Below are 112499 nucleotides of genomic sequence, written 5' to 3' on the forward strand. Positions count from 1 at the left end.
CCGAACCCAATTAGAACTCAGCGTTTTTCTTAACAAGCTTCCTTCCATGCACCAAACAGTAGAGGTTTTCAGTGACAAGGACAATACCTGCAGGGAACTGTAAATAAATTAATATATTCAGCCCAAACCTGACCTCAGCCTGGGAAATATGTGAGAAATAAGACCCGATCCATCCCAACCCGAATCCACTGGGTTCCGTCTGTCCCATCAGGTTCGGGCACAGATAATAATAATACTCTTGTGGCCCATTCCTCATGTGAGCTATTCGAACGAGCAGGCATAAACAACAAGAAAGCCCCACCTCAATGGCATCATTATAGTATTGCTAATTACAGGCTGCAGCTGTTATTTTCACCATTGATTAAGCATTTTTATCATTTGTTTTGTTAAGGAGTCATAATTCATGTATGTTACAAGTCAAGAGAGACCAAACCAAACTGTATTTACAAGTCATCAGTTCATGAAACCAAAGGGGAAAATGCAGGTATTGATAAAATGTTGAGCTAAACTGCAAAGCCATTTAACAGCTAATTCGACATGACTGAGTAAAGCTGAAGGCAGCGTTTGTTGCGGCAGTGCATGCTTTTATTTTGAAGGCGAAATCGCCTGGTTTCCGGTATCTACACGGTTGTCTCTGGCCGACTTGACGCAGCTGCCTCGGTGAGGGTTTGCGTGCTCACGTCGCTGCGCGGGGGTGTAGCGGAGGCGCACCGCACATCTGGACTGCGGAACAACCGCAAATTTCACTTTTTAAGCCATTATTATTATTATTATTATTATTATTATTATTATTATTATTATTATTATTATTATAAATTGTGTCTGTTGTTGTTATTATTATGTTTTGTTTTGTTTTTTAGAATTAGTAGCAGTTTACAATAAAAGGTATTTTTGGGCTCTGAGGTGATGCTCTCACCACTGTGATGAATATGTTAGAACATATTGGTGACACCAGATGGTGGATTGTGTCAACCTCTTTATGCCTAAATAGGGGTTGTGAGTAAACTGGGTGTGTGTTTAAGAATAAAGCTGAATTCAGTTTGTTTTTATTTGTGTAAAACACTTTAGCTTCATTGTGTGCGTTGTTGGCCTCAAGGTTCCTGACATGAAGTCGCAGGCCAGAAAGTGGCAGTGTCGGCCTCCTCTGGAGTTGTATGTGCTCCCCTGCTGACTGAGGACAGACGCTGTCACAACAGTGTCTCCCTCTGCTTTCCAGCTGAACAGACTCAAAAGGTGAATGGACCGCACACGCCTGTGAGAGACTTACTCATGTGGAGACAAATGAGCGCTTAGGCTCAGAGAGAAAGAGGTTGTTATTTCTGTGTCATTTCTGTTAAGCCCTTTCTCCATGGAATTACATGATGAATGCATCAAAAGGACCTTTGCATGTCCATTCTTGTTTCTTGACTGCAGTGGGAGTTTCACTTTCACAGCCACTGCAGCAGCCACGAAAACAGCTGCATCCACCCAACACCACGAGGCCTCGTGCTTTATATCTGATGATATATCAGGCTCGGTCAAACACCACAGAAATAAACACCACACCTACAATTATCGTTTCTTTTTTTGTTTTTACAGGCACTGGAGGCACAGTGGAGCTGTTTCACCTGCCATTCAGGAGAGTGTAATTTGGTTGTAAGGTAACCATGGTAACATAGAAAAAGCAGAGACTCCAGGGCAGGTGGAGGGAAGGAGTCTTTGCACAGCATCATTCTGTTATTGCTGAATAAGCCGGCAGGAGGAGAAGCCTTGGAGCTGAGCCTGTTTTGTCATGGTCTGTTTGTAAAAATGAGGAAAAGCACATGTTGCGGAGGATTCTTGTGTCCAACTGTCCTTCAGCAGACAGTGTTACTGTTTATCTGATATGCAAACACTGACTTCAGCAGCGTAGCGAGAAACAGCATCTCAGAGGCTTGAGGGTGAAAGTTTCACTTCACTTTATCAGTTAAACCTGAGAGTCTAGAAGCCTCATTTTGGTTCTTTGGTTTCCTTTTGCACCACTGAGCTACAATTTTCAGCCACTGTGGTTTTTTCAAAGTATTATTTGTGATGAACACGCTCACTCTTTCTCCTGATCTCTGGCTCAGTGTGTTCATATATATGGAGTCATAAGAGTGCCATAAAAAATAGAAATCTGTAAAACAATAAGACAAGAAATGTGGACTTAAATAGTTTGACCTAATAGTCAATTTCTCCAAAAGATGGATGACTAAGGGTGGAGATATACTTGCTTTTAACTATGGGTTTGCAAACGTATGTTGTCTGGTTCACGTATCCTGCGTCCATTTGGAGCGTTGGTGGCGCACGTCCTCAGAAACTAACGCTACGTGTCTGCAAGATGCATTAAGCCGGGGATATACTTGCTGTTTGACCATGCGTTCGCGTAGACAACCAGCTGTGTAGTGAAGCAACGACGCGGCCGCTTGTCCATGCACATTACTGCAAAACACCACTAGAGGGCACAACAGAGAACGCAGACCATAAACCGCCCTCAAAAACAAAAGAAAAGGAGTTCCTGGTTTCCGGTGTGCACATGCATAGCCGCCTCGACGTCAACTGAACTTATCTGTCGCCAGCTGTTGTGGCAGACATGTTTGTCGCTGTGTAGCGGCAACGATACTTTGTAGAGATGAGGGTAGTTGCTGACTTGTTCAATGAGCCTTTCCTCAAAATTTTCAGCCATTGTTGTTGCATTAATTTCGGAGGATGTGCGCAACCGACGCTCCAAATGGATGCAGGATACGCGAGGCATACGTCACACGAATGTGTAGTTAAATGCAGGTGTATCTCCGCCCACACATTATATACATACATATTTAAGTACATAAGTAAAATATACATACATAAAATATAAAATATACACACATATATTTAAGTATTTAAAAGTTCATAGAACTGATTAAATAAGTTAAAAAATTTCAGGTGTAATTATTCTACAGTTATTAATTTATAGTATTAAAATTAATACAGTAATCCTTGAAGGCTGCACAAACCAAAACAACCTTTATTATCATTTTCACTCTATTCCATAGTTGTACACTTGAATTCCTGCTTGCCATTATTTTCATAGACTTCTGCTTTCAGTGCTCATTATTAATTATTAACTTACTACTAAAAGCAATAACCGAATGCAGAGGTAATTATGTAATATGATAACAAGATACATTTATAGTGTTATATTTACAACCAGCCCTTTGAGGGCAAACATAATGCTGATGTGGCCGGGAGACAGTTGAGTTTGACACCCTGCAGTATGTGGGAAATTGCATTAATGTGAACGTTAAAAGCCAAATATAGAAAATTCATTGCTTTGGCCTTTGGCATGTGGACACCCACAAATCCCACAAAAAATAATAAAATAAGATTTTTTAGAAAAGTGGAACTGCAAAAAATTCTGTTTGACAAGAAAGCAGAGCAACTGACCCTTCCTAAATCCCACCCCTTTTTGCTCTGTGCTCCAGTGACTGATGAGCAGACTTGGTACCTCGGTCAACTTCCTCTTTTTCTTGCAAAAGTGACATGCGAATACTCATATCTTAAACTGCAAGGAAGTTTCATATCGTGTTGATTCTGGAGGCCCATCTGGACAAAAGCAGCTGCATTTCAACCGTAACCACAAAATATAACATCAGGAAGGCAATCGCCAGAACAGAATCGTCATCCAGTTGCCTAAAAATGCAATTCTTGCAGAAATCTCAAAATGTTACACGTATGTATGTATAATCTATGCATAACTATGAGGGGCGCTCCACAAAGCAATTTAAGCTCAGAGCATCAGAAGGGCCAACGGCGGCCCTGCAGGAATCAGCGTGGATGCATGTCAATCAAGCTACATTAATCTTAGTAACTGCCGTGAGAAACAAGTTTGACAACTGAAAAGTCTCACACCACCTGACACCTTCATAGTGTGAGTTCCGTTAACCAGCAGTCAGGGGTGATTTAAGTCATTAATCACACTATGTCCCAATAACTATAGATGACTATACACACACACACACAACTCACTCACACACTCAGACCCACACATGAGTGCAATATAAGCTTTTATTTATGGTGGAGTGATGAGGATGAATTAAAGAAGCTGCTCTATTGTCTGGTGGTGTAAGTAATTACAAATACTTAAATTACTGCAATTAAGTAGTTTTTTTTGGGGTACTTGTACTTTAATGGGTAGATTTTCAAGTCTGTACTTTTTATTTGTACTTAAGTGACATTATAAGGTAAAATCTATCTATCTAATCATTAGTAACTGATTGATTTTCATTAAAAATTTAACCAAGTAAAGATGTTTTCATGGATATTTAACCAATGGGCATGGCAGTAACTGCACCTCATTTGACATTGTTTTGTCTGGCGGAGACATTTGCTGAATATGGAAAATGAAAAAAAAAAAAAAATAGGGGAAAATGTGTTTTGTATCTTAAATCGGTTGTTAGAGTTCTCAACCATTTGTTAAGGAAAACACAAACTTTGCAAAGGTAGTTTGGAGATGTGATGGTGACATCAACGGTTAGAGTATGTTATAAATTATAGTATTAAAGTGTATTTCTGACACCAGTACTTTAACTTGTGATTGAGTTATATTTTGGAAATGTAACAGTACTTGAGTACAAATTTTCAGTACTTTTTCCACCACTGTGAAACAGTTAATACTTCTGTATCTCTTGCCAGACGGCAGCAGGGTGAACGAGCTGTGGCTGGGGTGAATATTTTAGCATCTTCCCGTTTCCCCTTTTTTTTCAACACCGCTTGATTTTTCAACAGTCTTTACGCCACACTGAGGTGTTTGTTTACATGAGCTGGCTGCTGTCCTCCTGAATGATTTCCAAAGATGTCTAGTGAGATTTTTAGCATGCAGATTTTTAGAAAGGCGTAATTTATTAGCAAAAAGTGAAAAAAAAAAACCTTAACCATAAGTTTATGAGGCATTTTTATGGGGCCCCTGGTAGTCTGGGGCCTGCTGACCTCTGCCTAAGTCTCACAGCTGTACAGTGACAATTCAGATCATCAATTCAACCATAAAAAAATATAGAAAATAACTGTTACTTTATAGGTTATCAGACCCATTTTCTTTCAAGTTCTGTAGAACAGATGTGGTGAGAATTATTGTCCAAAGCTCACATGACAGTAAAACTCTCTGTTCTGCATGTGGGGAGTGAAAGTAACAGCAGGGGGAGGTAAAGGTCCTGCTAATCTCCTGTTCCTGTCAGTGTGAGAGCAGTTTCACTTTGTCATGACCGAGTCTCATATCATTTATTAATATATTTTGATAGACATGTAGATTACAGATAAGATAAACTGAACTTGGATGAACTTGAGCTTGTTTTTTTTTTTTTTATCTTTGTGTACACACTTTCACCCCTCCAACAAGAAATCTTCAAACACATGAGAATAAGTTTAATCTTCAACTCTTAAAAAAAAAGTTAATTTGAGACTTTCCAACCTGAGAGGGGAAAAAGCCACTTTAACTATATTTACTCTTCACGGATCGATTATTAATTTATAAATGAAGTCCAGTCAAGCAACCCCCCCCCCCCCCCCCCAAAAGAAAACCTCAGAGGTGAAATTGGAAACTTGTCCAGTAAGACATGAAGTTTAATATAATTCATTTCCTGTTGGCAACTGTCTATTTTCAGAAAAGCACTTCAACAGGAAATCTTCAGCCCTTTCATTGCCCAGTTCCATGATTTCAGAAAAAAGGGAACTTCACCGTTGCGAGTGTGAGGCGTTAAAGACAAGTGACATGACTTAACTCACGACTCCTCAGACCTTGACCCGCAACGATGGAGCCTTGTTTGGTAAGATCGCCGCTTTTATTTTATTTTGTTTAACTTGGCTCACATGAGGTTTTTCACAGAATTTCATGCAATATGTTGTGAATTGTGTTTTTTTAAATTGTGTTAGTTTAAAAAAATCTTTTGTACACTGAAAAAAATCATACAGAAATTTATCATTTACAGAAGTGACATGAAGAAGAAGTGAAATGATGAAATGAATAAATATACTGTACAGAGTGCATTCAACTCTTTAAGTTTTTAAAGAAACATGATCAGCATATTACCTGTTATCTTGCACTTACTGAACATGCACAACTAAGTTAATATCAACTTTATTTGATAAGAAAAGTTTGTTTTAAATCATGACAAAATTGCCTCAAGTTGTTTTTTCAGACTGATACCTTTGTAAGTTAAAACCGATTTATTTTTACAGTGTATTTTTTATGTATTAAGACTTTATTTCAAATAGATGAAGTGAATGGTATATTTTATCTATGCAGAGGCCTACTGAATAAGAATGAGCGATGATAAGCAACTAAAAGATTTTTAACTTTTTTTGTTTTGTGTGAAATGTTTCAAATGACCAGATTGAGCAGTTCTTTAATCATGCAACTTTCATTTTTGCAGATCATGACTGTCAATAACACCTCCGGAAACAACACCAAGTCCTTATGTCAGAACTCTGGCTCCTCTGCCGGTCTGGCCGTGGGGCTGACGCTCTTCTTCCTTCTGCTTGTGGTCGCAGTTGGTCTAGTTGTGTACAAATACCACAGTGTCATCTGGAATATGTTGCCGTTCAGGCACGGAAGAAGCCAGAAGAAGGAGGACCACAGGGAGACAGAGGCTGAATCCCATCCGTATACCAGTATGAGGAGAGAACAGTCGACAGAACAGGCGCCTATTTATGAAAACCTGAAGACTCAGACTGCTGGACACAAGAGGCCTTCAGTAGACCAGAGCAGGTAACACAACCTTGGAATATTTTCAGACTTTTAGTGAAAATCTTCCTGAACTGGGATGACTAGTTTCACCTTTTTTTTTAGACCAGTTTAGAGGAAATGCCATTTATGAAAGTGCAGCAGTCCAAAAAGAGATCAGAACGGAAGCAGATGAAGAAACACTGCAGTGTGAATTTCCCCATTTTCACAATCCTGTTGTATTATAAGCACACAGAACTGGCGTCTGGTTTCCTTCAATTTAAAGTCTATTAATCAAATGATGACTCACTGCCGGAGTTTTTTCTGTGGGCAAAGAAACTGGGAAAAGGAAATCTGCACAGTTTACATTATATTTATCTTGTGTCACATCAGAAAAGTGATGGGAACATTGGGTGCCACTCTTATTGTTTCTCCACAGGTTGTCCGGTGAACCTGAAGAGGATGTGTATTTGCAGTGTGATTTACCAGATGATGCAATTTACAGCAATGATCCAGCGTGCAGCCTCTCCATCCTCCCAGAAGGCAACGAAGAAGACGTGTATATCGTGCCAGATTCATGTTAACATACATCTATATTCTTGTCTGCATATTTTTATTCCATCTACCGTATTGCTCGCAGCACAAATGTACATTTCTACAAAGCTGCTGCTTTTTTTTTGATCCAGCTGACCTGTAAACAAAAAAAAGGACTTGTACAAGAACAAGCGCACACCCACATGCAGCATATTCTATAGGTATATTTATACAAAACTGTGCATCATCTGTAGACTGAGGAATGGAGTTATATGTATAAATTCAGATTTGGAGGGAAAAAACTTTGCCACTGTTTCTGGCACCTTTTGTTTGAGATCATACCTGACACGCTGTACAAATCAACACATTTTGACAACAATCCAAGGTAATCAATCAGCTGATAAGCTCTGGTGGTTTTATGGTTTTCTTTTGATACGTCTGTACTGACCAGTTAATCAGTTTTGATTTTGACCTTTGGAGAGGAGAAGCGAGAGCGATTTATCCGCCGCATGCATGTTTTTTTGTTTCAGGTTACGAACATTTCAGCAGCAAAAATGACTTTTTAAATATTGTTATTTTCTTCATATGGTTATAAGACACGTTTAAAATAACTGTACAAATACGAGTTATCAAGGAGTATGTGAATATGAAAATATGCTCTACATGTATGCACAAGTAGCTGGATGAGTGCACTTAAGCTCATTATGTTTTATAGAATAGTAATTGTTATTAAGCTGCAATTTATAGATATTTTTATGTAACTTTCTTTTTAACATCCAAACCTGTGTTCTTTAAGTTTGTGGACATTGTTTTAAGCAGCCACAGTTTAATAAATAAAAAGTTATTAACGTCACAGAGTAATCGTGGACTATTTGGGTTTGTGTTTAATTCTGAATGACCACGTTTTGACAACAAGCCGAGGTAATCAATCGTCCCGATAAGCTCTGATTGTTTTATGGCTTTCTCTTCATATGCCTGTACCGTCCGGTGAATCACGTTCCATTTTGACCTTTAGAGAGGAGAGAAACGTGTCCTGAAGTCATGCACGTCCTCAGACAGTTTGCATTTGTCCCTCCACTGGATGTAGAAACATCTCAGCAGCATAGAAAATGACAGGTTTAAAACCAAGTGTGTGCAAGTGGATGAGGGTGTTACATTCTTTATATTTTTTGGATTAGTAAAAGTTCTAATGTTGTCATTTAGATCTTTATGTGATTAATAGCACATTTTTTAATATTTGCAATAATTGTATTGTATTAATTCTGTTTGAGCATTGATTCCCCCCCCCCCCATGTCCATAGTTTGATAACAGCCACTGTGACAAACGTTCTATAAACTGTTGTCACGATTTAAAAATATGCAAAAATTGTTAAAATTCCAGATCAAGTCATGGGCTATTTGTTGTTTTACTCTGATTCTAGAGGATGAAACTCTACAAATCAACACATTTTGACAACAATCCAGGGTAATCAATCTGCTGATAAGATCTGATTGTTTTACGGCTTTCTGTTGATACATCTGTACTGACCGATAAATCACGTTTAATCCTGACCTTTAGAGAGTATTGTGAGTGATTTATTCATGCTTGTGTCATAAAGTCATGCATGTCCTTTATTTTTTGCATCAGCCATTTTGCATTTGGGCCTCCACTGGATTTAGAAACATTTCATGCAGAAGGGACGTTTGAAAATACGCTCCACATTTATGCACATGCTCACAGAGGTGGATTCTGGGAGATGACATGCAAAAAGCACAATCTTAAGCAGGAGGAAACAACAACTGAACAACAAAAAAAGAAACTCTAAGATAATAATGATAATTTTGCAGTTGCATTTAGATTTAAACTAATATGTTCTCTTACAAAGCTCTCAGCGGCATGTTCTGTGTGTCTGATTCGATTTTAGAAAACAAACTACCCATAAAATATTGTAAAGACAAGATGTAAACTGCAAACATCCTCTTTTTGTCTATAACATGTACCAAAAAACACTGCAAAACATGACGCCTGAACATGACTATGTTTCACAAGTACACCGACAAGACATGCAAAATGTGCAAAGGTCAGCACCACAATATGTGCTTTGTGGTGCATCAGTTTTTCAGAAGAGTCACACAAGGAGGATGTGAAAATCTTTCTGAGTGTACATAAACCCCAGATTTGCTGTGTTATTATTTTGCCTTAAAAGGGTAAAGATAAAGATATTAATGACGTGAAAACTTTATTAAACAACCACCTGCAGCAAGAGAAGACAATTTACGCTTTTGAGTTAATTTTACTTGAATTTAAACAGCTGATACTTCAAGACCGATAACCACATATACTCTGTGCTCTGTGCACATAATGCACATTGTGTAAATAGTTGAATGAAGTAGAAGAATGGTTGTAAAATATGCACTTAATGTTTTCATGTTTATATGACATGTAATCAATTTCTTGTTAAAAAAAAAAAAAACACAAAAAGGTTTTGCTTCCTTTACATACAACTTTTGCAATTTCCTGTTTTTTTCCCCCAAACTTATTGTACTCATAATTTCATAAAAACTCAAAGCAGCATTTATTTTAGTTTCTCTTTCGTTTCTAATAACTTTGAAAATAAGTTATGATTGTTTGTTTTTACAATAATAAAAATATTGCTACCCACTGACTTCAGTCTCCTTTACACTTAAGACTTAACAAAGTCACCAGGAGCACTTTTTCATAATGTCTTTAAACTAAGAAATCACAAAAAAAAAGGAAATGAAATCCGTTTGTAATCATTGTTCAGCTTAATATCTTAAGCTTATTGAACATTTTTTCTCAAGTTCAGTTAACTTCTTTTTTTTTTCAAATAAGACTTTAAACTAATTATTCAACCTAAGTTCAATTAACTTATATTTTTAAGTTGAACCAGCTCAAAATGCACGTTAAAACTTTTGTGTGTGAGTTGTTTGTGAGTGGACTGGCACTCTTTGCCCAAAAGTTTTAGAATAAAAGGTGCAGTTTGTGCCTCTCCAGATGGGTGACTATGCTTTTGTTTTTGGTTGGGTTTCCTGTAATCCCAGAATTAATTTGAGTAATAGTTTTCCAGGAAGGCTACGTGAGGATTCAAACCTGGCCAAACACCAGAGGCGAATGAGTTCACGCTGTCTATCTTAGATTAAACACAGAAAGGGCTTGATAAATACTGTCCCTAATTCTTTTATACTTGTATACTTTGGGTGGTTCTGCAGCTCAGGACCTTTCAGACTCTAATCAATCAGACTGAAGACCTTTACATCCACCCACAGTTGTGTAATAACCGAGGATGTCATCCCCGAAACAAAGAGTAACAGAGCAAAAACAAAGAAACGAATGAGCAATTACTGGGAACAGGCCTGAATTTACCAATAGAAAAGTGTAATTACAGTTAGCGTTTGTGTCTGCAGCTCTGATTAATCACTTATTTATTAATCTGCCTATTTATTCAGTCAACCAGGGTCACTGAACATGCCCTACCCTTTAATACACCTACTTTATTAATCGTAAAACAACATATGGTCATATTTACGTGACCTTTAGCCACACAAAGATAAAAAAAACGATTAATTGCTCATTAGGGGTGGTGGTGTCACGTCTTGGAATAATTAAACTATAAATATTTCAGAAGAGCTGGCTACTGATTTCACTTCAACACACTCGCTATCGTCGTGGAGTTTATTGCTTTTAAACTCTAAACCCTTCAGCTGCACATTCGGCACGTTTTGCTCCGTTTGTGCTGCACTGTAAAAATAAACCATTTGTCTTAAGAGGTCAGTACCTTAAACTTTTAAGTTGACTGAATTTGAACAGCAAAGTTAAGGTATGTTTTTAAAAATGATTCAAGGCAAATGAACTTTTCTACTCAAATCAACTTGATATTAATTTTTAGATGTACTTGAGAAAACATGTGAGATATTTACAGCTGATCATGTTTATTTAAAAACTTAATTTCGTGAGTTGATTGAACTCAGTACAGTACATTCATTCATCCATTCATTCAAAATTTGTAAGTATTCAGAAAATAAATACTAAACATTTTAAAATTAAATTGAATAAATAAAACTTGAATATTTACATTAACTCCCCTGAATTCCTGTATGATTTTACAGCATGTGATTTCATTTTTCTTGTCTTGGCGATCACACTTATCGTGGGATATCTCATATTATTATTTGTTCTTTTTCTAATAACTTATCTCAACAGCACTTGAAAGTAGATATCACAGACACTTAAGCTTTGATAATCTGTAATGAAAATGCATTTACAGTATTATCATAGATATGTAATCTGAGCAGTCTGGAGTTTACACAGCAAGACGCTTGTTCCTTTTTTGTAAATTCCCCTTTTCTCTGTCAAATTAAACTAATGATTCGGTTAGTTTTGTTCTTTAACTGGACAGTCAAGGCTGCAGTGACCACAAACTCAAGGTTATTAATGGAAGATAGAAGTTATCATATCTTTACATGCTGATTTCTGTGGCACACCCTGACCTTCCTAATCAGCCTACAGTCACTTATATGGAGGGTTTTCAAGGCCAAAACGACATAAAAAATATATAAATACATAAATTACTATATAATTAAAAGCCTTCAATAAATTAATAAACACATAAATGTATAATTTAAAGCTGACTAACTATATAATTCATAAAATGCTTAAATAAATATAAATGTAATTTAATGCTTAAAGATGCTATTCAGCAAATTTCTAGATAAACAATGTTTAGACTGAACATAAACCCTCTAAATCAGTCACTCCCAAACACTGGGTCGGGACCCACAGGTGGGTCACATGAGTTTATTTTGGGTCCCCTAATAAGTAAAAAAAAAACATGACAGAAACTGACAGAAACTGTGTATACTGTTTTATTGTTAATTCCATCTAAATGCACTTTTTCTTTTTGCTTCATTTAGTTTCATTTCATTTTATAAAGGAGGCTAAAAATGTCCTGTGTTGTTTTTCTGATAAGAGGAAATAAAAACAATGAGATGGCTTGTTAACTCTAAATGCATTTATATCTCATTTCTGAAGTTTTAGCATGTGTTCAATAAATCGTCAAGATGGTATAGGGTGATGCAAAAACGCCATTCATTTATGCATGAATGAACTTTTACCAGAATTTATTGATGAGGCTTATTGTGACTTGGGTCGTGATGGTTTGTCATTACAAAAAATTGGGTCCCCAGGAAAAATAAATTGGGAAACACTGCTCTAAATCGTCGTTTATGATCCACTAGTAGTGTGGTGGTGTTTCTATCTGCAGAGACTCTGCTTGTGTTTTCTTACTTTCTCATATTTTGCTCTACATGGGACACTTATGGGCTTTAGCCTGTTTGTCAGTGGTGTGTAGCTCCCCAGTAAAAATGTAGCAAACAAAGATTTACATCACTGTTTCTGTCTCTTTCCTCTGCTCTCTGTCACGCACACAGGCGGAGCAGACTGAGGATCGCTTCAGCTGTATTAACACAAAATTCATAGTTGTCTGAAGGTGTGGGCGTGTTTATTTGTTTATTTAGAACAAAACCAGTGCAAAACATCCAGAACATAACTTTTTATTTCTCTGATTCACTGCTTTGAAAGTATATAAATAAAATTATTAAAAAAAGGCAAATGAATGTGTTAATAAGTGAATGAATGAATATTTGAATAAATCAATCAATACAAATTAAATTCTAATTTAAATTCTATCTTCTTTTTTAATTGAAGCATGAAGTTATATAATTATTTATGTAATTATATGTTTAGTTTCATCCTTTAAAAGCCATCATAGGCTGATAGTATCTCTGTGAATAAATGACAAATATGAGAAAAGATTGTGCTCATGCGTTTATTATGAAATGTTAACATATTCAAGTGCAACAGTGCAGTGCGAATAAATCAGAACATTTATTACTGAAATGTACATGACAACATATATAAACCATGAGCCTCATCACACAGTACAGTACTTTAAATAATAAATGACAATAAAATTAAACATTAAGAAGTACTAGAATATTCTGTAACAATAACAAAACACAAAGAAATAATATTAAGTTTAGGACCATAAATAGAACATAAATAATTTTCAAAGGCAACGTCATGAATGAACAGATCTACTGCTTGATCCACAGTTGCTTTGTGCCGCAGTAACATGTTTTTTTCAGCTTCAAAATAAAGTAATTGCCATTTTAATTTCAGTTAACCAGTGAAAACCACTGGGTAAGCAACATGTAACATATTTTTCTAGTGGAAATGCTTTTTTTTCCTCCTCAGGCACAGTGACATGTACTGACAATCAAGTCTTCGAAAGGCGTCAGCTTCAGCTTTCCCCCGCTGTCGTAGTGCATGAGCACCATGGGCTCGTAGGCCGCCGGCACGCAGCAGGGCCGCGGCGTCTCGCCCTTGGAGATCTGGTGCAGCCGAGACTTCACCTGTGTGTGCATGCTCGCAGGCTTGTAGTTATGGGGGCAGGCGCCGTCGCAGAAATGCATCGTGTACTCAGCTGGGGCCACCACCCAGTCCGACCAGCCAATGTCTTTGAAGGACACGGTGACGGACTTCCGGCAGCACCATCCCCGTTCGTCGCAGTCGTCTTCCTTGTTGGAGCGGGGCAGCCTCGGCCTCCGCGCTGGCTCGGGCTTTTCGAGGCCTAACTCCAGAGAAATGATTGGATTTGCCTCAAAGGCGTCTACACCTATCCCTACGTCCACGACCAGCGCCTGACCACCATCAGTCCCCATCCACCTCTCCACCTCAGGGCTGATGTCCAGCGTCGCGTCTCGAGCGCTTGACACATTGCCACTGGCTTGTGAGCTGTCGTGTGTCCACGCAGCTGAGTTCATCGGCTTCATCCTGTTGACTCTGACTTTAATCTCTCGTCTCGTCTCGGGCTGAGCTGTTGTGGGTTTGACTAAAACCTGCCTGGAGATCTTCAGCTCAGCCCGAGCGAGTGTCAGCTCACTCTGGATGTTGGGGTCCTTACGGAAAACGGCTCTGTACCACTGCAGGCGACGACCCGACTGTGTTTGTTCTCCCCTCCGAAGCACTTTTATCAGCTCAACTAGAAAAACACACAAAAAATAGAAGAGTTTCATTAAATCCAAAGTTGATAAAGTACATTTTAGGGCACATTATGACAAGGAAACATCAGGAAACACAAACTAATTTCCTTTTTTTTGTAATTTTCGATGCTCTCTCGTTATTGGTTGGGTTATTTTTAAAACCATGTGTCCAAAGTGCATCAGAGGTGTGCCTGTCACGCTCATGATTTCTAAAAGCTCGCAGGAATGTGTTTTCTTTGTTTACAGGACTGTTTGATCTCCACAGATTCTATTTCCAAGCATGCACATATGTATCACTCCTGCACAGATAAAGCTGAGGGAAATCTTGAACTTTGAACTAAAGCACTGTAAAAAAAAAAAAAGTGGAATCAACTCATCTTTTCCTCATTAACTTGATTTCAGTCAGCTCATTAAATTAACATGATCAGCATGTTAGCAAACTCTCCTGAGACTCTTCTTTATTATAGGAAACTTGCTGTGTGTCTCTAATACTCTTTAAGATAAGTCACAGCTGTTTGTTGTCATAATGAAAACAATGTCACTCATGACGTAGGAGCAGTTTCACACATGATATTTGCTCCAATAGCAGCTACAGCTGTAAGTTCCTATTTTAAAATGAAGAACTGACTTTTCTAAAGAAATCTTTTTTTTTTTTTTAGTGATGTTTGTCAGTATGACTGAACAGTTATTGATTCAACTTAATATTTCTCAAGTACAACTCAAATTAAAATCTGAAAAGTTTGTTTTAAATCAGAGAATAGCCTCAACTTTCAAATCCAGTCAGCTTAATATTTTAAGGTAGCAAAGACACTGTTTTTTTCTTTTTAAGGGAGATAAGTTATTTATAGTATAACCACACTGGTACAATAGCTTTTGTCTGCAGACGTAAACCCACACTGCAAGTTTTTTTTAGCTCGTCATGAAACGTTCTTTCCTACACCCACTCAAACTTTCCAACTTTCACATCAGTCATTAAACTTTGCTCCCTGTCTAAGAAATGTCTCACCTGTAGCTGGGAAGAGCACAGTAGACATGGTGGACGGCCAGGTTTCCCCGGTCGTCTGGCTGGAGTTTCCTCTCATCTCCCTCAGTTTTTCCCTGTAGAGCCGATACATCTTCCTCAGGTCTTCCTCAGAGGCCTTCTGAGCCGGCCTGGGCTCCCTGTCTGCGCCCAGCGAGCTGAGGATCCCCGTCTTCACCGCCTCCAGGAGCAGGGCCCTCTGGGCGTCAGCTCTGTCCGTGTCGGGCGAGGCTTCCTGGGTCACGTGAGGCCGGCCCTCGCCTGAGCTGGAGAAGGAGACGAGGAGCAGCAGCGTGCAGGAGACGAGCTGGTGGAGCGAGGGTGATCCGAGCATGGTGAGTCTGCTGGGTAGGTTCAGCCTGAGTGCTGCAGCTCAGTGGATGGGTTTGTCCATGTCATGAATGAAATTCTTGACATGCTTTTATTTATAGAGCTTCTGTGTTGCCACACCCCTGGTTGGTCAGGTGAGTCTGTGATGGGCTCAGCTGGGGCCACATGTCATAATGAGGCAACACTTTTCAGCATTGTGTTACATGTTAACAACCTGACCTGTGAAATTAATTAAATTATCTACAGTTACAGCATTTTTTTTTCAGTTTTATCAGCACATAGTGAGCAGTGAAAGCAGAGATGGGAGGGACATAAAATCAAAGGATTTCTGGATGAGACCTGGTTACGTCACGAGAACACGGTGTGCACCTCAGCGTGCTACGTCACCAGGATTGTTATGCGTCACTTAATCAAATAAATGACCATATGTCTTACAGTGACCAGCTTTAAGGAGGGAGACAATGGGCAGTTACAGTTAGCTCCTTCAGGGTTAATAATGATAATGTGATAGTTTATTGATCCCTATAAGGCTGTGCCTCTCACTTGTTCTCCTGCAACTCTGCCAAGTGTGGTCAGAGGTCAGGAGACCAGAGGGACTTATATAGGCCTCTATACACTGTAAAAATAAATAAATAATAATAAGAATAATTTTAGTGGAGAAACATAACATAAATGTTCAGTTTTTATTCAGTTGAGTTAATTAAACTTAACATTTCATTTAATTATACTGTAAGAAAACTCATAATCTCAAGCTGCCTCCACTGGATTTTTGAGTTTGTAATCAAACTCCTAAGTTTTGAAATTAATGAAATTAAGTTTTGCTGATCTACAATATTCTGTTTAGGAATTGTACCTTTCTTCTTTAGATAAACTTTGTGTTTTGGGGGTTTGAGTTGGGCTAAACTCAAAACACTGGACCTAAAGTTTTTGTGTACATGTGTACAAACTTGAGTTGAATCAAAGTTCTGTGCAGAGTTCAGTCAACTCATTAAATTAGGTTTATAAGAAACAGGAACAGCTAATTAGCTGTTAACATCTTAATCTTACTGAATGTGTTTTCTCAAGTACAATTAAATAAATATCTAGTTTATTTGACTATAAAGGTTTATTTGTCTTGAACCATTGTTTACTCAACTTGTCTTTTCAAATTCAGTCAACTTAAAAACTTAAGGTAGCACAGACACTGAAAGTTTTTAACTGGTTATGAAACAGTCTCAGTTTATCACTGATGCCTCTATGAGACTGAAATAAGTTAACAAGACCATCTGCGAGAAGATGACTGGCTATTTCTATATTTCTGTTTTATATCTTAACATCTGCCAGCGGGTTGGATTCCCTGTGAAATCCGATGAAACGAGCCCATGTTTACATTTTCACTTGCAGATTTACAGTAAGTAGTATATTAGCCAGTTTAAAAGACGCAGGAGGAGATTTTTATTGATATAATTTTATTTTCATATTTTGTGGCCTGAAAACACCACTGCTTTTGTCCACACCGGCCTCCAAAATCAACAAAATATGAACATTCCTTGTAGCAGCTTTAAGTTAAAACATTCTTCATTTTACCTTCCTGCCATGAAACAATCCAGCTTTAATATGTACTGTATGTTCTAACAGCTTAAGTGCCAACATACAATAAACAAAGACAGAACAAGGTGGAGTTAATTATCTGTTTGTCACCGTTCCCTCCCTAAAGCAGCCCAAAGGGGAAATACCTCAAGGTTAACAAAAGAGATAAACAAAGAAGAAGTTATCTATATAGTCTCTAACCCTGTTTATCTATAGTGTCTTTTTACAATAAAATCAGCCCCAGACTGATGTAAGGAGCTCATCAGAGATCAGATGAAGGGCTCTCTCTTGTTACAGTGATTAAAATAGACTGAAATCATGTCTGACCTACTGTCCTCTACAGTTGAACAAAAGAACAACACTCCTGTTCTTTCAGCGTTTTCACTTTTGGGGCTAAACAGCAATAAAAGTGGTGACTGGAGTTTTGCCAAACAGCGACTGTGCCGTCGCATTATTACCGTATGTGAGAATCCTGACTTCTGTCGGTAAGTATGGGGTCAGTGCACTGATTGCAGAATAGTTTCCCCGTCCCAGTACGAGGTCTTCTGTGTCCTTGACCCCATTCTTTCCACCTGAGGGAATTCCCAACCGCAGCAATTGCTGACTGATAAAGATTTCCATTTATGGAAAGTGTCCATAAAAGCACATGTATGACCATTTGTGCCGAATCGTGAGGTTGGAGGTACAACATGACCTTTCAGCAGCCAGATAGTAAAACGGTTGAGTCATAAGAGGGTTAATAAAAATTAAATTAAATGTTAATATTTGCACTATAATATCACTGAATAATAAAACAATAAAAATGAGCATCACAGAACTACAAAGCCATAAAAAGCAACCATAAAATTAACAATGTCAATACTTTAAATGGAAAGAGATTTTAGTTTTGTATGATGCAATGTTTATTCTCTTTGGTGGGTTTACCAGCCCAGGGACTGCTGATAAAACTGAGCTATCTAGCTAACTCTGGGGCAGCCAGTGACTGTACGTTATCCCTGTTAAGTAACACGAACAAAGAAACAAAAATGAAATAAAACATAATTAAATCTGAGTGACAAATCACATTAAATGTCATAAATTATGCATTAAATTTTGATGGGGGTTTCAAGAGAGGGTTTGCACGATTACCAACAAAAAAAATGAAAAACACCTCTGCTGCACAAAATTACAGTTATTATTTATGCCAGGTGTGTGTGTGCTTGTGTGTGTGTGTGCACGCGTGAGCAGACCTAGAGCTGATCCACAATCAATCTTGCATACTGCTGGACCGATCAGCCTTTTTTTTTTTTTTTTTTTTTTTTTTTGCATATTTGCAGCTGTATGCTGAAGGATCTCTGTGATTCTCAATTGTTGAAGAACCTTGCAAAATCTTTTGTTATGCCTGTACAAACAAAAAAGTCACTGAGATACAAAAAAATATGAACCAATTAGAGTTTGGTGGTTAAAGGTCAAAGGTCACCATAACCTGACTTCCATCCCACTCTCATGAGCGTGATATCTCAAGAACCCTCGGAGGGAATTTCTTCAAATTTGGTACAAACGTCCACTTGGACTCAATGATGAACTGATTAAATTGTGATGGTAAAAGATCACTCTGATCTCACAGAACATGATTTTGGCCATATCTCAAGATTTCATATGCTAATTACAGGGATAAAAGGATACGAGCGGTGCTGGAGAATAGTTAGTTACATGAAGTTAAATCAGAAGAAAATGGGAGAAATATGTCGTTAAAGTCATTGCAGTGGGGTTACATCAGAATATTTTTCTTCAGGTTGCAAGATCCGCATTTTACAGAGTGCACTCCTCTAGGTTTTACTAACTTTTCTCAAATATTTGCTCTTTATATGTAACACACTGCTTCCTCTTTATGACTAAGAACTATTACAATGAAAACAAAACAGAAAATGAATTAAGGGAACATCACTCTGGTTGATCTTCTCACAGTTCTTAGACATACAAGGCTTGGACGTAGCCGCAGGCCAAAAAGGTTGGGAACATTTTGTCCCAACCTAATGAATATTTCCCCAATTCAAAAGCCAGGACTACATTTGAAGATGTGAAGAAGTTCCAAATATCAAAAAGAGCCAGAGCTCCTTTGACCGTGTGGTGTGTGTGAATTTCTGAGCGGTGAGTCACTGAGGTGATGAAACAATCATGTGCTCTGCCAGGTGAGCCTACTTTACAAGTTGAAAGTGTGTGAAAGGTGTAAAGTGACTCATTCAAACTGGTGCTGTTGTTTAAGCTGTCATGTAAGACTCTCACTCTCCCCTCTGCTGCGTCTTCTTCTTCTCTTTTAATCCCCGCTGTCGTGTCAGAGGTAGAGAGAAAGGGAGGAGAAAAACCACAGGCTTGTTTAGTCATCATGAGAAGAAGACGTTTCCTCATGATAACAGTACATTTCATCATGTACACTTGTAATTGACAGAAATGCTTCACTTAAAAACAGATAAAGATGAAAACAATTTCATTGTTCGCATGACAGTAAAGTGGCTTCAAACCTCGGGGTTGGGATCCCTTCATGGGAACATATCTCATGTTCCCAAGCTTAACGGTCACCTGATGGGATAGTAAACAATTTTAAAAACCTATAATGTTTTTTTTTTAAAGTTACTTTTGCTTTTTCTTGTGTAGTTATACATCCAGTGATGTGCAGTAGACAGGCCCCAGTTCTATACTTATTTCCATGCTACTACGATGGGAGCGAGTGCACGCTTTACCTTGCGAGGCAGCTGGATTTGTGAGATCACACAATCATGCGAGAATCCATCTCGCCAGGCTCCAAGCCGTCTGTTTGTGTCCACACCAGAGGTGATGCAAGCCAATTTTTGAAAGAGCCTGCCCTTTTCCAAACAGTTTCTGTGGACGGCTTCCCAGATGTTTCCGTGTAACAAACCATCTGGCGTGTCAGGTAAGTGCATGCTAGTTGCTAGTTATGAAGCACACAGACACACACCATTAGTCCTATTTTACCAGCGGCGTGTTGGACAGTCAAAGTGACGTCTTTGCTGTTGGTTGAGGCTGTGAAGCGAAAGGACATGAATGTGTGCATGCGTGACTGGGCCTTAAAGCTGTTGTATTGGGAAAGACAGAGGTCAAAGAGAAAGCTATCAGAAACATGGATACACTTCCCATTGAACAACATCAATCATCATTGCAAATGACAAAATACCAAAGAAATTATTCACTGATTGATTTTTTTATAGTTTATTTTGAGTTTTTATAGTTTGTGTAGCCTAAGAAAAGAATTCTGTTATAGATTACTATTGACTATTTCACCAAAAATGTACAAATTAAAACCATGACGGATGCCTTTTCAGTTGCACAATGACACATTTGTTAATTAACATGAGGTCTTCTTTGAACACAGTAGTATTTCCAAAATGGCAACACCCTTTTTAGGGGCCTGCTGTCTGGACGGGCCCTCGCACGAACCTCAATGCAACCACCCCTGTTTACATCTGCAACCCTCAAAAATAAATTCAATGAAACAATCTAAGAGCTGGTTAAACTGCTTGCAGCTAGAAAATGTTTGCTTGCACTTGCCTGCTTGCAGCAGCTTAATGGTTTTAGTTGCACATTGGTTCTGTTTTGACTTTTTGCCGACGTAGATGAACATGTCAGTGGCAAATAAACGCACAAACAGGCGGAGAAAATGAGCTCTATGTTCCAAGGGACAATTCACAATGAACTGAATCACTCTCAGAACTGGCAGAGGAGAGGATAAAAGGTCATCTACAGGTTTAAAACATAAATAGACATATAGCTCCATGGCTCCCTCTAGTGGTCTTGGAGCTATATTACAGATTAAATCAGCTCAAGTATAGCCAGAGAAGGCAGAAGGAGCCTAGAAAACGTAATGTTATTATGAACCTCATATGAAGCTGAGTAGAAGAGGGAATCCATTGTTCTCCAGAGGCCAGAAAGGCCAGAAATATGAGTATGATGTGTGTGCATGTGGACATTTCATATAGAGGGAATTTCTGGAAGAATAATGATGATTATTCTTTTTTTCCAGTTCACAGAGTAAAAACTTACTCTTACCTTTCAGCCTCACAGTGGAATAAAACAAGTATCAGTGAGATTAAGATCGGAGATACAGAGTGAGAAGGAACACAAATGACTGTAAAAAAAAAAAAAAAAGAGAGGGCAGTATAAAGAGGAAGAGTTGACTTTCATGCCTGACTGGCTCCACTAATGAGCCCGGACTATTTGAAGATGACCTGCACTAGATAACATGGACAGCATGACAAAAGGATGATGACTTTACAGTCTGTCCTTTTGTAGCTCCAAACTCCATCATCGGTCCAGTGAAGGAAAAGAGATAAAAGGACATTTGTGCAGATGGTCATTTAAAGAAAAAAAAAGTTCCTCTAAAACAAGCAAAACGAGTCAGACAAATACAGCAGCAGTAAGAGCACATGAACTCTTCCTCATACAATCACTTCCTTGTAAGATGCTGAATATAACTTTTAGATTATATCACGCTTGTTGACAAGAAGAGATGAAAGGACAAGGAAATACACCAGATACATGTAAACACTCATCTGCAAAAAGACAGAAACAACGCAGAAACAAAAAACACTGATGCTATCAGGGCTTAGAGCAAACATGGACTTTACTGATTGTTTCTGCAGTTTTTTTTTGTTTTTTTTTTGTTTGTTTTTTTTTGTTTTTTTGCCACAAAATGAAAGTTTTCTGCAATAAGATTTAAAATAAAAACTTCACATGACAATTTTACTTCTCTTTGTTGGTATTAAGACTGCAATAACTCAAAATACATGATGCAACACCTGCCATTAAATAATACATTTTGCTCCAAATACATGTTCAAATGGTTGGTGGTGAAACTCTTACACCAAATAAAAAAATATGATAACACTTTTTATGAATATCATGTCTATAATGCATAATAAGCACATACATAAGACATTATAATGCTTGTATAAGGCTTTAAAAAATGTTCATAATCATGCATGACAACTTATTACAAAGTTTATAAAACGGTGGACATAATGTATTTTAAGTTCAGCATTCATAATGCTTCATACCTCCATGCCAAAGTGATTTTAAAACTACCATATAGTTGCTAATTACCTTAAAAATATAGGGTTGATCTATGTAGATATACTCATGTGATAGTGTTTTATTGAATATATAAGATTCCATTTCAAAAAGATAGAATATGTAAAATGTTATCATGTCAGTTTTCTATGTGTCTTTATAACTGGCTAAAGTTCCCTCCATCCATATTCAGCCACTTATCTGAAGTCGGGTCGTGGAGGTAACAGTTCCAGCAGGGGACCCCTGACACTCTTTTCCCCGGCGACATTAACCAGCTCTGACTGGAGGATCCTGAGGTGTTCCCAGGTCAGGGTGGAGATATAATCCCTCCACCTAGTCCTTGGTCTGCCCCGTGGCCTCCTCCCAGCTGGACGTGCCTGGAGGCGACCAGGTCCATCCTTACGAGATCCCCGAACACCTCAGATGGCTCCTTTCTCCACAAAGGAGCAGTGGCTCTACTCTGAGTCCCTCACAGATGACTGAGCTGCTCACCCTGTCCCTAAGGGAGATGCCAGCCACCATCCAGAGAAAACCCATGTCGGCCAATTGTAACCACGATCTCGTTCTTTTGGTCATGACCCCTTCATGACCACAGGTGAGAGTAGAAGCGAAGATCAGCTCTCTCAGAATGCAATGTCGCTCCCGCTGCTCCGATTCTTCAGCCCATCTCACGCTCCATTGATCCCTCACTCGAGAACAAGACCCCGAGATACTTGAACTCCCTCACAAGGGGTAAGGACTCATTCCCTGTTAGAAAATCCACCCGTTTCCTGCTGAGAACCGTGGCCTCAGACTTAGAGGTGCTGATCCTCATCCCAGCCGCTTCACACTCGGATGCGAACCGATCCAGTGAGTGCTGGAGGTCACAGACCAGTGATGCCATCAGGACCACATCATCTGCAAAACGCAGCTTTGCAATCCTCAGCCCGCCATCCTCAGAAACTCCAGAACAGCACTGGAAACCAATAGTAACCTTATGGTTGCTGAGTCATAGCTTTACTGCTACTGGTTTGAATCAAGTGCCCTGTTTCTACTGTTATGGTGGTTATAATGCACCAGGACTCAGAAACTTCTTTCAAACACTTTTGTCACTTTGGCATGGAGGTATACAGCATATGAATTCTGAACTTATACCATATCACATCCACTACTTATAATACCTAATAAACATTGGAATAAAATGCCTTGCATGATTATGAATGATCGTGTATTTATGGAGAGGTTCATAAAGCCTTATAAATGCATTAAAATGTCTTGTGAATATGCTTATAATGTGTTACACAAATTACATTCATAGAAAGTGTTACCATATATTTTTATCTGGTGTAAGAGTTGTGCCACCAACCATTTGAACAAGATTAATAAAATTTAAGCAAAATGTGTTCTAAATTTCAAAACTCTAATTTGATGCTCTACTTATAATACTTTACAAAAATTGTTGCAAGTTGTCATGCATTGTTATTATGGAGCCTTATAATAATATTTACATTATAATGCAGTAAACGTTAGTTATAATGCATGAAATACATAGCCTTCATAGAAAAAAATTATCAAATATATATTTTATATATTTTATACTATTATTTTATTGATACTTTATACAGTGAAGTGATTCAACAATCCAAAACCAGGAAAAAACAAGCCATGTTGTACATGAAGCAATCACAGAAAGACAGAAAGACAGAAAGACAGATGATCCCACACCCAGACCAGAAAAAGTGAGAGAAACAGTGGAAAAAACTAAATTATTTGCTATTACTTAAGAATTGTTTTCTATTCATATATCACACATCATGCATTTAGTCACAGATGCATTTCACACAATGCGGTCACTTGAAACAAATCTTGAAAACGCATCACAAGCTCAGCCAGATGCACTTAAATCTGTAGACGCTTGATTTCAAACACTTGAAGCTGCATTTGGTAGACAGTGAATTTCACAAGGGAACAATAAAGGGTTCACATCCCTCTTGCTTACATAAATGGACATGTGACGGCGCAGGACAAGAGAACTAACCATTGTTGTGTATGGAAAAAACACATCATGGTGACACTGGGTGACAGACACGGATCAATCACTGCTATTCAAGCTTCACTTCAAAGCACAATTGTTCCACATCCTCTCTGGTGAGGTTTTAATCCGCCAGACAGACATTGTGTTATTTTACATGATGGGCGCATAGTAGATTAACAGCCTGCATGTTGCACAGCATATGGGAATGAGTGGATTGGATGTGTTCCTGAGGGATTTAGTGTACTGAGGCCATATTGTAGAAACTACCATGGTAATTAGGGTCAGGATCTGATTTAGGAGAGAAGTCATTGCAGATAACGCTTTCATCGTGCCTGAAAAGCTTAGCCGGTCGAGGCCCAATGCTGACAAAATTCTGTCCAAAGCCGATCCAAACCCGACCTTCATTAGCATATTTCTCCCTGAACCCGATTACAGTCCCACATTTTTCTGAACAAACTGCATCAAAAAGAGTTTTCAGTGACAGGGACAATACTGCGGGGAAACTGTCCATGATTAAATTGGGAAGACAAATTAAAATAAATAAATATCGTACAGCCCAAACCCAACATGAGCCTGTGAAATATGTGAGAAATAAGGCTCAACCCGACCCAAACCTCTTGATCTTTTTGCTGCTTTTCCGCAGTGGATGCCATTTATGGTGGAAATGTGTCTGCTATCTTAGCCCACTCTCTTTCTTTTGACAACTCTTCCGAGTTAGCATTGTTGTGAAATCCCCCCAAAAAACATCTTTTGATTTCTCTACAACACCTTTAACTTATATGTCTTGAAGTGAAATGTCCATCATTGTTTTTGCTATTTTTTTTATATTTCAGTGTAGGGTCAGGATGTTAAAAACAAAAACAAAAAAAACAACGGCTGCAAAATGGTTTAACTTAGTGAGATGAGAAAAATAGTGTCAGTTGCTAATGGAAGAAAAGAAATATGTATGACACAACCATCCTTGCTGCCCAAAATGTTAAATTAACTTTCCTAACTTTGGGAAAACTGTAAAGCTGCCCTAACTTTTGCTTTTCCATGTGTAGTAATTGCCAACTTACTAGCTAACAGAGGCTAATGATACAGTTAGCTAACAGTAGCTAACAGTAATGTAAGTTAAATGTGGCTAATGGTAGTGTTAGCTAACATTAGTGTACAGATACCAACACATCTAACTGATCTGTCATGAAGTTAAGTGCCCATTGTTATTTTTACTCCCAATTTTTGAATGTTATAATGTGTTTCAGCATTCAAAAAGCAAATTAACCACCAAAAAAGAAAACAAAATCAAATATCAAATCAATAAAATTATTATTTCTACATTTGTATGCACCATAATCTAATTTATAATCAGCAGAGTAATTGTCAGTCCCATTAAGAATGTAAATATTATTGTTTTTACCTCAAGATCTGTCCACATTCACCACCATATATTTCTGAGTCCTGTCTTTAAGGTTTAAAGATATTTGTTCATATTTTGCCAACTCTGTGAATCATTCCTGAGATGAAGGCTCAGCTGGACTCCTCCAGTTTCTCATTATAATTTGAGATAATAAAAACTGAGGAGATTTTTGACAGGACATGAAATGTTTTGTGTACTTCAGTGACCTGAAAATGCCAAATACACACAGTAAAACCAGAACAACTGGCCACAAAACATCAATAAGAAGGTGGGGTCAACACGCCTTCTTACTTCATTACTGAGTCGTGGGTTAACTAACCCCCCACCTCCCACCTCCCCTCCTGATCAGGTGATCAGAGCTGAAGAAGTGACAACCATTTCGTGGCCGCTCGTGCAGCTCGCCCCGGGGAGGAGGAGGAAGAGGAGGAGGAGGAGGTGGTGGTGGTGGTGGTGGTTGTGTCGGTGCAGCAGCAGCGAGCAGGACTCTATCCACGCTCCCGTGGAGAGGACGGAGGAGCGCAGTATGGGCTGACTGACCGCAGGCTTTTTTTATTGTCTTCAATGATGGACGAGCCGAACATCCTGAGACGTCGCGGTCTGCAGGTAAACACGCGCTGACATGACATGACAGCACATGATGAGGTTGTTTCCAGGCTAACTGCATGACAGCTATGATGAAGATGATGAAGATGATGAGCCATTGGCGACGATACGATGGATTTCTCCAGGAATTGCCTCGGGTCCGCTTCGTTACAGAGTATTTTTCATTAAACCAAATCAATATTTATAATTTCTTTATTCTTTCTCCTGATAATTAGCCTGTGCAACATCGATGTGAAGTGTTTATTGATATTTTTCCTCATGTCCATTCATTAAAACAGGCGATGGCACCATCATGAGTGCACATAATGTAATTAATCTGATCCCACTGTCTCCTCTAATGTGTTTATTTTGGAGCTCTCCATTGGCGCTTTGGTGAATCTGGTTGCCTTGGTGATAGGAGCATGAAAAACCCAAAGGGTTCCTGGATGATTGGCAGAAACATCCCTTTAATCTTCTCCCGGGTGCCACGTTTATTACTCAGGAATGTCCAGAATAGGAATAATGAAGTGATCTTTCTTTTTTTTTTTTTTTCCCCTCCCTTTACCAGTTCATTCATGTGTATATTTTGAGCATAAATGAAGTAGTGAAAGCTGCTTTGTTTCCCCAGGAGGTGATGGTGGGTTTGTGATGAAAGACTCAGTCCAAACTGGGTGTTTCCATTCAGTTATAATGTACAGTAATTGGCTTCTTTTCCACCTGACATCCATCTGCAATTTAGATTTAAGTGCAGCCCTGTCATTATACTAATAATAATGAACATGATGAATAATGGTGAATTTATTCAGGTTTGCTTTCATGCTGTGGTTTAAAAAGACGTAACATAATGTGAATAATTGTACTGTTAGACAAAATGATATGTTCTGATGAAGCTTAAAGGGATAGTTCACCCCTAAATTCATAAGTGCATACATATCTTTCTATGGTAGAAAGAAAATAGTTCCTACGTTAAACTGCTTCTTGAATAACCGGGTTATGATTTTGCAAAGAGACGCTGCTTTTGAGTTTATTCAAATATCTTGAATATTCTTGAATCAATGTCTCTAAAACTTGGCAACTCACACCAAAACAGTCTAAATGGGTTAATGTGTATTTTTCTTAGATTTTATTTTGAGGTGTGCTATCACTTTCAAGTATGATGATAAAAAATAATGTCTTTGCATAAATGTCCTTATTTAGGTATTTTATTAGGTTTTTATTCACTTTGTTTGTTTGTTTGCAACCAACGATTACCAACGATTTGACTATCAATTAATCTGATTATTTTCACGGTTAATCAACTAATCGTTAAGTCTATAAAATGTGAAAAAATGCTTATTACAATTACTAGCGCCAAAAGTGACGCCTTAAAATAACTTTTTTGGTCTGACCAGCAATCCAAAACCTTTATTTACGGTCATAAATAACAAAGAAAAACAGCAAATCTTTACATTTAAAATGGTAGAACCAGCAAATGTGTGACATATTGCTGAAAAATCAATTAACTGACTAATCGTTGCAGCCTTATTTGACATCAGTCAGTCACTTTCCAAAATAGACTGTCTAAAAACATGGAGGGGATTAAATAAATCAGTGCAGGTAGCCTGAAAATGATTTTGTGCACAAGCTCTCTCGGTCACCCCTCCCTGTCCTTCAAATCCTGATTGGCATGGGCAGTTTTGCAGTTGCCTGAGCTCAAAGTAGCCCGGTAGCCATGGGCTATAGTGAGGATTTGTATCCTTGCCAGTATTGAATGGCTTGAAGACCCACTTGTCATGCAAGAAACTAGGCCATACTGCAGCTAATGATATTTACAGTGCACCGCAAGGAAGATAAGTGGGTGTGACAGAGAGGAGTAAGCATTCAGGGAAATCCATCTGAGAAACTGCTGTAACCTTATTTTTGTAAACATGTTTTGAATGTGAAGTGCCTGCAAAATTCTTGTCATTTCTCCCTGTTTATTCTGCAGAGTGTGTTTTCATAACAGCAGGAACATGTTCAAAATGAGAACAGATCTTTTATAAATAAAGGATATTGATTTGTGAGGAAACCTTCTAGCCAAACAATAAACATCGCTCTCTGCTCAGACAGCAATACCTGACATCTGCATTTCAAAGCAATGTCACAATGAATAATATGGTGTTTTATGAAAATATTTTAATTTCAATATTTCACATCTCTTCTTTTTTCTAGAAAGAACTGAGTCTTCCTCGCAGGGGAAATGTGTAAGTATTATTAACCGACTTACTGTGTGTGTCTGTGTCTCCTTTGACAACCTCCATCTCCTCATCAAACCAGACCAGCCAGGTGTCTGTCACTTGTCAGCTCTCTTGTGCATGCATGTCATATCTCACACCAGTATACGTTTACTTCACCCTCTCCTGAGAGGCAAGGCCTTATGAAGCTGCTTATTGCCTCAAAGTCAGAGCGGTCTCACTGCTCAGACTGGTTTTATGTAAACTGAGACAGGATGAGCACAGATATAGAGACAAGGTGCAAAAACCGTAGAAGACTTACTGTTTGCATGCAGCCTTCTCAGTATGTGAGAATCAATAAATATAACTCACCCATTTGTTTATTCCGCCCTAATGTGAATATACATTAAATATCTGAATTTTCACCATTTTAAATTTGGTGCCATATTACAGAATTTTTCTACCTTAAGTCTTAAAATGAAACAAAAGCAATGAAGGGCACTTAACTTCATGACAGATCAGTTACAGTTGTTGGTATCTGTACACTATCGTTAGCCACTGTAAGCTAACATTCCTGTTAGCTACTGTTACTGAAGCGTTTTTTCAAACATACTGAAACATACATTGAAACAACCTACAAAAAAGCTAAAACAACAACAACAACAACAACAACAACAACAACAACAGGCACTTAACTTCAAGACAGATGAGTTAGAGGTTTTGGCATCTCTATAAAAATTTAAAGATGTTCTTTGTTCAACGCTAACTTGGGAGATAAGAGAAAGAGAGTGGGCTAAGATAGCAGACAAAGTCTTTTGTAAAAGCAACAAACTGTCATATGGATTAAAGTTTGCTAAAGTTAGCCAACATTATTGTTAACTAACACGACCGTTAGCTACTGTTAGCTGACACTACTGCTAGCAAGTAGTACCATTACCTACTGTTAGTGAACGCTACTGTTAGCTGCCATTAGCTGGTAAGTTAGCATCTACTACAGCTGGAAAAGTGAAAGTCTGACAGGACGAGGTGCCTACAGGCAGTGCCAGTGGCAATGTGCACAGAGTGCATAAGATGCGTTGGATTGAATATATATATGTATATGTCTTGTGCACTCAATCAAGTGCAAAGGTGTTTGCGAAAGAGCTGGGTCTTGAGACTTCTCTTAAAGACTGAGAGGGACTCTGCTGATTGAACTTAGTTCCATCGGGGAGCCACAAACTGGAAGAGTCTAGCTAGCAACCTTGGGCCCTGTTGTGGTGGTTGAATCAGGCGTCTTTGTTTGTCAGAGCGCAGTGAGCGGGAGGGAGCGTAGACCTGGATGAGGGAGTTCAGGTAGGCCGGTGCGATTTTGGTTGCTGTTTTGTAGATGAGTGTCAGGGTTTTGAATTTGATGCGGGCAGCGACTGAGAGCCATTGGAGCGATCTGACAGCAGAATGACATGTGCTGTTCTTGGCTGACTGAAAACAAGACATGCCGCCACATTTTGGAACATCTGTAGAGGTTTGAATGTGCATTCAGGAAGGCCTGCAAGTAAGGAGTTGCAGTAGTCAGTGCTATTGCAAGAGCATGAACCAGGAGTTGTGCTGCATGCTCAGAAATGCACATTACCCAAAATGTATACAATCGTTCCACATACTTTTGCGTAAACAAACATTAGTGTGATTCTTTTTGGATGCACTATTCAGCACATCACTTCCTGAGAGCCTCCTCACTGGCTGGGGATGTGCAACCATGGTAACCATTAACAACAATTAACTAATTTAAAAGAATATATTACACCGATCAAAGTGAAACCATGTGAGGCGTTACTGATGTTACACAGAGCTGCCTTGATTGCTGTCCACCCTTGTCTGTTATGTTGTTGCAGTTGTCATCCCTACTGCATTGCATTGTGGGATATATTTTCCAGTGGTCCAGTGCTTGCATAGTGTAATATTTCTCCAGAAACAGTATGCACCTTGCATTCTATTGATTTCATACTAGGTTTTCGAATATGCTAAAAGATTTCATACTGTTTTAGCTCACTAAACAACATTGAATTTCAGATGCAGCACTGGTGTCCATGTGATTGTGTTTTAAAATATGTGAACTGAGCAAACAAGCTGAGCCAGCTCTTACAAGTAACTGCTCATTGGTAGTTGTTTATTTTCTACATGTTTTTCCTGTACAGAATCCAAAAGTGATCAGCTGATGATTAATGGGAATTTTACACCGAACAGTAACAGTCACAGTTCATATCAACAGAGGAGTGACACACGTGCACAGAATCAATGAACTACCTTGAGAGTCTTCAGCTGAAGCAGGAGGTGCCACAGTCAGAACAACAACATCAGTCTCTTTACTGACTCTAACCTGCTCTGGGACTTTCCCTCTGTCTATAGGGAAGAGATTAAGCCGGGCTGGTTTCGCTGTCTCGATGACTCAGACGACATATGAGGATTGCTTACAAGCAGATCACAGATGACAGATTTAAAGAGTTGTGCTGCTCACGTTGTGCTTTTTCCCCCGCAAGGTGTCTGAGACAAACAAGGAAATTTTATTTTAGGTAAATCAAGGGGACTATTTCTGCGGGCTAAAAGCCACAACTTTGGCATTGCACCCTGTATGAGTGAGTTGACAAAATATGCAATTTCCTTTAAAGAGCTTACTTCATTATAATATTACAATATTATTCATAAAAGTCTATGGTTTCTGACAAATATTTCAGTAGAGATTTGTGCCGTGTCTGTGGAAAAATTAAGTGGTTTGGTGAGATTGGTTGAAATCTGCTGTTTCACTATTGGATGTAACTAAATCCTACACTCTGGTCCTTTAAACCAATATAGTAAAGGTAATAAGTCTATGTAATGTGATGAGCTAACAGCAGAGATGCTGCTCTCCACTGCAGGTGACATAATGTTAATTGCTATTCTCATACAGACAGTAGACTGGCAGAAGCTTTCAAATTATTTAATTTATTAATAAATGCAGATAACTTTTTTAAAATAAAAAGGCAGTAGACCATTTACAGCAATTGTCAGCTATGTTTCATATTGTAATTCAGTGAAATTGGAGCAAGAGACTGGAGACTGTGCCCCCTTTCCCATTCATTCAATCAAGAATTGACTCTGAATCAAATTGGACACCAAAAAAACAGAATCAGAATTGAATCAAATTGCGAGATACCCAGACTCCCACTCCTATATGCTGCATAAGTGGCAGAAAATGGATGGATGGATGGATGGAGAATTTCAGTCTTATCATTAACAATGACTGGGTTCTCAAATTTAAGAACATTGTTTGAATACTTGGGAACATGTGCTTTACAGTCCTTGAAATCCATGAAAATCACGAGGATCTCAATGTTCCCTAATGACAAAAATGCAACATTCACGACTACTCGTAAGACACACAACTGAAAATTATAGATACAACTCCCTGTGCACGTTTTACATGTCTTCATTTTTAAAAGATATTAAGCTGCGGGCATGTAACCAGTGTGTCAAAATCGGTGTTCCTAGTAATTAAGAATTTCTCTGTCTTCTTTCTGGTTTTCGGTGGGTGGTTCACGTGTTCTCAAGCTTAACACAATATTTCCGACAGTGCTTGAAGGCATCATTAGTGCCTCCTCCCTCAGGCGCGCGCTACTGCGGCTGCGCGGTGCGGCGTTGCTGCTGGAAAGTTTGTATCACTGACTCTTTATATTTTGGCGAAGATACCACCAGATAATGCCGCGTCCCGCTGATCACGGACTGTGTTTGGGAGTTTTCTGGTGACAGGGAGCGGGAGCAGAGCGGACATGGCCGTAACTGTCCCTCATCACCACCGAGCTGCCGTGTCGTGGGTCTGTGGTCAGTTTGTACCGAAGCTGAATGGAGTTTCTGCCGTTGGACATTGCGTACCGCTGGCCTAACCGCCACCAGCAATAACAACTCCACAGGAGAGACTGTTTTAAACATGATGCTCCCGCTGTAACAAAAGGATAATTCTCACATTTTGGAGTGGATTTATCGGTCACCACCATCACCATGTCTGACCAAAACTACTACTGGACCGTGCTGCCGAGCTACAAAACTAGTTTTGTGACAGGGGCCATGATGAAAAGATCAAAAAGGTAACGACAACACCGCCTCTTTTTGATAATAGACTTTCTGAACGTGCAGGCAGACAGACAGACAGACAGACAGGGAGACAGACAGGAGCGGCACGGTCCTGACTGAGCTGCCGCAAAGCGAAAACGTCTGCTCGGCCTGTGGTTGTCATCAGCTCCCTGCTGAGCTGTGCCATTCACTGTCTGACAAACAGCAATTTGTTGAACGTTAATGCTGAGCTATTTGATTCACAGCACGTAAACGCAACACCCCACAGTGTTTGGCAACGTTATCAACACAGAGCTCAGATTTTATTACCACAGTTGTGTGTTTGATAGCCGACCGTACGTTACTGTATGTGTGTGTGTGTCGGTTACATCCGCCCTAGTTTTTGTTTCCGACGGAGAAACGTGGCCATTGTAGAGTGTTGTGTGTGTGTATGTGAGCAGACTGCATTGTCTGTCTGCTGCCAGCTGTCGCATACAGCGACACTGAGGTCCGGTTGCTGATCGATACACTGATGTGGTCAGTGGGACTCTACATGTGCTTTTATCTGTCAGATAAATGTAATAAGCCTTCGCAAAGTAGAGCTGTAAAAACTGCCTTTCATGCCCTCCTGCGTGTTTGGCTGTCAGTGAGTTCATAATGATCTTATCGGAATTTATGGCTTTTTTTAAATTTCCTTTGAGCCCAATATTTTCATACTGAAATATTGTTTTGCTGTCTTTCTGGCACATAAATCTCTTATACTTCATGTCGGTGTTATAACCTGCAAGACCCATTGGTTATTTTTAAAAGGCATACTATGCAGGATTTTCCTTAAAAAAAACAAGGTGAAGACACATAAAACAATGTCCCTCAACAATAATCACTTATGATTCAGTAGAAGTGTGTGGTGGTATCTATATCTTAAGTAGGGTTGCAACATTTTAATGATGATTAAACAATCAACCCCTTTAGAGCTACATGATTAGTCAATTAATCAGCTAGTCAACTATTAAATTAATTGCCATCTATTTTGTTAATCCATTTTAATCCATTACTTAAGAAAAAATGTCCAAGTTCTAAGATTTCAGCCTCTAAAATGTGAATATTTTCTTCCTTCTTTGCTCCTCTATGACAGTAAACTGAATATTTGTGGGGTTTTGGATTAAATGAGACATTTGAGGATGTTGCCTTGGGCTTTGGGGAACACTGATCAACATTTTCCACCATGCGCTGACATTTTATGGACCAAACAACTAATTGATTATCATGAAATATAACCCATGACTGAATAAAGGATCATTAGGCCTACCAGGAAGCTGGGTATTGTTTTATTTCTATGCAACTAATTGATTGATTGAGAAAATGTTCATAGGAGTAATTGATGATGATACCAGATGCAGGTCTTTTTCTCAATTTAAGCTTTATTTAAGTAATTCTTGCTGCACATTAGTTATGTGAAACATTTTTGTTTTAAATGAACAGAGCAAAACAATAAGGCTCTCACTACTCTTGTCTGCCTTTTCTTACTCAATAAATAATTGAAAACAGTGTCAAAAGGGTCCTTTGGTAAACCAAACCAAATCATGAGAGAAACTGGTGAGCTCATAAAACATTTTTTATTGGTTGATACATTTGTAATTGTCTAAATTCTTAACAGCAATCAAGATATTAGTGTTTAATTATTAATATCCCTACTCCTAATTCACAGAGACCCTGTGCTCTGCCTGTATTTTCTTATTTTCTCATTATTTCGCTGCAGTCGTCACCTGGGGCGCTTTACCAACCCAGTGTGTCGGTAGTCAACGTTCTGAATTAGACTAAAAAATGAACACTTTTTCTGGTGCATTTATAAACAGCAACTGACTGCTCCTGCATGTTTTACTTTTAAATTCATGTAATCTAGTTTTTCTAATTATTAACAGGCTGATAACATTCTGTAGAGTACCAAATTATCCACTTTTTCCGTGATGTAACTCAATCAACACAGCATGACTTTGAATGGAGCTCAGTGGATAAATGCAGCCCCGCACCATCAGCAGACATGTGCAACATGCATCTCAGTGGCCTATATTCATCATGCTACATGTCTGCCTGCAAGCTCCTCACAAACCTCTATTGTTAGTCCCTGATATGAGTAGCCTTATCACTGCCAACTGATGATAAAGCTCTCTCGTGGTCATGGTGTGATACAGCGATGCTTTCATGCAATGTTTTTTTTCCATGGTTTATAGTGTGAAAAGGGTGTCTGTCTATTTATTTTCTGATAAGAGTAAAATGGTGCTGCACACTCACTCACAATGTTGTGCTGTGGTTGGTGTGTTGTTGATGCCAAAGTCAAGCATTTATTGGCTGTCCCTCCTCTCTGTTGCTGTGCCGTCTCTTTTTGGGTTGGGGGCCATATACTGTGTGAATCTGCCTCAGCACCGACCCAGAAACGTCAGGCTCTATGTTGTCTCAGCCCCTCAATTATTTTAGGTCATTGCCAGAGAGAAAGAGAGATGGCATAGACATCACCGGGATGAAACAGAGAGCATGATGGGGATTACACCCAGCTTTAAAAACAAGCTTAAAAAGAATCCCTAATTATATTCAGGATGAAGCCTTTAGCACGCATAGAGCAAACACCCAGCTTACAGAAGCCTCCAGGCACCATATATGCACAAACATGCAGGAAGTCGACAAAATAACATTTGAACTTTAAAGAAATTGCATCATAATTACACTGACATCTACGTGGGTGAGTCTTGCTCCGAAATGCCACTTTGTACTACCTGCCATCGTTTAAACCAGTCTTTCAGTCACGACTTTCACATATGACTTTTAAAACGAAAATTGTTTCCTTAAAGCAGCTCCAAAGAAATAATTGGCTGACTGAATCTGCATTTGTCAAAAGCTCCACAATAACAATTAAGGCTGCAGCAAATTATTATTTTTATTGTTGCTTAATCTGTTCATTATTTTCTCAATTAATCAAGTAGTTGTTTGGTCAATAAAAGTGTCACAAAATGCTGAAAAATGTCGGCAAAGATAAGATTAAAGATAAAGATTTTTCTTTAAAAGTGACTTAAACTATTTAATGGATTATCAAAATAGTTGGCAATTGATTTAATAGTTTAACCACTGCATTAATTGTTGGAGCTTTTGCAGTAATTTTATAAATTCATCACTGAAGCCAAGGCAGAAGGAAAACAACTTTAATCAGAACAACACAATAAAGCTGATGTATTTTTTTTTCTTTAAGTATCCAAAAGTCCCATCAACTTCTGACTTTGTGCCATGGAAAAACAATCATTGATTTTCTTACATATGGATCAGTTTGTGTTGTCTGTGTGTGGGTAATGATTGTGTCCATCCACAGTGATGGATCTTTAATGGTATGGACAGTATGTTATGGCCTGCAGAGTTATGTCATGGGAGTCACGGGGTCTGATTTTTTTTTTTCCCCTCTGCATCGTTGTATAACAGCCAGTCAAGGCTGTTTTTATAGGGTCAGGTGCTCCCAGTGGTGCAAGCATTACTCTTTCCAGATGTTTCCCATACTCTCACATGAAAATAACTTCCAGACATCATCAGATCATCATTCATACTTTAGTGTAATACCTTAATGTAAAGCCCATACTCCTCATTATTCAGAGGATGCTGAAGGGTTAGTTCAGTTTGTTTTCATTGGGGTTGTATGAGGTACTTATAGTCAGTGTTTTACCAACAATAGATGGTGGTTGACATGCCACATGTTTGGAGGAGCAGCAGGAGTGCTGGTTAGGGGAACTAAGCAATGCACTGCTGAGGACAGGGTCAGCCGCAAAATGCATTTTGTCCACCTAAAGAAGGTGGTTGGTGGAGAGTGCATTATTTTGCCGATATAACAGCAGTTTCCTGTCACAACAAGCTGTCTGATGGCAAGGTAAAGCAGCAAAAATATCGTAACTATAGCATACTTTTAAACTGATTTTTTTCTTTTTAAGATGGGCCTTTTGTGAAGTGGCTAAGAGACATTTTGCTGATGACTGTCCACAGCAGTACATTGCTTAGCTCCCATGCTAATCCTCCTCTGTGCTTCTCCAAACTGGGGGCGTGTTGACCTCCATCTACTGTAGCTAATACACTGACTATAAATACCTCATGCAACCCCACTTCAAAAAATTTGAACTGTTCCTTTAATTTATTTAATGTATTTGCATTTTTTTTGCTAATTCACATAGTCAAAAACCCTTTAATCCTATTAAATGCAAGAATATAAAAATATGACCACCAGTGCTGACACATCAGCCAAAGTGGCATACTTTGTGTGCATGTGTGTTTATATATTTACATATATACATGTGTGTAGCTATGCATGTTTACGTATAAACACCGTTACCAGTATCATTACAGTTATCAGTGCTCTCCTTATTACGATCGGTAACTTCTTTTCATAGGCTGACTGTGTTTATTTTACGTGACTGTTTCCTGCACCGATAAAAGACACGTGATGAGTGATCATGTTTGTAATTGTACCGCATAAACAAATGCTTTCTCTCTCCTGTTTTGTTTTCCTCCTCTCGCAGTTCTCGTAACAACAAGAGAAGGAGTTTGGCGGTCGGCACCCCGTCGCCTACGCTCTCACGACCGCTCTCACCTCTCCCGCTTGCCACAGGTACTTGTGTGTTGTTTATAGTTGCATGTGTGATATTGTTCTGCAATCAGACCATTACCAGGCTCATTACACTTAATTTATGTAAACGTAAATAGAAGTGGGTTAAGATTGAATAAATAGATGAAGGGCTTCGTCTGTGGCAGGAGACTACTACATTAGCTTTTTTGTTTAGTATATCTGCCTTCAGCCTTGTTTTTGATACTGTATGTCACAAGACTAGCACTGGTTTCCCTCTGGTGTGTTCATGGTGGTGTTTTAAGATCATATTGTGCCCACAGTATAGTTCATACCATAGTTTTCCTCCTCATGATGTTTTTTTGTGTAGCTTCCTCAAGGCTACTCATTCCTTCATCCTGCTGCCTGAATTGCAATATGGAGACTCATTCATTCTCTGCACCCATTTTTAAAAAAAGTGAATCAGGGTGTGGTAGTGCTTTGCCCTCAGGGGCTGGCATGAAAACCCTTTAGTGACCCTTTCATGAGCATGTGGTACGGTGGAGTCAACAACCCAACTCCCTGCTGTCTGCTGAAACTGAGATTGTTTGATTAGACAGAGATGAGCCCTAGTTACCTTTCGTGGGAGTGTTACTGTAATTAAAAGGTTTGATTGTTTCGGGTTGAGCTGTGAAGTAAAACCAGTTTCAAGCGACTCATGCAAAACAGGAGGACAGCCGGTGGAATGATTCAAGCAGGGCACAAAATTAGCAACAACCACAAGCCAAATGCTGGTAAGACATGCAAGTGGCAGGTAGATTTGCATCACACACCAGCAAAAAAAGAGTGGTAATGTGGCTGGTAAAATCTGAACATCCAGTAGTCATTTGGCTGGTGGACAGAAAAGTGAATTTTGTACCTTAGATTCATTACATAAATATTTTATTTCAGTTTCCATTTATTTTCAAAGTTAGTAACTGTTTATTTTGTTTCTTCAGCTGGCAGCAGCCCTTCAGAAAGCCCCAGAAATGTCTCTGCCAGCACCTCTGCCAACTTCCAGTTTGCCCGCAGGTAAGATTTAACTCAAATGCTTTTTGATTTGGATTTGCTCCCTGCCTGATACAAAAACTGTAAAATCTGTGAGCCTGATAAAATGCCATGCAGATGCCTCCGAACAACAGTGAATTAAATGCATATTTTAACATTCAAGTAGGTAAATTGAAAACATAAGAAATAAACCTCACTGAAAATATATTGCCATTCACAATTCAGACAACAGTAGAAAACATAAAGATGGGTATCACGAACTGGTACTAAACCACTACCAGTTCCTGACTGGTTGATACAAAAATGTTGATAAACCTAGTACTTATTTAACATTACTAAAACAGAGGGCAGGACAAAACATTCAAGACTGTGGGCTCACTTTATTAAATTCAGTGAAAATACAACAAAGAGCAATAACTCAGGAAACAATTTAACTTGATGAACACCCAACATTTCCTGATTTTGCTGCTTCATCATAAAAGCGTTTCAATAACAAAATAACAGGAGTTTTATTGTGAAGAATTTATAAGAAATAAAATGTTTATCCACTGTTTTACAGACACTTGACTAAAAGACGAGTGCTTCATTAGTAAAAACACACCCTCAAACAGGTGCAAACCAAGTCAAGTCAAACAGCATATGTGTGTGAAAAAGGAGCAAAATAGTTGCAGAAATGGAGATGGAGGCGACGAGCTTTCATTGCCTCCACTGAAAAGGGGCTAAAATCAGCCTGTCCATCCAGGTGTCACGTTTCCATGACTGCTGATCAGAGCTGGAGCTGATAAATACCAGTGACCACTGCAGAGTCATTTGACCTGGTGATGGGAAAAGCAGTTCTTTTCAGTGTTGTGAATCACTTGAATCAGTTCATTAAAAAGATTTGGTGAAGAAATTTGTTCAATGCTTGATCAGAGGACTTGATGGTTCAGTTCAGTTGGCAGCAGCCATTTATGAAGGAGCCAGTGAGCAATTTTATTGGATATAGATACTGTTTGCAAAAGCGAAAGCTCACATTCTTGCCCAATTATATACAGCATGGTTATTTTTCCTACACTTACTTAACAAGGAGGGAGGGGGGCAGGCTGGACCTGCAATAGCTGCTGTGCTCTGAGCTCCAGTTCACTGTGCAGTACATTCAGAGCTGCTTCATGAACAACCCCACACTAATTTGACCTGGGACTGAATTTCCAACTGAAGACAAAAGCCATATGTTAGTGGGGGTTTTTTGTCCAGTGTATCAAGGGCTTTAGAGATAGCTAAGCTGCTTCTTTTCCTACCTAAACTTACACCACAGCATAAACGTTCTTCACCTCTTTTAAGCTACATCCAATAAAAACAGACCAAAATAACCTAACAAACTTGGTTTTAGAGGAAACTGAGTTGCATGAATAGTGAACATGCCCTGACTTGTTCCCTTTTGCCCCTGTCGTGAAAATGAGGCAATGGAGAAGCAAGTCCAACCAGCTGAAAGGCCCCAGGGCCACTTGCTGGACATGGGTCTTGGCATTTGTCAAGCCAATTAAGGCAGCAAGTCGGTGCACACACTCATTACTTGGGGCCGCTGTGATTATGGGGAGAAATTGCAAAGCTTATCGTGCTTCTCGCAACTGTGTGCATAGAGTACCTGGGATTTAGAGGAATAGTAGGTGGAACTGGCATCCTTGTCCAGTAGCAGAAAAATAGTGTGTTGGTTTTTGGGCAAAACAGCAACATGTAGGCTCATTCTGAAGGAGATACTTAAAAATAGAGCTGTAGATCCTAGTATACATATGAGACGTTTTAAGAATATGCTGCGTCAATCTCACTGTGTGTACCTCTATGCTGCTTATCTCAAATATCATGTGATATGAATTAGCATTTAACGTTGCAGTGCAGTATGGCATATTGCACCATAAGCCCGGGGACGGAGAGGGGATGTCTCCTGATAGAATTGCCTTTGCACGAGCCTGCATGACTCATCTAAATTTATTGAGACTTTTTAAGCTGCCAGCGTGGACACAGATGCTGTGACTGCACTTTTGAGGGCTCCACTGGGTTTATTTGCTATTCACACAAGCTGTATAGCCCTGCTGTTTGTGCAGTTATTTTGTCATGTAAACAGTGAAGAGCCAGACACACAGTAATACGTCTTTTTAATGCAAATGAAGGAAGCTTGTGATAAGAAACCATCTCAGGGCGGAGGTATGATCGTTTAGCTGCCTGCAGCTCTCTCTCTCTTCAGCATTAAAGGTACCTTTTTTTAACCTTGGTGTGTGAAGACTGCCAACACTGGCCCACAATAGTTTCTGTTTCCTTTTACACCTTAGGCATTTATTCTAACATCGATCTAAAACCTTGTTTTTAATCTTAGCCTCTATCCTCCTAAGCCCTGCAGGACCTTAATACAACAACCTAGTATCAGCAGTAAGGCGTTTAATAACACATAGCGGGATGACATACATATCGGGTATGAACCAGACGAGAAAACAAACACGTCTAATTCACCTGACTAATCCTCAGTTCTCAGACCCACTCAGTGCAGAGCCATCCAATTTCATTGTGTCACCCCCGATTTGGCTCCATGTCCCCAAGAGCCGGTTTGTGCGAGAAAACATTTGACCATCCTTGTCACCACAGATTGAATCAGTGAAGGAAACTGGGCCATGTCCTTAGAGTGCCATATTGGATGGAAAAGTAGGGGAAAATATGGAGATAGAGACACTGGTACAATTGGAAGTTTCATACATAAAGGTTTTTGTTCATAGTACAGGGTTTGTACAAAGTCTTTCAAAGTTTTGAAAGAACATGAAAGTTTTGAGGAATATGCTTGAATTTGTATTGTGTTGTTTACGACATAATCCGGTTTCTCATATACAGAATCACACATGGAAAATAAACATTGTTTAATATGTGAAATGAAAAGATGTCATTTAGGGCTAGATGAATCATCTGTTGATCCCTCACCAGGATTCCCATGTTTCCTGGAAAAATGTAAAACAGTTGACCAGTTTTCAGTTTTAGATGAGAATGAGCTACTAAGCTATCTATCAGAGCTCCTCAAAACACATAACTCATTGTGTTCAGGATCATAACATGCAAACAGTAGTTTACAGACGAGAGTATTTTGAATTGGCTGCTCTCGGTGGAAACGCTCTGAACACGCCTTCAAGTTATGTCACAGGTTAGATGACGTTACAACTTAACTAGCCGAAACTCCAAACAATGTTTGTTTCATTATCCTTCTAATCTAAGTGTTAATCACTGCTGGCTGTTAACTGTGGAATTTTTATTAGGTTTGTAGATTACGATTGCTTTCTTCCCAGCTTGTTTTAAACTGAAGAATAATATTAAATTGGTTGGCATGTTTAGTTCAGTTCCTTACTCTGACATGCTTGCTAGCTTGTTTTGCCTACAAAGGTTTAAGTTTTGTGATTCAGCTGTGGCTAGGAGCAACGGTCTGTTCAAACACAATGCTGCATTGGTATGTAATATGACATGAAATGTTTAGCTTTTAAAGTGAGATCTCACAGCAGGTGTGATTCATATGAAAAGTCCTGGAAAGTGACCTCTAGAAAAGAGTGAGAACCCTGCTTACTCTGTAAAATTAGCAAACATCAAATAATCACGATCAAAACATACAATCAAAGTTAATATGCACAGTTTGTAAAATTACCAAAGTGGCAATGTACATTGTTTGCTGTGGGTATAAAGGAATACAGTAATGTTTATCACAGCAATTTAGATAGGAGTCTGGACATTTTACTCAGAAATACATATGAACCCTGGTAATAGTGGTCCAAGTGGGTGTTTCATTGTGTTGTGTAAGCGATTTTTATGAGTGTATCTTGTTGGTGTGTGTGTTTGTGTATAATGAGTCACAAGCTAAGTGTCTGAGTCTGAGTGCTGCAGTATGATAGCAGCTTGGCAGGTGTTCAGCAGCAGCAGCAGCAGCAGCATCAGCAGACCGCCACTGGCTGAGAGCTGTGACAGACAAACAGCGCTGTGACTCTGACAGCCAGACTTACTCTGTCACTATCATTAAACAGTGTTTATTTTCTTTCTCACTTTGTGTTTCCGTTTGCCCCCCCCCCCTCCCTCTGTCTGTGCCTTCCTCTTTTTGCATCTGCATAGCCAACTGGCCCGCACTGAAAGGTAAGAAAACAACAAACCGGTATTTTTGTCTTTAAACTCAACAACAGTTCAAGAGTTTCAAGCATCAGATGTTATCGCTTTAAACTTGCATGAGAAAATCATTTATAGAGCAAGATTAGCAAGTGTAAAAAGGTAAAGCTTTGAAGATAGACTGAGTCAACAGGATGTGTAGGTTTCATATGCGCTGAGCAGTTTGTAACTCTTCTGTTTCTGCAGAGCGGATGGGCGAAGGTGGTCTGTGGCATCGGTTCCCTCGTCTGGATACTGCACCAACGCACCCAGTTCATCAGTATCTGTAAGCTGAGTCTCTTTCTGTGTCTCTGCCTTTTTTCCCCCCTGCAATCATCAGTGCCAATGAGCTCTGTCTTTTTTCTTCATCAGACATTCAATCTCTTTCCAAACCACTGCCACGGGACCATTTAGCTCCTTGTGTTACTTATAGTCAGTGTATCAATCAGTTTACGGGGCAGCGGTGTCTTGTAAACTTACGGTGTTGACTGACTGAACTGTAAATCCCATCAGATTACACACACAGTGGAGGGAAATAAATCCACCCATAAATGGTTGTTGATTTATAAGAGACAGAGTGAGTTCTTTTATAAAAGTGCTCTGCACCTGGGCAGTATTTTAGGTGAGCTGTGAAAGTGTGTGTTGTGCAGCTTTTGGCCAACAGCGAAAGACTGCTAGCATATTTAATATGTTGAGTAAAGTGATTCAGATCCAGCTTGTCATGTAAAAGGTAAAAGTGAAAAAACACTGTGTGAAAAGTTTGTTAGAGTGTGATGCATCAGCATGTGCAAAACAGTTTGCCTGATCATGTGTGAGAATTTAGACAGAAGGATTCAAACGTTTTTTATTTGTACACAAGGAATATGGGCAGTGGTAAATGTAGCAGCATACCCCCTGAGGCAGTAGACTCAGTCTAATTAGCTGTATTTTGGGAAAAATATAAAGGCTTCAAAATTATTGGGCATATAATAGGCATCTTATAGGTGGATTATGATGCAGTGTTTCCCCTACCATTGCCTTGGGGGTAACAGCCTGTCCCCCTTGAAAGAAACAAAATATGTTATTATATGTTCTTTATCTTATTTGTGTGCAGTCATTTCATTTCACCTCAGTGTGTCTTCAAGGCGTTTTACTGTAATTTATGCTCCTCTCCTCTGTGTTTCACTGAGGGCGGAGCAGAGGATAAAGTTGTCGGTACCAGTTACAAGCAGGCTCGGTAGCGAGTGAAATATTAACGTTAGGCCAGAGAATATTTGGTCGAAACAAATCAACGATGCCGTTTTACTCTCATTGTTCTCTGTGAGGTTTACTGGAAGTGATGTAATATGGCCCTGATGTGATTTAATGTTGAGTGAGCTCTGTGCCTGACTCTGTTTAAAAAATAACCTTTTAAACGCTACTTTGCTTATCAGCATCTGGCCATGTGGTAACTTAGGAGGCAAGTTTTGTGTGCTGTGGTTAATTTGACATGCAGTTAACACACCAGTCACAATTTTGCTTAAATGAAAACTTAACTCCAGGCATTTATTTGCTCCTGGTGTTCTTCACCACTGTTTTGGAAGAAGGAAACAGCTTTAAAAGATGTTTTAGATAAGTGCTGTGCAGTGGATCTAATTTATGAAGAGTGATTCAAGTGGATTTGGAAAAGTAACTGATAAATATTCTTTGAGTTTGCGTTGGCATGTAAGCAGAGAGACTTTAAACTGTTAAATTGGAGAGAAGAATTTGGTGTGGTTGTATATGGTTGAATGAGAATGATTAATCGGTCAACATATGATGGAATCCACTTTTGTTTTAGTTATGTCAGAAGTTAATTGGTACAATTCTTTCAACGTTTGGACTGGACCTTGTCGCTTTATTTAAATAGAACTGGAAAAATACTCAAAGCAGGCCAAAGAGGAGAAAGAGGGCTTGTAAAATCACGAATGCATGACTTTGTAAAAAATTTTCTGAGCGGATCAGTGGAAAATAAAATAAAGGACAACATGGGAAGATATGATATGATGTTTCCTTTAACTGTTAGTTTCTTCAGGTCCAAATGTTCTGTAATATTGTAGCTCATGCCCCCCAACAGTCAACCTCGAGGGAAGCAATGCTGCAGCAGAGGCTGGAAAGAAATCACTGGCTGTTTTGATTGTTCTTTACTGTGAAAACTATTTTAAAGTAAAAGTTGTATCTGCCATCAATTCAAACTGATCACCGCTCACTCCTGTTTTTGGTGAGGAAACAAATTGCTAACTTAATCCAACCATTTTCAAGTCTGCAGAGGGTGACACATCTGCAGAGCATTTTCACTTAACAGGTCAAACTGTCGCAATAATATCATAATACGCTTAACTGTGGCAAATAGGAACGTTCTCACACCATCACAACACTGTTACTCGACAGTCTGGCCGACCATACTTTTTGCTTCCAGTTGATTTATACAAAACAGCTGACTGGAGATGGATTCTGTATCATCTAATGACTCAGTCACAACAGGATATGTCAGCTGATGATACATCTCTCCGTCATCAGCCTTTTATCGCTCTTTCCACTGCACACAGGAAGTAGGGATGAATCCTCAGATGCCTTTCCCAGAGTCTTTCTGGAAGAATTTATATGTGTTTTTTACATACATGACAATACAAATACACAACATTTTACTACATATGGTATGTTTTTCTGGTTGAATTAAAAAAGTTTACCATGTGCCCACCTTATTAAATAAATGACTTCATACCAGAGTGATTTCAGCTGTACTCTCTGTACTGTGTAGCCCCTTATGACTGAGGGGAAAGTACAGGAATAATAAGTCTTATCAGTAAAATAACACGGCTCTTTTTGAAATGCACGCTTTCGTTTTCCTGAATGACATCACATGTGAGTAGGGACTGTACAGCATTTCAAATTTCCTCACTCAGCTTTTCCTTTCGGGAAAATATGAACGCAGAGAGCGCGCCATGCTGCCCGGCTACACCCATCAGCTATTTGTTGATAGTTTCTGTGCCGATTATCTTGAGGTTTTGTCTTGAAAGTCATTACTGAGGCTGCAGTTGGCTGTAAAAACAATACCCGTCTCCTCTGTCACGGCTGTAATTTTGTATGGCCAACCACATGGCTTGGAGACGGTGAGGTCAGCCCTCAGCCACACAATGCCCCTTTCAGGCTCGCTGTCAGTGAGGTCTTTATGCTGCTCTCACTCGCGTCTGACACGTCTCTAGTTTCCCCCCTCAGGGTATCTTTCTGTCCCTCTTTCTATCACTTATTTCTTTTTCTCTGTCTGTGTTTGTGTTTTTTTCTCCGTTTCCCTTTCAACTTTGTCTCTCTGTTAGGCTCTACTCTTTTCCCCCAGTCAGACAAGCCACTCTTCCCTTTGCTCTTCCTCCAGTGAAACACAAGATCCCAGCCAGATGGGAGTTCTCATAAATTCCAGGCTGCGTGTCACACATTTTGGCTCGGAAAGAGAAAACGAATGCATGCATGGCCAACACAACAGCCGTCGCTGCCAGCCTGCCTCGGGGCATGCTGCAGCAGGAAAGAAAGAAAAATCCTGCCTTAGGAGAGCAGAACACTAAAGCTCACTGAGTCATTCTTTAAATCTGGAAAGGGATTTATGATCTTTTACTTTACTGCAGCCTTTCTCAGAATGTCCTTGTTAAGTGTTAAATCTAATTCACATCTATAGTGGAACATGAAAGCCTTTAAGACTCTCAGTCTTCACGGGATTAATGAGTGAATCTGAGAGAGCAGTGGTGTGAATCTCTTATTAGAGGAAGCCTTTTAACACAGGATGTTATATCATCAAAGCTGTAGAAGCACAACCTGACATGGATACAAATGTGCAAAGAAAAGCAGACAAAAGTAGGAAATAAGTCTGAGCCGCTGATTGTTTTTTATTACATATTTATAATACATTCCAGCACATTGACCTCTCTGTGCTGTTCTCTCCAACTTTTCTCCCATGTCTCTGCACTTTTCCCTCCCAGTCCTCTTCTTCCCAGGAGTTATTGCACCAGTTGCCCTACCAGCCCACGCAAGATGATCTTCACTTCCTGTTCAAACATTTCCGGAGCACGGAGAGCGTGGCGGACGAAGAAGGAGCGCACCCCACGCCCCCTGTCAGGCTCCGCTCACGCAGTCTCAGGTAGCTTGGAAATTTAGATGTATGAACTGCTTGTTTTTGTCACACAGACATTTCTGTTACACTGAATTCAACTGGGGGAAGTGATCATCTCATTAGGTTAGTTTGATTTGAATGTATAGAAGCTAAGACGCACACTTCACCTGGCCAATGTTGTGGGTTAATGTTATGTATTCAGTTGCAATCTGTAACCTCGACCTCAAGTAAAGTGGTACATTTTGGACTTTGGTCATAAAGATTTCATTAAATGTTATAAGAGCAGTTTGACGACAGTGTCACCTGTTGGACAGACAGCAGTTAGCTAGTTTACTTGTTGCTAGTAAGGCTAACAGCTGTCTGCTGTCAACTGGCATTTGCTAGTTAGCTTGGTAAGCCAGAGTCAGCTTGCTAGCTGCGTAGCGGCAGGATAACGTGCCTGTCCCTACTGCGCATATGCAACCCTCAACAGAGACAAAGACATTATTGGCTTGAATGTGACGTTGCCATAAAAAAGACATTTGAAACAATGTCACCTTTGCATTAAAATGACATAATTGACTTAAACGACTCTTCATGATAACAATAATTATCATTCCTAAAGACTCATTCATGTTCATGGCAGGTGTCATGTCATGGTTATGATGGTGACATGTAAGTCTTTTGCACAAGTCTTACCAAAATAAGCAGTGTGATTACACTACAAAAGTGCCTGATTTCCCTGTTAGCTAACTTACTTGTTGGTTCTTTGGCCCAGCTAAGTCTAACTACAGTCTCAGTGTGCTGTCGTGCTGCTTTTGCTCTTCTGTTCCTGGAAAATTCTGTGGCACTAATTGAAGATGCTAGCTGTGGAACTCATGTAAAACCTTCCACCTCCAGAAGCTTAAAGCATACAGCGTACATTTTCCCTCTGTTACACAGCTGCTTGCCCACACATGGATTTAAAATAATTTTATGAGAGATGAAATGACCTGTTAGCAGTACTGCAACCACTGAAAAGCCTGCAGTTTGCATCTCAGTAGCAGAGCTGCAAACAGAAAAGTAAACAAGCAATGTCAGATTTCAGTAAGATTTCTCCTCTGCCTCAAACCGTCAAAGGTAGATCTGACGTACTGTCACGTCTTTCATGGACGATTATAAATAATGAATTATTGGCTGGGAGGATTTGAATATGGTGGGGTAATTATTTTATGTGGTTCTGGGAAAAAGCCTCTATGCTGGTTACTAGTGATCCCCTGGATAAGAATATAGCATTTCCTCATCATTTAGCATTGCTGCTCTCATTAAACACTTTAAAAAGCCCTCTTAATGGCTCTAGCAGTGGTTTTGAGGTTGGTGGGGACTTTTATAATGGGTTGTGCTGTGGAGGGTGTTGGTAACAGCTTGATGTGGTTGTGGTGACGAGTCCTTGTCCGTGCCACAGAAGATCCTAGATACTCTCTAGATATGTGGACTGTAGGTAGGCAAAAGTTGGTCTTTATCATTTATTGATTTAAACATCTTAACACTTGAAATGGTCCAGTATATAGTCAATGATGCAAGCTTGTTAACTCTCTAGTTTGCTTGTAAAAGTTTATACACACAAACAAACACTTTCTTTCCAATGTTTTTTTCCTGATTGGCCGTTTACAGATGGAACATGAGATTCCACAAACCCTCTAATAATTTCATCAGTGAAAAAACTCCATTCTTGCAACGTAGACCAATCTAAATTATTGCAAGTATTGACTATGCAAATAGCTGAGTGACAAGTGTCTATGTTGCTCTAAAATAGCTCCTAAGGGTGTGTAAAGCATTTCTTATTGCCCTCAAATAGTTCCCAAGGGGTTAACTGTTGCTATTGCCCTCAAATAAAACCACTGCTGTGCAACTGCATCTGCTGTGGTTCCCCAGAAATAGTAAAGCGCATGTCACATGTTGATATTGTTATTTGCAGTATGTGATGTATAGGGGCACCCGGGGCGGCTATTTTTAACATTTGTGATGACAGTATGTTGATTTGTGACGTTTACGGACTGTTTTAAAGGTGCACCCTTGTAACCGAAGCCCCGTGCACACAACAGATGTGGTCATTGATACTGCAGAAGAGAACCTGACCTGAATCACATACGTGTCATTTTCAAACACGTGGTGGCAGTAAACACTTTCAGTGTTTTCAAATTTGTAGATTTTACGAAGCTTGATATGACCATTTCTGATATTGTTCTATGGCTTCAGTTGGTCTGGAATGTGATGCTTTCCAATAGTTTACAAAAATTGCTTTACTACGTTTCTGTGTAGCACTTTATTTGAAGGGGTGTGCATAAGACTAACATAACACTGTCATGGATATAAAAGAGTCTCTATGAATGTTTATGACTGTTTTCATTAAGTGTCATTTGGTCATATGACACTTAATGACCTCAACTAAAGTGGCTGGTTTATTTGTCACTACTGTAGGCTAATAGCTGTTAACTGTAGCTGCCGTTGGCTAGTTAGCTTGGTTAGCTGTGGCGTCAGCTGACTCAGCCTCAGGAGCCAAACCACCTCTGTACTGTATTCTCTGTCAAACTTGCCATCATTGGTCTCGGAAGCTGTGTTTGGTCCTTCTCTGGCCGTGTTCCCTGGGATGTCCCAGTAAGGCTAGAGGGAGCTTTTTAGTCACATGGTGGTGGGATAACGTTGGTACTGCGCATTAGGAACTCTCAGTACAGATGTCATAACATAGACATTACTGGCTTTGCTAATATCAAGTTGTCATAACAAAGGGATCCAAAACAATGTCATCTTTGCATTAAAAATGGCATAATTGACCAAATCACACTAAATGACATGTCATAAGCATTCATTGAGACTGGTGTTATGTCATAACTGCAATGTTGTCATGTCTTTTTACCATCCCTTCAAAGAAAGTGTTACCGACTGTTCACTTTATCTTTATATGGTATGATCTGTATTGTTATGTTGTGTCTCTGATCTGTTTTTTTTTTTCTTCTCTACCTGGTTCTCATCCAGCCCTGGACGGACCTGTGGAACGTTTGACAATGAAATTGTCATGATGAATCATGTCTACAAAGAACGCTTTCCTAAGGTATAGTCAGTGATTTTCTTGCAATTTTTTCTTTCTCTCAGAGTTGTGTTTGCAAAATGTCTTTGGTTAATGCATCTCCATGTGATCCACATGTGTGTGTGGGATCTTTTTACACATGATAACCAGGACAGGAGATGTTAACGCTCCTGGCAAAGTCAAAATCTTGCCTCACTCACCTGTGGGAGGCCCAACTTTAAAGAAATTGTTACCGCTGTCGCTGTTTTAAATGAAGTCTTCCATCTTGGTTGTTTCCCAGGCGACAGCCCAGATGGAGGGTCAGCTGCTCGACATCATTGCAGAGTGTTCCCCAGGCACGGCTCTGCCCCTGGCTGATGGTGTGCTGGGATTCATTCAGCACCAGCTGGTGGAGCTCGCCAGGGACTGTCTGGACAAGTCCCAGAAAGGCCTGGTCACCTCCAGGTACTTTGTGGAGCTGCAGGAGAAACTTGAGAAGCTGCTGCATGAGGTGAGTGTCACTAATCGTTAAAATCTTTAAAGTGTGTCTCATCTTTTCCACCTCATTCTTGGAGACGCAGTTTTGTTTCCTTTTAATGATCATTCAGCTGTATAACCGTTCAGCCAGTGTTTGTTCCCTTTAAGACATCATCAGTGAATTTCTGATTGTCAGTAGGTCAGATTGTCCTCTGGGACATTGCAGCCTATACTTTAGCCTCACTGGGAACATTGAATTGAAATTGCCTGTTTGATTGGATCTCATTCAGTACTGATTCCAGTACATTGGCCAGTAATGGTGTTGTCATTCTATATTATTACAAAGATCTGAGCAGTGGTCAAGTCTTTTCTTATATAATGATTTATTACATAACCTTTCCAGCAACAATTTTCCTGCAGCAAATGCTGCCTTCTGCAAAACAGATTACAGCCTTTCCTGCAGACTCAGACCCCAAATGACTTTCCCTTTTTACCTTGAGAGTTTAAATTAACATCATGTTCATTTTTATAATAATGGTGCTACAGTAAGTACAGTCAATGGAGTGCTTTCTTGTGTTCATTCAGAATCCTACTAGCTTATTTTATCCTACAGTACAACAGGAATAGTAATAACGTCTGTAATTTCTACTAAAGCCATATTTCTGTAATTATTCTTTCATCGTGCCGCAAAAATAATTTTCTAGCTTTCTAACTAAGACTTTATTTTAAGCAAATCACTCCAGTCATACAAACCCAGTTCCAAAAACATTGGGCCGTTGTGTAAAATGTAAATAAAAACAGAATGCAATGATTTTCAAATGATTTTTGACTTGTATTCAAATACAGTAGAGACGAGATATTTAATGTTCAAACTGATACACTCATTCTGAATTTGATGTTCGCACCGTGTTTCAAAAATGTAACAAGAGACTGTGAAAGTTGAGGAATGCTCTAAAAACACCTGTTAAGAACATTCCACACGTAAACTGGTACCTGGTAGGAGCTTAACAGGTAACTGGTAACATGTGGCAGTATTAAAAAGGGGCTCTTTGAGAGGCCTGGCATTGTCTTGCTAAATAACGTTGTCTGGATGGTAGCATGTAAATTATTCAGTTTGAACATTAAGTATCTTGTTTATGTACTTTATTCAGTTGAGTATAGTTCAAAAAGTTTTTGCAAATCATTGTGTTCTGTTTTTTATTTATGTTTTATACAGCTTCCCAACCGTTTTGGCATTAAGGTTGTATGTTAAAATGTTTGAATTTGTCCCTGTGCTTACATCGTTGTCTCTAGAATGATAATCACTGTTTCATAATGCTGTTTTCTTTGTAACAGATTTTACAGGGTAAGACATAGAACCTGTTACACACTCAATCCAGCTGACTATAGTTTTCACAATATTAGAATTTTAAACTTTGATATAGTCCTAGTATTAAAAAATGATAGTCAATACCTCTTTCAATATCCTGGCAAAAGTCCTAGGACCACAAATGGACCAAAAAAGGAAAACAAACTCCTGTTTTTTGTCCTGTTTTTAAATTAACAACCTGCACACAGTGCTGGTACGTAAAAAGTCACTGAACACTGTCTGGTTTTGCTGTGAGCCAAATCTCAGGCAGAAAAATAAGAATTAAACTGAACTGAGGTCTTGAATGATCACTCAGACTGAATCATTTTAAACATGTGATTGACAAAGTATCAAAGTATTCATTTTTTCTGACCACCTTACAGCTGACAAACCTGAACTCTGTCTGATATCACCGCCTCTGAAACACTCTGAACCTGCTGTTTGACCAGGGCAAGGCAATGTTAGACTAAGATAATGGAGACAATGAGTGTTAATAAAATGGCATTCGCAAGTGTTTTCCATTATTTATGAATCTGGCAAGGCAACGAACAGAAACGAGCATTGATGTAAGATGCTGAAATACCAGCCCTGATCCATTGAATCACCAACAGATAGTGTAAGAAGATGAAATGGATGCTAAAAATAATACGAGGCAGACCAAAGTGCAGACAGCCTCTGTGGATGAGCTGCGCTGCCTCGTGGCTCGTGCCAATTGGATTAAGTCACAACAATAATCCATCATCCTTTTGTCCTTTCCCGATCAGGCGTACGAGCGCTCAGAGAGCGAGGAGGTGACCATCATCACCAAACTGGTCAAGAAGATTCTTATTATCATCTCCCGGCCAGCCAGGCTCCTGGAGTGTCTGGTAAGACTCACTGGGAGAAACAGTAATGATCTTAAGTACAGGAGTGACCTAAAGTCAACATGACGCTTACCAGCTTAGAGCCTTGAACAAAGTATCTGTCCCTTCACATGCAGATGTCACAGGTGAGTCACACACATTGATGATATGGTGCAGTAATAATAGTTTCTGTTGTAGTAATAATAGAGTTACATGTTGGAATAAGCCAGCAGCAAGTTTACCTTCAGGACAGGGTCGTGTTTTGAGTTGTTGTCCTTTATAAGCCCTTTAGTACTGACAGTAGCTGATAATTTAAGTCCTAAAATTAGCCCAGATATTCATCTCATTCGTCCTGTAAGTCAAGGAGAAGCAGATTGGATTTACTTTTTCAACCTGCTTTCTTACCAACTCTGTTATTACATCGCAAATGTTTCCCGTTTTTTTTACCTGGTGTGTATTTTGCAGCTATTCTGTCAGGGGACTGTGTGTTTCCTGTGTTATTGTAGTAAGCCTGGGCAATAACAGAATAGTTGCATGTATCAGTAATAGACACTTCATCAGGAGCAGAAAACTGTTCAATAAAGTAGTTTCACACAAATGCAAACCACCAAGAAAACATGTAACAACTACCCTCTGGCTCATAAACAGCCTATTATATACCTGTAGAAAGAATAAGTGGACAGAGCCACCATGATGTCACCTGTTGGTTTGTGGACGACTGTTTTGAAGCTAAGTCACATTTGGCATTAAGGGGGTCAGCATCAAGCTGGTGGGTGACGCACTGTGACTTGGGTCATGCTTAGTTCAGCAGGAAATAATGGCGGCCTGTTTGGTGTCAATCTTTTTTGTATTACAACTAAACAGTCACTAAAATAAGTGAGAAATGGGCAAAGTAGTAACAGAATCTTGATCCATATTTGATCTGCCTAAACAGATAATCATCTGCCAGTTGCATTATTGACACGTGACAGAAAACAGAAAGAGTGTGGAGTGAGAATGATGTTGTCTAGTGGTATTGTTATAATAAAGGACGGGTCAATCAATATTATGATCAATATTTTCTGAAACGAAACATTTTGTTGTGCCACATTTTTCAGCTATATTCCCCAGCACTGTATTATACTATTTTTGTTGTGAGAGATGACATTTTAAAATGCACATAAACTACAACACACCTCTCCTGTTCTTTCCTGCAGGAGTTTGATCCAGAGGAGTTTTACCAGCGTTTGGAGGCTGCAGAAGGTCAAGCCAAGGTTGGCCAGGGCATCAAGACCGATATTCCCAGATACATCATCAGCCAGCTCGGCCTCACCAGGGACCCTTTAGAAGGTGATCTATGTTTTTGATTGTAGTATTTTGTCCAATAACTGGTCTATGTTGGCATTTTACTGTGTAACTGTGTGCATGACATGGACATTTTTATTGCAGCAATTAATCAGAGCATTATCTCCACTGATATGTTCCAATGTTCAAGTTCAAAGTCAATTTTACTATCAACTCTGCTGTATGTACAGGACATACAGAGGATTGAAATGTTTCTGTCATGCCATGGTGTTCATATATAGAAGTACTAAAATAAGACAACAAGGTTAAAAACAAAATACTCAAAAAGTACAAAGAATTTAAATATTTACATGTTTGGCTGGGGGCTGGTGAGGGGGATAACAAGGCACAGATAAAGAAACTGTAATGATAACCAGTAAAGTAGAACAAATACAGTGTGAAAGATGAAGAACAGAAGAACAGATGTTCTGGGTCTCGCCTGGAACTGCCTCCTGAGGCAGAAAGCTGAATTCATACCTCCGCCTGAGACTGAGGAGGTCACCAGTTACTTTGACAGTACAGTGCAGAGCAGTTAGATTTATGGACACACACACACACACACACACACACACAGAGTACCTTTCATTATCTAACATGGATTTGCTACAACTACAGTACAAATATCGATCTCTGTCTGCACACACACAGACTTAGACACACACTACAACATGCTGCTATTAGAATAAGTCAGAATATTTATGATTTTTATAACAATGAACACAAACTAATGATAGCAGTGTAGAAGTTGAGTGCTAATAGAACAAATATAGTGCAAAAGATGAACAGATGTGCGAGCAATATGCCATCCACAGGATGAGTAGTTAACAGCAGTATTTCCCTAATTCAAATATTCAGCTATTGCAAATCAACAGAGTTAATATTGTATTCATTTAACTGAGTGACATGCATGTTCATTATTTTGCCAGAATAAAATCAAATATGCTTTTCAAAAAACTCTGCAGCAGCCCTGGTTCACCTCCAGCCTGACTGCAGCCTGCATGTCGTCCCCTCTCTCTCCTCATTCTCTCCTGTCATATCTTCACCTGTACTATCCATTAAAGGCACAGAAAGGAAAGGAATGTATGAGAAAATAGTAATGCTAATGGAATAATTACTGCTGCCATTTTTATGTATTTTTATTGCTGCTGGAATTAGTATTATCATTTTTACTTCATTTGTTAGAATATCCTGTTGCTTTGACTGAAAATGAGGCACATGTTTACAGTATATGTGGGACGGCACTAATCATTCATTGCACTTTACTGATCTTATTACTACATGCCCACTTGCACTCTACTGTCTTTGTATTTTCTTTTCTGTCATAGTTCATGCTGTAGTGTTGCTGTGTTATCCATTGTTCAGTTAAACAGGTTGTCTGTTGTCTATTTCTTGAGAAAATTAAAAATAATCCTTCTGCAGAACTATATGTCAGTATTGCGATGCAGTCCACAATAATGTTTAACAGAGTAGAACATAACTGAATTTGAAAACCCTTAATCAGTTAACAAAGACATTATAAACTAATCGCATAAAAGAATTATAATAAAACACTAAGAATAAGCTTTGGGAACAGTGACAGTTGTAATTTCATTAAACATTATTAGTATCTTTGCAAACAGTTCAAACTCCATTCAGCTTAAATAGACACCCTTGAGGACAATGAGCGCTTATTCTAATGTGTGTCTGCTGCTGTTACAGAGATGGTCCATCTGGAGCAGACGAGTCCAAGTCACAGAGCGGCCAGCAGAGACTCTGATGATCCCGGAGAGGCAACACCCACACAGGTACACGCTGACATTAAACCGTTACATAAAGGAGTTAGAATGAAGTGAGGTAATGTTAGAGGCAGTGGCAGCTGTGCTGAAGAAATATAAAATGTCATGAAGTAGAGCTGAACAACATTGATGAGTTGCTTACATCCAGTTCAAGTTGTTAATACATGCAGACATTAAACATTAACATCACAGTGAAGTGCATGAATTAATGCTTTTCTGAAATAATGCCACATCTAAATTCCTGTTATTTTCCTTCTTTTTTTGTCCGTGTGTGATTCAGAGCCGAGCAGCCTGCACCCCTCCTCGTAGGAAACCACTGGAGAGCGACTTTGAGACCATCAAGCTCATTAGCAATGGAGCCTATGGGTGAGTAAGACAGAGTTCTTTGTTTGTGTTTGAGTGACTCAGTGTCTTTGTGTCACCACAGAGAAGCCAATAAAAGAGGAAAAGAAACTAAAATGAGGATGTGTTGCCGTAGTATTTTTGTGTTTACATGTAGAGTTTGTCTGGACAATTTCATTTCAAGTCTGAACTGATGTTCTTCTTTTCCTTCTGAAATCTCAATTGATCTCGTTCCATACCCGTCAACCCCGTATAAACTCTCCTATCATCTTTCCTCTCTTTTCCTCTCTCTCCTCTCCTGCCATGCAGGGCTGTGTTTCTGGTGCGTCATAAGGAGACCCGTCAGCGTTTTGCCATGAAGAAGATCAACCGGCAGAACCTGATCCTTAGAAACCAAATCCAGCAGGTGTTTGTGGAGCGAGACATCCTCACCTTTGCTGAAAACCCATTTGTGGTTTCCATGTTCTGCTCTTTTGAGACGCGAAGGCACCTCTGCATGGTCATGGAGTATGTGGAAGGTAATGCTGGTTGGAACTCTCCATGCATAAATATTTAAGGAATAGTGCGGGTTATTTGATGAAGGGTTGTCTGAGGTGCTTATGGGTAGTTGGTATACTACCTACAGTAGATGGCAGTCAGCATGCATCCAGTTTGGAGAAGCAGAGAAAAGTACCAGCATGGAAGCTAAGCAATGTACAGCTGTGGACAGGGTCAGCAGCTAAATGTATTATAGAAGCTTAACAAAGGCTCACCTAAAAAGCCATCAGCTAGATGTACACTCTATTTAAAATATTTTCAGCGCTTTACCTTCCCATCGGACAGCCCTTTTCCGATTGGAAATTTTTGCAAGGTAATTTTACCTCGCAGGTTTATGTTTGTGTTACTGTGACTTCTGTGTTTTAAAAGGATAGTTTGGATTCACTAAAGTCACACATAAACACAAACAAACAAACAGATTGAGGTAGCGGTAGGCCATCGAGTTTGGTTTGTTTATTGAGAGTAATATTTAGCTTGTATAACGGTGGTTTACCACCAGAAAAGGCTGTCCGGTGTCAAGGTAAAGGAGTGAAAATATTTTAAAAATAGTGGACCTTTATGAAGTGGCTAAAATACCTTTTATTGCTAATGTTGTCATTTCATTGATAAGTTCCAGTGCTTGTACTCCTCTCTGCTTCTCTAACTGGATGTATGCTGAGCACCATCTACTGTAGGTAATACACTGACTATGGAGAAGTACCTCATACAACCCTTCAAAACCCTTTTATTAAGTACTTGTTGAATCTAATTTGCCCTCCCACTGTTGACTCAAAACACACATTGTCACAAACACTCAGAAATCCTAAATAAAGCATGTGGCTGCGTTTGTACTGTCAGGTGGAGATTGTGCCAACCTGCTGAAGAACATTGGTCCTCTCCCTGTGGACATGGCCCGGATGTATTTCGCAGAGACCGTCCTGGCTTTAGAGTACCTTCACAACTACGGCATCGTACACAGAGACCTCAAACCTGACAAGTGAGTCCTCATTTGACATTTTAAATTTCACTTTCAGGAGCATCCAAGTTCCTTAAAGCTTTCATCATTTTTAAACTTACCATCATCTTTAAAAACTGGCAGTCTTTTTGAAGTTGGAACAGAATTTTTCAGAAGCGTTGAGCCTTTGATATTTCTTACTTAGTCGAAGATCTATGTTTTGGGGTTTGATGTAACATGAAACATTTCTGTATTTCCTTCCTTTTGTAGTTTATTAATCACCTCCATGGGACACATTAAGCTGACAGACTTTGGACTGTCAAAGATCGGTCTAATGAACATGACCACCAACTTGTATGAAGGACATATTGAGAAGGACACCAGAGAGTTCATCGACAAACAGGTTTGTGTCGTCTAATCTCATCCTGTCTTTGTCTCTTCTGTTGTGTTCATGACCTTAACTGACATCAGTCTTTTCTGTCCACATCTGTTTTTCCTCTGTACAGGTGTGTGGTACTCCAGAGTACATTGCTCCAGAGGTGATTCTGAGGCAGGGCTACGGGAAGCCAGTCGACTGGTGGGCTATGGGCATCATCCTGTATGAGTTCTTAGTGGGCTGTGTGCCTTTCTTTGGAGACACACCAGAACAGCTTTTTGGTCAGGTGGTCAACGGTAAGACATCTGTTAGTTCATAATAAGTCTGACATAATGCAGGTTGAATTTTAATCTTTGGTTACTGGTCATCACCACAATTGTTGCATTTCAGTCCCCTGGGCTGTGTGGATACCTTTAAATCCCTTCATTGGATCTCTGGTATGTGTTTCTTTGTCCAGATGACATCATCTGGCCAGACGGGGAGGACGCTCTGCCAGCTGATGCCCAGGACCTTATCACCAGGCTGCTGAAGCAGAGCCCTCTGGAGCGTCTGGGAACAGGTCGGTGGCAGTGTGACTGATGACGAATGGGTGTGCAAGGCTCTCTGGAGTAAAGCCTGCTGGGTCCCAGGTTGCACAGCACTGTGACCTTCTGCAGGCCCAGAAGAGGCACAAACAGACTGTCATGTTGCCTTTAATCGTTCAGTTTGTTGGGGCCAGACAAGACTTGGGGATTTCATTAGTCTGTGCAAGTCGGATGTGTAGAAGTGTTAAGTTTTAAAATAAAGTGGTAAGTTCAAAATATTTAAAGTGGTTCTTTTACCTTTATTGGTAGTTGAAATGGAATATAATATTCACAATTATGTTTTCATTAGTATATAATCACCTGAAAATAGGATGGGGCTGCCACTAAATCCAACACACTGGTCCTTTAAAGGCCACATTTCAGCACTTGTGCTGGGAATTCGTGACATTTTTCTAGTTCTCCATCCATCCATTGTCTTCCGCTTATCAGGGGCCGGGTCGCGGGGGCAGCAGTTTTTCTAGTTCTGTTTCATAGAAATTGTCCAACAGTTACGCACATTTATATTTACGTCAAAGCTGTGATCATGAGGGTTTATAAGGCAACATTTGGAGTGAGGCAGAGTCATTGTAGACAAAGCTTGATTGATAAAATTGTTGTCCACAGACAGGCAGAGATAAAGAGATGTGCTAGGCTGTGATGACTGGTCAGAGCTCATGAGAAGGAAAAGCTGTCTTGTCATTTTACAAGATGTTCTCTGGACCACTGTCTGCATCCAGACCAAGCAGCAAGCCAATCTGGACCCAGTCCATACCTCATGATATGAATACAACACATTGTGAAGTGTAAAGTTTTCTATTTTGTAAAAAAAAAAAAAAAAAATCTGTTGATCAGTTGATTCTTAGTGATGTTGAATATACAGTGTAGCTGGATTCACAGTGATTCTTTCATCAGATGAATGGATTTAATGAGGTTTGTTTCCCTTATTGTTGACATTGTTGTCATGGCGACAGTAACAGCTGAATAGAGTGTTGTGTGTTTTTGCTGGCGAGTTCACTCATTAATGTCACAGCCCCTAAATTGCAGATATGGAATGTGTCTGATTTTCTGTGTTACGCAATTTTTAAAACTAGTGTAACTGTCATTTTAAAAACGTGTCTATGGACTAACTGTCTGAGCTGTGTGACCTCGGTCTGGTGCTGGACCAATCACAAGAGATGTGACATTATTTTAATTGCAACAACGAGTAGCCTAGTGGATCTCCGAAGAACATTCTGTTGTCCAGGTTCAAGCAACTGATTGCAGGCAAATTATGCCATTTCTCCCACTTCGCTCAATTGTATTTTGACAGACTGTCTTGGATGTCTTGAACTTGAATGTATGCTGATGCTTACTTGATTAAATCTTAATCGTTCTGGACCTCTGACCTTGAGTTCAAATCAAATGTGGACCAAATGTGCAAGTTTAAGAACTCCTGTATTAGGGGTATTAAAGGAGCCTTTTCATAAATTGCCTAAGCAGTAGCTGTAAACTACTCCCAGGATGAGCAGACATGCAAGCCAAACCTGTTTGTCTTATGTTTTTTTTCTGTTTTTTCCCCAGGTGGAACCACTGAGGTGAAGATGCACACGTTCTTCCTGGGTCTGGACTGGAACGGCCTGCTGAGGCAGAAAGCTGAATTCATACCTCAACTAGAGACTGAGGAGGACACCAGCTACTTTGACAGTACGTGGCAGACCAGCTAGATTTATGAGCAGATGCAAACATACACAGAGCCTTTCATGATGTAGCATGGACTCGCTTGACTGCAATCAAATCTCTGTCTGCACGCACACAAACGTAGAAATGCTGCCATAAGAATAAATCTGAAGGTTGATGATGATTTTACAGTGCTGCCCGATGGTAGTTTCAATCAATCATCAGTATAGTTTTCAATATTTAATGCTCTATCGTGTTCCTTACAGCCCGATCAGAGCGCTACTGTCACCTGGGCTCAGATGATGATGATGAAACCAATGATGATGAATCATCTCTGGAGCTCCGACAGTTCTCCTCTGTGGCCCACCGCTTCAGCAAGGTACTTATTACGGCTGTGCTTATTGGCCTTCACCTGTAATATACTATATATCACACATCTAATTTATCTAATCACACATCTAATCACATTTAATCAAGATATCTGCAGGATGTTTTACTCTATTAAACATCCATGTAACCTATTTTTTGTTCATCTCTAGGTGTACAGCAGCACAGAGCACCTGTCCACCTCCACGCCATCTAACCAGAGCCTGTCGTCATCTGAGAGAAGCCACAGCGAGGAGAAGGAGGAGCGATGGGAGGGCAGGGGAGTCCTCTCCCCTGGCGATGGATGCAAACACTTGGCTGGAGGAGACAGGAGGGCAGATGGACACAGGGGGAGGTGAGAGAGAGTGATGTCCTAACTGTGAGAGGGAGAGAATTACAGCCGGCCCTCGTTCTCGCCTTGTTAGCCATAAATTTGACAAAAAATGTGAGATGGAAGTGTAATATTCTCTCTCAATAAATATGAAGCAGTTTATATTCGAAATGAGCCATTTTTTGAGATGTTGAAATTAGTCTTTTTAGAATAACACTGTGTTTAATAAGTCATTCTAAATGGTTAATACTGTAACACCCAGGCTGGATCATTTCTAATTGAAGCTTTTATGTGTGTTCATATGGAATTTCTCAGTATCTCAGTATGCTCAAGCAATGTAAAAGCCTCCACCTGACATGCAGGTCAGGTGGAGGCTTTCACATTGCTCATAGGTGTGAACGGCAGTGTCGGGTTTCCAGCTTTCCATTCAGTGCATACTGGGAAAGGCTTCAGGTGCCCCTGTGATCCTGATAGAGTCAACTGTTATGGCATGAAAGACTGACACGACCTCCTCTACTGACAAAATTTGCAGATGAAATCAGCATTTTAATAATGATGATCAGTGACTACTAGGTTTTGTTTTTTTCCACAAAATGAATATAATCAAGTAACTACTGGCCAAGACACATACCAGAGCTCATTCAGCTGTCAGTGTTGCAGACGCTGCTCTGAAAACATAACTTTCCAAAACTGCTTCACACTGGAAGAAGTTGAACTACAGCATATAAAAGTTATTATTATTATTATAGCTACTTAGAAAAAGCAGTTCCAGCTACTTTAAATAAAGTAGTAAAATTGACAAAGTACATGTGATAATAAATTAGACCAAAATGTAATACAAAGAAGTCACATGCCAGCAACTGAGTTTAGTTTAGAACAAAATTCCCCTCTTGTTCACAAGTCGTACATAAACCAAAAAACCCCCACTGTTTGTGAGTAAGTGCAGGAAATGGTTCAGTAACCAGTGTCCTCCAGTCAGTAGAGAAGCAGTGTTAAAATAAAAAAACATTCCTTTCCTTTTATGGCCAAAAAATCTTTGTAGTTACAGTAGCTAACTAAATAAAAATATTATACAAAAAATATAATAGTAATATTAAAAAAATAATACTAATCATACTTTCGATACGCAACAAAAAGAAATCCTAGGTACATTAAACAGGATAATTTTCTTTTTAAAATTAACAACCTGCCCACATTGAGTGTCACTGAACACTGTCTGGTTTTACTGTGTGTTCCAAGCCAAAATTCAGGCACAACAATAAAGACTGAATTGAACTGAACTGAACATTTTTTATAGCTTTCAGTGCTATAATTAATGGATATTTTATTGTTTTAAATTTGTGGCATTGAAAAAGTAGCTGTACTTTCGACAGTTGCACTGCAAATATGAATGTAGTTTAGTAGTTAGTTAATTGCACATAGTTAACTACATTGTCACCTGCATATGTGGAAATGCAACACAAACTAAAACTAACTGGGGTCAATTCAGATTTATTATTTATTATTTTAATCCATAGTCAGTGTTTTAACAGTGAAATCATTGTTTCTTACTCAGAATTTTGGTAATGCATATTTACATATAGCAGTAATGTCTGAAACAGGTTCTTATCCCAGGTTTTACTGAAATCCTGCATATTTACTGTTTTCTCTTGCAGTCTGCGTCCTCGTGCTTCGTCCAGCTCCTCCCAGTCCGAGCGCAGTGCCAGCCCACTGGTGATGAACAGCACCCAGAGCCTTGACATCATGCCCCGCTTCGCCATCTCTGCCGAGGAGGAAGGTGAGATGGACAAACACAGACCTCTGTACATTCTCTTCTCCTGTTATTTTGGTCATTATTAAACACAAACGCTGGCGCTGCTCCGTACTTCCTGTTTGTAGACGGGATGGTTTCCAACCTCCGACGCATTCGGCTCCGGAGCAACAGCACAGGCACCAGGCCGTCCTTCAGAAGAGGAGCGTCCAGACGCATCGCCCACCAGCTGGAGACCCCGGAGAAACCCAGATCCCCAGCTGGCAAAGTCCCCAAGTCTGCCTCTGTCTCTGGCCTGTCCCTCATCATCACCCCAGGTAGACAGGATGTTGGTTTGTCACGTACCCTGTTCCTCTTTGTTTCAGTTGCTTGCTCAAATTCCATCCATAATCATGTATTTTAAGTCTTTTTGAGGCACAATTGTCATCTGTCTAGATTTGTTGGGCCTATTCATGTGTTTACAGTGCCCTCTACAGCCTGACACTGTGTAATCTACACAATAAACACCCAAACCATAAATACTAACACTGTGGCCAAGATAAGAGTAATGTTATTTGACTTATTATGATGTTTTCACATTTCAGTTCTTTAACTAAGAATTGTAAGTAGTAGAATAACATACATTTTAGCATTATCATTATGGTAGTTTGGTTAAAGTATTTTTATCCAATATTGAATGGTGCAAAAAGAAAACACTGGTCAGACAGACAAACTATCCATAAACGTTCATCTTATGGCCTTGCTAATCATCTTCCTTTCATGATCCAGATGACTCAGGAGGACCTCCTACAAGCCCCAAATCATCGCTGTCCCTGTCGTCCAACCCCTCGTCCAGAGACTCGTCCCCCAGCCGGGACCTCTCTGTCAGCATCACCTGCCTCAGGCCTCCTGTGGTCATCCACAGCTCCGGGAAGAGGTTCGGCTTCGCGCTGCGAGCTATCAGAGTCTACATGGGAGACAGTGACGTCTACACTGTTCACCACATGGTCTGGGTATGTATGATGTATGTGTGCATGAAAAATTCAGTATATAAATTCTGTATATAGTTGTACAGTAGTCAGAATGGACAGGTTTGTGTGTGTTTTGACAGATCTTGGCTTAATGCTGTGAATCTGTGTGTTCGTGTTCATACTTTAAAAGTGAACCAAAAACAATGGTTGTAATAATTGTAGGGCTAAAACATTATCAGTCATAGTAACAGCTGATTAGAAGGTTGCTTGACCAGTGATCTTGATCAGAGTTTGTTTGTGTTTTTGACCACAGTGTGTTGAGGATGGTAGTCCAGCACATGAAGCAGGATTGAGGGCTGGTGACCTCATCACTCATGTCAACGGGGAGTCGGTCCAGGGACTCGTCCACACTGAGGTGGTGGAGCTCCTGCTCAAGGTACGAAGACAACTTGAGTTTTTATTATTATTTTGATAATCGCAGCTGTGTTTATGATGTGTTTTATATCAGGGAAATTCCAAATGTACTGCTGCTCTTTTTTTCCTCAAACAAACTTTGCATAAGTGACAACATATAATTTTGTGACTCTTCTCCAAGAGAGAGACTGACTGTCTTAATAGACGGGTGTTTATGTTAATGATCTGTTTTGTACAGAGTGGTAACAGGGTGACCCTGCAGACGACTGCACTGGAGAACACTTCCATCAAGGTGGGCCCTGCCAGGAAGGTGAGCTACAAGGCCAAGATGGCCCGACGCAGCAAGAAGAGCAAGAGGAAGGACGGACAGGACAGGTACATAATAATATAATTTTATTTATGTAGCACCTTTCAAAACAAAGTTCCCAAGTGTTCTAACATGTTATAATAACATCATTAATAAATTGTGAATTGATAGTTAATTAAACTTATGTTAATGTTATTTTATCGTTAACAAACATTGAAATAATGTTTATATATGCTTTATAAACCATTTATTATACATTTGCAACATTTTAAAATTTTGAACAACAGTTGCAATGTCACAATAACTATGCAGATAATGTTTGTAGACAACATGTTCTCACTCCCACTGTGTCAAACATGGTGGCGGTCAGTGGCCCTGTAAGCTTCAAACTATGACGCTGTATTTAACCCTATAGCGTTATAACGTACAGGGCTCCATGGACAGGTTAGCAATAATCAATATGCAACATTCAGATAGACTTTCAAAATACAGGCACAAAAACCACCTGGGTAGGTTTAGAAAAAGATCACGATTTGGGTTCAAATAAGTACATTCTAAATATAGTTTATAAAATGTTGTATTGTGTAAATTTGATCAGAGTGAATGTGTTTTATAAACTAATTATTTGATTTAACAATGAAGTAAATAAAATTACAGAGTAGTAAACATAATGAATTATCATTTCACTGTTTGTTAACAGTAAACTAACTTAATGTTTATTATTGATGGTTATTGTGTTAAATGTTTCTGACATGGTGAAGTCTGAAGTGTGAAGTTTAGTTTTGGAAGCTCTGGACTAAACATGAATTGAAATTTCATGGGTCTTAAGTTGCTGTTTTACCTCTAGTGCTTAATTGTTGGCTCACTGAGAGAGAATTTTTATAAGCATGAAAGACGTTAACCCAGAGAACAATATTGTGGATGAAACGCACCCCTGACACCTCTCACCTCTTATGCAGCCGACGGCGTAGCATCCTGAAGAAGCTGTCTAAGCATACACCTCCTCCGCCCATGCAGAGCAGTCGTAGCTTCTCTTCGGGTTTCCACCAGTCCTCCAGTGACAGCCTCTCAGGCTCCCCCACACAGAGTCTCTCTCCTGGGCCTTCCACGCCCTGTCGCTCCCCTGCTCCCGACCACTCCGGAGGTGAGTCAGGCTGTCAGGTATCACTTGCATCCTAAAAACAGAGCTGTTGATCTTTTTGTGTCTAATGTGTTTTATTTCTTTCTCTTTCTGTCAGATTCGAGTTCTTCTCCTTGCTCCAGCTCCCCTAACTCGCCTGTCCCACAGGCCCGTCCCAGTTCCCTACACGTTTTGGGTCGGTACACCAAAGCTGGCCGCTGCAAGTCCACCAGCAGCATCCCTCCGTCACCGCTGGCCTGCATCCCACCCCCTCAGCCCCTCTCCCCCCAGTGCTCTCCATCCTGCCTCCCCAGCCACCCCAAGACCCTACAAGGTTTCCATGGCAAGACACTGTCCCCTCCCACTATTGCCCGCCACTCTGTTCGTCCCCGCAGTGCAGAGCCGCCACGCTCACCACTCCTCAAGAGGGTCCAGTCAGCAGAGAAGTTGACAGGAGGAGACAAGTCAGCAGGGGGTTACCACGGGGATAGGAAAGCCTATAGCACCCGCCGTCACACCATGGAGGTGCCTCTGTCTGAGGGGGAGGGGCTGGAGGACATGGAGGGGGACACCGCCACCGGGTTCGTCTGTGTCGGTGAACACGGCCGTCAGGGGCTGTACATAGGAGGGCAGAGAGGACACCAGGACATGGCGAGTGGAGGCAGCGAGCACCACCGTGCTACCGCCTCACCACAACACCGCGGCGGCAACCACCACTCCAAAGAGGTGGTGGTGATGAGGAAGCTGGCTCTGTCGGAGCGACGGGACTCATTCAAGAAACAGGAAGCCGTGCAGGAAGTGAGCTTCGACGATTTGGAGGAGAGAGAAGCGACGCCGAGCCCGACGCTCCCTGTCACGCAACCGAAGCCCTTCAAGGCGTCCTGGATCAACTCGGCCCAGTCAGAATCCAGCGTGAAGGTGGATCGAAGAGGGTCACAGGGTACAACAACACCGCAGAGAGCCAAGTCAAGAGACAAAGACGGGTTTTAGCTTTGTCACTTTGCCAGGGATAAATAGGTCAACGAAGAGTCTCACTTAAGAGGAGACTGAGAAGTGAAGACGCGTCTCTGACCTGCTACTGTACTTACATTTGAAGGCCTTGCATGTGTGTCCAGAAAACTGTGACCGAGTCCCAAATCATCACAAGCAACTGCTTGAAGACGAAAGAGCAGATTAACATCGATGTTTCTCAGTAATATATGCATCCTGCAACACTGTTAACAGAATACTGACTGCCAAACTATGTTTACTCCTAGTTGCTTGTTCTCTCTCTTGGTTCTCAAATCACTGTGGCACCTGTAACTGATGTATTTTGTAAATATTTTTTGTTTTAAATGAAGAAACTTATTTATGACTTTTTATTCTCATCTTGGTTTTTTTTTTGGTTGCTGAAAATGCCTTGGATGCTTCAGCTGTTCTTAGTTCAGGAATTGCACAAAAGAAAAACCACGCGACGACCTCTCAGTGGTTTTACAGAAGGTGCAGAAAAGGGCAGGTAACATCAGTCGATATCGTACCATTTTTTTATACCTCAATGCCTGTCAAGAAGTGGGTGTTGTTCTGTGTTCAGATTGAGTCTGACAAACAAGCTTAAGCTGGGTTACACCAACAAGGATTAATTTATGGTTTAGCTTTAAATTATGTTGTTCCACAATTTTAAACAAATTTAACATTAAAAAAAGATTTAAACCTCAGTTGCGTCTTTTAAATTAAATTTTATTTTGTTGCACCAAAAATTTAAACTCAAATTTAAAATGTGATCCAGTATTAACTTTGAAATTACACTTCAGGATGTTTAACTTTCTAAATAACTTCTTTTTTTGGGATGGATTAAGAAGAATAATCAAGTTTCTCAAAGAAAGTTAAGGGACAAACCCAGTTGAATTTTATGTGTCTTGTTTATACTTACTAGGTCCCAACAGCACTCCAATTTGCTTTGTTTTTTTGTTTTTTGTCTTTTTAATTTTGGTAAGCGAGCATCTCCAAACTGATAAAATTGTATTTATTTCAGTTTAACTCACTAAACTTGGATTGACTAAACCAAGATTAGTTTTTAATTATGCAACAGGGCTCTGCTTAATTTAAAATCTGGATTTTCTCATTTTAAACCTAGTTCTGCCAAATTGTGATTAGAGCTAATCTTAGATTAAATTAATCTTTGTTGGTGCAACCCGGTCTTACAGTGCAACATATAATGTATTATAGAATTGCAGAAGATATTCTGTGCTGCCTCTCAGAAGAAATGTATCATACAGATTGTGGTAGCGACCATTTCCACTCATCGTTCCCGAACACAGGCCTTGTATTAACATTTCTGAAGGACAAAAATACCAACATCTCAATATTCGGAAGCCTAGCTGTGGTGCCAAAGTATGGTTTAGCCATAGGAACCGTTTAAAAAAAAAAAAAAAAGAGGTACTGTAGTTGTACATAAGAAGCTTCATGCATGCATGGGCTCTACTTCCACTTGCTGTCTGTCTTAAAAAGAAAAAAATGTCAGTGCTGACACTCCTCTAGCGGTGGTTTAATAAATCATAACCTGCTCAACGTACAGGTGTGTAGATAAAGCTGTTGTCTCTGTCCTCTAATACCTTGTTGAATCAAGCCTCCGTCCAGCTCCTTACAAACCTAGTCTAGCTGAAGTGTTTGCACAAGTTGTAGTTGCCGTATAACAGTTAGAGCACATTTATATTTCAGGACGATCTCCTTCTCTGTGGGATTCAAATATTGTACAGTGGATGCAACAAACAAAAACTGGCTCCCTCGGCTGTTTTTTTTTTTTTAACGTGTGTTATGAATGAATGTTTACATTTTAGTGCAAATATGTGTGTGGACTTGTCATGGTTTTAAATTATTACGAAAAAAGTGAATGAATTCAACCAGAGGCCCTGAGCGGATGAAGGAATGAGTAGAAGTGATTTCTTTTTGTACATTTTGATATGGAAACAGTCTTGTTGCAGTACTAATAACCTATGCTGTTGATGTATATTGTATAAATAACGGTGGACCTTATAACAGCTGTTGGTGGTGTTTTTTTTGAAAGTGACCTTGTAAGGGTAGATGGGCTCATTGTGTCATGTCACGTATGTGGCAGGGTCTTGATCTCATGTGGTGATCAGCCTCAAAGGATTGTGCATGCTTCACATCCCAATATAATATTCCCACAACATATTTACTTTTTTTAAGCTCTCAGGAGTTATTAATCTCCTCAAAAGGGCCTTGAATTCTTAAATTTCATGTTCAGTCACCGATTTGAGCTTTAAAATAAGAGGTTTTTTTATATGTGAACATACGTTTTTCTTTTTTTTTTTCCACTTATTTGTATCCTTTAATTACTATTTTTTGGTTCCATTTTGAAGCTGGTTTTTTTTGTTGTTTTCATTCAGGAAATTTTTGGATCAGCAATCAATAATGCTTCCAGTCTTATTTCAGATTTATTTGTTACACAGAAGAAAATCTTGTGCCAGTGTTCTTAGTTTTATGAAGGCACACATGTTTTGTAGACTCGAGGGATTTGTTAATGTGGGAATTTATAATGGAAGTTTAGCACATACCAAGCCTTGAACAGTGGTTGTAGATTGTGGGGGTTTGACTTAGAAGTGTTTTCGTTGTACTCTGGGGAAAAAAACTGTCTGTGTAGGATTTATCACTGAATATCTGATGCAATATACATCTTGGTGTGTTCTTAGGATCTGATTTTTTTTTTCCACCCCAACCAAACTGTCACAGTATCTCATGTTATACTTTTTAAAATCAAGAGTTCATTTTGTGGAGATGTCAGCAGCGGTCGGGCATCACACAGCAAAATGAAGCACCACAACAAGTCTTCTCATCTCTATTTTTTGCCTGTGTGTGTGTGTGTGTCCGTCTGTGTGTGTTTGTGTGTGAGATAATCTTCACACGGGTGCTCAACTGTCATCCTCCATATTTTCCACACTTGTGTGTGTTTGTGTGTTAAAGTTGTTGCTCCCTGTGTCCCCAAATGACAAACTGGCCTTTGTGAAATTCCTACCATGTGGGTATCTGATGCAGACCGGTGTGACATTGTCTGTTTTTTTTATTGTCTTAACAGTGCTTGAAATAAACAAATTGCAAATGGACTACAAAGTCCAGGACTACAACATGTGTGCACTTCTCATCTGTCCCTGATTCCAACAATAGACCCTTGTCACAGCAGCCATATTGATATGAAATAATAAGGAAAACACTAACGTTACCAATGATTCTAATTAAGGTCCCATTCCATTTAGTGTAGCAGAGCCTTTCCAGTTAGCCAATATGCACAAAGACTAAGAATACAAAATATAAATCAACTAATAAAACATGATGTATCATTACATCATAATCCAATCAGCAGTTTATAAAGTATCTGAAATTAACTCCACCTTTATCAACTGCAACATAAAAGACATGAACTAATTCATGAATCACTAATTATAATTACTGAGTTACTTACTAATGATTCTGATGTTGGCTGCTCTGCACCTTGTATTATCATGGTAATATTGTGTACTTTAAACTGAAATAAGACTTTGCAGGACTTGTATTACTACTTTTACTTAAGTAAAAGATCTGAATACTTCTTCCACCACTGCAAGTTTATGTCACCATAAACAATCATTATCTTTCTTCAGCGTGGTGGTCATTTATAGCACTCTACACTGATTAACATATAAATACACACTGATTACTCTTTAGTAATAACACACTAGATATGATAATATTTTGACTCATGTACACAGATCCAAGTCCAGGTTGTCTCTTATTCTGTTTTCCCCACATTAAATATAAATTAGAGGTGGGCAGACAGATCTTTAAAGTATCAATACTACTGATACAAATACTTGATTTGAGTTTCTATACTTGAATCAGTTGGATCAATACTAAGAAATGGATCCATCACATGCTAAATCACATAAACATTTGTCTTAGTGCTGTAATATTTATATCTCCTGCTGCTGTTGTGTGAAAAGATCATTCACATAATGAATATTTCTTTATTTACCATTAAACACTGTATTTTGTTTAAATAAGAATATAATTAAATAATTAGTGGAAGTAGCTGCTTTTAACAATTAACACATTGATATCAGTTTTGATGTACTTGGTTTTGGATCAAAAGTAATTTTTTTGGTATTGCCCGGCCCTATTGTCCCTCATTCTCTTTCCATGTGTTAAATCTAAACCAGCCATAGAGCTGAAGAAGAGCTGGAGAAATGTTTAATCTTAAAAAAAAAAAAAAAAAAAAAAAAGTTTGGGATACTTGAGCTCAATATGAGAAGATGTCCCTATGTAACCCAACATGGGATCAGACACGGATTTAACATGTGGTCGAGCACTTTTCCTTTTTCATATGAACCGCAGTATTTGCAATAAAAGAGAGCTTAAAGTATAAGGTTTGGAAAAAAGCAGCCGTACAGCTTAAGATTGTCAGGTTCAAATTTCCATTATGGGGCCGAGGCCATTCGGTGACCCCTCACTAATCGTTCGGCGCTTTCCGCTCGGCTTCGGCACTTTCCGCGCTCTTCATATTAGTTCCCACGCACTCTCCTTCCCTGCGCCGTGCTGAGCTGGAAAATGGCTGTGTAGGGGGAGCAGGGAGTCATGAACGGGAAAAGAAAGAAAGAGCGAGAGAAAGAAGGCGAAGCGATAAGTGAACACAGGGTTTGCTAAGAAGTTTTTAACGCACCTCGAGAAGATATCATCCGCAGATACGACACCGCACGGACTCCGTCTGCCACTTTGACGTGTTTAAAGCGCCGCAGCCGAAAAAAAAGTGAGAAGAGTCAAGAAATATCCGCGGGTGAGTTTTTCCAAGTTATTGCACATTTCCAGTAGCCTACAGCAAGGCAGCAGCCACTGTACTGGAAAATGGTGGAGGACAGCGCTGCAAGTGTGCTCAGCGCACGCAACTTAATGCTCTTCACTCCTGTCCTAGTTTTTAAAGTTTTAACACAAGATTACTGAACGGGTTTGTTTAATTTATTTATTTTTATTTTTTTATTTTTTTGCGCAGAACACATTTACGTTACTAACGTTTATCCCTGCAGCATGTTCGGTGCTCGCGCTTCGGCAGTTGACGTGTAACGTTCAAATGCCGAGTCCGTTAAGTTTGTTTAACGTTAATATATATCTTATAAAGTTGCTTTGGGGTTAAATTATTTTATTGTTTTTGAGTTTAGTCTTTATTTGCCCCGAGAATACGCTGCGGTGGACTTTTAAACTAGCCTGTGGCTCTTTGAGTTGTCAGTTTATGCAGAATTTAACCGTTAAAGCTCCGAGTTTAGAGTTGTCTTTTTAAAAGCTAGCTTAAATGCTAAAACGCTAAAACTTAGAAGAAAGTTGTTGTGCAACAAATAAGCCGGACTTCGCAGTGCAGTCCGTGTGTACAACACTGGTGGTGTATGTTACACTATAATAGTGCCTTTACATTGACTGAGGCCATGCAGTGTGGAGGCCTCACATAGCTGAAGGCCTGACATGATGTATGTATGTGTGTGTTACAGCCTTGATTTAATGATTTAGCATGCATCTTTTGGAGTTAATGGAAGCTGTTCCACTTGCAAAATAAGACCACTTAACTGTGAGGAGACCACCCCTCCTCTGTGTGTCTCTCTCTCTGTCCAGCACTTCTACTTCTTCATTGATTTCTAGCTCTGAGTGTGACTGGTTTAAATTGGGGGTGGGAAACACCACAAAAGTGGATATGATACCAAGTAATACCAGGGTAAGAGCAGCATACTGACGATACAATACGTATCATAATACAGGGGTTATGATTCAGTCTATTATGATGTATTGTAATACTGCAAGCAAGGTGATGTATAGCTATTTTTTATTCTAATCGAAAGAAAACTGGCATAAAATCTGAGTTATAAAGTTGACTTTTTATGCAAACAGAACAGTGAAGATAGACACACATATCTCAGTCAGGAGTTAAAAAATGAACCACTGCCACAAATCTTTGCATGTGTCACGACATCACAATACAGTGTAACACAAAACACCAATATCTACTTTTTTTATTGTTAAAAGCAGCAAATGTGCTATCATGTAAAGCAGCTAAATATTTCACAATTTACTACTATTGTACTCATAATTTGCCAAACATGATGAGGCTTTTGTTTGAACTAAAATGTGTTAATTACTTGAACACAAGACAGTTTTTAATGGTTAATAAAGAAATTATCATTATGCAAACAATCACATTTGCAGAGATTAAAATATTGCAATCCAAAGTGCCCAACAGGATGGACTGATTTTTTTGGTATCAATTCACTTGACTCCTATTACTGATACCCAAATAAAGAGTTTGTATCGATACTATTGATACATTAGTCTTGCAGCATGTTGCTTGGTGCTCTCGCTTTGACAGTTGGCATGTAAAATATGTAAGTTTGTTGACATAAGTCATGACATAAGTTGTTAGTTGACATTTATTTTCTAACCTTGTTTTAGAGTTGATTGAATCTCTTGTTTTTGTTAATTATTGGTATGTCCTGGGAATATGCCAAGGAGGACACTCAGACTAGCTAAGTTGTCAATTTATGCAAAATTTAAAGCCGAAATTCAAATGTTTCACATGCAAATAATTATGGTTGGGCAGATGGATGATGCTGCTGTCCATCGATGCCTGACAATTATCTTCCACTGACCCCTCTACCATTATAAATAACATTGTGATGTAAAAGTGCCGTAGAAATGATGAATATTTTTTTAAGGAGTGTCAGCCAGAGAGCACAGAAATGAAGGATGGGTTTATAATGATAGCAGTTTGCATCTGATTTACTCGAGGAATAAATGCATAAAGTACTACTCAGTTTGTGGGCTAATTAATATCCAACCTACATAGATATAAAAAGCATTAAGGAAAGTACACTATTGAAATTGTCATATGCCAACTTGGTAGACATCGACCAACCATATTACAAATGTTGAAAAAGTTAAACAACAAGACTAAAGCACAGAAAGTAAGCCAAACTTTGCAGGGTGTGCAGTGTGTACAACATTAGTTGTATATTAATTATACCATAGTGGTATCTTTACATTGACTGAGGCCATGTGGTGTGGAGGCCTCATGTAGCTAAAGGCCTGAAGTTATGTGTGTGTGTGTGTGTGTGTGTGTGTGTGTGTGTGTTACATCCTTGATTTGAGGATTTGGCATGCATCTAGGAGTTAATGGAAATTGTGCCACTTGCATAATAAGACAAGCCACTCAACTGTGTGAAGAGCCCCCCCCCCCCCCCCCACCATTCTCTTGTAATTACTGAATCCAGCATTATGCAACTAAATGTCAATCCTATGTTACACTGCTTCATCAGTGTGAAGCATGACTTGTGGCAAAGACTTCATTCTTCTTCTAAATGTCTTAAAATGCTCCGAATGACTCCCAGGGTTTTTTTCCCCAAAAATCTTCCCAAAACAAGTGGAGCCTTCTCCAAATGCCAAGTGTCAATTCTCAGAGGGGCTGAATACAGCAAACTTCAAGTTCCACCAGCAGACACATTACAGCTGTGGTTATTTTTGTGATATGTCCTTCAGCTGGGGGACCCAGTTATACTGAAATGGTGTTGTTTGATCAAAATAGCAACAGAATACGTCTTTAAGGACAGTTTTTAGACACACTGGAAATGCTGGAGACTCTGAGCTGGGATTCACATCCAAGAAAAATAAAACATAGTGATAGTTAACAAAAGTACTATTTCCTGAACTTTTCGGGGAGATAAATGAGCCCGAGTACCAATCTTGTTGGTCACTTGTAATCCAGCTTTGGAAACCTCTGTCCTGGATGTGACCTGTTGATGTCAAACACTGACAGGAGTTGGGAACATGTCACTGACTGCTTGTTCAAGGTTTCTGCAGGTCCTTAAGGAGTCTAAAAAGTAATCATCTGAAGTTTAGGCCTTAAAATGTCTTAAATACAAGTTTGACATGTCTTAAAAACTGATTTATGATGTTAACGGTACTTTTATAAGATCGGATTTAACTCGAATGTGTTTCTGGGAAAAATATTGTAGGCCATTGATTACACTCTGACAACTATAAAACAAAACCAACATTGAACCAATAACCATTAATGCAAACTGTGCACATATTTTTTTGCAAATGTGGACGTGAAATAGGTCTTAAATTACATTCATAATGGTCTTTAAAAGTTAATTTAATTTGTTGAAACCTGCAGAAACCATGTTGTTCATGTTATCCCAGAATAATAATCAGATCATAACTTATTTTTATAGCATCAGAACGTCAAGTGATAGACTGAATGCCAGACAAATTAATTGACACATTAAATTCATTTGATGTAGGTGCCACTTAATTTTAAATACTTAATAACCAACCATGTAAAACCAGTTCCTTATTAATCTCTGTCACAGTGGGATTAGCATTTGATTAGCTTGGTCTTTGCTGCGTGTTACAATGGAGGCCACTGTATGTTACCTGCGTATATTCATCTATAGGCAAAATCATGTTAGTTATGGGGGGGGGGGGGGGGGGGGGGGGGCAGTTGTATGTGCAGGATGTCTGCAGGTCTTTAAAAAAAAGTCTAAAATCCATTTATCCAAATTTTAGGCCATCATAAATATGGTTTCGATAGGTCTTAATTTTAATGAATTATGAAGTTAACATTACTTTTATAAAGTTGCATTAACTTAAGTCTGTTTTGGGGAAAAATTGTAGTGATCACGTACAACTACAAAGTTATATTGTCCAAATAACCACTAATCCAAACTATGCTTGTACTTTTTTGCCAGTATGGATGTGAAATCGGTCTTAAATTACATTTATAATGGTCTTAAAAGGTCTTAAATTTAACTTATTGAAACCTCCAGAGACCCAGTATGTGACTTGTTTGGGGTAAAAGTGTATTTGTTTTATAAAGATAAGAGAAATGCAGTCATCTGAGTGAAAGAAGCAAAGTATTAGACTTACTAACCACATATTACAAGCTAACTATGCAGCAACAAGGTTTGTGTTGTGTTCAGCTGGTGCAGACTTTGCAGGTTTATCAGATTTTCTTTCTTTGTTGCAGTCATAATGTTTTAACAGCGTGGCTGTAGAATTTTAAACCAGCCAAATCACTGAATTGCCAACATCTTATATCTTGTGATAAATGCAGCGAGTCCTCTTTAACTGTGGAGCCTTGTGGTGTACTTGACTTTCCAGAACAGTGCCGTCTCAGTGCTACATAATCTTCGTAGCAGATGTTTCTATTTAGCGAAGTGAGCTTTTCAGCTTCATTAAGGACAGATAGAGTTCAGGTGAACATATAACCCAAATCATAAAACGCCTAAGCCCCCATTTTTAGGCTGAAAAATAAGTCCTCACAAGCTCCTGTGTTGTTGGCTTGTCCTCTCTGCCTGTGGCGCAGTAGATTTTTCAGTTCCATGTGGACAGATGGCCTGAGGCCAGGCTGCATGCGTGGTGGCTCTGTAGTCAGCTCCTCACCAGCAGGGCCGTAAAGGGCCAACACATATGCAAACTTCATAACATTAACTGCATGTAAACGTCTGACTTTTGTACAATGCATTTGTGTAACTCAGGCAAAGTCATTTAAGGACAACAGAGAACTTTTCTTGTTTTTTATGCATGAAACCCATCAACTGTTTCTGAGACATTTTATCAAATATAGCCTCTCATAAAAAAGCGCACAAGCTGAGGCTACATTTTTAAACTCATGAACTCGGCAGCTCTTTCTGAGAAATAGTCACGTACAACTCTACAGCTGCTGATATTTAGGTTGGATTTAAGAATGCATGTTTCCCGTCAAACTTTCGAAGATTTGGCAAAAAATTATAAGCTGTCCTAATGTTACCCTGACCTACATAGATGTTTAAAAAAAAGTGAAGATTGATGATATTGTAGGTTGAAAAGAGAAGACGCTGTTCAACACCCTCAGGTCTGCAGAGAAACTTGTTCATCTGCATTGGTAGCTGATAGCTGGATGAGAGATTGTCAGAAGAGATTAATTACATCAAAATATTCAGATGTGTTTAGTGTAGGTAATTTAATATCTAATAGAGTTTGACAATAAATTGGCCGGGGCAATGTGATATTAACTTGTTGCAGATATATTGAGGTAACCTAGTTTACCTCAAAAGTTTAACAACAGTGTTTCCAACAGAGAGCACTGGCAACTTCTTTTTCTACACTGTAAAAAGTACAGCTTCAGCAATAAATCTATTTGTCGATTAAAAGATTTTTTTTTTTTGCCAACTATATTTTGATAATCGATTAATGGACTGTTGGTTGGACAAAAGAAGCAATTTAAAGACTAAAGTTACTTTGGGCTCTGGGAGATTTTCTATTTTCCACAATTTTTTGACATCCTGTAAACTAAACAATCAGCAGTCTTCCTCAACTGATTTTCTAGAACATTTTCCATAACATGATACAGCCTATTGTCATATCAGTAGTTATAACGTAATACAAACAGTGTAGGGCTGCAACCATTTCAAAATTGATTTATGTACCAGTTATTCTCTAAATCAGTTGTTTGGTCTATACACCGTCAGAAAATAGAAAAAAATGTTTTGTTTTTTCCAACAAAAGGTCCAAAACCCAAAGATGTTTATTTTACAATGACATGAAACAGAGAAAAGCACAAAAATCCTCACACTGGAGAAGCTGGAACCATCAAATGTTTGGCTTTTTCGCTTGAAATTCAACTAAAACATTGAATCAATCATAAAAATAGTTGCTGATTATTATTCTTCCCAGCAGTGAAGCAGTTTCAGCCTTTGATTAGTGCTGATCTTTTTTTATGTATGAATGAAAAACTAACTACCCCTTCAGTTTCTTATAGACATTAAAAGACCAACAGTAGAAACACAATGAAACATCAAATCATATCTTGTGAATTACAGCAAGTGCATTAACATTAGAATAAAATGAACAAATTATTTAACACATAAAACTGTGTGTTGGTCTTTTAGCGATGTCAGTAGCTCATGTATCACTCGACTGCGTTAGTGATGCTCTGAATAGCTTATTTGCCATTTTACATTATGCATACTGGTGTATAATGAACAGGTCAGAGCTCCACTGGCTGACTAAACACATCAAGAGTCATTTGATGTCTGCAGACAGCGGAGGAAAATCTAGATGCCATTTTGAGTTCAATCTAGGTCTCGCTTCCCCCCCACAGTTAAACAACATGTCTGTGAGATAATAACAAATACAAAATCAGATGTAATGACTTATTGTGACTGTGTTATGCTATAAAGCACTTATTTAGTAAATATTGCATTACTTAACAAGTATTTTAGCACTTTTTAAGTGAATTTTGTCATAGTTTCTCCCGGTGTTCCTGTTTTATAAAGGCCAGGATGTATTTTTCCTTCTATTTGTGCATATAACCGTCACATTTATCATCCTGTTAAGTCAGATAAACAAAAATCATCTCCTCTCATCTCATTGCACGACTTCAACATGACTCATGGAATTCTCTCCAATCACATGCAGCCTTTCCTCAGTGTTTCCATGTTGTGTTTTTCATCATTATCCTGTGGCAGTTTCATTTGCTTTAAATCATCACTTCATCAAAGATGATGAGCAATCATGAAGGTTGCAGAGATGAAAAAAGTCAAGTGTGTGTGGGGAAAAGGTGGAGTTGTTTGGGTCGGATGTTTGATCACTGCCTAGATACATTTTCTAATATTAGAACATTTCCTTGATTTGCCCGGCTTCTCTGGTGACTGGTGAGCACATGGCCAGAGCAGCAGCCAATCAGAGCGCAGGATTAGCTTTCCCTCTCTCTAGCAACAGTGAGTTACTTGGTGCCTATTCATTAATTATTTTCCTGTGGTCTCCCTCAGCCGTTTGGACTCTGCTGATAGCAAAGTGCTCCGTCTCTCAGTCTCACTCTGTTTTTTTTTTTTCACTGCTTTCTGTCGCTGTCTGCTCTGACTGAATAAAAAGTCTTTAAAAAAGGATGGATCCAGTGACGCTGCTGAGCTTGCCAGCTGCTGCTGCTGCCCTGAACTGTGAGCTACTACAACACTATCAGACAAGGACTGTAACAGAGATGACTCTTCTCTCACCTCGCACGACTTTTTCTGCTCTGGAACTAAATAATAAAAAAGGATTACTGAGCGAGAGCGCTCCCCGCACTGCACTGCTTTTTCTTTCACTTGGTCTTCGTCTTGTTTTCGCCTCTTTTCTGCAGCAGCGCTCTGACTATAAACAAATAAAACATGGCAACTGGAGGAACGACTGGACTTTTTCGCTGGCTGAAGATTTGGGGGGGGGGGGGGTGTCAGTTGGAGGCAAGACTCTGTGTGTGTTTGGAGGGGGGGGTGAAGAGCAGGTGGAGAGAGGAGGGAGGGAGGGGGGTTTAGGGTTGGGGGGGGGTTATGGTGGTGTGAGGATTGCGGGCTGTGGTTGGGTATGCCAGTGCCACGTGTCTAGCCTGGCACCTCTTGCTTCTCGACTCGAAGGATGTTGGACCGAGAGTCTGGCTGAGCCTGTCCGGCTTCTCTCTGAACCAAAAGTGGGGTGAGTGTTGCACTCTGCTGCATCCTGTTATCACGATAACTCTTAAAGCTTTTTTAAAATGATGGTATTCCTACTCACGAAGGTTTGCAGGGAATGTACGTTCGCTTTCCGAATGTCGTGGGGGGGAGAGGGGATAATCTAGACTAAGGTTCGAAAGCATGCACTTTGGCATTCAAAGATGCATTAAGGTTTGTTTTCTTATGCTCTCACCTAGTTTTATTGAAGCGTCTGCAATGCATCACTCAAAACATTTGTCCATTCACAAACGTTTATGAAATGATTGCACAACATCAGGCCTCGCAAACCAGGCCTATGGTTATTTGGATTTGGACGTTTTGGGAAATCGCCCCAAATAGCTCCTCAGTCCTGGCATACAAGACCAAAACTTCCATCCAGCTTCCCGTCCCTTTCACCCTCCGTCTCTACCTGCTTCATCTCCTCACTGACATCCTTTCATCCCGTCCAGAGAGGTTAACAGGACCATTGTCCTTGGTTGGTCCACAGACCACAGATGTCGTACTTAATCTGGAAACCCTAATCTCTGTCTCTCTTCCTCGCTCTCGGTCTCATCTCTCAGTCCTAGTTGCCATTTTGAATTTGAACTTTGTGGCATTTTTATTTTTATTGCCCCGCTCAAATCTCAAATGGCCAAAAAACATGCACAATTTTTCCACGTTTTGCTGTCTATATTATAATCTAGTGTTTCCAGAAATTAGGATTTTTCAAATTGAATGTCTGATGGATTTGACTAATTTGGTTTACTTGAACCTTTTATACTGATAAAAACCCAGCCTTTTGAAACTGCTATATTTCTGTTATACGGTAATAATTGCCCTGTTGTGCTTGGCATTTTATTGGGCCTTGCAATCGTCTCTATCAGACAATATTCGTTATGAGTCCGTGAATGACCTTTTTGCTGTGTATAGATGCTATGATACAGTTGACTAGAAGGAGTGTGACATCATGCAGAGAAACATTTGGTTTTTAAGTGGTGTTTCATGATATTGTGCCAGGTTTCGGTTGCTCAGTTAACTGTCAATTTGGTATTCTCATCTGGAATAGACTTGGTACAGTATGATTTAACTATTTTGACAGAATGAAGCCGAAAATATTTCTGAGGCAACACAGAGCTGCCTTTTTTCTCTCCTACGAGAGGGAACTGTTGCAAAGGGTTCTGCATGTTTCAGAACATTCTGGTTGCCCTACAGCCGTGATGCAGGTCTTAGTTTCCTCTTGCATGCTCATTCTGCGAAAACATTTTCTTCGCCATTTTGCATTATTTTCTTTCGTATCCTGCTAATCGCACATGTTGTGTTAAGTTGGAGGGATGTTTATTTCACAGAGAAACTTCTTGTTCCTGTGGAAAGTGTGATGCGTCAGTTAAGGCTGTGAGTGTGTGAATGTAGAGTGGAGCGAATGGAGGCTCCTGTCCAGGGACCCAGTCTGCTGTTGGTCATGACGCAGCAGCATCATCCGATCTCTCTGTCCTAACCGAAGACTGCACAAATGCATGAAGCTGCCGCAGTTCGCCATTTTCATGCACCGCTTTAAGCTTTGTTTCACATAGATATGAATGTGCCGCTTTACTTATGGCTGTTTATCGAATAAAACACCATTTATCGACGGTTAATTCTTATTTTTCATCGTAGTCTTCATTTTTGTCATTTTTGCTACTAATTTCAAATATTTTTGTCCTCTTTTCACCTTTATTTCATTTTTTTTGGTTTTCATGTCATGCAGGTCGGTCATAATCCCTGTCCAGAACATGTGGGAGCCTGAGAGAACCGAAGAGGATTAAAGACCTTCCCACTCTTGTCCTCCAATCAGACCACTTCATTTGACCGTGGGGAGCCAACGACGCCGGGCCCTCGACTGGCAAAATCTTTTACCAGACTGCTCCAGTAGCACCCAGCCAGCAGGTTTTCGCTGCTTGAAAGAGCATGTTGCCAACGCTCTCCCTCTGCTCCATCATCTGGCTCAACCGGGGTATCAAGCTGAGGAAAGTGCACCAGGCCACCAACACCGGTCAGGTCTGAAACCGCTGCAACCGCAGACATAACAGCAGCAGCAGAACACCACCTTATCGACTTTTGAAAATGCTTCTAAGCTTCGGGTGACTCCTCCTCCTCCTCCCCTCATCCCCCCGACCCCCTGAGCCACCGTACCAACACCAACACCAGAGTTTAGTGACTCGACAGCCTTTTTGGTTTCTGAGGAGGATTTCTGCACAGCCAAACCCTGTTGTTGCTGTGGGACTCAGGCTGCACCATCTAATCCTCTCTTCGGTGGCCATTTTGATTTTTGCCTCCCTAACAAAATGGCGGCAGAAGGTTTTCAGTACCTCGCGCTCTACGCATTTACCAAGGACCAGGAAGAGGACTTGGATCTGCAGCCTGGAGATCTTCTGACAGTCAGCAAGGCCTCTCTGATGTCCATGGAAAACTACCAGGAGGGTTATGCGGAGCAGCCCGAGCGCCTTGGCTGGCTCCTCGGGTACAACGAGCGCACCAAACAGAGGGGCGACTTTCCGGGGACGTATGTCCAGTATGTGGGCCCTGTCAAAATGGTACTCCCGTCAAGTCAACCCAGGTCCCAGCGACCCCTCCCTGCTGCTCCAAGACCAGAGTCGTCTCAGGGTAAGAGCCTTTCATGTATATTTTGCTCTGTCATATGATGAAGCTGCACGGTAACTGCCATTTTCATAATATATTGCAGAGAGTACAGATTCGCTCCAGCATGACGTCATTGAAAATTTGAAGGTGACCCTGTGTTGCAATATGATGCATAAAGTAGGAGGTAAATTTATTTGAAAGACCAGCACAGAAGTTAGTTTATTTCTCTGTATGTAAACAAACGACCAAGCATTTTGTTATTACAGTGTGGTGTCTTTTATTACAAAGCTGGTACTTAAAAATAACATCCAAATAGGTTAAACTTTTCTCGAGTCTTAATTGTCAGTTTTTCAAAGAAACTAGGGCTGCACAATGTGACTAAAAAAGGATGGTAATGATTATTTTTCCATTACAATTTTCATTTTCACTGAAAAAACAATTAAAATCGTGATAATGTGATGTTTTTTGTGGTCTGTATTAAAGAAACATGTTTTCTCACATCTGGAGAACAAGATCTGCAGGCCAGAGCATCTCTGCAGCACTACAGTACTTCATTATAATGCTGTTTTGTCACAAATTGCAGCTTCTATGATTTGGTTAATGCACTTGGCCGTATTGTGATTTCGATAATATTTCAGTTAATAACTGTGCAGCCCTAAAAGAAACTCACTTGAGAATTCCTTTTTCTGTGTGCAGTTTCTGCATTTTAGAATCAAATAGAACAGAATAGGAAAACTTTATTCTCTTTTGATAAGGCTCAAGAATTAAACACATAATGCACATTTAAAACACATAATAAACATTAAACAAGTTAAAAATTCAGTTCAAAATTATAATTGCAAAGTTGTGTGTATTATATAACACATACCAACATGTTTAGTTTTATTTTAAGCCCAAGGTTCCAAGTGGAAAGGAGTTTAATAACAGTTAATCCAGGCTAATTTATCGGGTATAAATTTTGGCGCTTTTATGAATATAGATCTTTTAGGGTCTCAGACTGTTGGTAGTGTGTCTTTATTCTTGTGTGGAGGTGTGATTCTTTTTCTTTTTTGCAATCAAAATAATTGCAGTATGTAGAGAAAGTTCGATCGACAAATGCTGAAGGACCAAAATACACAAATCTGAAAACCACCTTCTCACAGTCAGTTGGTGTAACTGCTGGTCAGCCACTTTAAAAGTTTTGATAGGGCTCTCACATTTGGCCGTGACCTCAAGCTGACCCTTTAATCTATACTTAAAACACGTCATAAGCCTTTACCTCCTTGGAAGCACAGCTAACCAAACTCTCTGCTGAATGATAAAGGGCTAATCCATCTACTTACTGGACTCTCCTGTACAGGTCTGGCATTGATTCTCTCCGTCTGTGTGGTCCTCTTTACATATAACATTAACATGTGTCTTCGGTGTCCAAACTGGATGTGGGCTTATCTGCACAAAAATGCTTGCCTCTCCTCCGCTGTGACTTGTTATTGACCCTACTCAACCATGGGTAAAGGAGCACACAGCCAGGAGGGGCTACAAGTTCTTTTTTTTAACTGTGCTATGACCAAGTGAGAGATATTGGATATTTTGAGAGCATTCTTTGGCACTCAAATGTTAAACTTGTTCACTAACGTTATGAGAAAGACTAATGTTTTAATAGACGTGTTTGTGTCTTGTGCAAATTGAGAGTTATTTAACATTTCAGGGAATGCAATATCACATTTTTTACTCTGAGATAAGGGCTCTGTTCTTTCACACCTCTCTTCACTCCCATGACTTTGGGAAAATAGGCACGCATGATATTTATTCATAATGGTAAGAGCCTGCTTTCAGCTGCGGCAGCGTCCAACTCAAACATACACTTGGCACGGATTGGTCGACCTTTGCGAGCTCAATTTTAAGTAAAAACTTTGATTTGTTACCAAAGTTTCTCCACACTCCCAAGATTTCCATCATTTTCTCCTCATTTGCATTCCCTTGCTTTTGGCCTCAGTTGGTTAATTTATTGCTTCCTTGTATGAGATGCCAGAGAAAAAGGTGCACAGGGCCAAAATAGATAAATAAAAGTTTTTATGTCATTCTGCACATGAAACCACGCATTCCTCCTCTGTCAAAAGCTGTATTCTCTGTTATTCCCCTGTGTTTTTTTATGACAGATGGGATAAGTACCACTCTGAGCACGTAGGCTGTGAACTCTGAATTACCTCTGGTTGAGCCAATTGGCTTTTCATCGTGCACAGCAAAGTATGCTGGGCCTCATTCAAATTCATTAGTTTGAATTAATTTCTCAGATTTTTTTTTTCTGAAAAGTCCCAAAGAAACAGGGAATATCATAGCTGTAGCACAAACGTATCTAGAATTCTTATCAAATGAGATTTATCCATGCCAATAACATAATGAAAACTTGAGAGTGGAGGGGATGCATTAGTGAATAAGCACAGGACTGAACTTTCTCCTGCAGAGTGCAGCAGGTGAGGAGGACAACAGTATCCTCGCAGTTTGACAGACAGTGAGACAAACCAGTTGGGCAGCAGGCGTTTGTGTCTGTGATATGGAGCGACAGGGGCAGAAGAACCAAGTGAAACCCTGAGAGAGGGGGAGGGGTGAGCTGGGGGCACGGCAGTGGCTGAAGGAAGGATACCTTGGCTCAGCACCAGAAGTGCATTGTAGATTAGAAATGGTCAAGCCCAAATTTTACAAATATCATCTTCATTTCCCTGAAGGCACAGAGGCCCTGGACGTTGTGTGAATAGAGCTATTGTTAGTGTGGCCCATTTACTATTCGCAGGGATTGTAACATTTGGCATCGAGGGGCAGCAGCACCACGGCCTGGTGGTTAGGAAGCCTGACCAAGTTACAGGTTTAATCCCAACATCCATCCTTTAACACTCAAACTGACTGCAAGCACTTTCTCTCGAATTGATTTAGCTAAACTACTGCCTCTCTTAAAAGTTTTTTTTTTTTTCAGAAAGTTCAAAGTCCAAGTGAAAACTTATTCCTGCAGTAATAAGTTTATACATAAGAAAGAATATAGAGTAGGAGTGTCACGATTCTCCAAATCCACGATTCGATTTGACTTTTGGTTTTAGGATCATGATTTTTTGATTTTTTCAGTACCGACGGCTATGCTGTGTTGGACTATCAAGTTTTCACCTGCAACCCCCCCCCCCCTTAGGGAAGATGGCCTTGTGGGTAACATGAACCCTAATATGTGTTGTAGACAGTTTGTTGTTGGAAGTGAGTCTCTCCTGGTGCCAGCAGGTTGCTACAGTCACATAAGAGTGTGTGCTACATGGAGCAGTTAAACACACTACAAGGAGTTTTTATCTGGTTATGAAACCATCTTATTCTAATAATGATGCCTCTGTATGACCTGCATCAGCAAACAAGACCATCAGCAAGAAGATTGGCTGGATAGTACCTGCCACCATGTCGGCATGTAGGAAAAATACTGGCAGAATAGATGATCGTGCTTTTGATATTGATTATTGAAACTGAAAGCTCATTTAGATCCAGTTCAAACTGTGACACCCCAACTATTGCACTTTAGAAATGTCCTAAAACACAGAAATGAGTTATTATATTAACACTCCTGAAAGATATTCAAAGATATTCTAGACTCATCTGTAGTGTTAGACTAGTCTTAATGCTTGCTCATAGATTAGCCTGTTGCAAGTTAGACCATTTTACAAAAATAAAGACCAACAGTAAGACAAAAAAAAGACCCCTGTTACCATGGTAACAATCAGTGCCATCAACTGATCAGTAGCACCCAACAACAAAAAACAGGAAAACATGGCTCACTGTTTGTGGTTTGCTAATGTTGAAATGGAAACAACAGTGTGAAGGGAAAGTTTTTAGAAACAACGATAATCCACTACAAATATACAGCAACAAGGATATCATCAGTCATTTTCATTTACTATACACAGATATTTTACCCCTGCTGGGGTAAAAGAGCTGAGTGGTTGGAGTCAATCAGAAAAAGATCAGAAGTTACCCAGAATTCATTGTACTGTAGTCCTACTTACGATAGTCAAGAACTAAACTGCTTTGTGCAACAGAAGAATTTAGATATCTGTCTGAAGTCTGACTGTCTGTTATATCTAAATCATAGTCAGAGTCTGTCTTTGCAAAACCAGCACCACTGCTGTGATCAACACAAGCCTAAGAGATTTTCTTGTTCTTCAACATAAAATATGTCAGAAAATACCACACTTGTGAATTTTGAAGCTTGTCTAAAAATTATGGACGCTAACAAGTGGCTAGGTGACACCACAGAGTTTGTCGGGGACATTAAATGCCATCACCACCAAACGCTTAGTGAGGGTGATGTTGAAGTCATGTGACCACGGTGTAGTTCGTTTATAGACCGATATTAAATTTTCACATCTGGTGACTGCATCAAAAATCATAAAAGTGGTTCATTTTTGAAGATTATCTCACTGAACAAAACATGAAAGTATAGGTAACGTCTGGTTTGTGACAAAACTTTTCTGCAACAGTCCAAGTTTTTATTTATTTTGTGTTGTTTGCTCCTTGTAAGAACATTTTGACTGACAAGTGCACTGTGAGGACCTGCTCTCTAATTAAACAGCTTTTCTTACTGTTCTGTGTGCAAAATTACTTATTTAGACGTATTTATTTCAGTGTCAGACATTTGGATTTAATCATTTTGAATACAGTTACAATTAATATTTCCCTTCTTCACTCCACACTGCTGCAGCAGCAACACTTTCAGCCGCTCAAATGTCTGTAATGCAAATACACACATGCAAAACTCTCATTAAAAAAATTCACACATTGCCAAAAAAAAAATCAGGTTTCTTTAGCGAGAATCTTACTGTTAACAGGGCTTTTCTTAATCCCTTTCCCAGATTAAGGAAACCAGGTCTCTCATTTGCATTTGAGAAATCAGGTTACTGCAGAATGTTGACAACAACTACCTAAATGTACCCACGTTTCTCAGCAGGAGCAGGCAAAATGCAAAACGCAGATTTCTAGTCGGCCAGAAGATGCAAATGGCTCAGCTTTTCTTCTTTCAAAAGCGATTTAGTAAGAGGAGGATTCTGGCTGTTGACGTCATATTAGTGTGACTGTTTGTACAAGATGGACGGCAACAGAAGCAACTCTCTTCTAGTGATGCAGAAAATTGAGGTGTGCATTGAAAATGAAATGCAGTCTATAAAAGTTAGTTAGTTTTTGGTTTTTTTTTCTTGTGTTTCAGTCATGAAACAGGATATGCTTGCAATATGGCAGCATTGTTTCCATAGTAGTAATAGTTTGTTGGATTGAATGTTGGCTAGTAAACTAACACTCATGCAGCTTTGTGGTGCACGTATATGTGTGATAGAGGCAACTACACTTTAGAAAAAAAAATTAAGAAAAATTGGGACTAAAAATCAGTTTCATTCCCTGGATACGGAGGCAGAACGTTTCTCAACTTGCAGCAGAAATAATTCTCCAAACCCAGAGAGAGTTTTTTTTTTCTCTTTCCCTCCTTTCTCTCTCTCCTCTCCCTGGCCTCACTTTAACTGCCTGCTGAAGTGAACCATGGCTTGGCATTTTTGCAAACTCCTCCCCTCGTGCTAACTCTCTCCCTCCCTCCCCTCCCTGTCTCCCCCTCTCTCCCTACTTTTTTTTGCAGCCTCTCTCCCTGATTCACATACACGTCTGATACTGTCTCTGGGCAGCTATAAACCATGTTAGTGGGGCCAGTTCTCAGAAAGGAGAGGCCTCCACTCACTCTCCACTCCCTGCGCCTTACCAGGAAAACACTTTCAAAGAACGCATGGAGGGGGTGGCAGAGGGGCTGAGACAGTAGAGAAAGTGAATGGGGAAAGATATGGAGAGGCTGGAAAGGGAGGGAGACGCAGGCTACATTTTAAGCCAAGGCCACCCTGTCCAACTGCAAATATAGGAACCAGCTGTATTTGGTTTCTCTTCTGACTGTTGCATTATTCTCCTGAAGTTTTGTAAAGTTAGCATGTTACAGTTTGCAGAGTTACAGAAAATGTTACTCTCTGGAGCATTTCCAGAGTAGTAAATGAGAACTCATTTAGGCATGAAGTTGTCTTACTCAAAGATTAACGGCTTTAGCAAATCAGAAACAGAGTGAAGTACATTTTGTACAGTTTCTTACCGTAGTCAGGAGTGAAACATAGTTTGAACATAAGAAGAGTGACAAATGCTAAAGGTAATTAAAGAATTTGCTGCGTGAAGTGAGTCTGAATGTTGGATTGCTGGTTTTGGAATTTTTTAAAAAATTGGCAGGGTGGGGGAGGGAGTTTCAGACGGTGTTCAACAATTGAACAAGCACTTAGTCTGAAGCACACTGAGCCTTGTTATCATTAGACAGTAGAGAGTCTACACTCCTTGTTAGTTGTAAATAATTATATGCCACCGTGCACAAAGTTGTAGATAAAATATTTACAGATATGCCAACAAATGCAACGCAGTGTGTTAGCCTCATAACATTAACACAACTGTTAACAACAATTTTACATTCAGGTACGTGGAAAGACATGTAGGAGTAGATGGCACTGTAGAAAAAAACACTTTTACTACACAATTACCGTGTTCACTGTAAATAAATAGAAGAGGGAAACACCATCAACACCAACAGACTTACACACTGGACTCTGCTGGACAGTTGAAATACCTTGAAGTAGTTAGTTACACTGTGTTTGGGGAAACACGGATAACATTGCTTGCCCGCTTCCCCCACCATCTGAGCATGCTATCAATACATAGCTGGCAACTGACAATACAGTTAGAACCTGAAAGTGTCTGCTGCAGACAGCAGCAGCGGCTGAGTCGCAGCACAGAGCAGGACGTTTCAGATTTCAGATGTAACGCTGTAGGTGACATGAGCTTGCTTGACAACTGGATGTCGTTGTACAGACTGAATTCCTCTGAAAAGGAAATTAAACGGAGCCCTGCCATCGACACAGTCGTAAAAATCTGTATTCTGTTGTTCAATATATTACCATGAAGGTATTAGTTGGTGCGAATTTGTCCAAACAGGCTAACTAAATCAAGGTAGGAGCTGACATTATAACTGGCGCTTACTTAATGTTAGCATTACTTTATAAGTGTGGACGTCAGCTACAGTTGTTGCCAAACTTAATCATGAACCAAACCTCTAAGTATTATTTTTGTTCAAAGTAAGAGCAAGACCTCAAGATCTAATGTTAAAGATCAAAGTAAGTGCCCAAATGCTAACAATATTGAGTGTCATAGACAAACATATTTTCTTTTAAAATGTCCCACTGGTAACACAGATGTTGTAATGAGTTTATTGATTTGTGACTACAAGTGAAAAAGCAAGCAAAATGAGAGGGCAAGAAATTACCTCACAACTTTATACATGGGCCATCGAAACGTCAGATCAATCCACTTTAACACCCTGTAGTCAACTGACTGTGCAGGAATATAATTTACAATTAACTAAAAGAAAACCTTTGTCTCCATGATAACATGAGCCTGGTTTTACAGGGTAAATTTTTTGCATAAAGTGGTAACATTTATTTGCACATTCAAATAGTCACATTTTAATACTCAGCTTGTTAAAATGCGTCTTACTACATGGAATCGTGTGGTATTTGCTCCATTTAACCATTAACAGTGATGCTGCATGAAACACATCTCAATCAGCCTGTTACTACAGGTTTTGCAGCACATATCTGCATTAATATTTCCTCTCAGTCGCACCCGTAGGCCAGTAACACCGAGATCCAGTAGCGATCACATGTGTCTGACATGGTCGCCGGGGCTCACTTGTACACGTGCAAGCTTTGAGGCATGTTGTGACAGAGGAATGGATGGTTTCGTGGTCATGATGCATTGCCTGTCCACATGGTTGCGATGCAGTGAGGACATGTAGCAGTGAAACCTGACCAGCAGCATACACACTGCTACACACCCTCCGTGAGCCAGACACCAACTGGCCTTGTCACCACTACACGTAAGAAACACATGCTCGGTGTAACTGGCGTGGTAAGGTTGTCAGAAGTATCAATACTTAGGCTTTTTCAACACAATATCTGTTAATTATAGTATCAAATAAACCAAAGCTCTAAAAAAAATCTAAGTGCTAATTTAAAACCCAAGTTCAGTTCAGTCTGTATTGTTCTGCCTGAAATTTGGCTCGCAGCAAAACCAGACAGTGTTCAGGGACTTTCTGTACCAGGACTGTGTGCAGATGGTTAATTTTCTTTAGAAAGGAGAAAAAAAAATCCTACTTGATATGCCTGGGATATTTTTTTATTTTTGCTGTGGTCTTGAACAAGATATCAAGCATCATTTGTGTTTTATCGAAGTTTAAAATTCTGGTATGTGTCAATTTCATGTACAATTTGTGCATTTGGAGGCCAGTGAAACCTCGTGAAATAATGCAGATTAAAAAAAAGAGAATAAGGTGACAGTGGAAGTGAACATATTTACGTTACCCAGAGGAGAGTGTTAAGGATCCAGCATCCAATGATTTTGGTAAACTAAAGCAGGCAACACTTGGAATTTTACATCTGTGGGCCTTCAAGTACACCAGTTCTGTCATGACCATTGAAAATTTGACAATCCTGATCTTAACGCAGGATTCACTAACCTGCTGATAAAGACTCTGAGGGGTGTTTGAAAGCACTGGACACACCTATTAGTGGTCCTTTGGTTAAGATTCTTGAAGGTTTTCTTGTTTGTGAAGCATAAATTGATATGTCAACTATTCCTATCACAAAATGATTGAATTAGGCTGTCTTAGATATGTGGAAATTCACAGATTTTTATACATATTCTTAACATATTCATCATATTTTTCAAAAGTTACCTTTATCATGATCTCTTTGGTTATTGTGCAATAAAATTATTATTATTTCTTCAATGGTTAATAGTAGTTGTGGCTGTTTATGCTTGATATTTATCTCCAATTGTCAAATAAAGCAATATAACCACATACCAAATGATAAATTGTTTTTCCAGTGCTTCATACCCATTCATAATTTCAGTGGTGTTCAGTAACACATTATTCATCACAAATCCAAAGTGTTGGAGGACTGGATTTAAAGTGAGGAAATTCCAGAGGTTTAATTCGAGCAGTGAAATCCTGTGAATGAAGTCGTGCTGTATTTCTGCACTTCAGTTTCCTACACTGAGCTCTGAGAGGGAGAATGCAGCAGAGCCGGCTGCGTATTACATAAGCATACTGATGCAGAAGATACAGAGCAAATATTTTGCTTCACATAGCTTTGCTTCATCCAGGCCACTTTTGCCTGCTCGTCTGCTGCTTGCCTTGGACTGAGTGAGCGAGTCAAATCAAACACACAAAGACAGGATCTGCAACATTCGTCCGACCTTCACCGTTCCACCTTCGTGTGTAGATTACAGACACCACACATGACTTTATCTGGGGAGGGTTTTTTCACCAACACACATGATGTTAGTGATGACTCATTTTGATCATGATTTGCTTGACTTTATCAAAGCTTCTCTGAAGAAAAACTGCAAACACAGTCATGAGATCTTGTCTGTAAAACAGTCTTACAATGAACACATGGAGAAACTAGACTTCTGAGGCCTCAAATGCACCAGGACTTACTTGTGTGAGTGCGAGAGCGCCAAACTACACTCTCTGTCATGCTTTTTTCTCTTTATCTCTCCCATTGGCTATGTCTCAGGGCATGTCAAGTCATATGCCTGTCTCCTACAGTGTAGTCTGCCAAGGAAGTGGTTTTAATTGACTAACGAGTTGCTGTTACTTTATCTCTCACTCTGCCTTTCTCTCTTTTTCCATACCTTTCCAAAACACTGACAGGACTCCAGGGCTGCAGCTGCTTTCGGAGGAAAAATGAAAAAAAAGACTCCTTCTTTGCACGAAAGTTTTTTTTTTCTTTTTTCGTGTGGAGTGAAGAGAAATCTACAGAGAAATAAAGTGTTTATATTTGTTTGCATGTAGGAGTGAGAAAGTTCCTTCCTCTTGGGGAAAATATGGCAATCCATTTTTCCTTCCTACTCCCCTCCCAGACTATTAGACTACATTCATTTTGTGGTTTTATAGCCTATATTTGTACTTATTTTGCTGTTTCATTTGATTTCCCTGTTTTATTGCCTGTGACCTGCCTAAACACAACAGTATATGAGTTCCATGGGTATTGGCTTTTGCTCTCTTGTACTGAATAATGAGTACATTCTGCTTTCTAAAGCAATAACATTTGCATTTTGCTGCATCTGTATTTATGACAATCCAGTCTTACTAAGACACTGTTTACTTATTCTGACACGCCTTAAATGAAGGCATGGAATTAAGCAATATATAATAGTAACAAAGGAGAAACTGGCCCAAATAATTTTTTCACAGTGTGTGGAAACTTTAGAAGAAATATGACAGCATGGGTGGATTTTTTAAATGCCTAAAATGACCTATGTTTACTTTGACCTTACACAGTCCTCTAGCAGTAACAAAAATTATGACTCTTGTTTGTCAGGAGCAAAGATTGATGCTGCGAGACATTGCTATAATGCCGCAAAACCTGTTACATCAAAGTCTCTGTTTGTTCAGCTCTCCATACTTTTGTAGCTTCTTACCGAATCTTTGTGGTTTGATGTTAAGTTTATCTCCTGTGTCACTGTTTGCACTTTCAGGTATCTGCTTTATTTTACTGTATCATGTTCGCTTTGAGCTGCATAGGGGTTGTAATAAGTTACTGCTGATAAATTGTAATGTAAATGCATATCTCTGCCGTGCTGGGCTGACATGCCGAGTCAAATTGAGTCAAACTTTAGGAGCTGAGGTGGGCCAAATGAAGCAGCCATCCAGCAGCTAGCCACATGTTATGGTACCCACCTGTTACTCAGAGTAGGCATGTCCTCGTATAATTACTCTTTTCTATACTAGGCTGTAAACATCTTCATTTCAGCCGTAAAGCTGGGCATTTTGACATGTCCACATGGACTTTATTCTTCAGCCCCAGAGGTAGTTGGTTCGTTCAGATCAACATTAGCACGGCCTAATAAAACATAGCCTCCTCTTTCATTTCAATGAGATACACACAGAAGGATACAGCAAAAAATACAAGGTGGACCAGCAAAAAAAGTTTAATGTTGCTCCAATTTTGCAACACAATGCGAAATCACAGGTCAATGCACAGATCGTTAACATAAATGGTTTATTATAGATTCTGATGTATACAGTATTAGATGGAGGATAAAATTATGTTAAATCCTGCCTTATTGTGTTACAAATCATTTTTCAGTGTTTTGGTGTTTGAGAAACTTTAAAACCTAATGGATTCATTACTCACACCGTACTTCTTGGATTGCATTATATCTTCTCCTGCCCCCACCAACACAGCTCACTCGCGTTGTGTTGATGCGATGCTGTTTCTAGTCGAGGAGGAGACACAAGAGATTTTGCATCCTGTTTCTACCAACATTAACTTTATTTTAAGCAGGAGCACAATCTGCCACTAAGGAGGTTTTATACCTACAAATCTTTTTGTAACAGTTGTGTAACGGTTTTGTAATAATACACTGCTGTCCTGCCGATATGGGAGGCTGATCAGGAATTGTTTGCATGAGTTGTTTTGGAAGGCAATGACATATTTTATAATTTTGTGCTAACATGTATGTAAAAACTGTCCTGCACAGTGTAGAGAGAGACTGAGAGGAGAGGGGAGGGAGGGGCCTGCCAGCCAAAATGGCCAACAGGGATAAAGAAGAGGCAGAGGTCTGTCTGTGTGCTCGCTAGAGAGCTGGAGACACTGCCAGACAAAGTTTCCATGTTTAACTGGCAGGCATGGAGACAGAAAGAGAGAGAGAAAAAGAGAAAGGAAAAAAAGGAGAAAGATCGAATTAAAACTTTAGAAAAAGAGACCAACAGGGAGAAAAGAAAAGAGAAGGAGCAGGAGAGAAAGTCCAGCAAGAGCAAGAATGCAAGAGAGCAAAGGACAGAGAGAGAGGGAGTGAGGGCAAGAGACATCCAGAGAAACTGAGAACAAGAACCAGAGAGAGAGAGAGAGAGGGGAACGGAATGTGCTGACGCGGCGTTTCTTGTCTGAACTCCCCAAATTAATAATCAGCAGCGGTTTAGCCGAGCCGTGCCAGGAACAGGAGCCTACTGCCAAGCCCCGGCCAGGCCAGGCCCTCCCTGCTCCCACCGTTACCCCTCACCCCCTACCCCTCACCCTCCACCCCCACCCTCTCAACCCCCAGCTCACAGCCCTGCTCTGGGGCCGAATAGGAGGCGCTGCTTGCCTGCCTGCCTGCCTGTCCGGGCCGGGCCTGGCACACTGCCACAGGGCTTTTGCTTGTTCAGGAGTTTTGATTAAATCCTTTATTGTGCTCCACTCACGCAAAGAGCTAAGGCGAAACACCGAGCAGGACGGAGTGGAGGGGAGGAGAGAAAGCGAGAGGGGAGAAAAGAAAAGGGAAAAAAGAGAGGGAGGAGAGGGGAGGGAGGGAGGGAAATGGGATCTCTCTTTTTTTCCCCTCTTGCTTTCTCCTTTTCCCTTTCTCTCGGACTGAAAAGATGTTTGATTTAGTCTATGGGGAGTTGTAAAGTAGATAAAGTTTTTGCTCGCCATCAGCAGTCTGTTTTTCTTTTTTTCTGAGCCTTTTTTATTTTCACTCCTCTGAATAAAGCCTCTTTTCATTCTTTTGTACGTTTACTAAATTGTTCAGGTTTTATTATCATATATCTCATCAGCTAGACTTCCAGTCTACCCCAGTGACATGAATCCTAAGCAGAGGTGGCAAGTATACTTATTCTGTACTCAAGTAGAAGTACAGATACTTGTGTAAAAACGAGTCTGGTGAAAGTAGAAGCACCGATTCAACTTCTTTACTCAAGAAAAAATGAAAAAGTACAGACTCTGAAATGTACTCAAAGTGTAAAAGTAAAAGTAGCCCTCTGAAGGACATTTCTATTGGCAGTTTCCGTGCAGAGCTAACTGAACCTCACGTTTTCTCTGCAGTCAGGTCTTCCTCTCTGTCTGTTACAGTTTTTACATTTTATCTTGTTATTTGTCTTGTGTATGAAAAAAAAAAATTCTACTTACCTACAGTAACAAAGTATTTGTACTCCATTACTTCTAGACTCTGGTCACAAGCTTCAAGTTTTCTCTGTGTTTTATTGTAAAATGCTTTCCAAACCAATGCAACGCAGAAGACTAACAGGTGTGCTTCTTGCGAAATGGATACTAAAATCCACCTTATCATATTTTATTGTGTTCCTCGTGGATTTAACATACACTCACAACATTATACACGCTCTATATCTCCAACTGCTCCTAGTTAACTGTGCCCTTGTCAGTGCTGCAGCCCCCCCATGGCCTTTTCAGAGGCTTTGTGCCAGAAGTGTAACAGTGATTTGTGTTGTTGTTTCAGCTGTTTCTGTGCCGGACCTGAGCGAGCAGTTCACACCGCCGGAGACGGCTCCCCCAGCCCTCGTCAGCCTGATCCAAGCCATAGAGAAAAGAGGTATATCCGTGTCAGCCGGCCAGCACATTCGTCTGTTGTCTGTCTCGCCTCCCCGGCTTTCTGCTTTCCCCGTCTACGTGCGACTGTCTCCCTCCCGCCATCTGCCTCTTGCTCTCATGCCAGCGTTTGCACAAGTGCAGACGTATAGACATGTGGATCCAGTCACACAGATGGAGTGCACGCACACACACACACAGACGTTCATGCACACTCACAGCACCTCCTCAGTTGGTTAGTGACTTGATATAGATCTTCTACATCGAAGCTTAATGTGGTTTAAGTCAGAACGGTTCCCATTGGCTGCACTGAGAGTCCTGCACAGTGGGTTTGATTCACACTATGTTATTAACAAATAGCTCTCAGTGGGACTCCATTCACAGTTTTTCCTCTTTTTTTCTCTCTCTTCCTTTTGTATTTTCTTTCTGACAGTCTGTCTGTCTTTCTCTCTCTCTCTCTCTCTCTCACTCACTCACACACACATAGGGCTGCAATAATCATTTTCATGATCAGTTAATCTGCAGATTATTGTTTTTAAATATTATGATAAATGTCAAATCTTTTAATCGTGTTATTATTGCACCTTGTGTTTTTGGTTCGTTACATCCCTAGAAGCAGTCATCAAATATCAAACAATGGAAGAGAAGGAACTAGTGAACTTTGGCAATTTTGCTTGAAGAATTACTGAAATGATAGTCCATTATCTTATTAGTTGCTGATTAATTTTCAGTGTAATACATTAAGTGACTAATATTTCCTGCACTACACATGTGCAGACACAGGCATTTGCATACTGTTCTTGCAGTTAGTATAAATCAATATATTATACCATTTTATACAAAAAAATCATGCAATACATGTGTTTACTTTAGAAAGACAAAAATTAAACTTCTCCAAGGGAAACCAAAATACATTTCTAAAGATATAATATTAACTTTCTTGATTTCCAAGATATTTCTGTAGCTGTCTCACCACCAATTTATTTCAGTCTCTTGCAATTGTTAGTAGATTCTCCAAGTCAGTTGTGCATTGCATTGTGGGACAATAGAGTGAATCAGAGTATACTCAATTTCTCATTTGTCCAGTTTGAACAAACTACAAACTTAAAACCTGCTTGGATTAAGTTTGTAGTATGGAATAAGGCCCAGCATGTGTAATGTGTAATTATAAAGTGAATCTAGGTAATAATAAACAATCCGTGCTGATGGCAAAAGAAGAAAAGTTTGACACATTTCAGGTGTGAATCTACTGACCTCAATGCTGGACATCGGAAAAGATGACAATACTGATATGTGCTGGTAGGGCGACAGAAGGTCTGTCTCTGAATGTAAATAATATGTTGCAGCTGTAATATTGAATTACTTCCCCGTGTTGGATGCACACACACACTCTGACTGCATGGTGTGGTTTTCACAACTATCTGAGAGACTGGCTCGTCTCAAGGAATCGCCTCCTAGATGCAAGCTGTCTAGACCCTGTGGTCCTAAATGTTTTTGTTAAGCCTGAGACCCAAAAGAGAAATGAAGTCATTCAAAGTTAAAATGTTCAGGGATAATTTGACAGGATGTGTGTGAAATCTTTATCTCTCTCTCATTGAAACCATTGGTCTTTCTAACAAGGTTTAAACTGCTGTGTTAATATGCTGAAAGGTTTCTTCTTGACCGCAAACTAAAAAAAATGTTTTCCTTGAGTTTCTCTTATCACTGAATTGGCAGGCTGGTTCACCTACAGCTTGAACAATCTTAAAAGAATTTCATGATCCAGTTTTCAGTTTAGAGTTTCAGTTTTCTGTGCTGTTTCTGGCAGCAGAGTCACTAAATTAATCACAAGAGCAGACAGAAAAAATGAAACACTTAACACTGGAACATATGTTGACCCTGCTCTTGTAAATATTGCCTGTACAAAAAAAAAAAAAAAAAAAAACATTTGAAGGACCTTTTTTCCAGTTGACTGATCAGCTTGTCTCTGTTATTGGATGTGAGACTGGAATGAAAGCAGCACACAGCTGAAACTTATATCAGCATTGATCTCAGAGTTTCCAAAAGAAATGATCAGGCCAAGTGCTTTTTCACGTACATGTTGTTGTCTCGGATTGAAACTGTCCAGCTGGTAATAAAATGTCCATACTGAGACAATGTTCTATTGAAAATTAGTTGCCAACAATTTTGATGGTCAGTAAATATTTTCATGTCATTTTTCAAGCTGTCAAACATTTACTGGTTCCAGGTTCTTAGATGTGAGGATTTACTGCTTTTCTTTCTCATTTATGATAGTAAATTAAGAGTCTTTGGGCTTTGGACTGTTGGTTGCACAAAAGAAGCACTTTTCACAGTTTTATAGACCGAATGATCAAGTGATTAATCATTAAAATAATGGGCCGATTGATTGATAATAACAAATGTCTCGTCCCCTACATGAGAGTGAGCTGCTGGCTGCAGTGTCAGACTCACATGTGCATTTCATTTTAAGAATATTTGTTTTCTATTAATAGAACATGCTATTTCTACTTGAAATTCTACTTCCCTCTTCTACTTTGCTCTATGTGTGCTCTGTTTTCTCGTGTTTGATTGGATTTTTCGACAGCTCGGTTGTGTGGACTTGTACTCAGCTGTTCTGTTTTTGTCTTTCTCAGGTCTGGACTCAAAGACCTTGTACAGGACAAGTGATTCCTCAGGTCCAGAAAGCCCAGTATACAGCCTGTGTTCTGGTGAGTCAGTCTAATCCTTTTTTTTTTTTTTTTAGATCTTTGTTTTTGTTTGTTGTTGTTGTTGTTGTCTTTTACAAATTGTGTAATAATCGGTATTTCACATTGCATTACAGTAATCTGTAAATATTTATCTGCCTGTGTTCGCTTTCTGTTTTTATTGTCTTTTAAATGCAATTTTTATGTTTTCTTAATGCCTTATTTTAATGCATTTCTCTGTCCCTGCAAAGCACATTGATTTGTCTTGTGTCTGAATGGTGCTATATAGATAAAACTGCCTCGCCTTTAAAGCTAGACTGATATTTTCACTCATATTAGCTTATTGCAGATATATTGCATCGGTGTCTCAGAAACTGCAAAACAGACATGCCAGCTGAGTTTGAGATCATTTAGAAACATTGTCTTCACCACATTGTTTGAGTTAAAGATGATGTATGGTTACTGTACTGTTTAAACTCAAGTATTGATTGCTTTAGCAAAAAATCCACATTGGTTTAGTTATGCATTGCATACTAAAGGGAATGAGTTCAGCAGATATGTATGGAATGTTTTTTGAACAATTATGCTGTTTTTCAGTACTCTTAACATTTTATGAGGTTGAAATAAATGTATTTAAAATCAATTAATACATTAGAATACAGCAGTCAACACACGAAAGTGTTCATATTCCGGTTTCTTGGAGATTGATTGAGTTTGATGGTTTACTTTCTTGTCAGAAACTGTCACTAAATGTCTTCGTGCATGTTTTTTGGCCTCCTCCAGAGAGTGACATTGGTCAGAAAGACGTGGGTCCCCTGTCTGAGGGTGTCCTGCGCTACCTGAGAGATCTCCCGTCACCCGTCATCCCCGCCTGTATCTACCCTCACCTTCAAACTGCTGTCACACTGCAGCAGCAGGTCCTACAGCAGTCAGCAGGTCGGTCTCATCTCATTGAGCTTTATGTTGCCATTTTTATTGACTATTGATTAATTAGGAATGGATGTCATCTTTTATGTATGTTGTTACTGTATTCACTTCCTAATGAGCCATTAGCAGGGGTCTTTACATTATTGACAATGATTTTCCAAAGCACACCATTAGTTTTTATGTTAACTTACAGCCGTCCAAGATCCTTCCAGCGTCTGACTGTTAATAAATAGCTGCCATCAGTCTGGACATGATGAAAACCCAGAAGACAAACATGGAGCTGGATATTCACAAGAACGTGTACTGACCAATAACCTTACCTGACGACCATAACCAAAGAAGTAAAAGCAACTACACGTTCTCTGTGATGGATTATCCTCAAGCGACCTTCAAGTCTCCGCAACATTTTTAGCACGGACTGAAACCAGTGGCGCCTGGAACATTTGGAAAATATGCATTTATCAATCTACAAACCCATGGTATGCTTTGGAAAATGGTCAGCAGTAATGCGAGGCGCACACGATTTGCAGTTAATGGGGTTAAACAAGGCAAAGCCAACAGTATGGTCCTTTAAAGGAGCAACTAAGGTTATGTTGTTCTGAATCTCTATGGATTCCCGACTGCTCTAGATCTGGTTTTAAGAGCTGTGGCTGAAACAGGTGAAATAATATCATCCTGTTGGTATATTTTTCCTTGTTTTAAGAAAATATTTTTGAGCTTAGGAGTAAAAAAAAAAGAGTTGTTAAGGTTTTTATGCAGTGTAGACAAAAAGCAGATTTTGTGCGGTGTAGTAGAACAGCATGAGCTCCAAAAGTTTGCTGCGTGCTCCTGATGTTGTTTCAGCAGATAGAAAGGCGCCTTTCATTGCTTCAATAACTGTAATTTAAGCGAAAGAATTGCGTGAGGCCCAAACTGAGCCTTATATGCAGCTGATGGAGGTCAGTCGCATGTCAGCATTGAGAAAATAGAGTCAAGCATCAGGAGAGGATGAGCTCACTGAGGTATGTTAGAAATGCTCCAGCTGATTCTGCTCTGCACAAAGGACACCGTGATTTAACTTCAGATATATGCTAGACCTATTTACAGAAACATGCACTGACCCCCTTTCTCTGTGCATTTTGAGCGATTATGAATTAGACTTTGAGATGCAGCCTACATAGAATGTATAAATACTTAGTTAGGCATCATTTTCTTGTTTTTTTTATATATATATTTTTATTGAGCATCAGCAGTATAAAATATACAGTTAGAAAAAAAGAGTAAAAAGAGAAACCCCACTCCTGACACCCCAGCACAGAAGCTAAGCAATGCACTGCTGCAGACAGGGTCAACAACAGATTTATATTTTAACCACTCAAAAAGGTCCACCAACAAAAATCCATATCAGTTTAAGTGTAAGCTATATTTAGAATATTTCACTGCTTTACTTTGCCAGCAGGCAGCCATTTCTGATGGGAAACATTTGCTGTATAAGCCAAGTATTACTCCAGAATCACTCGAATTACCTTGCAGAAAACAGGAGTTGGTGGTCCACCACTGCCTCAGTCTGTTTATTTGTGTTATTTTATGGCTTTGGTGGATCTGACCTAACTACACCAAAGTTGCACAATAACACAAACAAACCAACAGATCAAGGCATCAGCAGACCAGCAGCTCCTGTGTTCTGTGAGGTAAAATTGCTGATTTTGCTTAAGGAGTGTGGATGGTTTGGAGAGATCCTGTCAGAAAAGGGTTTCTGATGGCAAAGAAAAGCTGTGAAAATATTCCAGATATATCAATATAGTAATACACTGACTGTCCCTTTAATATCTTGGCCCTCCTAGATTCTCCTCATGTGGGTTACAATTGTTAGAGCAGCTTTATGGGTAGATCCTCCTCATGGTTATTTGAATCCCTCTTCCAGATGGTGCAGTAGCTGGAAGCCATGACAGAGAGGTAAGCCTGGTCCTCGAGAGCTCCACCACCGTCCCTCTTCATCACCGTCTCACCCTGCAGTACCTCCTCACACACCTGGCCAAGGTCACCCAGGCGCAGGCCAGCAACGGCCTGGACACACACACGCTGGGACAGATTTTCGGACCGCTGCTGATACGAACAGGCCCCTCGACCCCTTGGTGAGTGTTGGCTAATATTTTACACAGAAACAGATGCAATAGAGGGTGTGAAGTTGAAGAATTGGACATCTTGGATTTGTTCTGTGTGTTAGGCTACTGAAGGAAAGACTTCAGAATCTATCAAATATGTCAAATTGGGAGTCTCAGCTATGTATTGTTAAACTGTCCATTGATTGATTGATTTGCAGGTTAAGTTGGGATGAGGAGTTTCCTTGCCTTGTGGTGGAGAGGCTGCTGATAGAGAGAACCGTGGACCAAGACCTCACTCCTCCAGGTATACCCTTGTTTTTGTCATAATATAGCATTAAGACATTTTCATATGTAATAAAATATTAATTATGTTACCTTCAATATGCTAGAAGGTATTTCTGTCAACCTTCCAAAAAGTTTCAAACGCTTATAAGAACTTTTTTGAGTAGTTTCCAAGCAGATCATGTGTTAAGTGACAGTTGGGATTTAGGCCATCAGTATAAAATGCTTTTAATGTTGATCTTGGTGTGTTTCCGTCTGTTTCCAGTTCTTCCAGCGAAGCCAGTCAAGTCAAAAATGGCACCATCAGCCATGACAGACACAAGCGGCCTGCTGACTGATGCCGAGTGGTACTGGGGAGAAATCTCAAGGTAAATTATGAAAATAGGTTGTAACTGTTGAATCTGATCTGAGTTAATGTAATGTAAAGTAAAGTAAAGTAGTATCTACACTAAAATGATAGAATTTCATGATTTTTTCCATTGTGATCATTATTTTACAATCTGCACTGCATGTCTTCAGATACATTTCCCCATTAGGGTATAAATTTAATATTTTACTGTTTTTGACAGCTTGTACCAACTTCTAAAACAGTTAATTAGCTACTTTTTTCATGTTTTACCTAAGAAGATTTTAAAGATGGGAAGAAGCTGAACAAAAGCTATTCACATATATTTTACACACTGGAAATAAATCTTATCCTTGAATAGGCAATGAGATATTATCATCTATACACAAAACATCTATTTTTATACGACTGTCCTTCCTATCAGGATCCTTCTTGAACTGTAGAAACTGCTGAAAGAAATTCCCTGAAAACGGACTCAAAATATAAGTATATCTGTGAGTGATTATAGTATTGGATAAATGATGTCACTGACAGAAGTTCAGCCTTAGAGTCAGCAATGACACGCCACTATATATGAAACAGCTTCCAGAAATAAATGGGTTTTTGTTTTTGTTTTTTTTATCTGTTCATGTTGTTATCATGGTTAGTGTTCATTAAGTAAATAATCCATGTCACTGTATTTGCAGAGAGGAGGTGAATGAGAAGCTGAGAGACACTCCTGATGGCACCTTTCTGGTCCGAGATGCCTCCAGTAAACTGGAGGGCGAGTACACGCTCACCCTCAGGTAAAGCAGCACTTCTGATTTAAGGATAATATAGATAATATTGATTTTTTTAAAGAGACATTCAATGGAAACAAACCACACCTTTTCTAAAAGTGAGCAGAAACATGTGCAGACATACATCCTCTTATCTGTATTTTTTTCTTATTTGTCTCCCCCTGCAGGAAAGGCGGGAACAACAAGCTCATAAAGATTTACCACCGAGACGGGAGGTACGGCTTCTCAGAGCCTCTCACCTTCCTGTCTGTAGTGGAGCTCATCAATCACTACCGCCACGAGTCCCTGGCCCAGTACAACGCCAAACTGGACACCAAACTTCTGTACCCCGTCTCCAAATATCAACAGGTTGGTGATGAAACAGTCTGTTGAGTCTGTTTTTTTGAGTTAAGAGTCTTCAAAGTCACTTCACAAACTTTGTATCATCACATTCAATTATAAGCAAAAACCATCTGCAGGCCATCTTTGATTTAGAAATCCTTTGCAATGTTGATCTCATTAATTTTATGAATAACAATAAGCAGGATGTGCTTGAATTGTATTTTATCGTTTCATTCATCAAAGTGGGGATTTCTGTTCTCATCTGCGTTTTGTCATGGCTCAGCTGGTGAAGGAGAACAGTATAGAGGAGGTGGGAGAGCAGCTGAAGGTGTATCACGAGCAGTACCAGGAGAAGAGCCGCGAGTACGACTCTCTGTACGAGGAGTACACACGCACTTCACAGGTACGAGTACAACACATGGGCACAGACACACACGCTGCACACCAGGCCTACAATTGCTTTTTTTAGGAAGGCAAGATTTCTTATATCTGACCTGTAAAGGTAGGAATTTATACGTGTAAAACACTGCATTTTTTTCCCTCCACTTTATTAGGGTTCACAATTGGAAAAGAAACATAATAACAAAAAATAATGCACCTTTTTAAGCCTAGATTGTAATATTGTTTTAATAAACACAATAACAAATTAAAGGACCTGCACAACATAGCCAATAAATGGCATAATTAGCCTACTAATAAATGATGATCTTTTAATGAACAATGTAAATACCCATAAACTTAAAGAGACAAAATGCAATTATATACTTTTATCGTATTTTTTAAACATTAAACTTAAGTGAATATTGATATTTCTGCAGTATACAGTATAGCAAATACATTAAAGGAGAGACAAAACTTATTTTAACTTGCATTTTAGCAAACTCATAGTTCAAGTATTTTCACCAGAAATTTCATAGTATTTTGATTAAATGTTTTTAAATTGCTTTACTTCATTTTTTTTTTTAATTTTATGAGACTACCTTCTGTCCAACTAGAGGGCGCTGACGTAATACAAGTGGTGTTTGTACCGTAGTTTCAACATTGAGGCCTTAGAAAAATATCACAATGTGAAGATTAAGGTTGTGAATTGAAAGCTTATAAATGTACAGTATAAAATCTTACCCAGGCAGTCTGCATCCGCCTCTCTGTTACCTCACCTGAGTGGCTCAACCAGAGTTTTAACCTGAGCAGGTCGAAAGTTCATATTCAGTTTTATTAGTCATGTGTTTTTAACACAGGGTCAACGGTAGAACGAAATATGTAGGACGAGAAAAACAGGTCAGGTCAGCAGTAAGAGCACCAGTCAAATAAAGATAAAATAAGATAAGAGTTTTTTTTAATAATACTATATAAATAGTATTAGATTAGAGGATTATTGTGTAAAAGTAAGAATAACAAGTGTAGAAGACCAGTTGTGTGTGATATCAGCAGCTAAGTTTAAATGATTTCCAATAAAACATCGACTGGACAGTCACAGTGTGTCCTTCTTTCCCGCAGGAGCTGCAGATGAAGCGCACAGCCATCGAGGCCTTCAATGAGACCATCAAGATCTTTGAGGAACAGTGTGAGACTCAGGAGCGCTACAGCAGAGAGTCTCTGGAGCGATTCCAACGCGAGGGCAACGAAAAGGAGATTCAAAAGTAAGTTCATATTTATGTGATTGAGATTCTAATAAATGCTTGTTTGATTCAGCTGCAAAAGTAAGACAGCGAAAATTCAAAGCAGGCAGATGCAACAGATGAATACAATTTGTTTTTTCTGTTTCGCATTTGACAAACACAGATCCATAGTCATAATTTTTAAATTTTCTCAAATCAGGATCCAGAGCAACTCTGAGCGATTGAAGTCTCGTGTGAAGGAGATCCACGACAGCAAGCGTAAGCTGGAGCAGGACCTGAGACAGCAGGTCTCTGACAACAGAGAGATCGACAAGAAGATGAACAGCTTGAAGCCAGATCTCATGCAGCTCCGCAAAATCAGAGACCAGTACTTGATGTAAGGAGAATCATTTTCAAATTTACTTTCTCTGTGTTTTTTTTTTCTGACAGAATAATAGTTGTCAGCATTAAATCTGTGGTGTTCTGTCTTTGCAGATGGCTGACACAGAAGGGGACAAGGCAGAAGAAGATCAATGAATGGCTGGGCATAAAGAACGATGCTGATGAGTGAGTGTTTGAGATGAAGAAACAGCTCAGCAAGTTCCACCACGCTGACTGGCTGGCGTTGTTTCTGTAATTTTAGGGAGTGTTATGTTCAGGACATGACATGTGATCGAATATCTGTATCTGTGTTTGAAGCTCCTACTCACTGGAGGAGGACGAGGGCTCACCCCACCATGATGAGTGCACCTGGTACGTGGGTGACATCAAGCGCACCCAGGCTGAGGAAATGCTGAGAGGCAAATGTGACGGTACCTTCCTCATCCGGGAGAGCCAATCACAGAAGGGCTCCTACGCCTGTTCTGTAGTGTAAGTTTGGTTTGTGCTTGTTTGGGAAAAATCCATTCAAAACATCTGGGGATGATGGGCTGTTAGGGTACGTTTGGGACCGCTGAAATCCAAAATATGTTTAATCAGGCTTTTGTGTCAGTAGTTAAATCAATAGTGTTTCAATAATATATGACAACAGGGCTTGTTCATAGTGATGAACCCACAGAGAATTACAACCCAAATCTGCAGCTCCTCTTGGCTTTACGGAGCTTTATAGTGAGTTTTAAGCAGTCCAGCTTTAACTTTTCTGCTTTGGTTCACTCTCACTGCTCTCACAGTGTTGTTTGTACTTAAAAATCCCACTGTCCTGTACCTGCTCACCAAAGTTAGCAACTAGCTGGTGAACAACGTGCAGCATTTAGCAGCGAAAGAGCCAGATATTTCCTTCAGGAGTTGGTGGAGACCAAAAACAGAGATAAAAGAGTGAATATTGGACTGAGACGTGTCAGATAGAGAAACAGGACTCCAAATGGATGACAATGTTGTTTCATAAAGACTAGATGTGAAGCAACTTTTTAAACTTAAAAGCTCAAAATAGAGGACAAAAAACAGTTATTGCAGGTTAAAGAAACGTAAGAGTGAGGATTTTCTTCTCACAGTAGTTCTCAGAGTAATTTCCACACAGCTGCTGTCATTAGCAGACTGTTTTCATGGCAGACATTTTGTCTTGAAAAGCACAGGTGAGACAAATATTTGCAAACGATGGCTCAGTTCCATAAAGTGTCCCAGGGAGCCATGCCATTGAGGCAGCATGCACAGTACCAGGATATTGAAACCAACCCACTTTAACTGCAGTAGGAAATCAGTGATTTAAGTAAATTTAAATGTGTATATTGACAACATTGATCTGATGACAATAATCTCTGCCCTTCTTTTCAGTGTGGAGGGCGACACCAAGCACTGCGTCATCTACAAGACAGCCACAGGTTATGGATTCGCCGAGCCCTACAACCTGTACTCCTCCCTCAAAGACCTGGTGCTCCACTACAAAAACGTCTCCTTGGTCCAACACAACGACCAGCTGAATGTAAATCTAGCCTACCCAGTCCTGGCCCGCTCTCAGAACCAGAACCAGCACCCCAGATGAATCATCCACCAGCAGCGCAGGACACCAACCAGGGTGGGGAAGCTAAATTTTCACTCATATGCATTGGGGAAAGAACGAACCTCTGAACAATGCTTGTTCTTGTTTAAGTGGCGATTTAAAAAAAAGAAAAAAAAAGACTCATCAGCCACGATTTGAAATTCATACTTTTTTTGGCTGGAGGCTGGTGCTAATTTCCCACACAGACCCCAGTCTGGCAAAGAGCACTCCTTGCTAACAGCATGGCTTCAAAATAAGCACACTACTACCAGTAACGAAGCACTGTACAGTTAGCCTGGCTGATGCAGTGTGTCGCATTAGCCAGCCATGACTCTACAGTGTCAGTTCTGAAAAAAAAAAAGTTGAGAAATTCACGAAGAAAACACCTTTGATACAGAGAAACGTGTTAAAATAAGACAAAATAAGCACACAAAAATGTTGTTTTTCAAGCTCGTGGAGAAGTGGAGAGAAACCAGACAGAGGGATGATGATTTTGTTTTTGTTTTTTGTTTTTTTGTTTGTTTTTTTTGCCTTGAACACACGATAACTGTCCATAGACAAAGGCCCGATCTGTCATCCCCAGACTGCCTGCAAACTCTCCGTCGACAAAAGCCTGAGCTGTCAACCGCTGAAAGGACTGGCTTGGCTAAAACCAGGCTGCTCGCTTCACACCTAAAGGCGGCTGAGAAACCGTGGACCAGAGTGGGGGGGTGTAGTCACTGGAGCCGGGAGGGGGAAGGGGGACATGGGAGGGAAATTGCTGGGGGAGGAGGGGGGGTTTAATGTTTTTTAGGGCTTTTAAAAAAAGATTGATTGAATTTAAAGCTTGCTTAAGTGCCATAGTAATAGCTTTGAATGACCACAAGCCTGTGTCACTAGAACAAGGGGGCACGTCGAGGTCGAAAGAAGGAAGGAAGGAGGGAATGAGCGGCTGTTGACATAGACGAAGCTACAGCTTTAAAAGATACACACATATAGGTATATTTTTTATGAAATGATCTTTATTTCCACCTGCTTTGGCTTGTCTCTCTCTCTCTCAGTCGGCTTCCTTTTTGCATTGACGAGGTACAACATACAGTAAAATGCTGTATTGCAGGATAGAAACGCGTGGTACAAATCTGGTATATTGTGAACATAGAATGACCTCTTAATCACAATATACTAAATGGAGAGGTACATTGATAAATGCAGTTCCACGTGATTCAGGTTTCCTTCTAAATGGAAACTGTGGAAAGACACCTGCATCAAACAGCTCTTTGTTTCTTCCTTCTTTTCTCATCCTCTTTTAATACTGTAGCACCTGTAGCCATTGACTTAAGGCATAACTGTTAGTGCTCCTCTCGCGTGTCTTGTTTCTATATGCTTAAAAGACACTCGCAGAGCATCGATCTATGTGATTATTGTATCTTCGGTACTGTATTTGCCTCGTCTCTAGTTAGATTAGACTGTTTTAGCGGTACAGTGTCCTCGCAGATGTTTATTGTTGATTTTTGATGCAGATTTTACTCACGGTACTCCCCCCACCCCACCCCCCCCCTTCGCGCTTGACTGTTTCATCATTTCATCACAAGCTTGACTCACAGAGCTGTAGAACATTGATGTACAAAAAAAACAAGAAAAAAGAAAGAAAGCAGTAATATAACTCATGTACAGTATATTTCAGACACACATGCAGTCAGTGTATGTGACTTCATACAGTTTCATCGCTGTGTTTCTTTTATGTTTTCAGAATATTTGCTATGCTCTTAGATTCTGTTTAAGGATCCAGCTAATGTGAGCCAAATGAAGGATGTCTTTTCATGTAGCAAGAAAGAAAAGAGAAAAAAAAGAACCAGTCCTTTTTGCCATAAAGCGTGGCCTCTGTGGTCTGAGAGATTATCTAGTACAGTATGCATGGAGTCCTTCATTTGGGTTGTTGTGTCTCGTTTTTTCACTTGGCACCAGTGGTTGACAATTGTACTTTTTTGCAGTGCATATACAGTATGATGTGTGATAGTACAGTACTATACACAACACAGTCGTACGTGGATAATAATACGTTTCAGAGTTCTCCGATTGGTTCCCTTCCTCTGTTCTGTGCCGTGGCAGTGAATTTCTCCCTGTTTCCCTCATGCTCATTTGGCTTGAGGTCAAGATTGTACCATCTTTTTTCTTTTGTCACTTTAAAAGCACAGTTCATTTGTCTAGAGGCAGGGTTATTCAGTTATTTTTGCATGGTCGATGAGAAAAAAGAAATGAGGCGTCAGATGATGCCTTTAAATTTGATTTACATGGTTGATTTCTTTAGAATGAATGAATACATATATATAATGAAATTCTTTTCATTTAGTTCGCTCAAATTGCCAAAAACAGAAAAGTATTTTTGTAGAAGAAAGTTATAGAGGAGACAAAAGTTATTGGCAATAGAACATTTTAGAAAAAAAAGTGAACTGGTTTTAAAAGTTGCACATTTGGCATTTTGGATTTTTTTCTGTTGAAATTTTGTTCCAAAATGAAATATTCACCCACTCTTCTTATCAATTATGAGTTAAAGGGATAGTCTGGATTTTTTTGAGGTAGGGTTGTATGAGGTACTTATCAAGTGTATTACCTGCAGGAAATGGTGGATGACACACCCCCAGTTTAGAGAAGCAGAGAGGAGAACCAGCACAGAAGCTAAGCAACAAACTGCTGTGAGCAGAGTCAGCAACAAGTCAGGTATTCTGGGTTAAGTGAATGCTCTATTTAGAATATTTTCAACTCTTTACTTTGCTTTTAGACAGTCTTTTCCATTTAAAATCTAGTTCTATAACCCAAGATTGCTCTCACCAAACCAACCAAACTCCATGAGCATAATCTGTGATTTTACTTTGCAGAATACAGGAGTTCTGGTCTACTGCTGCCTCGATCTGTGAGTTAGTCTGTGTTATTGTGTGACTTCTGTGTTTTAAAAGGGTAGTTTTGATTCACTGAAGTCGGACAATAGCACAAACCAACTACCCAGTCGAGGCAACGGTAGACCAGCAACTCATATGTTTTGGAAAGTAAAAGTCCAGATTTTTCCTGTGGAGTTTGGTTGGTTTGGAAAGAGCAATATTTGGCTTGGAGTGAAAATATTCTAAATATAATGTACACAAAAAATTGTTTTTTTAAGGCATTAGGGGTTTTTTTGTGTGTTGCTGACCCTGTCCGCAGCGTTACGTTGTTTAGCTTCAGTGCTGTTGCTCCTGTCTGCGTCTCCAAACTGAGTGCATGTAAACCACCATCTACTGTAAGTAACACACTGACTATTGATAAGTACTTAATACAACCCCAACTCAAATAATCTAAACTGTCCATTTAATATCAAACCTGTCTTATCTGAAGACCTATGCTTTCAACAATGCTTTTTTCCGAATAGTGTCATTTCTGTTGACTCACAAATATCAGGTAACGACATTTTTCCAAACAGACCAATCCCACGTTCAAGTGAAACCCAACTCGACCCGAAAAGTTCAAATCGAGACATCAGTTTGATTTCAGTCAGGACGAATCAACTGTACTGTACTTTGCACAGTTCTTGGCAAGTAGAAAATCCCAAGAATTAAACTCGAGGTGACGACGGTGCTTCTGATTAGAGGGCTATACACAAACGTGAGTGAGGAAGATTAGAAGTGCCTTTAGTCATTGTGATGAGCTCGTCCTCTCCTCGTCGTCATTGGAGCACTGCTCACCATATGCTGTGCCCCATGGTTCACACGTTTGCCATTTATCAAAGACTAAAAGGGTATCTGGCAAATGAGCATAGTTGTTGTGTGTGATCGTGTATGTGTGTGTGTGTGTGTGTGTGTGTGTGTGTGTGTGTCTGTGTGTGTGTTAGAGCAAATCTGAGCATGTTCTAGATAGAAGAGTGACAGATTTTAGTCGTGCCTCTTTGTTGTTACATCTATAGTTGTTACATATTCCTTCTTCTTCTATGGTGGGGGCTGTACAGTAGCTTGGTGCTCTCTCTCACTGTGCACCAAAGCTAGATTTCTTTGGTGTTGTTTCTTTTTTTTTTTATTTGTCTGGTATATTTTTGAATAAAACTCAGATAAGATAGAAATGTGAACCGTACACATCCGTGGCCCAGCCCAGTTGTTCGAAGCTCGTTTGATAAGCTCTCAAGTTAATGCATGCAGCATTTCTCAGTGTTTCATATTAAGAGCCGGTTCCTCGGTGGACAGGCGATCTGGTTGAGTCATCCGCCACTGCTGACACATCCTTTATCCAGTTTGTTGGACCAACACTTTTGTGACTGCACTTTTTTTCTCCGTTCCACACACTCAGAGCAGTGTGTCTAACGCCCAACAACCATAAACTCACAGACAGTGGTGAAGCTCAGTTGTCAATAGTGTTTTTAGTTGATAGTTTTAAGGTCTTTCCATTCAGTATATCGGGAGTGATTGACATTTTTCTTTATGATATCGGAGTATACAGTGTACAGTATATGCTTTTGTTGTTTTTTGCAGTCAACAACTGTCATGTAATTCTGATGCTTTTGACTGATTATGATGTTTTCATTATTATAGAGTTAGTTTTACTATATGGACTGTATGAACTCTGTAATACTTTTCAAAACAACTTTAAAGGAGAGCTGCTGGCTCATTATGCAATTTGTGTGTCCACACGGCAAAATTGTGCAACTTAACAAGACGGATACTATTCATCTTCCCAAAGTACAGAAAGGCGTTCTTTTCACTCACTACTAGTGCTATCTAACATGCAGATATATTCTGAGATATTGATCTTTTTCATTTTCATTGGAGCTACTTTCTACTGAAGGAATAGTCTCTAAAAAATGTGTACACAGCAAAGTCTGTGGATTATCCAGAGTAACCACACTGTGAAAATAAACAGTTTTATATTTTTTTTAATTTAAAAAAGTTAGTGTCCAGGCTGCCTTAAAATTTTAAGTTGACTGAATTTGAAAAGGCAAGTTGTAATTATTCAAAACAACATTTTGTAGCCAAATAAATACAACATTAATTTAGTGGTACTTGAGAAAATGTGTTCAGTAAACAGTATTAACAGCTAACAGTTGATTGAACTCTGTACAGTACATTCATTCAACTCATCATTTCAATTCAAAAGACTTAAAGAAATTATAAGTTCCTAGCTGTTGTGTAATTAACTTGAATAAACACAACTTTTCTGTATGACTTTAACAGTGCAACATATTGTTTCTGCAAAGAACATATGAGGTATAAATTTATTTACATGTTAAAATATGTATGGACGGGGTCTTAAAATGTTTTTAGCAGCGCAAACAAAATTCTGCTCCCCTCCATCGTACAGCAAGAAGAAGCAACAGAAGTGTCAGATATCTCAGAAGCTCAGCACATGGAAGTGAAACTAAATGCATGGCTTGATGCTGCCAAGGGAAAGTGAAAACTCGCACCAGAGTTTTTCTGGGGGAGTTTTGGTAAACCGACCGTTTACAAACATACCTGGGTAAAATCATGCCATTGGAGTAAAATAATCCCAGAACAGTTCATGAACCAGGCAGTTCCACTGAAGCAATCCGCTCAATGTTTTTACTTGCTTCAAAGAAAAATAGGCACGTTGAACCAAACAGCTTCTTCCATCACTTGTTAAGATGGACATTTTTGCAGTGTGGGTGAACACTTTCATCTTGCCATATATGCCATTTTAATCACAGATGATTAATAGCTAGAAGCAATGCAACTTTAGTAGCAATGAGACCTGGTCACGCAGTGCGGCGGGCATGAAACGGGCAGAAGATGAGGACTTTATTGCGCTTTGACTTAGAGTTGAGACTTTAATCCCACTTTTTTGGTAGATGTTACTCTGAAACTCAAAGCTTTCATCCTGCTCGTCTATTAGATATGCATTTTGTGTCGGAGCTTCTTGAAAAACATTTTTCTATATGATCATTCAAGGAATTAAATATTTTTTCATCGGCTTTGGTACACTGTAAATGATATTTCTTGAACTGGCCTCACACACAAAGCACATCTTTCACTGACTACAAAGAAAGACATATATTTGGTGTTTGAAGAATGAGAGACATACTAGAGAATAAATATTTTGAAATATATATACTTAGATATCTATATTTTTGGATGATGTAATTCTGATTTGGATTGTGCTTGAAACAAATCAGAAAGAGGCTTTGATGTGAACATGATCTTTAGACTTGCTCCACGGCTGCTTTGTATCCGAGCAGTTATTGAAACGCAAGCGTTTTTACTAATCAGCTGCAGTGAGCTTCATCATGATCAGCAAAACGAAACTTTGTGGTTACAGTCGATCAACATACATGTAATCTATTACGCATGATTATCAGGTGCATTCAGAGGATGAAGCAAGCTTATGTACATGTGTTAATATTTACAGAGCTGAGTCTATATGTTAAATGCAGTCTTGGCTGCTTTGCATTTATTAAATATTAGAGAGGAGTTGTTTCTTTTTTTTTCTTGAACTTGAGAATCTGTTTTATGTCATTTGGAAGATTCTGTTTTTTGTGAGTAGACTTGAGTGTTAAAAGTTGCACCACAAAAGATACACTTAGGATGCAGCCGCAGAGATCCACCACAGATTTGACACCGATCCGGAAGCAGAGTGAACAATCTTACCACTGTATCATCCTTTGGTGGATCTCTGTGGTCGCTGAAGGGTTTTTTGTTAGGGTTTTTTTGGCCTGGACTTTAAGGGACAGTTCAGATCATTTGATGTGGGGTTGTGTGTGGTACTTATTGATCATCAGTGTCTTACCTACAGTAGATGCCCATCGGTACACCCTCAGATAGGAGAAGCAGGCTAAAGCAGTGTAGTGCTGTGGACAGGGTCTGCAGTGTTAGCCAAGTATTGTTCTCTCCAAACCAACCAAACTCCATTTGCAAAATTAGTATTTTGTGTCACAGAACACAGGAGTTGTTGGTCTACCATAGCTTTGATTGGTTAGTTTGTTTGTGCTATTGTGTGACTTTGGTGAATACAAACTAACCTTTTTAGTCACACAGTAACACAAAAAGCTAACAGATTAAGGCAACACATAGACCAGCCACTCCTCTGTTCCCTGAGGTAAAATTGCAGATTTTGTCTAGGGAGCTTGGTTTGTTTGGAGAGGGTGATATTTTGGTGATAAAACAGCAGTTTCTTGTCATAAAACGCTGTCTGATGGCAAAGTAAAGA

At 39.6% G+C, this 112499-nt stretch overlaps 3 protein-coding genes and 1 long non-coding RNA gene across 4 annotated transcripts; 3 read left to right on the forward strand and 1 right to left on the reverse strand.

Moving 5' to 3' along the window:
• Positions 1-6434: 6434 nt before the first annotated feature.
• On the forward strand, positions 6435-8079 carry LOC146317449 (uncharacterized). The gene is made up of 2 exons (XR_014771660.1): positions 6435-6739; positions 7134-8079. It is a non-coding gene; the product is annotated as an uncharacterized LOC146317449 (long non-coding RNA).
• Positions 8080-13098: 5019 nt separating this feature from the next.
• gdf15 (Growth differentiation factor-15) lies at positions 13099-15655 on the reverse strand. Its single transcript, XM_084732569.1, has 2 exons — positions 15276-15655; positions 13099-14268 (listed from the first exon to the last, which is right to left on the reverse strand). The coding sequence occupies exons 1-2, from the start codon at positions 15622-15624 to the stop codon at positions 13478-13480; spliced, it is 1140 nt and encodes a 379-aa protein (XP_084588695.1). The 5' UTR covers positions 15625-15655; the 3' UTR covers positions 13099-13477.
• Positions 15656-32083: 16428 nt separating this feature from the next.
• mast3a (microtubule associated serine/threonine kinase 3a) lies at positions 32084-66461 on the forward strand. The gene is made up of 27 exons (XM_084731522.1): positions 32084-32534; positions 37047-37135; positions 38068-38140; positions 42227-42247; positions 42464-42542; positions 46225-46382; positions 49350-49425; positions 49682-49891; positions 51970-52071; positions 53244-53376; positions 55069-55154; positions 55426-55511; positions 55797-56005; positions 56862-57000; positions 57229-57361; positions 57465-57630; positions 57792-57893; positions 59458-59580; positions 59820-59932; positions 60093-60274; positions 61906-62027; positions 62129-62317; positions 62769-62992; positions 63264-63386; positions 63603-63739; positions 64631-64815; positions 64910-66461. Exons 1-27 carry the CDS (start codon positions 32449-32451, stop codon positions 65779-65781), a joined length of 4218 nt encoding a protein of 1405 aa, XP_084587648.1. The 5' UTR covers positions 32084-32448; the 3' UTR covers positions 65782-66461.
• Positions 66462-69600: 3139 nt separating this feature from the next.
• On the forward strand, positions 69601-105586 carry pik3r2 (phosphoinositide-3-kinase, regulatory subunit 2 (beta)). The gene is made up of 16 exons (XM_084731880.1): positions 69601-70594; positions 80029-80924; positions 94260-94352; positions 96982-97056; positions 97816-97968; positions 99863-100073; positions 100262-100347; positions 100591-100693; positions 101358-101456; positions 101618-101798; positions 102055-102174; positions 103269-103411; positions 103590-103766; positions 103865-103936; positions 104069-104239; positions 105140-105586. The coding sequence occupies exons 2-16, from the start codon at positions 80606-80608 to the stop codon at positions 105345-105347; spliced, it is 2211 nt and encodes a 736-aa protein (XP_084588006.1). The 5' UTR covers positions 69601-70594; positions 80029-80605; the 3' UTR covers positions 105348-105586.
• The last annotated feature ends 6913 nt before the right edge of the window (positions 105587-112499 follow it).

This window comes from Lutjanus erythropterus, chromosome 12 (assembly GCF_056507025.1).
Source record: "Lutjanus erythropterus isolate fLutEry1 chromosome 12, fLutEry1.hap2, whole genome shotgun sequence".
NCBI classification, from domain to species: Eukaryota; Metazoa; Chordata; class Actinopteri; order Lutjaniformes; family Lutjanidae; genus Lutjanus; species Lutjanus erythropterus.

Coding starts and splice junctions, on each gene's coding strand:
- gdf15 (XM_084732569.1), bottom strand. CDS start 15,624: ATGCTCGGATCACCCTCGCTCCACCAGCTCGTCTCCTGCACGCTGCTG. Junction 14,269..15,275: donor TGTGCTCTTCCCAGCTACAG/GTGAGACATTTC, acceptor GTGTTTTTCTAG/TTGAGCTGATAAAAGTGCTT.
- mast3a (XM_084731522.1), top strand. CDS start 32,449: ATGTCTGACCAAAACTACTACTGGACCGTGCTGCCGAGCTACAAAACT. Junction 57,894..59,457: donor TCTGGAGCGTCTGGGAACAG/GTCGGTGGCAGT, acceptor TTTTTTCCCCAG/GTGGAACCACTGAGGTGAAG. Junction 64,816..64,909: donor TGCTCCCGACCACTCCGGAG/GTGAGTCAGGCT, acceptor TCTTTCTGTCAG/ATTCGAGTTCTTCTCCTTGC.
- pik3r2 (XM_084731880.1), top strand. CDS start 80,606: ATGGCGGCAGAAGGTTTTCAGTACCTCGCGCTCTACGCATTTACCAAG. Junction 94,353..96,981: donor CCAAGCCATAGAGAAAAGAG/GTATATCCGTGT, acceptor TGTCTTTCTCAG/GTCTGGACTCAAAGACCTTG. Junction 103,412..103,589: donor AACGAAAAGGAGATTCAAAA/GTAAGTTCATAT, acceptor TTCTCAAATCAG/GATCCAGAGCAACTCTGAGC.